The sequence below is a fragment of the Mercurialis annua genome, linkage group LG7 (genome assembly GCF_937616625.2).
Source record: "Mercurialis annua linkage group LG7, ddMerAnnu1.2, whole genome shotgun sequence".
Lineage (NCBI taxonomy): Eukaryota > Viridiplantae > Streptophyta > Magnoliopsida > Malpighiales > Euphorbiaceae > Mercurialis > Mercurialis annua.
In genome coordinates, this window is record NC_065576.1 from 42303224 (window position 1) to 42444585 (window position 141362).

The following is a 141362-nucleotide window of genomic DNA, read 5'->3' on the forward strand; positions in this document are numbered from 1 at the left end:
TATTGGTAGTTTTATCAACCGTGGAGGCCGACTATATAGCACCAGCTTTTTATTGTGCTTAAATCCTTTGAATCAAGCAACAACTAAATGACTATGGTCTTGCACTAGCCAAGATTCCCATCAAATATGACAATACTAGTGTAATCAACCTTTCCAAGAATTCTATTCAACACTTTAGGAGAAAACAAAGAAGTATATGTCATAACTTTATTCGTGACAATGTGTAAAATGGTGACGTTGTAGTTGAATTCATCTACAGAACTAACCAATTTGCTAATATTTTTACCAAACCTGTCAATGAAGATTGCATGAATTTTATCATAAGAGGGGCTCTTATGCTCGATTTGATCTCTTTGAATTAAGTTTTTACATGTTATGTGTTATGACTCAAATTCATATGATTAAGTGATTTTCATTACCTTTTTGATGTGATTTCATGTTTGGACTTTATGTTTGCTAATTCAATTTGATGAACTATTATTAAATGTTGATCATTTTAATTGATAATGTGCTATTTTGTTGAAATCAAGCTTGATATGCATACGTTTTTGAAAAAAAACTCAAAATGCTTTTTGGCCATAATTCACTGGCATGAACCACCCTTTGCCCTCATAAACCAGCCTCTGTTTTGACAGTAAACTTTAGAGATAGTTCGCGGACACGAATGGTCTGTTCACGGGTGAAAACACAGAAGTTTGGAATGGATCACTCTAATAGTAGCAAAACTTCAATGAGCACCTATAATTCCCCCTACAGACATGATATAAGAATTCGACGTGTGAAGCACATATCGTCTAAAGTTCCACAAGATACGTGTCGTTTTTTGATATTAGAATGCACTGTGTATGCCCTAAGTGATGATTGAATTAATGTTTGAAGGTGGATTACATGAAAAGTTATATATGATAAATGAGAAATTAAAATAAAGTATTGGATTATAATCTGTAATTTAAATTAGTCTTTAGTTGAGATTAATTCTCATTAGTTCTATATTAAAATAAGGATGAAATGTGGAAAACTGAAGGTGGAAACAACAATTAATCTCGGAATAAAAATTTACATATTGGAGATATAGAAAGAAATAAGCGTATATAAAAAATATGTATTCAAATAGTACTCGAAATTAGGATTGGATAAAGTTATAGATACAAAAAACCAAACAAAATTAAAAAGATGCAGTTGCCTTAATGGCGTATAAATTAACCATTAGACTTGCAAACATGAGCGCATGCTCTTTTATTCATCTCTTCTTACCATTAAATCCTAGGACAGCCCCTTAAACATTATTTACTGCCAAAATACCTTAAAACATCATTCTGATTCACACAAAACTAAAAAGTACATATTTAGAGTACGAATCGGCGAACAGTTTTCAAAACATGCGAAGTAAACGATCTAACGTTGAGGTTCTTGACGTTTTCTTTAAATTTTTATGGACTAGTCGTGCTAGAGTATGTCGTTAACGTTGCTAAGGTAAGATGTTTGAATTAGAATTGCCAGATTGATGAATTTAAATGGAACAAAGGATCAATTCACCCCCTTAACTTGGCACGAAATATCAAAAAAGTCATTTTGGAGGTTTTTGGGTCAAACAGACCCGCAACTTAGCACTTTAGCATCAAAAAGGCCCTTTCTTAGCACTTATCCAGTCCCACTCCTCAAGTGTGTTACACTCTCCACTTACAAAATGGTAAAAAAATTAAAAGAACCCTTAACATTTTATTTATTTTTCAAATTGATACCTAATTATTTTCAAATTTCAATAATAAATTATAATTCTGAAAAATTAAAAATTAATTTTGTTTTCAATTAACATTTTAGGGACTATTATTGCCCCTTTCCCAATTCTAACCCTAAGTCCTAAAAAATTCAAAACCTAAAACTAACCAGCCGTCATCCCTATCCTTGCCACCACCACCCTTTAACTCCAGCCCCGCCTTTGTCGATTTCTCTTACGTTGCTGATGTTGCTTCTTCGTCTGGTTCTTCGCCGTTGCTTCTACTTCTCCGTCGTTGCTTCAGTTTCCGCCGTTCCATTTTTCCCTTTCTTCTTTCATTTCTCCGCCGGCAACGTCCCCTGCACTCAAATCCTTTGTCATCTGTTCTCAGAGTAACATATGAACAAACATATTTGTTTATCATTAAATTCTTTACGGATTTCAATTTGGGTTTGAATTTTCCGTTGGAGCTCCGGTTTTGATAGGTTACAACAATAATGAAATATGAATGGTGGGGGACAAGAACAATTCTTGCAACAACAGACCGGCAGGGATGGTGGAAATGAATGGGTGCCGGCGGTGGAAACAAATTTGGTGCCGATGGTTTGCTTCTCTACATTTTGTGGTTGGATTGTGAGAGATTTAGTGAGATGTTTAGTGAGATGTTAAATTTGTTAATGAATTTAGAAAGGAATTTGTTAATGAGGGATTTTTTGAGAATTTAAATTTGTTAATGAGGGATTTTGTGAGAATTTGAATTTGTTAATCAATGGAGCAGATGGTGAGTTTTGATTTAATTAGGTTGGATTTATGTTTAATTAGGTTAGTTAATTAGATTTAATTAGTTTAATCAAAATTTCAACTAGGATTTCAATTAGAATATAAAAAAATTCCGGTGGAAAAAAAAAATTCCGGCAGGAGTTTGCGACGGTCGGCGGTGGAATGGAGCGGTTTCCGGTGAAAATTGAGGGGTAAATTGACCCGGTTTTATATAGTTTAGGGGGATGTTATCCCACTCTCTTTGGGTGTTTTTGATACAAAAACACAAGTTGCGGGTTATTTTGATCCAAAAGTCTTCAAAATGACTTTTTTGATATTTCGTGCCAAGTTGAGGGGGTGAACTGATCATTTGTTCAATTTAAATGTGAGGGCCGAAAACCCTAGCTTTGAGTTTTTATGCCGATATGTCGATTGTGATAGGAATGACTGTTTGGATTAATTAAACTGATGAAAATAACAATGCTAATTGGCTGAGTTCAATAAGTAATGTCGAAGTCGCATAAATCTCAATCTTCCGCTAAATCGACTATTTTGACAAAAACGTGAACAATTTGCCATTCGATGAAACGGGATTTATCGGTATGAGTAAAACTGAATATATCGATGGAATAAAATGTGCATTGAGTGTTAAATGAACATATGAAGTTAAATCAGAGGAATCGTAAAATTCGTATGATCCGACGATTTTTTGCGTCGACAACGATATTTAAACAAAATTTACGTAATGTGAAACTAATGTTACAAAATGACATGTAAGCTTCCCTAATGATCTTTATGGGCTTAGATGTTAGATAATAACACGAAGATGTGCTGTTAAACTTACAAAGGTTTAACGTTAAATTGGAATTATCAATTAGGCTCCCAATTGTTTTAAAATGTCATTTTTATTAACGTTTACAAAACATGTTTTCAAAGAATTTTTAATCGATTACGATATATGAAATATCATTAACCGGGTTTGGAAGGTGCGACCTCGGCCAATGGATTATGATATAAAATTTTACGTCAGACCTTGAGTTACTGAATTCAGTTTAAAAAATGAGAAAAGGTTGATTAAAACATTAAGCCTGGATTTTTGAATTCAGAAGACAAAGATATAAAAAGAGATTTGAAATGATTCGAGATAAAGAGTTTTTGAAAATGGATTTAGAATCGATAATCGGTTAATGATACATGAAAAAAGGTAAAAGTGTATAAGTACTACGTGATAACGTGTTTGGTCTGGTTTTAGAATCAATCATAAAGTTAGACCATTATCCAAACTTGTTAAGATAGTGACATATGATATAGTATTAGATATGACGAGCACCATGATCATAGTTTAAAGATAAGACGTCAGGATTAAGTGGTCACTCTGAATTCATGTTATTACTTTTTTTTAGTAAAGCACATTTTGTTTCATATATGAAATATTTTATACAAAAGTATATTGTTACACATGTTTTGAACGCTGAGATGGATTCAATGAAATGTGCTACCTATTAGGCGGCAATAACACTGTGTGCGCACCGGTACCAGTTAGGAATAGATTTAAGAAATACAAATAAAATAAAAGATATGAGTCATAATTCTAAGGCGACGGTTGGTTACGTGATATCACAACACAATAACCCAAACATGGATAAGTTAAAATCTAAGATGATAGCTAGAAAAATTACTCGCGACCTAGACTTCATTGGAATGTAAATGATGGTCATTAAATAAGGTATCATGTTCATGGTCAGGACCAATCAATTGCGACAGTTAGAAGCTAATCCATATCCAGAAATAACTAGCGAAGGTTGGAGGCTGTATCCTCGACCATAATAGAAAATGGAAAATATATGAATCGAGGATTAAGGTTTCATTCGGTTCCGTGTTTGGTTAACATATATATGTACTTACAAATGAGATATCAATTTTATAAACTTAATGTTTATTATTAATAATATATATAAACTCACTAGTTTTAAACTGGCTCCCACAGTTTTTTCATTCCAGAGAAACGCAATGATGGGTGAGGTTGGCTTCTTCGAAATTCTGGTTTATCAAGAATATATAAAGAAGGTTCGGATTCTAAAATTCATAGTAGCCTAGGGTCTTACTTTTGTGAAGAGGGTGAATATGTGTATGTGTTTCACCAATTTTATTATTATATAAACAGCCTGAAATGAATGAGGATTTCTGTTAAAGATAAATCCTCTATTAATGGTGCTCTCACGTGTGTTTACGTGATGGAAAATAAGTGTAAAGGATTTTTAAGGCTTAATACAGAATTTGGAACTACCACTCACTTCCATTCTCTAGTGCCGGTCTCGGTCCAAGAATTTGGATCGTGACAACACCACAACAGAATTAGACGAGGAAGAACTGGGTTCAGAGATAAAATTATCAAATTAAACCAAACTAAATTAGTTTAATATATTATTTAATTCCTAAACTTATACACATTTACTCATTTGACCTCTCATCTTTCAGTTTAACATATCTAACATCTCAACTTGTAAATTTTGCTTGTTTAACCTCTCAAAATAAGACTAAGGCACAAATGCGCTGATGTGGCGAATAAATGCTGACTGAGCTGCCACATAACTCGACTCATCACCTAACTCGTAAAAAATGGAGTCAAATGGGTTAAACTAAAAAATATAGGGATCAAATGGGTAAAAAAATAGAAATATAATTAAAAACTCAACTTATAATTTTTAACAAAAAAAAATCATAATTATAAAAAAATCAAAATCAAACGCAATGTTTTTTAGAAAAATATTGGTAGTATAATTTTATTTCTAATTTAAAAATTAGATATTAAGTGTTTTTATTTTTAAACTTGATTTTATTTTTTTATATAGAAAAAATAAAAATAAAATAAAATTATAAGTATTTGATTTTTTTCATCTAATCATTATTTATCCAAAAAAAAGTTTATATTTGTTATAATCTCTCAACATTGGGATTATTCTTGTAATATTCCCTTCTTTTCTTTGTTACTGTATTAGCTAAATTAATTAGTACTAAGGCTCATCAAGGCCCTATAATTATATTTTATAGCTAATTTAATTGTATGAATTAATTAATGTGACATAAAATCATAAATCTATGCAAATCAAATCTTCATGCTAATTAGCAATCATCATTAATTTAATAAATTCGTATGCAATCGTAAAAATATTATAGTTATTTCAATGTAGAAAATAAGAGCAAATTACTCTAACGCCCTCACGTTTGTCATAATTCACAGTTTGGTATCCCTTATTTGAAAATCAAACGATTTGGTACTTCAGTTTTGTTTTATAAATTATAAGACTCTTCTGTTAAATATAGGTACCAAATCGTTAACGGAATGAAACGTGAGGTACCAAATCGTTTGAAAATGAGGTACCAAATAATTAAAATAATTAAATGTGGGGTACCAAATCGTTTACATAATTGAAACTGAGGTACCAAATCGTTTGAAAGTAAATATCAAATTATTAACGGAACTAACAGAATATAATTTAAAAAATCAAAACTGAGGTACCAAACCGTTTAATTTTCAAACAAGAAGTAGCAAACTGTGAATTATGACAAACATGAGGGGCCTTAAGGTAATTTGCTCAAAAAATAAAAACATTTCAAAAAATGTTGAAAAATGAAATGGAGTTAATAACTTAAATTAATTAAACACACAAACTAAAAGTATGTTTTCAGTATACATATAGGATAGAGTTACAGAATTTACAATATATTATTTCAAAGAATGTTTTTCTTAATTATTTCTCTCTATATTAATTACTCCCTCCGTTTTTTTTAGTTGTCCATTTAGCAAAATATATTTGTCTCTAATTAGTTGTCCATTTAGAATTTCAATGTGACTTTATCTATTATTTTCCAAATTTACCCATCCCTAATAAATGACTCCATATTTTTATTTAAAAAGCATTTATTAACTAATAGGGCTATATTAGTAGTTCTCTTTATAAATTAAGATAAAATGAGCACTATCTTGGTATGTGCAATATTGGCTAAATGGACAACTAAAAATGAACAGAGGGAGTAGTATTTCTTTGTCTATTGAAATGATAAATATAGAATATATTCCCAAAAAATTAAATTATGTATATGCACCATTTATAATGTGCATGTTATACAAAACCAAAATATATATTTATAATTACATAATAAAAGTAAAACAAGATCAAAGACATCCTTCCATCTACTATATATTTCTTCATAGGCAGTTGGAAAAGGCGTGTTGCAGAATAAATTTTTCTGCGTGGGAAAAATAAAGATACTTATTTGCCAAGAATCTCAGAAGATATAATAAATTAAATATTTTGAGAAATTGATCAGTATTTACTAAAGTATATTTAAAGAATAAATATTTTAAGGTTATAGTAATAGCGAAAGAGAAGAAATTAATTATATGTGGAGACAATAATACTGAGTGAATATTAATTACAGATAATTAAACACACCAAATAGTTTTTTTTTTTTAATTTATTTATTTTGTGGAACTTTTAATAAATTCTCTCATTCTCTCTCATTCATTTCGATAGCAATAAGTAATTACACCTCTCCTGACCTATCCACCATTAAATGCTATTGCACCCTCTCAATAATCTCTGCATTTACTCCTCTCCCTCTCATCTTCTTCTTCACTTCTCTCTTTCTTCTTCATCTTCAACCTTTTTTTCTGGTTTTTTCTTGGTTTCTTCTCGGTTTCTTCTTGGTTTCATCTTGGTTTCTTACCATACAAATTCTGGCCAAAGCTGCCTTGAACTCCGTTTTTCTCTATATGTTTATCATGGTAATCATCATATCACCATCAGATCCAAGAACATGTTTCTGAATATTGCTCTTTTTTTCATTTTTTTTCTATGTTTTTGTATGGCTAGGCTTTTTTAGAGTCTCACAGTACTTTTTTCTCTAATTTAGGTACTTTTTAGGGCACATGAGTGGTTTTTCAAAACCACCCAGTTTTACATCTGAATCATTTTAGCATTTGTACTAATTTCTTGCCTTGTTTATGTTTTTTTTTTGTTGGTTTCAGTTCTTGAAGCAGATAGATTATATAGATAGAGGTAAATGGAGAAAAGAGAGACAGTGAAGGCAAAGTTGGATTCTTGGCGATCTTAGCTGGGGCGTTACAACTATATAATATATATACATATTTTATATACAAAACATTTGTTTTTTAGTATTTGCATTTGGGGTTTTTAACCAGATTTTTCTCTGTCAAAGGTGGTATAAAAATTTGTCAACTCTTAGTATTATTTTTCTCTTTCTCTTCCATTGGTACGTAAGAACAAACATAGAGAGAGAGACCCATTTTTACAGCAAAACCAAAGTCAGCCCTTGCCAGAGAATCTAACTATCCAAACCCTACTCACTCTCTCTGTCTATATAAAGATAAACAGAAACAAACTCCAAACCCCACTAGGCTGTGTCTAAACAGCTACAAATTAGGGTTTGAGACCGCGAAATATGCCTGCCGGAGTAATGATTCCGGCGAGAAACATGCCTTCTATGATGGGAAGTAATGGAAGTGTTGGCGGTGGGTTTGGATCATCTTCAGGGCTTACTCTCGGTCAGGTCTGTGTTACTATTTGTCTATGTTCTAGCGTCTCTGATCTTAAATTTTTTTGGTTATTTGTTAGATTAATGTACTTGGTTTTTCATATTTGTTGACCTCTTTTTCATTTTGTACCGAAAAAATCCCATTAACGTTAGATCTTTACTTGTTTTTCCACAGTTAGGAAGCTAAAAAGGTGTATTATGTCGGCGATTAGGTCATTAGTCAGACTAATTTGCCATTTGAAGCAAAATCCTTCTCGAATTTTGCGAAAACAAAACCGCGTCAAACTCTTTTTTTTGCTCTATCCCTACACTTGCACAGACACTCACACTTGCAGAAACAAAAAATATAGCTTTCATTTTCGTTTTCTAATGGTTTCTTAACAAGGGTTTTCTCCAAAAACAAGATCTAAAAGCTTCTCCTCGTGAAAAAAACAAAAGAGTTTGCACTTAAGAGTGAAAATTTTCTATTATATGTTTGTTTAAATTGAAAATAAAAGTTTAGCTTCAGGAATCTTAAAGATCTGTAGATAATGTTCCAGCCAAACATGATGGAGGCTGCAGCCGGTCTTCACCATCTCGACATGACTCAAAACACGTCGGAAAGCGATTTGGTTCGACTCCGAGATGAAGAGTTCGAAAGTACCAACACGAAATCCGGCAGCGAAAACCATGAAGGTGGCTCCGGTGATGAACAAGATCCACGGCCCAACAAAAAGAAGCGTTACCATCGCCATACTCAGCATCAGATCCAAGAAATGGAAGCGTAATTAATCTTCATATTTATTTATCACCTTAATAGAAAAACCAACAAACATTTTTATATAAATATAATGTAAAATCAATTTTTTTATTTTATTTTTCATGTGTAATAGTTTCTTCAAAGAGTGTCCACACCCGGATGATAAGCAAAGGAAAGAGTTAAGCCGTGAATTAGGTTTAGAGCCATTGCAAGTCAAATTTTGGTTCCAAAACAAACGCACACAAATGAAGGTAATAACGTATTTCTCATTTACATAATCTTCTAATCTGTACTTTACAAATATAGACTTTATTTTAATTTCTTACATCTATGGACCGTTACTATATCTTTTCTCCTTCCTTTTCGGAACTTTTACTTTTAATGTCTTTTCTAAATTTATTTTTTTGAATGACAGACTCAACATGAGAGACATGAAAACACACAGCTTCGGACTGAGAATGAAAAGCTTAGGGCTGACAATATGAGGTATAGAGAAGCTCTTAGTAATGCTTCATGTCCTAACTGTGGAGGCCCGACTGCTATTGGTGAAATGTCGTTTGATGAACATCATTTGAGGCTTGAAAATGCCAGATTAAGAGAAGAGGTACAGCATAATTGTCCTTATCCATTTTTCTAGTTTTAATTTGGTACCGAAACTTCAATCCGTATCGTTAATTTGATTAACATGGTAAAAATATTATAGCCTACAATATAAATTAAAATTTTGGTATGAAATGAAATTGCACTATCAAATTGAAACTATGGGAAATTCTTACTAACTAATCCAATATATTGCTTCCAAATTTGTGATGTCTTATTAGTTTGTTTTCCTATTTGACAGATTGATCGAATTTCAGCGATTGCTGCAAAGTATGTAGGCAAGCCAGTGGTGAACTATCCTCTCCTATCAGCTCCAATGGCTCCACGTCCTCTCGAGCTTGGTGTTGGAAATTTTGGAGTGCAGGGAGGGATCGGAGGGGAGATGTACGGAGCCGGAGACTTACTAAGGTCGATAAGCGGACCTAGTGAGGCTGATAAACCGTTGATAATCGAGCTAGCAGTAGCAGCAATGGAGGAACTCATTAGAATGGCTCAGATGGGTGAACCATTATGGATGAGCAGTCTTGAGGGGACAAATTTTGTACTAAATGAAGATGAATATATCAGGATATTTCCTCGTGGAATCGGACCGAAGCCTGCAGGTTTTAAGTGCGAGGCTTCGAGAGAAACGGCTGTTGTTATTATGAATCACATCAATCTTGTGGAGTATCTCATGGATGTGGTACGTACGTACGTACGAATCTTCCTATTATTCTAACCAATTTGATGATTTACAAAGGCTAATTATTTCTCGTATGATGCGGCTTTCAGAACCAATGGTCGACTGTATTTTCTGGCATAATCTCAAGAGCCATGACATTGGAAGTACTATCAACAGGAGTAGCAGGGAACTATAATGGAGCCTTGCAAGTGGTAATTAAAATATGCATGTTTCTTTATTCCTTACGTTGGTAATTCAAAGTTCGATAATCAAAATATAACAAACCATACATTTGTAACTATTTTCAAAAAATTATATATAATTCAATAACCGCAAAAATATTTAACCCGAGTCACCAAGAAAATAGGAATGATAACGTATTGTCAATTGCGGTACAGATGACGGCTGAATTTCAACTACCGACGCCATTGGTTCCGACAAGAGAGAGTTACTACGTAAGGTACTGCAAACAACATGCAGAAGGAACATGGGCAGTTGTCGATGTTTCATTGGACAATTTACGGCCTAGTCCGGCTGCAAGATGCCGTAGAAGGCCATCTGGTTGCTTAATACAAGAAATGCCTAATGGATACTCTAAGGTAATTAATTAGTATATGTTCATATTAAGATACTACTACAACTCTTAATTAATTTGTAACAAACTGGATGTATATTCTGCAGGTTACATGGGTGGAAAATGTGGAAGTTGATGATAGAGGTGTTCATAATCTTTACAAGCAGCTTGTCAGCTCCGGCCATGCTTTTGGTGCAAAACGCTGGGTCGCCACCTTAGATCGCCAATGTGAACGCCTTGCAAGTGCCATGGCATCAAACATTCCCACCGGAGAAGTTGGTGGTAATATTTTTTATTTAAATACCCGAGTGGTACCTAAATTTCGCTATATGTTTCATATTGGAACTAAACTTTCATATATATAATTTTTATATCCGATTTTTAATTTTTGTTTACATTATTATTTTTTGACCAATTAAGTTATTAAAAATATGATTTTGAAAAAAACATCATTAAAATTGGAAGGTTAATTGAGTTATTAATGTTGCAGTGATAACAAATCAAGAAGGTAGAAAGAGTATGTTGAAGCTGGCAGAGAGGATGGTGATAAGCTTTTGTGCTGGTGTGAGTGCCTCAACTGCACATACATGGACTACACTCTCCGGAACTGGAGCTGATGATGTCCGAGTTATGACCAGAAAGAGCGTCGATGATCCTGGCAGACCACCGGGCATTGTACTTAGTGCTGCTACTTCTTTCTGGCTTCCCGTTCCTCCTAAAAGGGTTTTCGATTTTCTTCGTGATGAAAACTCCCGAAATGAGGTACATTATTAAACCGCCTTGCATCATCATACTAACCTTCCATTTTTGTAAAAATGAAAGTTCAGTTATCTAAATGTAACAAATTGAATGTCAGAAACCATGTATAAAATAGCCTATAGTTCAATAATCGCAATTTTTTCACCCGAGTTATCTTTCAATTTCGAAACGTCTAACAAAATCCTTTCAGTCAATTAATTTTATACGTACGACAAAATGTGTATAATTTTAAAATTAAATGCCTTTACCCTGTGAACTTATTGTCAAAATTAACATAGTATCTTTACTTACTCTTGCAGTGGGATATTCTATCAAATGGTGGAGTTGTTCAAGAAATGGCTCACATTGCTAATGGCAGGGACACAGGAAACTGTGTCTCTCTTCTTCGAGTAAATGTAAGTTCAAATTTGCATCAAAAATTCACAGTTACAATTCAATCTACAAGTTCACTGACTACAAATTCATATTTAAACGATTTTAGAGTGCGAATTCAAGCCAGAGCAACATGCTGATATTACAAGAGAGTTGCACTGATCCAACGGCCTCTTTTGTGATCTACGCACCCGTTGACATCGTAGCGATGAACGTAGTACTTAATGGCGGCGATCCTGATTACGTAGCGCTTCTTCCTTCAGGATTCGCTATTCTTCCTGATGGAACCAATGCACATGCTGATGAAACTGTGTCACCCGGCGGATCTCTTCTGACTGTTGCATTTCAGATCCTGGTTGACTCAGTTCCTACAGCCAAACTCTCTCTTGGCTCAGTTGCTACCGTCAACAATTTGATTGCTTGTACTGTTGAGAGGATTAAAGCTGCATTATCGTGCGAGAATGCTTGAGCTGCTCCTGATCTTAACTATAGGTAACTACTTCTAATCATTGCAAAGTTGAATTGGCAGCAAAAGGCTAATTGCAAATTTAGATCCTCATATTTGACTTAATTTTCAACTTGGACTTTAATAAATTTTTTATTTCAAACTAGTACCTAACATTACTAAAAATGACAAATTGAACCCTCTTTAAAATATATTTTTTATTATAATTGTCTCCGCTTACGTGGATGATGTGGCATACTTGTGATATTTTACTAAATTTGAATATGAATGATTTATTGTTATTTGAAACTTAATACAAAATTGAACCCTATATCAGCGTCATATGTTCTCAACTTTAGCATGGATAACGGTAAAATAAAGATTTATTAAAAGATGATCCAATTCTATTTTTTTTTGTAATGTTAGGGTTCAAACGGGAATAAAAGAATCATTAAGCTTCAAGTTGAAAACGGAATAAAATGTTAGAGTCCAAACTATACACTAGCCGCAACAAAATATTAATCTGGTACCAAAGTGGTATGGCAATTTTTACTTTAAACCAAAACATTTGAAACAGTATATTCAAAAGATTAAAGATACGATGTTACGAAAGACATTACATTAGATAGCGATTGATATAGAGCACAATATGGTCGGGTCTAGGTAAGAATCTCCCATAATAATATGTTTCACCAATCACCATATAAGATCAAAAAGCGAGTCTAAAATAAAAACTAAACTTTTAGTAACACTTAATACAAATTTAAGTTTTGCTTTTTCTATGCAGTTATATTAACTGAAGAAGGAAAAGAAAAGAAGAGATGCATTTGGAGATTTTGGCAAAATAGAGAGAAGATGGTAAGAGAGGAGTCAAGAGCGCACCTCGGATGATCATTTTGCACTCATTTCATTAATGGTTTTTGCTTATATTCTAAGCTTTTTTCATGATGATTGAGTGTTGAGATGTATTAGAGGTTCGGGTATTGACTTCTTCAAACACAAATTGTATTATCTATCCCCCTTTTCTCCTACTTTTTAACACTCTAGTTAGAAATGTAGAGCTAGGGTTTGTTTTTGTTTTTGTTTTTGTTTTGTGCATGCATCTGTTCTGATTTTAACTACTATTAATTCAATTTATGTCCTTTGTTTTTTCCTTCTTCATTTTGTTGTGTGTTTTAATTTGAAGCACTCGGTAGGTCAAAAAAGCTCACACTTAATCAAAACATTAGCTCCTCTTTTCATGTAGACTACTTTTGTAATGTAATTGCCTTATCTTTATTTATTTTACTACTCATTTTAGGCTTAATGGGGGAAAAAAAACTAAACATTCACAACTTATTACAATTTAAATTAAATTTTTTAATTTTTATAATAATAGTCAAATTGTATTCTTTTTATTATAATAATAGCCAAATTTGGATTGTTTTATTGTAAATTTGGCTATCAATTTGGTTATTATTATAAAAATTAAAAAAATTTAATTTAAATTGTAACAAATCATAAAATTTTGACTTTTTTTCATCATTAGGCCTTTATTTTATTGTTTTGCCTTTATTCCTGTTGTTGATTTCTTAGTTTTAAATAGTGTACTATACCTGGTATGGAGATTGCATTAATGATATTGTATCCTACATTTAAAAAAAATGTAATTGACTAAATTGTATACTCATATTCTTTCCATCCTATTAAATAATCTGATCGCCACTTTTATCATTGTAAACCAGGGTAATTGATTTTGTGAGTTAATTACCGTACCTTGCCCGAATTGCACTTTACTTATCAAACTTCAATTTTGTTACAAAATACTTACCGTAGTGTGTAAAAGGCGACCGCAAGATTTCTAGATGAATTCCGACAAATTTTCATCCTACGTGACGGTCGGTTTTTGTTTATTATCTTCTTATAGTTCCACATCATATCTTATATGGCATGCCACATCAACTAGACATTAGATTAACATTTTTTAATCAAAATATAAGAACTAAAATTAATTTTTAACCTAAACATATGCCAGTTTCCGTTCATTCAAAAACTGGATATTAAACTCCCTAGGTCACTAGGGTTACCTCAAATTACAAAATGATCACTAAACTTCATTTTGTTACAAAATGGTCACTAAACTATACCTTTTGTTACAAAGGGGTGTCACTCATATAAAACGCACCGTTTTCAAGCTAATATTGTTACAAAAAGAACACTAAACTTTTCATGAATTACAAAAAGGTCATTGAATTATACTTTTTATTACAAAAAGGTCACTGAACTATGTCCCTTTTTGTAATTTTGGCTTGCCACGTAAGCAAAAATATTGCGTTTTATATGAGTGACACCCCTTTGTAACAAAAGGTATAGTTCAGTGACTGTTTTGTAACAAAATAAAGTTTAGTGATTATTTTGTAATTCAAGGTAACCTTAGTGACCCAGAGAGTTTATTATCCTTCAAAAACTTCTTTAATTCTTTGCTTTTCATATTAGGATCCCTTCTTTTGTCCTTTGTTTTTCAAATTAGGAGCCCTTCGTTTTAACCTCAAATCATGAAAAGGAAACACCCTAATTTTCATCATCGATTAGACCTATCATCTGCCGGTTCTGATTTTAGAAGCTCCTCTACCATGGCAAATAACAGTAATAGTACTGAAATTGATAACTATTAGATCTGAATTTGAGAGAATTTGAGAGAGAAAAAGAAGAAGTGTTGATCAAAAAGATATCTGCTACTCTGTCACAAACTAAGTTTATATACAAACAACTCCATCTGGCATATAATCCCTAAGTATGAACAGCTAATCTAGTTAACAAGCTAATAATATGACCTTTAGTAAACCCTAAGGCTAACCTGATCACTATATATAGAAGACGTAGAAAGCCTAGCCAAGGGTTGGCAATCAAACACCAAACACGCACACCATTGCCGAAATACTACTCTCTCACACAAATAAAACTTGTTGATTTCAGTTTTGAAAAAAAAATAGACGCTTTAATTACTCAAAAACAAGCTATTACGTACTGATCTGAAGTTGGATACCACGTTCGGATTATCAGAAAACGAGATAAGGATTTAGAATGGTATTTCTGAGGACCCGATTGTTCCTCTTATCACTATTTATCGTTAGCGGTGTGCAAAAACCGACCGAAACCGAATAACCGAACCGAACCGACAAATTCAGTTTGGTTCGGTTTGAAAAAAGTAGAATAATTCCGGTTGGTCGGTTCAGTTCGGTTTTTAGAGTAAAAAAATTCTAGTCACTTTTACACATAAACCGAACCGAAAAACCGAACCGAACCGAAATAACCGAATGAACGGACAGGTTCGGTTCGGTTTAAAAAATTAAATCTCTCCAGAACTTCGGTTCTGTTCGGTTTCTGAAAAAACCAAAAATTTTGGTTCGTCCGGTTTGGCTTAACCGAATGCACACCCCTATTTATCGTTATGTAATTTAGAACTGCTAGATTGTTATGTTAGGATGCATGCTAGGATGTTTTGCTGTAAAATTGCCTAAAACTGCCATAAACAGCCTTTGCCATGCTTTTGCTGTAATTGCTATAAAAAGTGTTTAGGAGCATGTTTAGGGCTGTCATATTATATTATATATCTCATACTTAAAAACTATTCAATTCTGATGTATAGGTTGCATGCTAGAGATAAAATTGTCATAGATAGTATTTTTTTATATTTTTTCCATTTTTGATTCAAAATCAATCTAGAAAAATTTGATTTAGAATTATTAATACATGTTTAATTGTCATATTTTGGATCCGGTACGTATTAAAATCATTATTGAGCGTTTTGACGCGTTTTTGAGCTTGGTGTGCATGTTCCTGAAACATCAAAAGAAGCACTGGTTCACCATAGCCACCTCCACTTTGAAGTGGCACGGTTTTCATCATTTCCCTTGACCCCATAATCAATTCCATATCCTTCCGGACCCGATCCGACCTAATTTTCACATTTTGAGGCTTGTTTGAGCTCGGAATCGGGCCTCAATTTGAGCCCATGTGTATTTTTTTAGGAGTGTTTATCCCACGCAACGGATGTGCCACGTCATTTTTACAACAAGCCAATAATCATTTGCGATAGAAAATCTTTATTTATTGCTTTTTTTATCATTAAACATTTGCACATGACTAACGCCTCATTGGTTTGTTGCACGAATGATGTAGGACATTTGCAATATGTAATGGGCTTGTCCCGCTTTAATTCGGGCCTCAAAGCCCACAATTATAAACTGCTAAGCCAATTCGGCCCTGAAGCCCATGATCGACGCAACTAGCCGCTTCCAGAAGCGACTCCGGGTTCGTTTGAACTTTGAATCGATCGCGGTTCGAACCATGGGAACCATATGAACGAGACGAAGATTTTATAAGTTCTTCCCAGAACCCAGTTCCGACCACACCGTCGGTCAAACCGCATCGAGTGCCGGACACTCCGATCGACAAGGTTAAAAAAGTATTCCTAACCTTCTATGTATATCAACTGCGCGTGTGTATGTCTATATTGTTTATTGCTTTTCAAAAGTATGCCAAATCCAAATATTAACTGGTTAAAATCACATTAAATTAATAATCAAAGCAATCAAATCCAGCAAATCACTTAGACATCTTGATACTGCCATTTTATATTTCTTTTTGGTTTTGCCCTTATTAATGATTGTGGAATTTTTCATAATAGTTTTTTAAGGTAATTTAAATAAGCATAAAAAAATTCATATAACAATCTTCTAAAAGTAAAAATGAGATTTTTAAAATGCGATATGTCAAAATAAAATATAAAACGGAGGGAGTATAATTTTTGGTGGACCAGACTAATCTTTCAAGTTTGCACAATGTAACCATTATGTTTAATATTTAGTGTTATAAATTTTTGATATATATGCATATTTTGACATGTATTTAATTTTTTATTGATATTCAATTTTATTACATAATTTATATATAAACAATATAATAATATTATGTAAAGAATTATGAATTTATAAAATTAAAAATTAATATAAATTATATAGTTTTTATATAAGTTAATTTTTTAATAGGTTAAATAATTAATTATAAAGGTAAAACAATATATTAACAATGCAAATAGATAATGAATAATGAAAGACAGATTACTTCTCAAATGATTGGGTATTATTGTAAAATAGAGTTAGAAGAGAAAAATAAAAACAAATTAAGAGAAATATGAAAATAAACATAAAAATGTAATGTGGAAATTAAAATTAAAACAAAAGTATGAAAGGTAAACAGAATAATTTCCACAATTTTCTTTTCTGAAATCAGAGACAATATTGAAGTGTGGTTATTCAAATTTAAATTAGATCAAATACAAAGAAAGCGATTAAAGATACCATTGACTAAACAAACAAAGATAATAGAAACAAGAAACTCTGTTCTTTAATTAAAACAAACAAGAAATTTAAACTTGTTAATTTCCAGAAACACAATATCACACACAATAGCTTAAAAACAAACAAACAAACAAAGAGAAAATCAAGAACGACGGAATCCAAAATTTTGAATGATTAATCTTGAGGATAATTTAACTATTTTTTTTAATGATTAAATTTTTATTTTTTAGAATAAATTTTTTCCGATAAAAAAAAATTTAATTGGCAGCCGAATTTTGACACGTGATAGTCATATTTTACTATTTTTAATATGAAAATTTATCACATTTACATAATATTATTTTAAAAGAGAATGTTTAGACCAAATTGTACATACGTAGAAAATTTTAAGATAAAAAAATCTGACTACCTACTCAGCATTTCGGCTAGCAACCAAAGTAAAAGAAAATTAATAATTAAAATAAAAAAAATACTCTCACCAAAATAAAAATAACAATAATTTTTTTAAACTGTTTTTTTCTAAACTGTTTTTTTCTCTAAACTGTTTTTTTCCTAGCAGCCGAATCAATCTTCGAAGATAGTGGTATGAGCCCCCGCAGAATAGCTAATATCCCAAATCCCATACATGGAGAATAAATCATCAACATTTTATCTGATGCCTTTCCTGCACCCTTCAACTCCGCCAGTAGAGCACCCTAAGTTTTATCCGATTCAATTAATTACAGAAAACAAAAACCGAAGATAAAATAAAATTAAAATCTGATTTTAGGGCTCGCTCTATTGGAAATAAGTAAATTAAGAAAATACAATTTTCCGGAAATTATGTTTTTCATCTTTTGGAAAATTGAGAGTTCTATTTTCTTTTGACTAGAAAAGTCATCTCCCTGGTAAGATTCAGATAAATTATACTTTCTGAACATTTTAAATCATTTTTTTAATTTATTCTTATCCAATTTTTTTAAATACATATGAAAGTAACTTTTATATTATCTTATTTTATTCATAAGGTATATCTATTTTCTTTTATATTATTAGTTACAAAAGATTAAAAAAAATTAATATTATACCGGTAATTTTAATATTTATGTATAATCAAACTAACAAAAAAATATTTTTTTATTTTAATATATAGATAACAATTAAAATGGTGCTTGAATTATTAGGTAAAAAATTGATACACGATAATTAAATTGTTTATTATTAACTCTATATAGAAAAACAGAAAACTATATTTATTTTACAACAATATAGAAATAAAAAAAGATATTCATGTCTTTTAAATTAAACAATTAATATAATACTACGTTAAAACTAATTATACACTTCAAAAAAACAATTTATTAAAACTTTTCGTAAAGTTAATTTGCTAAAATATAGTTCGGGCAAGCTAAGTTTCCCAAAAGTATTTTAAGATGAAGTCTCAATGAAGATTTAACACTTACCATGGAAGTGAAAAAAGAAGCGCCGAAGATCAAGCAAGTGGTGCGAATCCAAGGCTTGGAAGTTAAAATTCCGTATAAACTAAGAAGAGCGAGCGGCCATTGAAATAAAAGCTCGATCCAAATGATACCCACAAAGAAATGAGGCTTCTCTGCAACAAGATAGTCGTCGACTTCATCGATGTACCATTTCTTGAGATCGATTAAGAACTCGGGGTAGAGGTTAGTTGGTAGAATAACTTGGCCATCGAGTAATGGTGCTATCACTGCAACTATGAGGAAGAAGATGAAGAGAATTGCGTCGGTTATCTTTGAGATGGCTCCCATTTTTTATATTTGATTTGAGAAGAGAACTATGAAAGAAAATGTAAGTGGAAACTAGTTTATATTGAAGAAGATGTGCGAAATAGTACAAATTAGTCCCTGATGTTAGAGTGAAATATTGAGATGTGACTTCTATGTTTCTTAGAAATAGTACAAATTAGTCCCTGAATCAAATTTGCGATTTTTGATTGATTTCTTTTTTCATGTTTCCACTGAACGGCTAGTTAATTTTGACTAGAAGCTCTGTAACACCAATATATGCCAATCAGCCAATGTTTTAACTTCATATTGCATCATCAAAAGTTTGGACCCACCTCTGGTAGCAGTGGGCTGCATTTGACTAATTTACAGTCGATCCTCTGATAATTAATACACATGGTGGATCAAAAATTTATTAATTATTAGAATTATTAATTTATTGAATTTATATAAAAAAATTATAAAAAATATTTTAAAGCATCTATATTAATAGACCTAATATTAATATTATATTATAAAAAAACTAACTAAATACACTTTACACACTTAATTTAAAAAAAAAAATTATATTCAATTTAAGAAATATCAATTGATATCAAACTAAAAAATAATTATTAAGAAGTTGTATTCATAAAATAAAATAATTTTTAATATTTTTTATACTAGAGATACGTACTTTACTTACTTTAATTTGTTTATCTAATGACTTCTTTTAAAATTTCTTAAAAAAAATAAGAAAGTCATAATTTGATGGTATTTTAAATTTCACTTTATGAATTAAGGTTAGTATTGCCTCAAATAAATCATCGATTGTTATATATTTTATTAAAAAAATCTCTCTAGTAATTAATATTTATGTAGAATATATTTTAAATTTTATTAATTATTAAATAATAGAATTATTAATTATCTAACGTGGAACGAAGTTGGTTCTCTCAATTTTCCATTAATTATTAGAATTATTAATTTATAAAATATTAACTATTAGAAAGTCGACTGTATTACTAACACTATAATTAACTCCCGCTAACCCCGCTAACCTTATATCTGATAAAAAAATCAACCAATGTTTTATATAATATAATTTGTATTTATTATGCATCTTCTACTTTTATGTGATTGGTGTATTGGAGATGCTAATGGAGGCAGTTAGGTCATCTCATATCATAAGTCCATTTCGGAATAATTTTATACTAAAATGCAGTCACTTGCCTCCAACCACTAACTCCATTTTTACACCTACATATTAATTTTATATCGCAATCTATATTATTATCATTAATACTACACCACTCTAAAAAATTTAAAAGTTAAATTATATATATACTCATTCAAAAAAATATTAATTTGTATTAACAATAAAATAATAGAATATATGTGAATATATTTTAGAATATTAAGTAATCAAATTTTGTTTATTGAAATAAAATATAAATATTAGATACATAAATTATATCATGCAACATGATTTTTTTTAAAGACATACTGATTTTACAACAATTGAAAAACATGATCATAAAACATCAAATATACGCTACTCATTTGTTCTACATGTTTTTTGTTTTGTTGCAATTATTATGGGCCTGTTTGGTTCAGCTGTTTCGTATAACTGGTGGCTGTTAGCTGTTAGTTGTTGCTATTAGATGATAGATGATAGACTATAAGTATTTGATGAGATTTAATTGGCTGTGTATAAAATAACCGTAAATGGCATAATTTTTATTTTTATTTATTAAATTATGCATTTCTGAACCATGTTATGCCCCTAACGGTCATTTTATATACAAATAACTCTTTTGGTGAGAAATTCTCTGAGCTCTTTTTTCGACCACACTAATTATTGAAAGTTTGCACAATGCAAATCATTTTATCTAACATTTTTAATATATGTATATTTTTGGTAAAACCAAAGAGAAAACTCTTTCTTTGATAAAAACAAGAAACACAAAATCAAAGAAGGAACTCAATAATTTCAAGAAACACAAAATCACACACAAAAGCAAAAAGAAAATCAAGTATTACAAACATTAGAAATTTTCTAAACTCTTTTTTTCCTAGGAAGTGGAGTAGGTCTCCTTCCTGTAACACCCGAATCAGATTGACGCATAAGACCACGCAGCATAGCCAATATCCCAAACCCCATAAATGGGGAATAAATCATCAACATTTTATCCAATGCCTTTCCTCCACCCTTCAACTCCGCCAGTACAGCACCCTAAAGTTTTATCAGATTCAGTCAAAAAAATAAAAACAAGATCCGACATTCCAATAATTAAAATATTTAAATTATTGTTTTTTTTAACGATTAAATTTTAATTTTTTTTCATTTGGTTATCAATTTTTATTTTTTAAAAAATTTTGTTCGAAAAAAATATTTAGATAGCAGACGGATTTTGCTAGTTTTATCTTGAAAATTTGACCTATATTTGTAATTTTGATTTCGTAGGAGTTTTTAAACTAAATTAAGTTTTCGGTATAAAAAACATAAATTCCGACTGCCATTTAAACATTTTTGACCGAAGATATGTTAAATTTAATATCAAAATTATAAAAATTAAAGTTCAGTCACCAACATGACAAAAAACGATAGTTTAAATACTCTAATGATCAATTACTCTTTGATATTCTAACAAGGATTTGATACTTACCATGGTAGTGAAAAGAGAAGCACCATAGATCAAGCAAGTGGTGCGAGTCCAAGGCTTGGAAGTTAAAATTCCGTATAAACTAAGAACAGCGAGCGGCCATTGAAATAGAAGCTCGATCCAAATGATACCCACAAAGAAATGAGGCTTCTCTGCAACAAGATAGTCGTCGAATTCATTGATGTACCACTTCTTGAGATTGAGTAACAACTCGGGGAAGAGATTAGTTGGTAGAGTAATTTGACTATCGAGTAACGGAGCTGACACTGCAACTATGAGGAAGAAAATGAAGAAAATTGCGTCGACTAGCTTTGAGATTGCTCCCATTTTTTGAAATTTGATTTGAGAAGAGAAGTGTTGAAAGAAAGTGTAACTCTCTCTAGTCAAAATGATACAAAGATGATGTGATTAGTGATTTAATAAAATGTGGAAAATAGTACAAATTAGTCCCTAATTTTAGAGTGAAATATCCAGATGTGATCTCTATGAATATGTAATCAGTTGAAACCCTTCCCCCGCCCCCTAGTGGAAATGCATCTATTAACTTAATAATTGTTGCTAAAATATTTTACTTGTTTTTCATTAAATTTTTAAATACGAGAATCAAAACTCGTATTTTTTATAATGAGCAATTAATATTTTTATTATTGAATATAATAAGTAATTAATTATTTCATATATAATTAATAATAAATTATTTCAATAAATGAATATTTGTTGCTGATAATAATTTCAAATCAAATTGCACCGATTCTCAAATTATACTTTAAATAAATCAGATCGATTTTCTAAATACCTTTCGTAATATTCCCCAAAGTCCAAAATAGTCACGAAAGATGAGAAAGTGATGAATAATTATTTATTTTTAGAAGAAATCGAAGAATTTTTAGGAATTTTTCAAGATCCATTCGCTCTCTTTTCTCTGACAGGTCATTAGAATTTTATATGGGTTTAAATCTTACGGAGAGATCTACCAGAGATCAAAATTGTTGAAGAAAAGCAATAGTTAAAAAGAAACAAAATAAACCCATTTAATGGCTGAAACCTTGAATACAACTTTAAATGGTGTTGAAGATGGCATAGCTAGTAAGCTCAATACTATTCTAATCACTTTAATTACAGTACACGAGCATTTCCTTCAAATAAATGTATGGTCAGGACTGAGATAATGAAAGCCTCCCTTGAATCTCATTTCATAAGAAGTTATAAAAGTAGAAATTCAGAACCTCGACGACATACACATGTTAGATCCGGACAGAGCTGAGACTAGGGGTGAGCAAAAACCGAACCAAACCATTAATCCGATCCAAACCAACCCGAAATTAATTTTGGTTTGGTTAAAATGGTTAAAATAGATTGGTTTGGTTTCAAATCATAAAAAAGTATGGTTTTTAGTTTTAACTAGTGGTTAACCGAACCGACCGAAAAACCGAAGTTTACAATAATATTATTTTTATTAATATTTATATATGTTTAAATAAATATAAAATGTATTTATTAAAATATTTATATAAAAATATAATATGTGTATAGATACATATATGAAAATAAAACATATAAACTAATACACACATATAAGTAAAAATTATTATGCATAATTTTAATTATTTCCGCGAGGCGGGGCCCTTCAAGCACGCTTTATTTTGTAAAATACTTTGAAGTTTGGACAACGGGTTGATCCACTGTTGTAGATGAGAGAGTGGACCACTTGCAATATCCTCCTTCAGCACCTTCGGAAAGCGCCGCCTTACATTCGGACGGATTGTCGGGGTCGAAGAACTAGGTTTGTTGCTACTACTACTTCTACTAGAAGTACCATAATCGGGCCGCTTGAAAAACGGCACTCTGTCTTGTGTGCTCTGAGGAACTCACGGGCACCCCCGCATGAGCACATCAATTTGGAATTTTAGACCAAGCTTCGGATAAACTTTGATTTTCTCCCAACCCGGCACTAACTCTTCGATATATTTCTTGCTGAAAGTATCCCTGATCCCATTGATAACGAGTGGGACCAAATAATTCAATCGGAGTAGTTGCTGAACCATACCACATAGTTCCAGCAACAACAAAAGCTGCATAACCCAAGATTCAAAACTTTTATTAAATAAAAAAGAGATCCACCAGGGCAAAAAAACTATAGCTGTAAGATATAGAAGGGGGATAAATGTTTTTTTTTTCATTTTTTGTTAATTTTTAATGAACCCGCCTCGGTTATCGATTCGATATGATCTAATATTTCTTATTTCTATCAAGCATAAGCCTAAAGAAGCACTTTATGAAGCCTCCCGGAATTTGATTGATTTATTTATTCCTTTTCTACATGCAGAAGAAGAAAACTTTCATTTAGAAAAAAACCAACACAAGGTTACTTTACCCCTTTTTATTTTTTATGATAGATTGACTAAATTAAGAAAAAATCAAAACGAAATAACCATCTTATATCCGGTAGACTTGGTAAAAAAGGGCCCCGACTTATTTCCAGAATTAGAGTTCGACCGCAGCTGCCCATCGGGGAGTGAAATAGAACATGAAACCGTAAGCGCTTTAGCGAAGCTTACGGGGAGGGTTGACCCGCGAATTCGGCTGAGGATTACTTTACCCGTAAGGTAATCTCAAACGAAACGCAACCCAATAGAGGGCGACCATACTTGTTCAATTTATCTCTCTCAACTTGGATGCCATGAGGTGGCCCTTGGAAAGTTTTAACATAAGCAGGAGGGATTCGCAAATCCTCCAGACGTAGGGCGCGCAGGGCTTTGAACCCAAATACATTACCCACAATGGAAGTAAACATGTTAGTAACAGAACACGTATAATTATATATATTTTTTTATCTAAATCTATATTAACCAAACCGAACCGAAACCGATGCTAAAATTTGGTTAACCGAACCGAAATTTTACATAAATATTTGGCGTGATTTGGTTTTTATATTTTCCCTTAAAATATGGTTTGTTTTTGAATTTACTAAACCAAACCGAACCGAACCGAACCGTGCTCACCCCCCTAGCTGAGACTGATTTGATTAGGCGCATCACTTCTTCCATACCAATATAACTGTCTGGAACTGCTATTAGCATAGCAACTAGTACATCATTGGTTGGCCTAATCCAGTTTTCTAGTATTATGGTTGGCTCCTCGCAACAAGTATGGATATCGTGTAAACTTAAACACCTAATTAGTAAAAATCTCAATCTTTAATTTAGTAGTCGATGTGGGATCAGTTTATGATCTAAATTATTCTAAAATATCTTGTTCATCTTCTATAAACTCAACTCTTTAAATTAACCCATCAAAAAAATTTATTTTTTTAAACAAACCTGATTCCCCCTCTCCTTGCATTTGGAATTTCAATAGAATATAAACCAAACAACAATTTTCCATCTAATTACAAATCAAATGAAAGTATATTTGTATATTCATCAAATAACTGAATCACAACTGCAATTTTAGTTCGATTGATTTTATAGTTCGATTCGATTTGATTTTTGCACAACTTTATTGAAAAATAACTATCTTTGAAGATTAAAAGGGAAACTATCTAAAAATTAGGCATTTTCATGGTCGAACTTCATATAAGCCTAAACTCGGCCCGAACTCGATGTGGATTTTATATCTTTTACCTAAATTCGGCTATTTATATTTGTGGGTTTGAGCCGAATTTTTTTGAATTTACATGAAAAACCTTTCAAAAATAAAAGTTCAGACCCATCTATAAAATAACGGGTCTTTTCAAGTTTAGATTCGGAATAAAAAAAAAAAGTAATGTCCAAGCTTGAACTAGTACAGGGTATTCATAAACAAGTCTACCAAAAACAAAGAAGAAACTCCTTTAATTTCCAAAAACACAAATAAAACAAGTAAACTCTAAAAAGAAGAGGAAATTAAGCATTACAAAACTGGATATTCTCTAAGCTCTTTTTTTCCTAGGAAGTGGAGTAGGTCTCCTTCCTGTAACACCCGAATTAGATTGAGGCATAAGACCACGCACAATAGCTAATATCCCCAACCCCATAAATGGGTAATAAATCATCAACAATTTTTCCGACGCCTTTCCTCCGCCCATCATCTCCGCCAATATCGCACCCTAAATTTCATCAGATTCAATTAGTTACGGGCAGTGAAGGATCCATAATTTTTTTTATAAAGCGGACTAAATCTATATCTATCTATATCTATATCTATATCTATATCTATAATCTATCTATAATCTATAATCTATAATCTATAATATATATAAAAGCACGGATGGGGGGGGGGACAGGCAAATTTACTGAATAATCCTTTTCAGTTTACTACTAAATAAAGGTTTTATAGTCATTAACTAATTAGTTATTTAATTAATCACTATTGTAATTAAAGTCCTAATTAGAATATGTAGCTAAATTATCTCCAATTTAATTTGTAGTATGTAAAAAATAACTAAACTGTCTCCAAATTAGTAGGAATACCTATCTTTTAGTTTGATTGAACTACAAAATTAAAATACTATATTTGGTCAATATATTATTATTTAAATTTCTATCTTATTATTTTTAAAGATATAATTAATAAAATTAAGTTAATTATTTAATTATGGTTATTATAAAACTAAAAGAAGAATAAATTCAATATGAAAAAAATTTAATAACCGAATATATTATATATACTTTTACAAAAATTATTAATTAATGTAATATTAATTATAAATAAAAAATTGATATAATTATAATAAATTTATTAATATGTTCATTGAGTAGTTATATTACGAGCCACGTGCATAGCACGTAATGTGAAACTAGTACTATATATAAAAGCACGGATGGGGGGGGGGGACAGGCACATTTACGCTAATGACCTTTTCACTATAATTATTAATTAAAAACTATTAAGATAAACATTAAAATTAGAATACTAACTAAAATAAACTACTATTTATAATTAGAAGTTGATTACCATAAGAAAACTCTAGCCTAATTTGTAGCATTATATTTGAGAAAAAAACCGTAATTCAACACATAAATTCCTATTCAAAGTTGACTTTCATTAGTTTTTTTATTTGAGTTAAATTCAGCACTTTCCTAATGCAAATTATTAGAATTCTCACCATATGTTCTTCTAAAAAATTATGACAATTAAACAAGTTTCAAATAATTATTATTTTAATTAAATAAAATACTAAATAAAGTAAATTACTTCCAATAAATTACTTTTTTAATTATTAATTAAAAATTATTAGATGATTATTAAAATTAGAGTAATAATTAAAATAAACGGCTATTTTAAATATTTAATAATTATTGTTCTAATTATTATTTTAAGCATATAGAATTCTAAATAAAGTAAACTACTTTCAATAAATACTATTTAATTATTATTTAATATTTTCTATTTAAACTTTCTATAATTATAAGATTTGTATGTTAAACTATTAAAATAATCATCTAAAATATTAAATAAGATAAACTATTTCTAATTAAATATTATTTCAAATATTGTTTCATAATTTGACGAGTTACACTACGAGTCACGTGTGAAACACGTAAAGCGACACTAGTTATATTAAAAGTTTAAAAGATAAAAATGATAAAATGTAATGGCTGCTAAACGCTTGAACTATTTGAACTATGAGAAATTCTAACTTAGATTTGGTTTAACACAATTTTTTCTCTGTTTTCATTATTTTCTCTTTTTTTTCTTATTTCTCTAACATCTAATTGGAAAGGTTTATGAATTTTTCATAAACAGAATTTAGATAAAAAAATTTCCTTAAACTATACAGCAGTCTAAATTTTAAAATGGACAAAATATTATCTTACATTTGTATTTTTTTTCAAGATTCAAAAAATTAAAGTAAGCAATGGTTCACAATAAACTCTTCCTAGATCGCCTCTAATTACAGTCAAAATCTAATAAAAGAAATAAGATCCAGTAATCTAATTCGGATTTAATATTTACCATGGAAGTGAAAACAGAAGCGCCGTAGATCAAACAAGTGGTGCGAATCCAAGGCTTGGAAGCTAAAATTGCGTATAAACTGAGAAGAGCGAGCGGCCATTGAAATAAAAGCTCGATCCAAACGAGACCTACAAAGAAATGAGGCTTCTCTGCTATAAGATAGTCCCCGCATGAATCGGTGTACCATTTCTTGAGATTGAGCAAGAACTGTGGGTATAGGTTAGTAGGTAGACATGTTTGGCTATCGAGTAATGGTGCTCCCACTGCAATTACGAGGAAGAAGATGAACAGTATTGAGTCGATTAGCTTTGTGATTGCTCCCATTTGGTTTTTCTCGGTTTGATTTGGAAGAGAAGGGTAGAATGAAAGCGGGGTTCTGTTTGGTCAAAATGATAAAAAGATGGATGTGATGCGATAGATCTGAAAAGGACTTAATTACTTAAAAAAAACCCACCTTTAATCTTTATTTCGTCTATACCCTGACCTAGAAAAACTGTCGCATATACCCTTGACGTTGTCATTATGTTTCGCCTCTACCCCAAATTTCAAAAAAAAGATGATTTATTAAAAACAACTAAATTTAAAGGTTATTTTATACCTTTTTCTATTAAAAAATGTACAAACTAATACTTCATCTTTAAAAACGTTCAAATAAGTCCTAAAATTAATTAAATTTTTTAATTTAAATAAAATAAATAAATAAAATAAAATATTTTTATTAAGTCCTATTTATAAACGTACTCTTATTTAAAAAACCGCTAATATTATTTTTTTTATTTTTTTTATTTTTACGGAAATAAGCTTTTTCCTCCATGGACTCCTCCATCCATGCAGGAAGGAGCTGCTCCTTCGTCCATGTGAGGAACTCGCACTGCTCCTTCCTCACATGGAGGAAGGAGCAGCGTGCTCCTTCCTCAGCGTGCTCCTTCCTCCATGAGGAAGGAGGAGCAGCGTCCTCCTTTCTCATGGAGGAAGGAGTTGCGAGTTCCTTCCTTCCATGGAAGGAAGGAGAAGCTCCTCCTCCCATAGAGGAGGAGTTATTTTTTTTCAATTTTTTTTTAAAAAAAAATTGAGAATAGATTTTAAAATTAAAATACGGTATTATTTTGAAATTAATTAGTCTGATGTAAAAAAAATTACGGTTTTTTATTTTTAACAAATTATTGATAATTAATATAAATTAAATTATTATTATTAGTTGAATTTTTTAAAGAAGAAGGTGTTTTTATATAATTAATAACATTGACGTGTAATTAGAATATATGCTAAAAATGAAGGATTATTTTAAACTCTTTTTCAAATGAAAAGAGGTCAATTTAATACCTCGGGAGTAGAGGCGAAATATAATGACAACGTCAAGGGTATATGTGACAGTTTTTCTAGGTCAGGGTATAAACGAAATAAAGATTAAAGGTGGGGGTTTTTTAAATAATTAAGCCATCTGAAAAGTGGAAAACTACTTTAGAGATTAAAGAAGATGTGGCGAATGGTCCAAATTAGTCCCTATTGTTGTAGTAAAGTTGTAGGACTTTTATAACCCTAAACTATCAAAACATTATCGTGTTGAATCTTTTAACTTAACTATCGTTGCTAAATGCTAAAGCTTTTGTTGTGATTTAGCTCGGAGTGTGCATTGGTCGGATCAGTCTCTAAGCCGGATCAAAATAAAAATTACTGAAATCAAAATTCTATGATTTTTTTATAATCAAAACGGAATTGAATTATATTGGAATCAAACTTTAACCAAATTGAAATAATATTTTGATTTGGTCAGTTATTTTAGTTAATCGAATAACCAAATTTTATTAAAATTAATTATTAAAAAATAAAAATAAAATAACATTAATTTATAATTAGTATACAAATTCAGGGAAAATTAATATATAAATCTTAAAGAACTACATAAATTTACGTGTTTGAAGTTATTCTAGTGTGTTTCGATTTAGGGATTCAATCCGGGTATAAATGCTATGGCGGGAAATCCAAGAAACCTTAATTTTTAAAAACAATTGCAAAAATAAATTATGTATAGATAATTCGGTTACTAAAAACCAAACAAAACCTAATTAACCAAAGATTTTAAAATTATTAACCGTAAAAAATTGAATTAACCGAAAATGTAACCGAGGTGAAATTTCAATTAGGATCGGTTGGTTACTTCAGTTATAGCCGAATAGTGAACACCTTTAATCTTAGCTATAATATTGCAGGGTGCCTTATATACTTAAAATTCAAATTAACTTCATAATGCTTGAAGAATAAACAGTTTTCAACTATCAATCTACAGTGTGAATTATCCAAATAGCTAGGAAGAATTCAATTGATTAACCGCCACTAAAATATCTTACTCGCTTATTGTTCTTTGTAAGCCTGTCTTTGATTAAACTCAGAGTTCTCGAATGGTAAGGGTTTTGACTGCAACTGGAATTAGAGCTCTAGGGATCACCTTCAAACATACCCCATCTATCGTCGTCTTCAATGCCAGCATCAGATGACATCACAATGGTCGCCATCTATGACGTTGCCATCCATGACGGTAGGAGTGTACAAAACTGAACCGAAACCAAAAACCGAACCGCAACCGAACTGCAAATTGCCGATTCGGTTTTAAAATTAAGGTTTTTTTATACATCTCGGTTCGGTTCGATTTTGAATTTTCAAAAACCAAAAAACCGAAATTTTAAAATCTATTAATTTTTTTATAGAAATATTACTATTATTTTTAAAAAATAATACTATTTCTTTCATGTTTAAGTGTTATTGTGTGTAAAACATTACACTTGACTTAGATTTGAATTTTAGATTTAAGTTTTTTAAATTTTAAATTTTACATGAGTAAAATTTAAGGAAAAAAAAGACTTATTTTCCTATTTCGGTAAAACCGAACCGAACCGATTTTTTTGGTCAAAGTTTCGACCGGTTTTAAAATTATTAAAAAACCGATCGAAATTGATAATTTCACTTCCGAACCGAACCAAAAAACTGAATATACACCCCTACATGACGGTGTCACCGTTGACAAACGGACTCATCGCTCTCCCAGCAGTGTAATCATCCCCCGTCGAATATATCATGTTTTTAAAATCGTGTCATATATACCATTTTCTTTTCGATCTTTACTAAATATATCCATAATTAATTTAATTTGAATTTGATATGGCGGAATGTTATAAACATTAAGTAAGATTAATTTTATATACAAACGTAGAGCATCAGCCCACATTAGATTCAGATTGATTGTTGGCATCTTTCATAAAAAAAATGATAAATATGACACGATCTGTAAAACACGGTATATATGACAAACAAGATAAAATTATTGATAGTACATATACATTTTGCCTTTTTAATTTCATTTTTGATGTTTTATTTAACTTTATTAGAATTTGTAAACACATAATCTCTGTGATAGTGAAAACATATTTCGATTGCATGATCGCTAAATAATTTAATTAATTAACTAGAATTTGAATCTAGGTTAGACAGTTCGGCATTGAATTATTAAAATCAATTGAATTAAAAACATTAAGTTTAATAGAAATATAAGTAATGGCTATAATTGATCATTAAAGACGGCAATTTTAAAATTAATCTCATTTAGATAATTAATTTTTTTATTATTAAATTAAACTAATTCAATCGTAAGAAAGAGCATTAGACTTAGGTTTTTCATTTCTTACATGTTTGTTTCAAAAATGTTTAATTTTCTCACCAAATTTACATTCATGATTCTAATAGAATTAGAGAGAAAAGAAGCTTTATTAAAATTGAATAAGAATTCAATACAATGATTCAACTAATCAGCTACCTATTTATACTAAGCTAGAGACTGAAAGCTTAAGAAAGAAGCTAACTAATTATGCTGAGTCAGCATATTCTGTTTAACAGAAAACATGCTAAAAGCATGAGGTAGCTTGAGGCAGCACGAAGATAAGCAGGAACAGCATGCAGAGGAATGAATCCAGGAAGTATCTTGATAGCCCCCCTCAAGCTGGAGCATAAATATTGATAATGCCCAGCTTGGATAGAAGCAAGGACAAGGCAGGAGCAGGCAAAGGCTTTGTCAAAAAATCAGCTAGTTGAGCTTGTGTTCTGACTGGAAGAAGATGGATGATTCCTGCTTGTATTTGTTGTCTCACAAAATGACAGTCCAGTTCTATATGTTTAGTCCTCTCATGGAAGACTGGATTTTCAGCAATTTGTATGGCAGATTGGTTGTCACAAAAAATGTTGACTGGAGCAGAGGAATGAATCCCTAAATCTTTAAGCAGGTAAAGCAACCACTGAGTCTCACAAGTCACTGATGCTAAGGCCCTGTATTCAGCCTCAGAAGAAGATCTAGAAACTGTCTGCTGTTTTTTTGATTTCCAAGAAACCAGGGAAGTACCAATGAAAGTACAATAACCAGTGATGGACCTGCGTGTGTCTGGACAAGAAGCCCAATCAGAATCACTGAATGCCTGAAGCTTGAGAGTATTCTGTGATGGGAAAAATATCCCTTGACCTGGGGCTGCCTTTATGTATCTCAAGACTCTATGAGCAGCAGATAAGTGCAAATCTGTAGGTGCTTCAAGAAACTGAGATAATTGATGAACTGAATAACTTAAATCTGGTCTGGTTGTGGTTAAGTATAAGAGCCTCCCAATGAGCCTTCTGTACATAGTCACATCTGGTAGTAAAGTACCATCAGACTTTGTCAATTTGGTAGAAGGTAGCATTGGAGAAGATGCAGGTTTGCTGCCCAGAAAACTTGTGTCTGTGAGAATGTCAAGTGCATACTTGTGCTGACAGAGAGTAATACCAGACTGTGATCTTGCTATCTCAAGACCAAGAAAATATTTCAATGGTCCTAAATCCTTGATTTGAAATGTATCATGCAAGTAATCCTTTGTAGCTTGAATGAGAGACAGTGAGTTGCTAGCAAGGATTATATCATCAACATAGACCAACAATGTAATGAAATCTGCATTCTGTGTTAATGTAAACAAAGAAGTATCAGCAGATGAAGCAACAAATCCTCTGTGAATTAAGGCTGTTGTGAGTTTGATGTTCCATTGGCGACTAGCCTGTTTCAAACCATAAAGGGACTTAGTCAATTTGCAAACTGCATTTGGAACTGAACTCTGAAAACCCTCTGGTAATTTCATGTACACATCCTCATGCAAATCACCATTTAGAAATGCATTATTAACATCCAGCTGATGAAGATGCCACCTTTTAACAGAAGCAACTGCCAACAAAGTTCTCACAGTGGTCATCTTAGCAACAGGAGAATAGGTATGTATATAGTCAACCCCTGACTTTTGAGTATATCCCTTTGCCACTAATCTGGCTTTATACCTATCTACTGTACCATCTGGATTATATTTGAGTTTATAAACCCATTTGCAGCCAATGGATTGTTTATCTTGAGGTAAACTCATTATTTTCCATGTATGATTATCCTCCAAAGCTGTTAGTTCAGACTGCATTGCCTTTTGCCATTCAATATGTTGAACTGCCTCTTTATAGTTCCTTGGTTCTTTGGTGGTAACAATGTTACAGATAAAGGATTTGTATGAAGGGGAAAGGCTTTTGTAAGAATGCACAGATGAAATGGTGTGAGGGGTAGAAATGTTTGAAGGATAAGAAGAACAGATGAAGTCTTTATATTTGGTTGGAAATGTGGAAGTTCTAGTACTTCTTCTGATTGGAATAGAAGGAGAACTAGAAGAAATATCAGGCACAGAGACATTTTCAGATGGAAGAGTAGGAGAAGAGACAGTATGAGAAGAATCATACTGAGGTTGGCCAAGAAAAATAGGTGAAGAAAATGGAATTTTGGGTGTTTGGGATTGAAATGGAAAGTTGAATTCATCAAATATGACATTTCTGGAAACAGATATTTGATGAGTCTGTAAATTGTAGGTTTTGTAGCCTTTTGTGCCTGAAGAAAAACCAAGGAATAGACAAGGCTGTGCCCTTGGATCAAATTTGGTCCTATGTGGTTCCAGTGTTGAAACATAACACAGGCATCCAAATATTCTCAACTGATTGTAGAAAGGTTTAGTTTGAAAGAGACATTCAAATGGTGTTTTCTCATGTAGAACAGGAGATGGCAGGCGGTTAATAAGATAAACAGAATGCAAGATACAGTCTGACCAGAATTTGATTGGCAAATTGGCTTGAAATCTCAAAGCTCTAGCAACATTGAGTATGTGTTGATGTTTGCGTTCAACAATACTGTTTTGCTCAGGAGTGTACACACAGGAGGTCTGATGTAATATACCATGAGCAGCAAAGAAATCCTTCATATGGAACTCTAGACCATTGTCTGTTCTGACAGTTTTTATTTTTGTTGAAAACTGTGTAACAACATAGGTATAAAAATTTTCAATATGTTGCCTTGTTTCTGATTTGGTTTTCATCATGAATACCCATGTGTGTCTACTGCAGTCATCCACAATAGTTAAGAAGTAATGATGTCCATTCATAGATGGATGGGAAAGAGGACCCCAAATATCCATGTGTACAAGATCAAAGGGTTTCATAGAAACTGATACACTCATAGGAAATGCAAGTTTCTTTTGTTTTGCAATAGAACAAATGCCACATAGACCCTTACAAGTACTTTGTATATTTGAATCTATAGAATGCAAAACAAGTATTCTGGACAAAGAAGGATGACCTAATCTATAATGCCATAGATCAGTTTTAGGAGGAGATGAAACAGCAACATTGAAAGCTGAAGGATTTGTTGGTATCTGGAGTTGATACAGACCATTTGTCTCTTTAGCTATTCCAATCATCTTCCAGGATTGGATGTCCTGAATGAAACAATGGGTAGGTTGAAATAGAAAGAAGCATGATAATGACTTGGTCAGTTTGCTGGTAGAGATTAAATTGAAGGAGAATGAGGGTACACACAAGGCATTAGTGAGAACCAACTCTGTACTTAACTTGACAGTGCCTATGTGTGTAATAGGTAATTGCAAACCATTAGGCAACTTTACTGATGCACTAGACACAACTTCATAAGTGTCAAAATAGCTAGTGGAGAAAATTATGTGATCAGTAGCTCCAGAATCTAAAAACCATAATGATTTGGCTTTTAAGATCATAGAAACTGAGGAAGTGCAGATGGTAATACCTGGATTGATGACAGTGTCAAACTGAGCAGTCAGAGCATTCACAGTAGAGCTAGGAGGTGGAGTTGAAACATCATCAACTTGAAGTAGTGACATAAGCTTCATGTACTGATCTTGAGTGAAAGACATCATGTTATCCTGGCTCTGCATGTGAGGCTGTGTCATCATGTTATTCTGGTTCACTTGAGCATCATCAGCTTGATTGTACATATCATAATGGTTTGTATCATAACACTGAGACTCATTGTATTGCCCTTCTGCCATATTTGCAGAACTAACAACCTGTTTGCCATTAGGTTTGTAGTTAGGATGCCCTGGAGGATATCCATGTTTCTTGAAACATTTCTCAATTGTATGACCAGAATTGCCACAGAATACACATTCAGGCTTGTTGTTGATGACATTGAACCTATTAGGAAAGATTCTTCTTTGGTTATTAAAAGCTGGTGGTCCTCTATTGTTGTTAAAGGATGGATTATAAGGTCTTGAATTGCTGTAGAAAACAGCAGATTCTGCAGGTGCAGGAACAGCAGAAGGTCCAGCTTGTCTCTCTTGTTGAATAACCAAACCAAATACTCTATTAATTTTGGGCAAAGGATCCATCATAAGAATCTGAGACTTAATGCTAGAGAAAGTCTCATTGAGTCCAAGAACAAACCGCAGAGTATAGTCATTATCATAATAACTTTTCATCTTAGCATAGCCATCACAGTTACATCTTGCAGCACATGAACAAGTGGGAATAGGTCTCAAGCTAACAAATTCATCCCAAAGAATTTTCAAATGAGTGAAAAATTCAGTGACAGAAAGTGAACCTTGTTTGAGTGAATATAGCTCCTGTTGCAAATCTGAAATTCTGACATAATCTCCTTGAGAAAACCTATCTTTGAGATCATTCCAGATTTCTAAGGCAAAATCAAAGGAAATCACACTTTGTGATATTGTAGGAGTAAGAGAATTCAGCAGCCAAGAAAGGACCATCATATTGCATCTCTCCCATGCTGGATACACTGGATTATCAAAAACCGGAGCAGTTATTGAACCATCAACAAACTTCATTTTGTTCTTAGAGAGAAGAGCCATACGCATGGCTCTTGACCAGGCATAATAATTTTGACCATTTAAAGGTGGAGAAACCAGAACAAGAGCTGGATTTTCATTAGAATGCATGAAATAAGGACTAGAATGTGTTTCCTCAGGACGTAATTGATTCATTATGTGAAGTAAAGAAGAGAATTAGAGACAGAAAAAGTGTTTGGCAGCTGAGAAAATACAGAAATAACCGTTTTCTGAGATAAAAACAGAATCAGAAAATGAAGATCATAAGAATGATCGCAATGCTGCAAGGAAAAAGAATATGTAATCTGATCAACAGATTGATGAGAAAAGAAGCAAGAAATCAAGGAAAAATAGTGTTTGTTTCTCGAGAAAACGCAGAGAAACCTCTGATACCATAATAGAATTAGAGAGAAAAGAAGCTTTATTAAAATTGAATAAGAATTCAATACAATGATTCAACTAATCAGCTACCTATTTATACTAAGCTAGAGACTGAAAGCTTAAGAAAGAAGCTAACTAATTATGCTGAGTCAGCATATTCTGTTTAACAGAAAACATGCTAAAAGCATGAGGTAGCTTGAGGCAGCACGAAGATAAGCAGGAACAGCATGCAGAGGAATGAATCCAAGAAGTATCTTGATAGATTCAATTAGCTTTAGTAACTTTCTTAAGTTAGAAACTATCACATATTAATCAATCAAACCAACCTAAACATTTAGGGTCAATTTAACATATAAAATTAATTCTTACATAGAAATACTCCCTCCGTCCCGTTTAAGAAGTCTCATATTCTATTTTGGGATGTCCCATTTAAAAAGTCTTATTACTATTTTTAGAATATTTTTGCATTGAATACCCTATTTTACCCTTATTTTAGTTATCTTAAAAGAACTCTATGAAAAATTCCACTATCATTTAATAGGGGCAAAACATGAAAAAACATGAAAAAACAAGAATAATTAATGTTTTCTTAATCTGTGTGTAAAGTCAAATGGGACTTCTAAAGTGGGACGGAGGGAGTATTAGATAACGATAAATAACATTGGCATCAAATAAAATCAATTTAGACATAAAAACTATGTACAATTAAAAAAGACGGGACAGAATTGAAGGTTGAGGGTCCGGAAAATCAAGCTTTCTTTCTTTTTTGTGGTAAGCGCGCCCATCCAATTTCCAAGACTTCGCCTTGACTAATCCGGAAAATCAAGCTTTCTTTTTAATGGAAGAAGCAGGACCGTTGGCTGTAGCCGGAGCAGTCTTAGTAGGCAAGAGGCCACGCACCATTCCAAGTATAGCCATAGCCATATAAGGGTAGTAGTTCCACAGCAGCTCGGTTGATGCCCTCCCTGAACCCAACACTACCGCTAATATAGGAACCTGATCACATATATACCCATATTGTTATTATTATTATTATAAATAAACTGAAATTTTAAATTATAAAACCGTACCGAACAAAAAAAACAGTTTTTTCATAATTTCAACCGATTTTATCACTTCAATTCAGATTGGTTAAAATTCTACACACTCCTACTAAGACTTCTAGAAATCAATAAATTAGGGACATATTTTGGTAACGGACTGTATTCTGGCTTTAATTTATATAATTAGTGACGGATTTAAGATGGATTGATAATTATGTTTGTCAGTAATGCATCACTCACTTTCTGATAGGATTTATGATTAGTGATATATATTAATCTGTCAGTAAAATTGTTGCTAATTGCCACTTAAGTTACGATCTTGCTAGTACACAAGGATTCTGAAAAACGGGACATTTGAACAAAAATACAACAAAATAGTGTTATTTTGAAGTTTTTTTTACATAAAGTGAAGTATAGGCTTCGAAACGTCAAATTTCTAACACGTTCGAAATAAAAACATTGATTGAATGAAGTGTATGTACTACCTAAATTACGAAAACTATATTTTTAAATAATTTACTAATTAGAAAGTAAGTAGATGAATTGACAAAGAAATTTACCATGGAAGTGGCGATGGAGGTGCCATAGATCAAGCAAGTAGTTTTAAACCAAGGCTTAGCATTCAACATTCCATAGATATTCATAAGAACTAGAGGCCAATGAAATATCATCTCCGTCCAAACCATAGCCATGAAGAAAGTCGGCTTCTCGTCGTAAAGAAAGTCCCCGCATCCTTGAGTGTACCAACCCCTCAGCTTTATCAATACCTCCGGGAACATTTCCGCCGGCAAACATGTTTGCGAATCGATCAATGGCGTTCCGAACGCCATTATCACATAGTTCATCAGCAATATCGCATCAACTATCTTCAACACTACCCCCATTTTGTTTCTTTTTTATTTTATTTTTTTGTTTCTTTGTTTTACTTATTCTTCTTAGTGTTCTTGAAAAGAAATAGAAGCCTAATTTATAGAAAGTTTAGGGTTGAATTTGGAGATAATGAAAAATAATATTACATTAAATTATAGGCTGGCTTAATTATTATTTAGTACAGTATCTTTCATTGTTTTGCGTATTGATACTTTTTTAATCAGATGAAAGGAGACATGTTCCCATGTTACATTTGGTCAAATGTGCATTTTTAATTGTTTTGCAAAGCCAAATAGAACATAATCTTTGGTTTGTTGAGGCTAGCATCTAATTTAATTCACCATTATTGATCATTTAAAATGCAGTAATTTTGACTTTGATAGCCTTATTGTATTGCAATATACTTTTTACTTCCCCTGTCCTATAAAAATAGACAAAATAACTATTTTGAAAGTTTTAAAATATAGATAAAATTGTTATATTAATTTGAATAATTAACATAAAATATCAATATTAACTTTCATTAGTTTCAACCATTTTTATTATATTTCTAGTAGAAATCATCATTAATTATCACTTTATTCAATACAAAAATTAATGATAAATTTATTTTTAAAATTTAATTATAATTCAAAAACAATAATTAGCTTCCCCATAATATAAATTAATTATATTTAAATAATTTAATTAAAGTTATTATTGAAAGTTAACAAAAAATAACTACTTCAATTTTTATTTTTCAAATTTTATGCAAATTCAACTTTATCTATTTTTATGGGATGAAGAGAGTACATTTTAATTTTGTACATTTAATCTATCTATGTAGGTAATATTTGAACTGAGAGAAATTCTCATCGAGTGTGATAAAAATGTGAATTATTTGATATGCTACATACTATTAGTCCTACTCATTTTATGAATTATATATTAATTTGGAGGAAAGTACTTTATTAATCATTTTTCAAAATTTAAATATAAAATTATCATAAAAAATTAAAATTTTATTTTTATATTTGACCATTTAAATATTTTTTTTATTTATTTATGAAAATATTGCATTTAAAGAAAACCAGAAAAATATCAAAAATACATCACCGGAGTTTAGTGACCGGTTGCCGAAATTTAACTATAAAAGTTCCCGTTAACAAGCGGCCAACACGTGCCCAAACGTAGTCAGTATTTGGTCAACACGTGTTATGTTCACTTTTGATCAGTAAACTATATTATATGAGTGATTGTAAGTATTTTTTAGGTGTATCGTAAGTGTTCTCTTAGTGTTTTCAGCGTATTTTCAATGTTTTTTTGTGTATATTTAATATTGTTGATTGTTAAACATGGGTGTGTTTGAAGTGTTCATTAAATGTATTTTAAGTGTTTTTGAGTATTGTTCGATGTATTTTTGACATACTAATACCGAAAAATAAATCAAAAATAAACTAGTCTATTTTTAGTTTATTTTATGAGTTATTTCTATAGATATTTTTTCTAGTACTTTGGAAAATTAACTTTTTTACCGTGAATAATTTGTTTTTTGTGTAATTTTGAAACAATCCCACTAATTTGATGTTTTTAAAAAGATTAATTTGTTTATCTCAAAAAAAAAAAAAGATTAATTTGTTGTTATAAAAATTTCATTGATTTTTATTTGTTTAAAACTATTTGGCCAGTTTAAAATATCCTATATGGAGAGAAAGGGAAGGGAATGTAGATTTCCATTTCAAATGAACAGGAATAAAAAAAATTAATGGCGAAGTGGAATTTATTTTGATTGGAAAACTTATATAATTTAATTTTTAATATTTAAGTTTCTCACTCCTTAGTTACAGTGTTGCTATCGATACAATTTAAAATCTGTAGGTTTTGACATAGAAGACCTATCATTGTTTGCCATGTTAAAATAATTAATATAGCAAATTACTTTGAAACATCTTACATATACCATAATCCATAATTTGATACTCATTATTTAAAAAATTTACTTAGTTCCTCAATTTAAATTATATAAACAATAAGCGGCTTTTGTTAAGTTTTCAATTTCGCCGTTCAATACAAATAAAAAAATAAAAAAACATCCTTTACACTAAACGATGTCGTCTTACAAAAACAAAAAATATTACAAAAACGTCCAGCTCTGATGTCGGAGTTGGGTTCGTCTTAGATGAGTAAAGGCTATTCGTCTGAAGCCTCTGTTTTGAGAGACAAACCTCTCTCAAACGAACTGTTCTCCGGCGTAGGAAGGCTATTTTGCAAGAAGGGGCGGCAACGTTGGTTGCCGGCAAAGGGGGGAAAAAATAAAAGAAAAAATGCTAACTAGTCTTTGAATTTAATTTGAATTTCAATACAATTCAAGGGTATTTTTGTGTTTGAATTTTTCATTTTAGCTTCGACTATTTAATTTAAGAGTAAAACGTTAACAGAAGCCCCAAATCGTTAAATAAACTGAAAATGAGGGGCCATTAACTATGATTTTTAAATTAAAAATATCAAACTGTGATTATGATATATATGAGGAGTCATAGAGTAATTTCCTCAAAAAATAATAACTAAAGTTCAAGTAAATTAAAATAATTTAGGCTAAACCTATCTTGGGTTCTTAAATTATATAATTTTGATTCATTAGTTTCCTCAACTTCTATTTGATTTCCTCAGATCCCTAAATTTTTGTTTTTTATTCCATTGAATCCCTAAATTTTTATTTTTTTATTCATTGGGTCCTCAAATCTTCGTTTTTGGTTCATTTGGTTCTTAAATGATTTCCATTTAAAGATCTAATAGACCTAATGAACTAAAAAAATGAAAGTGTAGAGACTTGAGAAAATTAAATAGAAGTTGAAAAACTTAATGAACCAAAACAGTATAGTTTAGGGACCTTATAAATTCACAAAATAAGCTGCTAATTTCTCTAAAACTAATAGCATGCCACAGCAGTCAAGATGGCACTTTCTTATGACTTTCAGAGAAATTCAAAAGAAAATGCATCTCTTCACCTAAATCAGTTTTGCTAACTCTTCACATTAATCTGAAACCTCCATTTTATTCTCTAATTCTTGAATGGGAAAAGACGATCATAATTGGTGTCCATTTTTATTTCCCTCCGCCGAGTATGGCTCTCCGTCCTCTCCTCCGTCATCGCCGCCGTCATCAGAATCAGATCCCTCATCATCGCCGCCATCTGATTCCTACACTCATTCTTCCTCTTACTATTCTTGTCGCTCTTCGCCGAGTATTAATTATGCCCCTACTGAAGAAAGTAGCGTTGAAAGAGTCTCTCAAGCCAGCAGATTTCTCCAGGTCCCTCATAATTTGATTTATTTAAAGCAATGTTTTGAAAACCGGACCGGACCGGCCGGTCGGACCGGATTAACCGGGAACCGGCTGCCTGTCCGGTCCGGTTTCTGGTGAAAATCGTCTTTTATAAAAATCGGTCAAAACCGGTCAAAAACCGGATTTAACCGGAAAAATCCGGTTTTTCATAAAAACCGGACAAATCCGGTTTTCAAAAAATTAGCCAAAAAGGTACTTTTTTTGATAAAAAAAATGCATGTGTGGTCCCCTACCTATGTGTCTTTTTATTTCTCTCTCATTATTTCTCTCACATGTGCACTTTTTTATCTCTCATATTAATTATGACTCTTACACAAATTATTTTCTCTCTCTCACATGTCATTTTCAACTTTAATAAAATAATATTTTCACTCAAATAAATAATTATACTCTCTCTAATATTATCATTATACATAAAAAAATTATATTTATAATCATATATTTTATTTATAAAATGTCATATTATATTTTTTAAATTTAATAATTATTAATTATTAAATTTAAAAATTTATATATTTATATATTTTTCTCTTTCATATAAAAAAAATTCTTTTATATACTTATTTATGATTATATTTTTATACAATAAATTATTTTTAAATTTTAAAATAAAAATATGATGACATGTTAAATTAAAAAAAAATTCTTTCTCATACAATATTATTATTCTATATACACTTAAATGTTACTCAATTATAAATGTATTTCACGCATTTAGTAAATAATTGTCTAATTTTGATAACAATTTTTACTAAAATTAAAATTTAGTTTTTCCATTTAGAGTAAGTATTTTATATATTTTTAAATATTGATTATTTATAATTATATTTTATATAGTAAAATTTGAAAATTATTTATTTAAATATTTAATCATATTTTTTTAATTTATAATACATGTATTTTTAATTTAAATAATTTATATTTATTATAATTAAAAAATCCGGTTGAACCCGGTTGAACCGGTTGAACCATGAACTCCCGGAGAAGCCGGTTTGATCTCCGGTCCGGTTTTAAAAACATTGTTTTAAAGTAAATATCTTTATTTGGTTTTGTGGCAAAAATACCCTTAATTATTATTATTGGCACTATCAATCGAAGTTTACTCATATTATTGACCACGCATTTTGTATTATTAGAGTTCCAATAATTTTTCTAACTTTGGTACACTAAACTGATTTAGTATGTTTAGATTAATGTAATTGTAAGAGAATATATACAATTGATGCTATTTCTTTATCCACGTGCAAATTAAAATGAGCTTTAATTTTTTTATAGTTTTAAAATAGGTGGATTATTCTATGACAAAAAAATAAAAATAGGTGGATTATTAATAATTCATAACAATAAAAAAAATTATTTAATAGCTCAGAAATAATATTAGGATTATTTCAGGGTTAATTTTTTTTATACCTAACTATAACATTTTTACAAAACAGTTACCGAAATTTTAAAAATAACAAAATGATTATCAAATTATATCTTTTGATAAAAGGATGGTGGAATTATAAAAAGTAATAAGATGGTTATCGAACTTGATACATGACTATACATCGTTGCCTCATCAACATCTGCAAGTTGGTGTCCACATCAGCAAGCCGGTAACCGTTCTATAAAAAATAATTATAGTTCGGTAAACTCTTAGCAACTTTTTATAATTTGGTAACCGTTTTCTAGAAAATCTATAGAACAATAGTCATTTTATAACTTTTTATAATGCGATAACCGTTGTGTAAAAAGGTTATAATTCGGTAATCAGAAAAATATTTAACCCGATTATTTCATCAGTTATTGATGAAGACTCGATTTCACCGGATCAAAGCTCCAAATGCAATCGAGCAAATTCTTACTTCTAGATCAACACCCCAAATAATTTTGTTATTTAGTAGCTCAGAATTATTTCAGCCTTAATGTCTTCAATTGCAGCTAAACCATGAAACATCGGCAGCGACCACAGATATCTCAATAGGCACTATTTCTGAGCAGGCCACTTCAGCTACATCTGCTGGCCACAAGAAAAAAAACCAAAAGTGCAAGTTCATTGGATGTTCAAAAGGAGCAAGGGGGGCATCAGACTTTTGCAAGGCCCATGGTGGGGGAAGGAGGTGTCAACATTTGGGTTGCACAAAAAGTGCAGAGGGGATGACAGATCTTTGCATAGCCCATGGTGGTGGCCGGAGATGTGGGTTTCCTAGAGGGTGCACAAGGCTGCACGAGGCAAGTCGGGGCTTTGCATTAGGCATGGTGGTGGGTAGAGATGTATGGTTGATGGCTGTACATGAAGTGCAGGAGGACATATTTAAGGCTTTGGATGAAGCAATAGTGGCATTGGCGGCAGTGGCAATGGTTTTTGTTAATTGTGTTTTAATTAGTAATTTGATTTATGTTTTTTTTTTTATAATTGGAAAAGAGGAGCATTTATTGGAGGAATTGAATCCAAGACTTTAACAGTTTGGTACTCCCTCCGGTTCGTAATATTAGTCGCATTTGGAAAAAAAATTTGGTCCATAATATTTGTCGCATTTGGAATATCAAGATAAATTTTATTTTATATTCCAGATTTACCCTTAATAAATGTACATTGAAATAATACAATATACAAACAAAGAATGAATAGTGCAATTATCAAAAAAAAAAAAGAATGAATAGTGCAACTTCCAAGAATTCATCTCTCTCGCCTACACAAACATGCACATATATATACTGTATGTTAGTTTCAACTCCTTGTTTCAAAAAGAATATTGAGGATTCCAAAACTTGATTACGTAGTAAAGAGTTTTTATAAAAGTGTAATTAATAGGGTTAACTTGGTAAAATTATACATAAATTAAGACATAATTATTGTTTTCTTAATTCCTGTGCCGGAGCTAAATGCGACTAATATTACGGACCGGAGGGAGTACCATTTAAGTTATAAGCTCGTTGGTTATTTTGGTTTATGTTAATCTATGATTTTGGGTTTAACCCCATTAATTTGTTGATAAATTGAGAAAATAGGTATTGTAGGACAAATTCTGAATTTAAATTTAATGTTTTTGAATTTTTAGAGAAGAGGGATTATTAGTACCATTTATAATCTTTTAATTTGTTTTTTTGACATTTAACCCCTCATACTTTTAATTATTTATGTGGCATTTCCAATATTTGCACCATGTAAAAATAAAAAGACTTAAATGGCCAAAAACAAAATCAAAAGAGCTTATGTGTTCTTTTTGGATAATTTGAAGTATTGTTTGTACCTTCTGCCTAAAAATAAATAACAGGAAGATTTGCAAAAACGATGACGTTTCTGAAAAAAGTGGCATTTTCTGGCGTTCCGTTGTATTGGCCAAGGCCAGTCGTCCAAACCTCCAAACTAATAATTTTAGGGTTTGAGAGTGTAATCGGAGAGGGAAGAAGATGAGCGAAACGACAACAAGACCAGTGCCGAGGAGAGAAAGTCCATGGGGATTGTCCGGAGAAAATCATCCTGAGCCCATAGCTCATCGGTGCAATGATCGCATTGAAGATGTTATCCAAGTAATTTTAATCACATCATTTCATTAATTTTAATCAGATCAATTGCTAACTTCGATTTTACCATATAATTTTTAATTATACTTGATTTGTGATGCTATTCTAGTAAATTTTTATATGTTTATTGATTCAAATGTGTAGGCTTGTTTTGAAGGCAATCCGTTTATGACTGTCCCTGGACCTTTTAAGCTCTTTTGGCAATGCATGCGCTCCAAACCTGGGTTAGTTATTGATCGAATTCATGGTTTTTTGCTTTCATTTGCACGTAGCTGTTGTTCGATTTGTGATTTTATTTTCTCTGTTATCGATTATTTTCGTGATTGTTACTGATATTAGGAAAACATTGCCAATGTCTTGGTTGTTTATGCAGGGAGGAACCGACTGTGCCGTACACTTATTTGCAGATAGATCCGCCTAAGAGAGAGGTGAAACTCGAGTGAATTCGCTTATTACTACATTGCTTCTGCGACGGATGTCGTCGTGTTTTTTTTTATTTGAATGGTGTAGAATTCCTAGTTATTTGATTTAGCCATCAATGTAGTCATATGAATGAGTAATAATGTATAAATTTGGAGAGCTACATACATATTCATGATCTATTCTTTAACAAAGTGTGTCGTATGGAAATTTCTCCAATGTTGTTTTGGCATTTTGTTTTTATTTCTAAGGGCGCTTCTCCAACTCTTGAACTTCATTTTTATAACTTTTTTTTATTAAAAAAGTATATCTTGTCATTTTTCGGTTTCCTGTTTAGGTGTCATCCGTTTCCGCGTTTCTGTTTTTGTGGTACATATCAACAAATAGGGATGCATTTTGCATAAATACACCCACTTAGGTGAAGAATTTTTCTTTTGAAATATATTTTTCTTGATGTCATTGTAGTTCTGTTTATTTTACATCATAGTTCAATTCCCCCATTATAACTGAATAATATTTGCATACCTATGATTGGTGAGTAAGAATAAATGCAGAGTTTTTAGGCAAGGTACTATATATTTCTGTCTTTTTTAGGCAAGAAATTATTTTATTGTATGAAATATGTTACGAAAGAATTGCATTTACTACCGATCAGGGAGTTGTCAGATTGGTATTCTTTGAGAGAATTTGTAGAGATTTTAAGTTTGAACCTCCATATGGACTCATATCCATCTTTTTAGGTGAGAGTTTTATCATTTCTAGGGTGAACTTAACATGATGAATTGTTCTCAATTGTGTAGCTCACACGACCATCGAGTCTCCAATGAATAAAAAAATTGAATTACATTTAAGCATGGACTTGGATAGAGCAGCAAAAATTGCCCTATTCTCTATTTTTTGGCAAATTTTTCTACAGTTGCTGAGCATCAATAGATGTTATTAGTACAAGAAGAAAAGTTCTCTCAACAGAACGGCAAAGGCAACAACTCGTAAAACCACTGGTATAACAGAAAAGCAATAATTCCAGTGTCCGGTCGGCTTGTGATTACTTTGCCGGACTTCAAGGATGGCTTGTGCTATATAAATTCAGCTTCAGAAATCAATAATAGGCTCGCCAATAGTGAGATTTCGCTCCGGAGTCCATGGTAGGTCGAAAAGCTTTGCAATTATAAATTTGAAGATCTTGTTTACATTAATGTTGTAGGTTGCACTTGAAAAGAAGAGTGTTGCATTCACAGCTTTAGCATATCCTCTTGCCTGTCACACATGCAATTTTTTCAAATATGTGAAGCAGATTAATTTAGTCAATGATGCTGTATGACACAAAATATAGAACAAAAAAAGGGTATTTAAACTTTTGATTGATGTGAATATAGGTTCCTGAATGACTATAAAATATCTAGTACAATGAAAAAAAATTAACACAACATTGATAAAATAGCTATATTTTTAAAACAAGTGGTCTATTATAATTCTGAATTTGTAAAGTTGTGATAAGCAGGCAAAAAAATTTAGCAAAACTGACTAGACTTACCTGGCTTGCAATTGTCCACTGCAGATCTATGGGAAGTTGAATGAATTCGTCAAACTTGGTTCCTATAATAATTGGAATTGCATTCTACAAAATCAACAAAATAACATAAATCCTACCATTACCAACCAGTTTTGTGAAAAGAAAGAAAAAAGATAGAGAACATGCAGGATATTATTTATATGTATCTTTTTAAAAAAGTTTTAAGCACCTGATTCCATTTCCTTGCTTCTTGATACCAGCTTATAACACTGCAATTATACCAAATACCATAATAATAATTAGAATGAAAATAACATCTAATCAGAAAAATAGAAATTAGATAATATAAACATAAACCTGTTTAATGTGACTCGACTTGTTAGATCAAACATTATTAATATTGCAACAGAATCCTTGCAAGCTAGAGGCATTTGCTGCTTGTATCCTTCATGATCGCCTGTTTGTACAGCAATAATATTATCAAACTCATAAATCTTGGGGAAAATATGAATAAAAAGTATGGTTATTTGCATGTTAAATCCCAACGTTTCACGTTTGCAGTGATTTAATCATATTCTTTAAAACGCCGCATCACACATTTCAATCTGTCAATTTTTGGCATTGTGTAGCATATTTCTGTTGTTGTGACGTCATTTTATACAAAATGGTTCTCTTTCTGTACACATTTTCTAGTTTTATTTTTGGTAAAAAAAAAACGACTATAGGCTACGCAATGCAAAAGCGTGAAAAATTGAAATATGTCATGAGACATATTCAAAAAATTAAATTAAATTGCTATAAACGTGAAACGTTGAGATTTCATATGCAAATAATTCTAAAAATATAAATAAAAAATAAACTTACCCCTAACTTCCCAAAGACTAAAAGAAATTCTTGCACCTTCAATCATTAATGTCTTATCCATTACATTCATTCCATCTTTCACCGTTGATCCCTTCTCTTCCAATGTTTCATTTCCCACATATTTTGCCTTTATAGAAATTAATAACATGTCAAATGCTGATACTAAAAATAAGAATGTTAATTTAAAGAGGTAATTCATATTAATTCACCAATTATACATATTTTCTCAATTTAATTATAAAAATAAAACATTTTTCATTTTGTATCAAATCGATATGATGAAACTTTTTTGAGGTGGAAGTCCTTTTCCGGCTGCCACCAGCAAATTACACCGGATTATGAACCTATTTATCTATTTGCTACAAACTTAAATATAAATTTGCATATATAATTGAAACATTTTAATAGTGTATGGTTAAATTGAGAAAATATATATAGTCATGAATTTATATTAAATTACCTCTAATGTAAATTAATGCATCACTTATATTCAATAATGTATAACACCTACCAAGAAACTAGTTTTTCCAATCTGGCAATCACCCACGAGACTAATTTTCAATGCAACCAAATCAGAATCTTTAAGCTGACCATGATCACAATCACGATTATGTACCGGAGGAGGTGGAGGAGGAAGAGGAGGAGAAGGGGGAGACGCGCTTCCCGAGGTGAATTCGCTGGCGGTGACCGGAGACGAGGCGGCCACAGGATGTTGGAACACTTGATATTGAATAGGCTTACCTAATGAACAGCTTTTGATTTGGTTCCATGCGCGCAGAATGCACCGTCTAAAGATTATAATTCTTCGTTGAATTTTATGTCTAAGACCAACACGAACACGAACCATTTATTTTAATCAAAATCTAATTTCAAATTTTGGTAAAGGGGATGGCCTCTCAGGAAATGAAAGGATCAGTCAGTCTGTTCGGCCATGAAAGAAAAAAAAAGGACGGTATAGCTTCAAGAGGCTGTTTATATTTTTCAAAAAGATTTTAGGGGTATTTTGGGAATAACAATTAAGGAATTGTAACTTTCTGTTACAAATTATAACAAACTTTTAGCTATGAATGTGACTACTTTAGCGGATGGATTGACTTTTTTTATTTATATGTGTGTGTGGCTAATTGGTCGTCGGTTGGCGCCGACCGTCCAAATTTCCGGCTGCTTTTGATATCCTCAGACATTAATTTGAAGGGTGTTTGAGGAATTCAATGTTATCAGTTAATTTCACAAACTGAGCTTTTAATAAGAGCAAATTACTCTAAATCCTTTCGTATACTACATTCACAGTTTGATAATCTTTATTTGAAAATAAAATAAATTGGTACCTCATTTTTAATTTTATAAACATTTATAATTTTTTAATAAATTTGAGTACCAAATCGTTAATGGAATTAAAAGTGAGACACCAAATCGTTGACATAATTAAAAGTGAAGAATCAGATCGTTTGAAAGTGAAATATCAAATCGTTAACATAATTGAAAGCGAGGCACCAAATCGTTGACATAATTAAAAGTGAGGTACCAAATCGTTTGAAAATGAATACCAAATTATTACCGGAACTAACATAAGCCCTAATTGTTAATGGAATTAAAAGTGAGGTACCAAGTCGTTTGTTTTTCAAATAAAAGGTACCAAACTATGAATTATGACATATGTGGAGATTTTAATAGTAATTTGCTCTTTTAGTAAAGACTACAATACATAAAAGAGCAAAGGGTCAATATTTCGGTACCTATATTTGTACATTATGTTCAATTAACTCACACTTGGTCATACTAATCAATTAAAGATAATATTTTAGATTTTAGATTAATTAACTCCAAATTATACACAATGAACAAGTTTAGAAACAGTGACGACTCAATTTAGTAGCTGACTGACCTTAAACTATCTGTAATTGATCAAAAATAGAGAAGATTGTTTAAAATGACCAAATATGAGTTAATTAAACCCGACGCGTAAATTTGAGAACCACAATGACCCTTTATTTGAAAATTTAATAGAATTGCTGCTAAGACATCAACATGTATATGTGAGGACTAATTTACCTAGTATATTTAATTTTATATAAAAAAATTTATGCTACAAAATGCACTACATCTTTTGAACATTCTTTCAGTTTAACTCTATAGAGTGGCCTAATTTTCTGTAAGTGTATGGTATATTTAAATGGTATTTGATTTTCTATTTGCTTATGTTTTTCCCAACTTAAGCAGGTGAACTTGCTTGTCCATCTGTGCTGGGGCTAGCTTGTCGTTTGTTATCACTATGCTTCCTCTTCAGTATTTCTTTAATCTCAGTTTCTTTCCTATCTACAAAATCTATTAAATCCTTGAAGCTAGTCGAGCGTAATGTACGTCTAGGCCTTGCCGGCACAATCTCCTCCACCGCTCTGTCTCCACCTTCGTCAGGAGCAAATTTGCGGAATTGACCAAAGACCCTACAGAAGAAGAACGTAAGAGCAATAATGCAAGCAAGGCCGCAGATGAGGAACAGACCCCAGAAGCTGTTCAATGAGAGTCGGTTTGCATCTACTTCGTTGATTTGCATAGAGCACTCAGTTCGTGTCAGCCATTTGTTATGGATTTTCTGGAGATCGCCATTTTCCGAGAGTTGGAGAATGGCAGTTGACATATCTACCGCGAGCGGAGAATCCCTTTGAAATGCCTGTGACAAGAAAAAGTGCATATAAGAACATTTAGAGTTTTAGACTGAAATGTTTTAGAAGTCGAAAGAGACTCACAAATCCCCATCCACTTTTCGTGAACTCCTGACCGACTGTCCTGAATGCACAGTTGGCGTTGGACAAGAACAGCTCAACGTAAGGAAGCTCATCAACAATGGCAGCGACCCCACCATCTTTCGGTCCACGTTGAAGGGCAGTTAAATATGCGTCTTGGTTTTTCAATATTACAAGTCGAGATCTCGCTATGTTGAGCTCATCAATCAAGTAGTTCAATGAAAATGATCCCTCTTGAACTCCGATTGGCTCAGTACTTGAAATTAAGCTGTCAATCCCTTCAATACGCGACGTTAACTGCTGTACAGTGAGGATTGATGTCAAACTGGCTGTATAGCTTGAATTGATGATCAAAACTACGAATAGCCATATGATGAGAACCAAACGTCCCAAAGCGCTCACAGTGTTCTCCCCTGCATTATGACCAATTATCAGCAAATGTAAGAGTATCTACGACATGAGGTAATAAACGGATACAAAACAGAAAAATTTCACATACTGTGGGAGAAAAACATAGTTGAGAAACTAAACCTGCAAAAGTAGAAATACTTTTAGTTAGAAGCAAGACAACGCTCAAAGATAAATTGCTTATTTCATGCCATCATCTATGCGACACTGATATAAGATTATACACGAAATATCCATAAGAAACGTCTTTTGTTACGCTACAAAAAGAGAAATTCATCAAGGAATAAGCATGAGACTAACTTCAATTTGTTTGATAGTCCCAATATATTAGCAGAAGGTCTCGAGGGAACTATGCACAATCAAGCATATTGTCCAGATGACTGAAATTAATAGCTAGATGAGAAATATGAACTGAATATGAGAAACATTGATGGGTTCAAAAGCATATACTAACCAGAAAATTGTCATAAGCTGTTGCCTTGGTGGACCTCGGAATTCGTGATTAAACCGATGCTCAAGAATCCAGACAACAGCGCCCACTAAAAGAAAGAAGGCAGCAGTGACACACCACATGGGTAAGGTAAATGGTTTGAGGAATGCCCAAGCGCTAGACTTTTGTTTCTTGACAGGAGCAACTACAACTAGTCCCGATTCCATGTAAGGCTGTGTAAAATCGACAATTCTCGTTCTATTTGTGACAATTGTAACATCGCCTACAGCTGCATCATAATGCTAGAAAAGGAAGAGAAAATTAATAACGGAAAAGTGCTAGAATGTGAACAGCAAAGCAGGTACTCGTGATGCTAAACAAATTAAAGTTTTCGATTAATTACTTAACTTGCAAGATTAAAGATGACTCACATTTTGAGCAACTGCATCGATAAGTGCATTGTACCCAGGGTTATTTTCACCATCTCCATATAATATATACGTGCGAGGGACAGGATATGGCAGCAAGTTTATTGCAGCCTCAAACACATCAATACAAAATCCTCTAACTCCCGGAGGATTTTTGTCTTTAGACACAAATTCTAGATAACTTACTCGGTTGGGTACTGCAATGCGCAGTGGTTTCCCATTGTTTGGAAATACCCATCCTCGAGGAATTATTGTATTTTCACCTGGCCATATTACAGTGTAAAGATGTTGGTTGCTTTCAGAAGTATTGGAAGGCTTCTCATACAAGGTCTCTGGCGGAACAACTGAAAGGCCAGAGTAATTTGACCAAAAGCCAATTCTGCGGGATCCTGTCCCACCAATGTTAAGAAAATCATATGCTGGAAGAATTAAATTTCTGTCATTGTCAAATTGAATTTGACCACTAAGACCTGTGAAGTTCATCCTAAGAAGTGTTTCGAGATACTGTTGGCCTCCATCAAAAATTCGGAGAGACTCTAAATGCAATGTGCTTCCATTTGTGTGCTGCAACTTTGGGTCATTAGAGAAAGATATATTTCCACCTGAATTGAGAAAAGAATCTAGAGCTCGAGCAGCTAGCCATACGGAATCATAAGCATAGAGCGCATAAGAATTGAATCCACTAGGTCCTGTGCTCTCCTTATTCTTTAGGTTGTTCCACCTGGATATAAACTTTTTCTTCTGATCAGTATCAGGTGTGTAATGGCGAAGAGCAACAACCCCTTGTAACAGATTCATTGTGTCAACGTCAGCTGGTTCTATAGATTCTAGAAAAGAAGGAAGCCAATCTGTAGCAATCCAAACATAGCCTTTGGTCATCATACCGAGACTTTGGGCAACAGAAAAGATTTGCAGGCCAGAATCAGGATTTACATGTACAACATAAACTCGAGATTCCTGTAGATTTACTCCAACTAACAAGTCGTTGATTGCGCTTTTAGATGCTCCAGGGGTGAAGGCCGCTTTGTAAGAAATCCTGCATCGTTTTCTTGCCAGAGCATCACCTAATATAGATATGCCATTTCTGCCATATTCATCATCTACAAAGATAGCAACAACCTCCCTCCAACCAAAATACGTGACAAGATCAGCAATTGCAAACATTTGAAAATAATCACTTTGTGTAGAGCGGAGAAAATACGGATACTGTAATGCAGAAAGAGTAGGGTCTGTTGCTCCAAATGATAAAAGTGGAACATGAAGTTCATTAACAACATGTGAGATCACATGAGCTATTCCAGAAGATTGAGGGCCAATTGCGACAACCACGTCAGCTTCCATCAACTTCAAAGCTACAAACAAATAAGCTTCATCAAATCTCTATCTTTACACTCCCTCGGAAGGATTTCTACAGATATGCGCCCATAAACCAACCAACAGTACCGTTTCCTTATTTTGATAGACCTTTAATTGGCAAAGATTTCTACAAAAAATGCAGGCGACATACGCTAGCATACTTTGACTCCTAAACTGAGAAATACATGAGTGTACCATCAGAAATTAACTTTCAAATCCAGTCCACTTCTTTTTGAAATTGACAGAATATCATAACTTCAATAGCAGAAAAATCAAGAGATCATGGCAGATATAGTAAGTACAAAGAAACACTATAATTAAGCTGGATAATTATACAAAAGAACCTAACTGTTACCACAGGAGACTATTTTATTCAGAATTCCTATTAAGACATTTTAGTGTAAGTATTTTGAAATGATGGAGCTGGAGTACTAGCCAATAGACAGTGCTATTAGACAGAAATATGAACTCGTAATATAAATCCAGTTAAAAACATAAAGAAACACTTTATATATCAAATTTAAACGCTATGCCAAAATGGACAGTATGCTGCAATGATGGAGCTACAATACTATACAATGGACTGTTCACCGTATAATGCCAAATCATAGTTTGCGGCAGCACGCCGTGGGATATAAGATGCCAGCATAAAACCAGTTAGGAACACAATGCTTGCATGCTAAAATTTTAAAACAAAATGAAAGTACAGATTGCAATTAAAAGCATAAACCAATTTCCTATATTCATAACACGGTCAATTCAAGCATTTAAGATTAGTGAAAGTACCCTCGATGGTTCCAACAAAGCCACTGCAATTTGTGTCTTGTACAATGAGGTTCAATTTCGTCCCCGGAAGAATACTAGAATCCGAATTTACATCATCTACTGCAGCTGCAATTGCTGGCTTAGCTGCTCTTCCAATTACAGAATCCACAGTAAATAAAGCTCCTATATTCACAACACTCGGTCTCGAAGACGAAACACTAGCACTGCCATTTCCAACCTCACACAACACTTCCATGGGAACAAAAACACAACTGAAAATCAACAAAAACTGCACCTTTACCATGATTGATCTGTTTTTAAACCTTGTACTCTTCAATAACACAATCATGGCTATAAAAGCTTTGTAGTTTGGCAATTGACTCCTCAACTCAAATCAACATTCCTTCACACATACCTGTATTTAGACATCAAAAACATGAACTTGAAAATGAATATAAGATTCACATAAAATTCTTGGTACACCAAAAAAAACCAAAAATTTATTTATTTTTTGATGAATAAAAATCAAAAAAATCAAAAATTTATGAAAGTCAAAAATAACAAAAACTAACAAAAAAGCTGCAATGACAACAAAAATCCAGGCTATACTCTAGTACCCATTAAAGCAAATATAATAAAGAAAAGTGCCAATATTCTTCATGGGCATTATTTAATCATGATTAGCTGCTAATTAATCCCACAACAAGTAATAAAAAATTAGTTCTTTTTCAGACAAGAGATTATTAAACTACAAAGGACAAGCATTTCAACAACAAAAAGGAGAACCCATATGCAATTATAAACAAGATGAACAATAAACCAATTAAAAAGAAGTACATATAAGATTAATATCCATTTTTGGTAGTTAAAAAAGCTTGCCTTGATACCCAAATATGAATGGGAAATATGAAAAGTTGGATTGAGTTGAGTGAATCATATTTATAGAAATATGAAGAAGATGAAACAAAAAGTTTAAAAACATTAGAGAAATTAAAGAGGTGTTTAAAGCTCAAAACAGTCTTCTTCTCTCAAGCAAAGAATTATTCTCTCTTTTTTAGTATGAAATTATGAATGCTTATTGCTCTGTCTGTTACTAATTTTGATTTGCAATAATTAAATATATTTTGGAATCTTGTCTACTTGTAGTAATGTTAATTTAATGGATGATTCTTGACTGTTAATTTTTTGGCCCAATCACTCAAAAACCCCTCACCTTTAAATTTTTTTTCAATTCCACCCCGATGTTAAAAATTTGTCAATTTTATCCACTTTTAAATTTTCCGTTTTCAATTGTACCCCAATATTTTAATTTTTGTTAATTTTTTTACTTAAATGATGAAATCATTCAATTAATTAAGTATAAACATGAAATTAAATTCTTTTTTATTCAAAAAAGTACAAATAAGTCCTTTATTTTTAAAAACTAACTAAAAACCATAATCAAATTAACACTAATTTAAATCCTTAATTAATTTAACTAAATTTAAATAAATTTTAAAAATATACAATCAATATATGCGAGATATGGAGAATGTTTTAAACAAATTTTCAAACGCAAAAGACGTTAATTTAATTTTTCAGGGTACAATTGAAACACAAAAATGCAAAATAGGGTAAAATTGACAAATTTTCAACGTCAGGGTATGATTGAAAATGGGCTAAAATATCGGGGTTTTTTAAGACATTAGGCCTAATTTTTTTCAATAAAATATCTCATATTTTAGAGTAGTATTTTCTATGATTGGATTTATCAAATAAGGAATTATTGTTTTAGTGAAGGAAAACATAGTTTAGACCATCTTCAAGGGAGTCATCAAAATGGAAATTAATGACTCTCCATCTTCAAGGGAGTCACCAAAATGCATTTTGGTGACTCCCTCACACTCTCTTTCATCAAAAATGGTGAAGGAATTTTTCCTTCACCATTTCACTTTTTGAGTATAATAATATGGTTAATTTACACTTGAGTACATATAATTTATAGTTGTATTTAATTAATTACTTACTTATTAAATTATTTAACGAGACAATAATATAATTTTAGTTTTTATGTTGTGTTAATTTAAATAAATTAATGTAATGTTTATTTTAGTTTTTTTATTGTGTTAATTTAAATAAATTAATGTAATGCTCATTTTAAATAATTTTAATATAAATTAAATTTTATAAGATATTCATAATTAAAAAAATTTATAGCAATTTATTTTTAAAAATATGAATAATATTATAATTCAGACGAATATGAACATAAATAAGTTTGTGGGTATAATTGGTAAAAAGTGTATAAAATGTTAAGAATTGAAAATGATTATTATATTAAAAAGTAAAAAAGTAACTTTTTGGTGAAGAATTTGGTGATGACCATTGGAGTGAATTTGGTGAAAATTCACTAAATTGAAAAATGGTGAGGTAAAAATGGTGACTTTTCTTGAAGATGCCCTTAGAGTGAGAAAATTTAAATTTCGGATGCAGAACACGGTAATCTTTGGCTTCTAATACAAAATTATTGTCTTTAAACTTGTTTATTTTGTTATTTATTTTATTTTTTGAATTAATTGCTAAATTTTATAGAAATTTATGTGTGATTTTGGTGTGTTTTGAAACTTGTAAATTCAAAATCGTTTGTGTTGATTTTTAGTTTGATATGTAGTGTTTGTTCAAATTTCACTTTTTATTCTATATTTAAAAAAGTGTATTTTACTCAAATAACTAACATTTAGATTTGATTTACTTTTATACCGACCCATATTTGACATTTTAAAACTACCATATACAGTCGACCCTCTGATAATTAATACACATGGTGGATCAAAAATTTATTAATTATTAGAATTATTAATTTATTGAATTTATATAAAAAAAATTATAAAAGATATTTTAAAGCATCTACATTAATAGACCTAATATTAATATTATATTATAAAAAAACTAACTAAATACACTTTAAAATCACTCAATTTAAAAATAATAATTTTATATTCAATTTAAAAAATATCAATTGATATCAAACTAAAAAATAATCATTAAGAAGTTGTATTCATAAAGTAAAATAATTTTTGATATTTTTTATACTTACTTTAATTTGTTTATCTTATACCTTCTTTTAAAATTTCTAAAAAGAATAAGAAAGTCATAATTTGATGGTATTTTAACTTTCACTTTATGTATTAAGGTTAGTATTGTCTCAAATAAATCATCAATTGTTATATATTTCTTTAAAAAAATCTCTCTAATAATTAATATTCATATAGCATATATTTTAAATTTTAAATTTTATTAATTATTAGATAATAGAATTACTAATTATCTGACGTGGAACGAAGTTGGTTTTCTCAATTTTTTATTAATTATTAGAATTATTAATTTATATAATATTAACTATTATAGGGTCGACTGTAAAAAAGAATTTATTACTTTTATATCATTCATATAATAGAACCTTAATAACACAAATCCTCATAATTATAATTATTTTCTCTCTCCTCTCTCAACTCACCTTTCACACTCAGATCGCCGTTCTACCTTCGCCTCCGTCGTTCCGCCTCCATTGTTCCGCCTTCGTCTCGCCGTCCCATCTTTTTCTTTTATCTTTTTGATTTTAAATCTGAAATTTTTTATTTTTTTTTGTATCATTTTCAGATCTGTAATTTGTTTATTTTTTACCGTTTTTTCACCATTAAAAATGTATAAAGAGTATCTTTAAAGAATCTAATACTTATTTTTCATGTTATATAGAATAGTTTTGTGATTTTATAAAATAAAATTCTGTTATTTCTGCATTTTTCTTGCGTTTTGTTGTATTTCTGCATTTTTTTTATTCTGCAAAATGATTTGTTGATGATGATTGACTGTTGAATTATTGTAATGTTACAGTGTTGATATTATGTGGAAATCAACTGAATTTTTTTATTTTAACATTGACAAATAAGACAATATTGTCTGTGAAATAAACTAAAAAAATTAAATTAAATTAAATTAAGACTAGATAATGATATGGTAGTATCGGGGAAGAAGACAAATAATGATGTTGAATTATTGTAATGTTACAGTGTTGATATTGTGTTAATTTTCGGTTGATATTTTATTGATTTTAGCATTGGTGAAATGATATTAAATTATTGTAATGTTAGAATATTGATCTTATGCTGATATTTAGTTGATTTTAACATTAACAAAAAAGAACACAATATATATATAAAAAAAAATAAAATAAAAAAAATAGAAATTAAATTGAAACAATGTTGAAAAAATGAAAATTAGTGTAATAAAAAATTGAAAACTTTAAATTAGTTAGTTTATTGCATATGTTGATTATGTGTTGATTTCGTATTGATATTAAAACTGACGAAAAATATTAACAGTAAAAAAAAGTCAAAATTCAAAAAGAAATAAAAAAAAATAAAATTTAAATATGTGATAAATATTAAGTGCAGGAAAATAAAAGTGGAAAAAAAATTAAAAATGATCACTTAATTTTTTATTAATTATGGTCACTTTTAATTTTTTTTCTTTCAACTTAATTTTTTATTAATTATGGTCACTTTTAATTTTTTTTCATTCTTAAATTTATATTTTTGATGTAGTTGTATTTTTATTTCTTTTGTATTAGTTATGATATACATCTATGTTTTAATACCTTACTAATAGCTACTTGTTGTTAAAAAAATAGATTTAATCAGTTAAATATTATTTTAATATAGCCTAAATAGCAATTTGCTCCATCAAATTGTAAACAATAAAAAATTAATATATAAATTAATTTTATAAATAAATTAGTCATGAATTTGATAATTATAGTGAATTAATCCTGTTTTGACAAATTAGCTTGGAAGAAATAAATTACCGACAATTATCCTTATAAATTAAGTAGATAAATTGGCAAAACAAAGTTAATTAATTATGATTATCAGATTCATAACTAATTTGTTTATATATTAATTTGAATGAGAAAATTAGTAGTTAAGTCTCTTAACATAATTGAACTTTTACTTTAGAGAAACTAATCTGTCCACGTCAGATGCGAAAGCAGTGGAGACTGGCTTTTTGGCTTCTAGCTATGTTACCTCATGTGATGCAATTGGATTTTGTGAAATATAAAAGTAAATATCAAGTGGGTCCTGTCACCAAAGTGTGTGAAACATGTGGATATTTTAATAGAAATAAACTAAAGAAGAAAAATCGCCCATCAGCAGACATAATTTAATTATTAAATATTATGGTCCCACTTCAGAGTTATAAATTGGCATAAGATACTAAACAAATCCTTCAAATTATTCAAAAAATTTATATATGTTTTTTAAATTATTTTAAGTTGTTTAAGTTTTCAATATTTTAAAATGGGGGAAGTGAATAAACTTTGAAACTTGAAAAAAAATCATAAAAATAACCATAAATATAAGGAGATAAGTATCTGAAAAATAAATTAAAATTTTTTGGGTGTTTTTAAAAAAAAATTAAAAAAAAGTTCGCATCATTTAAAAATATTAAGAGTTTGAATGACTAAAAATAACTAAAAAAGTTTGTGCATTAAAAAATTATTTTGTTTCTTTGGTGTTATAATTTTATATACTTTCCTTTCATTAATAATAAAAAATAAAGGCTCTAATTAATTCATGACCTATTCTTCCATTCATGTTAAATTGGATAGCTTCTATTATTAATGTGAATTGTGATAGAACATTTTAGAGATGTGTTTAGAACATTTTAGAGATGTGTTGGATGATTAAATATTTTAATTATATATACTTTTTAATAAACATCATGCATTATTATACATTTCAATATTGATAAAGATATATGATATTTTAATTTTTCAATAATAATCTAGTTTAAATAAATTTGGGGTTTAATTATACCCATTAGGATAGAATTTCAACTGATGATATCCTTATAAACCAATAAAGATGTTTTTAACATCTAAATAAATATAAATATATTAATTAAAACTCATGAAAAAAATTATAGAATTTACGATGTGTGAATTTTCTATAACTTGATTTGTTTTAGTTTTTTTTAAGAGGAAGGTAGTGAGAAATATTGTGAGAAGGAAATAGGAATATGAGCTAACCATTGCACATGCTTAGTCCTAGCCCATATCAGATTTGTCTGAAAGCTACACACTGACCAATTTGTCAATCAGTGTCTCAAAGTTTTTATAGTTAATAAATTAGGCAAATTGAGGTGTTTAATGGTAATTAGTAAAAGGAGCAAAGTGATTCAAATTAGAAAGTTAGAAGCCAGATTGAAACTAGTTAAGTGGATAAAATGGAATCTTATCAACATTATTTCAAGAATAACCTATGATCACGTAATGATATTAGTATATATAGTTTCTCTAAATTTAACCTGATGGGTAAAATAAAAAATTTAAGGATCAGAAAGGTGAATTAATAAAAAAAAATGAGACAACCCTAGTCAAAATTTTTTGCCACGTCAGCGTGTTTTGACACTCAATTTTTGTTTCGGAGGTTAAAAAAAATAATTTAAAAAGTTTAAAAGTTCGATAGATCAAATAAATTTAAAAGTTAGATTGATCAATGAATATAAGTTCAGAAACCAAATGATGTTTTAAGCCAATTTTGTTGTTGAACTTATTGTTCATGTTCATAACATGTGGGTTGATAATTTCGGTACAAATCATGACTAAGAAATTCAGGCACAAACCCAAATATTGATTTTAATTTAGGTCGTAAATTTTGGCACAAAACAATATTAAGAAACTTTCTAATTCACATCTATAAATTTCAATGAAACAAACAATTGGAATTCTGATAATTAACTTAAATCAATTAAAAAGGAAAGGAAGAAGGAATAATACATTTGGTGCTAAACCACTAGATGAGTGGATTTTGGAGTGCCTAAAAAAAGTATAAAAGAAAAAGTAAATGAGAGAGCTGGAAGTAGGATCTCATCCTTTCTACTTTTTAACAGACTAGTTTTGCATTACGTGCTATGCACGTGGCTCGTAACGTAATTTATCAATGAACATATTAATAAATTTATTATAATTATTTTAATTTTAATTTATAATTAATATTAAATTAGTTAATAATTTTTGTAAAAGTAAATATAATATACTTCAGTTATTAAATTTTTTCCATACTGAATTTATTCTTCTTTTGGTTTTATAATAACCATAATAAAATAATTAACTTAATTTTATTAATAATATCTTTAAAAATAATAAGATAGAAATTTAAATAATTATATATTGACCAAATACAATATTTTAGTTTTGTAGTTCAATCAAATTAAAAGATAGGTATTCCTACTAATTTGGAGACAATTTAGTTATTTTTTACATACTAAAAATTAAATTGGAGATAATTTAGTTACCTATTCTAATTAGGACTTTTATTACAATAGTAATTAATTTGTTAATGACTATAAAACCTTTATTTAGTAGTAAACTGAAAAGGATTATTTAGTAAATTTGTCTGCCCCCCCATCCGTGCTTTTATATATAGTATAGATTTAGGGGCCGTTTGGTTTAAGGTTGGAAATGGTAATCGGAATGAGAAGGAATGGAAATGGGAATGATTGTTTTCATTTTTTATTTGGTTCAAAATTAGTGTAGGAATGGAAATGGATAAAATTTAATAAAAAAATTATTTATTATTTATTAAATTTTTTTTAAAATATTTAAAAAAAATTAATTTTTTTTAAAAAGTAAAAAAATTATTTTAAAAATTATTTAAAAAAATTAAAAAATATTTTCGAAAAAATTAAAAAAATTATTTTCGAAAAAATTATAAAAAAATATTTTAGAAAATTAAAAAATTATTTAAAAAAAATAAATAATTATTTAAAAAAATTAAAAAATTATTTTAAAAAAAATATTAAAAAAAGTTTTTTTATTATTTTAAATATATTTTTTAAAATAAATATTTTAAAATAGTTTTTTTAATAATTATATAATTATTATTTATTATTAAAATATTTTGTAAAATTTTGATTCTCATTCCCAACATTCCATTCTCATGGGGTAAGGGGGGAATGAGTGATTCCCACTGAGGGGGTAATCACATTCCCATTCCCTAATATAATTTGACAAAACATACCCAAACAATGGGAATCATTTCCATTCCTATTTTCATTCTCCCATTTTTGTGGCGAACCAAACGGCCCCAGATGGTGATCAAAATATCGACCGAACCTGCCGGTTGAATCTAAAATCGGCAATCTATCTTGTCTAATTGACACTAAAAACTGGAAATTTGGTTCAATTGGATTGAAAAAAAAATGAACTAGTCGATCTAAATTGACTTGACGGTTAAACTGGTAATCAATGAGATTAAACCGACTATTGAACAGATTTGACTGAAAACCGGTGGTCTCACGCGTCAAATTTTATTAGATGACAATGCCTCATCTTGCCTTTTCAATGACATCTTGAAAAGCCTATACACATATCATTTTGGTATATTATATAGGAAAGATAGAGTTCTGGTGTAAGTAATATTTTACATTGGGTTTTTGATATTTTTGTTCCCCCCTTATAGGGGGAATTCCAATTTTGTGCCCCAGAGCACAAAATTTCCAGATTTGTGCCTGGGGCCCACCTGCCCGCAATGGCTGTTTGCGGGCAGCATTAACTGGCCCGCAATTAGCCATTGCGGGCCAGTTAATCACCCTTAATCAGGGTGTTTAACTGGCCCGCAATGGCTAATTGCGGGCCAGTTAATGCTGCCCGCAAACAGCCATTGCGGGCAGCATCCCCTATTTAAAGTGGGAGTTTTGATGTTTTTGTAATATTTATTTGAGATGAGGGAATGGAAACATTCATATGCGTGTTGTTTTTATTTGTAATAATGGAAATGGTTACTGTTGGAGAATGAAATTTGAGCATAGCAAATTTTATATCGAAGTATGACGTTTGTGCTTGCATGGAAATGTTGTTTGAATCTATTCATTTTTATATAAAATAATTTTTTCAATTCAATGGTATTCGTGAATTCCGTATGAACTACAAATTATTATTTATAGAGAATTTATGTAATGCGGAGTTTTTTTGTACAAATTTGGAGTTTGATAAAATTATAATTATAATTATATTATACTTTATAAAATTAAAAATTAAATTACATAAATACGTTTAATAATTGAGATACTAAAATTATAAAAAAATTAATTTAATTGTGGGTTATGGTTTGTTTATTATTATGTATAATTCTATTATTAATTTATCTTTATCGCTTACATATTACTCGGAAAAACGCTCAATTCTTTTTTAATATCGAAACTGTAGATTAATTTTATTAATTGCCATTTTTTTCATTTATTATTTGTTGGACTTCTAAAATTAATGTGTAAATTATGGTGAAAAAATTTGGTGTATTATTGCTTACCTTTTTCAATATTTCTCTTTTATATATGGTAAGTTTAAAATCATCTTTTTTATTAATCGTCATTTCTTTTCTATTTTTATTATTTGTTAGACTTTTAAAAATTAATCATACAAAATTTAAATTTTTGATTCAACAATTTAACTATTTTTTTTATATAATATATATAAATTTAAAAAATCTACACATTAATTTATATAATATATATAAATTTAAAAAATCTACACATTAATTTATATAATATATATAAATTTAAATAGTATATAAATTTAAAAAAAAAATATCTCCCCATGATTGGAGAGAGAGTGTATTTACTCTCTCCCCAATCATGGGGAGAGACCAGCCCACAAACAGCCATTGCGGGCTGGTATTAAACCAGCTGATTAAGGCTAATCAGCTGGTTTAATACCAGCCCGCAATGGCTAATTGCGGGCTGGTATCCAGCCCGTTATTAGCCATTGCGGGCTGGTGTGCCTCAGGCACAAAAATAGAATTTTTGTGGCCTGAGGCACAAAATAGGAATTCCCCCTTGATAGGGGGAACAAAAATATCAAAAACCCATTTTACATTGCTAAATGTGAGTTAAGTGTGAAAACAACTTATAAATTTTAAGTTAAATATGAAATTAAAATTATTATTTCAAAAAGTATTTGATTTATTATTTATTTATTATATTATGAATTTTCATAACTTATAAACTATTTATTTAATTTTTTATTATAAAATTATTTCTTTTAACATTATCTAATTTTCTATTATAAAAATTATTACTTTTAAAATTATCTAATATTCTATTATAAAATTTATTTCTAATAGTAGTATAAATTAGCTATAGTTTAAATTTATTTAAGGGTTAATGTCAAAAAAAATCACGAACTTTACACATTTTCTCATTTTAATCATGTAGTTTAAATTTTCTCATTTTTACACACGAACTACCACTTTTTCTCAAATTCATACACGGTGCTGAGGTGGCACTTATTCATTGGTTAAAAGTGACATCCACCTCAGCAAATTACACCAATGGAACCGTGACACCTCAGCACCTTGTATGAATTTGAGAAAAAGTGGTAGTTCGTGAATGAAAATGAGAAAATTGAAACTGCGTGATTAAAATGAGAAAACGTGTAAAGTTCGTGAATTTTTATGACATTAACCCTTTATTTAAATGGATGCATTCTTAGTCTATATAAAATTTTTATTTTAAAAATCAACTGAAGATGTTTGCAAAAGATCATCGGGAGTTTTTAAATTCAAAAATTAATTTTACAACAAATTAAAATCTAACTCAAATTTTGAGAATTATCTTTGAAATAATTTCAATAATTAAGAAAATACTATTATTATTTTTTTCACAATCACAATTGAAATAATAAACTGAACTAAAATATAAAATAAATAATAATTTTCATGAGAAGTTCTTTTTATATGATTAATTTTTATGAGAAGTTACTTTTTTAGTGAATGATGCGGTTGCAGAGATGGAATTTAACTTTATGGAAAAAGAGGTACAGTGACATTTTTATAGGTCTAGAATTATTGAAAATGGGCTAACAATATATACTCGTCAACTTTGATCATGATGCCTGTCGTTTTTGGGCCAAATTCTATCGTTTGGACTTTCAAAATGACATTATTATGGCTTATTTTTAGACTTTTATTATTTTAATGAGATAACTAGAAAATTATCCTAAAAATCGCTTAATTTTCAAAAATACATGCTAAGTCAAAAAAAATCAATTACCTAAAAAATAAAAAAATTTACACATTCTACGCACTTTTTTTTACTATAAAAAATATGTTTCGATACATTATTGATACATCTCTAATACGGTACGTGAAAAGTGAAAACCATGTATGTGTAAAAAAACTTTTTGGATATCAAATGTAAATTTTTTTGAAAGTACGTAGTTTTGTTTTTTTTTTTGGATTTTTTTTTTGTAATTATTCCTATTTTAATTCCTTTTATGTCCGGTTTAGGATTTTTTGTTTGTTTTAGTATTTAAGCAACATTACGAAATGATAGATGGTAGTTTATGTTGTTTTTAGAGAGAGTTGATTATTTTCCAGATTTTAGTATTCAATTGAATCAACAAATTTTTGATGTCTAATTCATAAATTTTTTATTACTGAATCAGTAGATTTTAAAATTTAATTTGCTGATATTATGTGTAATCAACGGCATTTAAATTATTCGGTTTTTATTTGTAACTTCCGCTATATCAGTTCGTGATGATAAGCCCAACGCCACTAGACTATCATATTTCTTTTTTGCATAGTGCCTTGCAAGTCGATTTTCTTGGCCTCCCTAGTTTTCTAATTCTTTGTGTCTATGCATCTAAGTTGTTGTGTAAAATAATCAAACATATAATATGTAGTAAAAGCGATGGTTAAAGTTTTAAAATGCACCCGAGAAACATGATCACTTAGCATTACATCAAAACCACTAGAAAAAGAAAGCTGACTTGCAAAATCTGCAGGTTAATATGGAGGAGGCTGACTTGTAGCAGCTGGTTCACAACAAACACACTTCACATGCACCTTCATTAGGTTTGACCTAGGTAGCAATATAGGCACGAAAAAACCGGACACTTGGACACATATACAGCGAAACTGCGTTACTTCAATGTTTTTTATGTAAGAGATGAAGTTTCGTGTCCGAAACGTCAAATATCTAATACATTTTGAAAACGGAACACGTTAATTGAATGAAGTGTACATGCTGCCTAGAGTTTAATTATAACTTGATGGTGCCTTACAAAATTTCTTACTATTGCCTATCAGTTCATATTTATTGCAATAATATTTCATGCCCTACATGTACAAGATCTCTTATCCTAGTAAGAGTTTGCTCCTCCTCTTTATGACTCATTTAATACTCTATATTGCCATTTAATGTAATGTCACATTATGTAGTGATGACTAGATGGAATCATACACTTTCATATAAGTAGGTGAAAATTATAATTTCCATTTCATTTAAGCCCCCTTTGAATATCACTACATCAAAAAAGTCAACTTTATTTCCTACACTTGACTAACAATATATATTAGTCCTGAAATACGACTACATGATGAAGACCTCAAAGTGTATCAAATTTATGAGAAATTTTTAGATAGACCGTGTCTACCATATTATTCGTAAAATAGCTATCATATTATGATACGTCATTAAAATAGTGACATTATTGTAATTTTGTTTATTATTTTTTTACACTTTTGAATAGTTATATTACGATAGTGCCATTATTTTAATAACGTGTCATAATGTGATCGGTTTAGTCCATAGATGACGTGATGAACTGAGTCTACTTAAAAAAATTTCCAAATTCAGTATTAGCATATTCTCTTTATGAATAAGAATGTGATTCCCAATTCCATTACAAACAAATTATTGTTTTTTCTCTTTTTTTTTATGCTTCATTAACATTCCATGGAATAGAATGTATTTGGACCAAAGCTTTAATGAGGAAGCTTCCTGCATTTGGAAGAATCCAACTTTGGTAGTACCCACTAGGATGTCCCATGTGATTGAAAATGGAAAGATCGTCAAAAACAAACAAAGAATAAATTTTTTTTGATAATTTTGTCTGTTAAATGCACATCACATTTTGGAATATCATTTTTGCATTTTCTGGCTCTGAATTATTGCTTCCAACACAATCTTTGTTGTTTACTAGGAGTATGCATTAGGTTAAAACTGAACCAAGTCATTTTTATGAAGAAAAAAAAAATTAAACGCGTCGAATCAAACTAAATCGGTCAGTTAATTTTTCAGGCTTTTTAGGTCAATTTGTACCAAAAATAAACTGAAATTCATCTATCACTGAAACCAAACTTAAAAATCAAATCAAGCCGAATTTATCAGTTAGGTTTCGGTCTGATTTTGCACCCCCTATACTACCTACCTTACAGCCAAACTTATCAGTTAGGTCCGGTTAATCGGTTTCGGTCCAATTTTGAACCAACCCCCCCGCCCCTATTGATTACTAACTACCTTATGGTTCTCACTGCAAGAGTAGCAATAACATAGCAAGCTAGCAGACAATGATCGATGAAAAATCCGACTCATATGACTAGATAAGAAAAAAAAAGAGAATTTTACTGATATTTATGCATATTATTTTGGCTATACAGGAGGAACTTATTAATATTTTAATATACAATTTATACACCACAAAAATAACATATCTATAAACAAATTAATCACCTATGTTACATAATTCTATGTATTGCACAAAACAAGTATATAGAAGAACAGGCATGAAGATTAATGCCAAACTCTTCTCACTGCACTATTGGAAGATCAATTTCCTTCGTTTAAGGATTTGATCTTTCCGAGCTAATCGGGGGAATGGGATTCTCCCACTGAGTGAACATTCTCTTGATAGCTTCTTCTTTCTCATCAACAAAATCAAGAAAGTGAAAAATGACATGCGAAAAGCGCGTAGATGGTGAAATTATAGAAGGAGAGGCCTGTAGAATTTGCCTACGTTTGAATCGCAAGAATTGTCGAAGTGCTCTTAGTAGAAATAGAAGAATGGCAGCTAGAGATACAATACCGCATAAAAGATATAGACCCCAGAAGCTTGTCAGATTAAGTTGGTTTGGCTCAGATTTTTGCCTTTTCTCTTCAGGGCAGCCTTTCTTACAGAACCACTTCTCGTGGATCTTCTGAAGCTTTCCTGTCTCGGAAAGTTGTAGAATTGCAGTAGACATGTCAATAGCGAGGGGGGAGTCTCTTTGAAACGCCTGATTTAGACAAAACAAAATTCATTAAAATATATTCAGAATCCAATAAGTAGCACAAGAGAGTTTTACACTTTTCGGTCATATAATACTAAAATGGTGAAGAAAGTGCAAGATAAAATGAATTACCATATCTCGCCTTCAATATTACAGTACATTCTTTAGCTTATGAGGTAGATAGTAACTCTGTATACAGTAAGGTTGTAATTTTTCGTGCTACATGCACTTTTAGACGAATGCAAAACAAAAGTTGAACTATAATAATCTATGGTTTGTCGTGGGATTTATTCTTTAGGCTTACGTTGGATTTGGAATTTAGTCTTCCAAGTTCCACGTGCCTGAATCGGGTCATGAAAAATTCTAGTGATTCCGTTAAGCAAAAGGTAAGGTGTCCTTCTATCACGAAAAAATGATGCTTCATATGTTCTTTTTAGAGTTACTATTCGCAAATGAAATTTCACACAGGTTTACCAAGCAGCTCATTAAACATCACTCTTGTGCACACTGTAAGAGAGTTTAACTTGCTTGTAAAGAAAGGTACTTACAAATCCCCAGCCACCTCTGGTGAATGGTTGCCCAATAATCCCAAAGTCACTTTGTTTTGCAAGAAACAGCTCTATATATGGAAGCTCGTCGATTACTGCAGCTACGCCTCCAGTTTTTTGCGGCCCTAGCCTCAATGCTCTCTCATATTCCTCCGGGGACCCAAGAGGGACAAGCCTAGAACGAGGTATATATAGACTTTCAGATAGGTATCCATAAGCAAATGACCCTACTTGATATCCTATCGGCCAATCGCTTGCAATCAAGCTGTCAATTCCAGTAATGGGTGACGGAAGCTGTTGAATTGTAAGGATTGAAGTCAAACTTGCGGTATAGCTTGCAGTTATTACCATCAATAGGAAAAGCCACACTATCATCACCATGCGCCCAAGTGGACTTACAGTAGTTTCTTCTGCAAATAAATGACAGTAGAAAATTCATCAACACAACAACTATAGTATAGTAATGATTAATAGAATAGAAAACAAAAGACGAGTAATTTTTAAAAGATTTTCTGCATTAAGAATTATATTAGTATTCTATGTCACTGTGCCAAATTGACTATGTAACGGAAATTTGTCAAGGCCTACATTTCAGAGTTTCCTTTTCTTTTCATAAATGCATCTGAAAAAACTCTGAAACTTTAAATTTATAACCTATTCTAGTAATAAATATTGTTTTGTTGTGTTCCATTTCAGCATTTTCCATTTCAGGATTTCCATTGCCTTGCAATATAGTTAATTGAAGATAAAGTAACATGAATCAAAATAGTTTCAATCCAGAATATATTCAATCATGGTATTCAATCAGAGAGTTAGAGTTTAAGGTGAGCTAAGAACACAGAAGATTAAGTTATCAAAAACAGTATGTCTTACGATTTGTCTTAAATAGAGTTGAGAAGCTAAACCTGCCACAAACAACAGTAGGAAAATAAAATGTTAGAGAGAAACTGGCTTAGAAACATATAAGGATAATCAGTAGCAACATCAAATTGGGAGGTAAAGTGAAAATGGCAATTTTAAAGAGACTTCACTTTAACATTGATAAACTTACATAAACATGGTTATAATCTGCCTTCTCGGAGGACCTCTGAATTCATCATTGACCCGATGTTCAAGAATCCAAATGACCACAGCAATCATCACAAAAGAAGCGGCTGTGGCACACCACATCTCCAGTGTAAATGGTTTAATAAAAACCCAAGCACTTGATTTCGAATTGCTAAATGGAGCCACAATGACAAGACCACTAGCAGCATATGGCTGAGAAAAATCAACTATTCTCGTCCGGTTGGTCACAATTGAAATATCTCCAACAGCTGCATCAAATACCTGAAATCAAATCATCGAAGAAAGAACAAAGCTTAACTTTCCAAGTTCAATCTGCTTACAAATATATTTATAGATGCAGCATTTTTCAAGATAGAGCTACAACTATATGGATCTCAATCAGAGCAAATTCCAGCATTCCGATCATGGCCTCTCTTTTTTCACAATGCTCGAGATAAACGCATGCCAGACTAATGAAAACAATAACGCATTTAGATGAGCTTTTAGAAACTTTTTCTATATTTAAGATTTACTAGGCAAAACAAATGCAGTAAATGGTAAGTTTTGAAATATCTTCCATGGATGCCATATCATGCTTGCCTCAGAGGCTTTGCCTAAATCTTATTGAAAATTTTGAAATCAGCAACTTACATTTACTTTACTTACATCTTTTGCTACCATTCGTGTGAGTTCGTTGTAACTGGGATTGGATCGACCATCCCCAAAAAGCTCAAACTTGTAAGGGACTTCGTAGGGGATTAATTTCCTTGCTTCAAGAAACACATCAATACTATAACCTTCAATATGGCTCTCGTTTACTTTAGTAACGAACTCAACAAAACTGGCTCTATATGGAACTCCGATTCTCAATGGTCTCTCGTCATCAGCAATTACCCAACCACGTGGCTTTTCCATCTTTCCACCAGGCCATGTAATGTTCTGAAGCTTCTGATCTACATAGGAGTGGTTAAGTTGTTCCCCTTGGAGAGATTCAGGGGGTAACAGTGAGAAACCTAAACTATTAAACCAATAGCCAACAGTGTGAATAGATGTCCGAGCAATGTTAATGACATCAAAACCGCCACTGTCAATGTTCCGGTCTTGATTAATTTGAATATGACCACTTAAACCAGTGAAGTTCGTCTGTAGAATTTTGTTAAGTAGATCAGTCCCACCATTAAAGACTTTCAGCTGGCCCAGCTGTAGTTCAGAATTTTTCATCTCAAGTAATTCATGGTTGGAAGAAAATGTGATATTGTTGAATTCATCAATGAATCTATCAATGGCGTATGCAACTGCCCAAACTGTATCATAAGCTTGAAGTCCATAGTTATTCAGCTCATAACCTACTGAACCATTTTGTTGCATTTCCTTCCACCGAGACAGGAAAGCTCTTTTCTGGCTAGACTCTGGAATATGTTGACGAAGCCCAACTACCCCGTCAAGCATATTAAGTGAAGTTCGATTTTCCCGAGAAAATGAATCTATTGTAGCGGAAAGCCAATCTGTTGCAAACCAAACATAATTGTAGGTCATCATTTGAAGCTTTTTTGCAGCCTTAAAGATTCGCAAATGGGGATCCGGATTAACATGAACAACATAAACACGTGGACCGAGCAGTTTAGATTTCCTGAGCAAATTCATAATTTCATCTTCATCAAAGCTGACAGACAACTTCATTTTATACATCTTTGACAAATTCTTTTCAAGTTCATCTTCCAAAGCAGCTACCCCATTCCTCCCAGGATCATCATCCACATAAATTGCAATTATCTCTTTCCACCCATAAAAGGCGATCAATTCAGCCATCGCAGCCATCTGGTAAGAGTCGCTTTGTGTAGTTCGGACAAAAAACGGGAACTGCAGAGCAGAAAGAGTAGGATCAGTAGCAGCGTATGAAACAAGAGGCACTTGAAGACCATTTGCAATTTGAGAAATCATATGAGCTATTCCGGAGGACTGGGGGCCAATTACAGTTACTACTTCTTTCCCAAGTACCTGGAAAGCTGACAGACAAATATAGAGTGAAAACCACATTAAAAATTAGCTAAACAATACAGAATAATCCTATTACCAAAATGAATGCTCAAGATCAATTTTTTTGTGCAATTTCATGCTTCTACATCAAAATTCCAAGGTTCTATACCTTGTTTAATCCTCAACTATAAATTAAAGCCCTATCAAACCCAGCACAACATATAAGAAGAAAAAACTTAGCAGCAATACAGTCACACAGATTACATTCAATCCTCATGGTCATAGTCCAATTCTTTAAATTATAAAACTCAAGCTAATAAAAAAGAAAATTTCTTGCCATATTAAGAGAAAATTGCCCCCAAAGTAAGGGGCTTTGAAGATTGCTTACCTCCAACAGAACCCAAGAAGACATTACACTGTGCATCCTCCATGAGCAGCCTCAGCTCAGTCCCATTAAGAATTTTTGCTACCTTATTAATATCAGAAACTGCAGCTTCCATTGCTGGCTTTGCAGCTCTACCAATAACAGAATCAAAACTAAAAACTGCTCCAACATTTACAAACTCAGGCCTTTGGCAAGAAACTAAACAACTAAGAACCACCCATATCAAAACAAACAAAGTTATTGGCTTTTCCATAAAATTCAATGTCAAAGCCAAGAAAACAAAGTTTCATGCAACAAAACTCCATTCAAAAATAAAGACTCAAAACCCAACATCAAATAAGTTGTTTTTAGTATAGCAGTAGTAGTACTATTATCCATTTTTGTGGAAATATGTAAGATTTAGTCATATAAAAAAATGGAAAGAAAGAATAAGACTGGACAATGACATTTAAGAAGAGTAGTAAATGTAAATGAGGTTGTGGTAGGGATGGACATGTGGGGACAATTTGGGAAAGATGGTTACAGAAAATTATGTAGTACAAAGAATCAATGCTTACGAAGAAAACAAAACGTGCAAGTTGATTTACAGCATTAGATTTAGAGCTTGTGGGAATCATGTAAAGACAGAATAAAGATGAAAGACAGAAGAAAATTTACGTCTATAAGATGTTTTCCATTGGTGGTTACAACTTTTTTTTCTGATGGAATTAGTGGTTAGAATAGAACTTAGAATCTTACATAATTTAGTATAATTACCATGCTGCTGACTTTAGGCTAAAGTATTAATTTTTTATATTTTAGAAAGTTTTATATTTTAATTTTGTTTAATTAAAAAACAATTTTTTTTAGTGTTTTAGTTCTATTAAATTAAACTTTACTATTAAAATTCAGTTATATATTTTAAAAAAAAATTAAACTAAGTAATTTAATTTAATTTTAAGAGTAGTAATAATGATTTTTAAATTGATTATATGGTTGGTAGAGTTGTACATAGAGAGTTCCCTTCAAAATTGACCGACATGGAAATTTATTAAATATTCAACTTCACTGAAGTTTAGTTCAAACTACAACTGAATTAAACAATTCTTTTAGTACAAAAATAATTATTCATTCATTTCATTTTGACTATTCATTTACTTTTTATGATACTAAAAAGTTCATTTATAAATTAAAACATAATTTATTTATAAAGAAAATTAAATATTAGAGTAAAATTAAACCAAATACTTTCTGAAAGCTAAAGCATTAAACTGACCGAATAATTTATATTTTAGGTGTTCAAAGTCCTTTTTAAAATGAAAAGAAATTGCTTGAATTAAGAATGCCAAGCATTAAAGCTGAATTTTGTCACTTCACAAGCTTGAGCATGTGGGCTTGAGTCCAAACAAAAGCCCAAAATAAGCTTCACCTTCTAGGCTCTAGCTACTGTAAACATGTGAAAATCCAATTTTCAGATAAGGGCTTTTTGGTCATTTAGCCATAAAACTAGATAACAGTCGTTTTGGATAGGGATAATGGCTTCTTCTTCCGTTAGAATTTTAAAGTAATGCTCTTTGAAAGCTGCTGTTGGTGGTGATAATGGCTTCTTCAATTACCTCCTCTTTTCATACCAGGTCAAATGCCTAACCCTAACCCTAACTCTTTATAATTTATGCTTTATCATTTCTTATGCTATACAATTACACAACTGTACTTGTTTCAATTTGGTTAATGCTCATTTGATAACATATAAATTACTTTTGGTGGTTTTGAAATTTTGGATTTTTTTTCCTTGTCTTCTTTTCTTTTGTCAAGCTCTTGAAATTAATATGATTATGAACATTTAGTTCTGTGACACTAAGTTCACTCAGTTATGCTGCATTTTCAATTTATGCAATTTTTCACAATTTCTAGAAGGATATATTAGTTCTTTTTGTTAAGTTATACTACACATAATTGGTTCATGTGAATGCTGTTCTTTTTTCTTGTCAAAAAATTATTGACTTCTGATGGAGATAGAATGAGGATTTTGCTAAATTGGACTATTGGATTTGTTTGCTAATAGATTTTATATTCCTAGTTCTTGGTTTGATTGTTCTTTCTATGATATTTCAGCCATCTGAGATCTGTATTTTTGGGTGAGAGAAATGGAATTTGTGTACCTATTGTTCCACAAACTCGAATTGGCTTTGCAAAGAAGACTATAGAATGCAAGGAGTCACGAATAGGTAAGCAGCCAATTGAGGTGCCTTCCACTGTGACCTTTGCGCTGAATGGCCAAGATGTTCAAGTTAAGGGTCCGTTGGGGGAGCTTTCATTAAGTTATCCTCGAGAAATCAAGATTGAAAGAGAGGAAAATGGATTAATTAGAGTAAAAAAGGCATTGGAAACAAGAAGAGCCAACCAAATGCATGGACTTTTCAGGTAAACTCTTCTGTCCAGTTTGATAATATTTCATGATGTATTTATCCGGAAAAAAAAAATTCATTATGTTTTTGCCATGTGTCATCTTTGCAATAAGGAAACTCAATAGTGACTGTTAAGTAGGGGTGTAAATGGGGTAGGCCCGAGTTATTCCAAGCTCGAGCTCGAATGGGCTTAAATTTTCATGCTCGAGCTTGAGCTCGAACAACATCCCAGCTACTCGAGTTCGAACTCGATTCGAGTTTAATAAAGAAAAAGATAGTTCTTGCACATTTATCATATTTCGTGCATTTAATTATTATTTTGACTAATCATAGAGTTCAACCAATTAAGATTATATCCACCTAGTACATATATAAATTGTTAATTTATGTGTGTAAAGAGGCTTGTTTAGGCTCGCGAGCCTGATGAGCCTCTTTAATTGATACTTTGGCTTGGCTCGAGATGAAACTCGAGCAGCTCGAGCTTGAGGGGATCGCGAGTAGCCCGACTCGTTTACGCTCCTACTGTTATGGTATATTCTTGATTGTAGGAAAGTAATGTGTTTGACATGCCTATCAGTGAATTTCATGTCTAATAAAACACGAAACAGATTTCGAGAGTCTGAGCAAGAAGACAATTAGAGTTTAGGCCTACTTTCCTAGCCCTCATCTCCGAAACAAGATCCCTACTTGCTTAGACTGCTTTAATCTAACAAAGACGCCTCATTAGAATGTCATCCAGAAGAATATACTATCGGTTGTTTTGATTTAACTAACTGTTGCGGCTATAATAGCCTCATATGTCAAAGTTCATTTAAATCCAGTGACATATACTACTGAATTGCTCACAGCCAATGGAAATTTTTAAAATGTTCAGGACACTTACAGACAACATGGTGGTGGGAGTTTCCAAAGGATTTGAGAAGAGACTTCAATTAGTTGGTGTTGGTTATCGTGCCACCGTAGAAGGAACAGACTTGGTATTAAGTCTGGGATTCTCTCACCCAGTCCGAATGGCAATTCCTGATGACCTAAAAGTGAAAGTGGAAGAAAACACCAGGATCATTATTAGCGGATACGATAAGTGCAACATTGGTCAATTTGCTGCTTCTGTTAGGAAATGGAGACCTCCTGAACCATACAAGGGTAAAGGTGTCAGGTATGTCAATGAAGTTATCAGATTAAAGGAAGGAAAAGCAGGCAAGAAGAAATGATTATTGTTATTTAATTTTGTATCAATTTGTCAATCTGTTAATCCCCACTCTAATTTATTTGCATCAGCCCCATGTATTTCAGCTACTCGTTAAATCGACAAGCATTTTGTTTTTATTTTTATTTCTTTTTTTCTTTCACTATGAACAAATGATGGAAAACTGACACTTTTATCGCTTCTGCAAAGAGTAAAATATATTTTCGCATTAAACTAAAAAGCTGTTCTTGTTTTGTTCAATTTTAACGTTGCTGATGATTGTAATTTGCAGAATTGCAATTCAAGAAACAAAAAATGAAAATAAAACAGCAGTAAAGTAGATGCTGCTAATAAAACTGGTAGTATTTCATAATTGCAGTTCAAGTATTAACTTGGATTTGAACTTAAAAATAGTGGAAGCAATAAAGAACGATACTAAAAAAGATTGTTTTCTTAAGCTACTGATATACTAATTAAATGAGATGTTGATAATATCTACTGTCACCACTACTGTTCCCATTTCCAACTCTGTACAGAACAGAACTCCCACCACCAGAGCTTTTTCTTGGACTTCATCTCTGCAGTAAACACATGATGAGAAAAATTAGCCATAAAACAAAGTAGAATGAGTGAATGAATGAAGCATAATTAAAGGGCTGAGTTGAGATAATACCTAAGAGCTGGCTTCCTGCTCCTCCTCATTGTGAACTTCAGAAATCGATTTCTCAGATCCTTCCTCCGACTTCTCGATGCTTCCATTCTAATTATTATTCAATAGAAAACACAGTTAAATTAATCGCTTAGACAAGGACTGGATTAAACTTTGAAATATGAAGGAATATACATACAAGTTTCTGCTTCTTGTAAGCTGCAAGAACTGTCTCATACTCAGCTTTCCTCTTCAGTGCCTTTTCAGCATATGGAGCTTTCTCCTGTTACATTTCCACCATTTAAATTATTTACCAACACAGACATAACATAGAACAAGAATTACAGTGAATTAAATGGCTTAAATTACGTAAGAAATATCGTACCGCATCAGTGAGAGATTTCCACTTCTCACCACCTGCTTTCCCTACCTGCAAGCAAGATTTACACACAGATCTCAGTTACAATGTTTGATCATTAGCAATCAGTAGCTTCACTTAACAAAAAAACACAGCATAAGTCAATTACTGTCAACAAGCGCATTAACAGAGATCCTCTTAATCTCTGTTTAATGATCACCTAGATAAATTAAAATATTATTTCAAATTAAAACACAACCACCTGAAATTAGTGTTGATTCAAATTCTTAATCATTAATTAAAAACATAAAATCCTATTTTAAAATAGATTAAATTACTATACTCAATTGATCATCTACTTTATTTACAAATTTTTTGATCAGTTGTAAATTTAAAAACAGTCCAAACAAACAAGCAGATAATTAGATTGAAATCAGAAACAAAATAAGCAAATCAATCAACAAGAAGAATGAGAGAGTATATATGTCTTACAGCGGCGACTGCTTTGTTATCAGGAAACTTCTCCTTGAAGTATTTCCTGAACTCCTCCCTGCACCGTAAAATTTAAGCCAAAATTCGAAGAAAACAATTAAAAGCGAATCTAAAAATCTTTGAAGCAGAAGATGAAAGAAAATTAAAATATTACATGAAAACAAAAAAAGCAGAAGCAGGACGTTTAGGAGCATTAGGATCCTTAGTATTATTAGCAACCGAGTTCTTCTTCTTTGGTGCCTTTGCCTCTGCTTTGCGTGCCTTCATGATCCTTCAAAATCACCAAAAATATAGAGAAATTAATAAGCAAAATCTAATAATGCGAGTCACAACAGCACTAAAATTAACATTACCATAAGTTTTCATGTTTAAAATGATAATCGTGATTAAATCTCTTAATGAAGCATATATTAACTCAAAATGAAAATAAAAACAGATCTAAACACAAATTTGTAAGTTACAGTTTATCTACCGAATCAAAATGTCATTTAAAACACACGATCTAATCACAGTCAAAGCAAATTTCTATAAACAATGTTAACTGAAAACAAGCGTTTTCAAAAACAAAAACAAAACCGAAAAATAAGCAAACAAACCGTTAACAGGCATTACTAATCGTATACACACAAAAAAAAATCAAAATCAAAATGTGAAACAAAAATTAACGAGTAACAGAGACATAGATTGCTTACTCAGGCTTCTTGTGAGCAACCACAACGTTTAAAGGTCCTTTCATGGCTATCTGATTAGGTTAGAGCAGAGAAAATTTCGAAAATCAGAGAGACGGATTACTTGAAAAAGCTTCTTCGAAAAACAGTAAGAAAATTTGAAAAATGAGAAGAAAACATAGAAACAAGAAAATGAAGGCCTGGTAGCGTATTTATAAGCGAAATGAGAGTGTGTTTTTCTTGCGGTTTTCAAAGTTAAATTAAATTAATTTGAATCAAATTTTCGCGTCCACGAAATTTACTCATTCTTTTGGCGGGAAAATGGAATTTTGCAGTAGAGTGTGTAGAGGCTTGACATGAGTGTGTGATGTTGAGAGAGTAGTAGAGCAGAGAACAGACGAGTGAGAACTGTACTCGCGGAAAGGATATGTATTATACACTCGCCGGCTTTAAGCAAAGGGTTTCTGAAAAATGTGTGTTTTAACGCGAGTGGGATTTAGGTGCGAGTGGGATTAGTTTTGGTGGTTTTGTATAGGCAGTTACTTGCACTGTGCAAAACCGTTGTTTGCCTTTGACATGCAAACATGCGTGAGTTCTTTTGCTTTTCATTTTCATTTTCGTTTTTATTTTATTTTTAAATTAAAATTAGTATGAAATAATTAAGTGTAAAACTACAAACAAGTTTCAATAATTACTAAATCATCCTGATGTTTAGACCTTAATTATCAGTTAATCTCATTCGCATCCGTAAAATTATCCAATTCTAATATATATTTTTTAATAAATATATAATTATTCTCTAAAAAAGAGAAAAATGTAATATTTATTATAAAAAAATATTTATAACTTCCTTGTTTTGCTTAGGGGTGAGCACGGTTCGAGAGAATCCGGAAATTGACAAATCTCCAGGACCCAATCAAAAGTCGGGGATATCGAAAATTGGATCTCCGATTCCATACCAATAATCGGTTCGGTTCGATTCGGAGATTTTATTTTTCGGTACGATTCGGTACGAATATCACTAGAACCACTGATATTGTTTTATTTAAAATATGATCTCTACTATATTATAATATATTATTTTGACTTTTAAAATTAATTAGCTAATCATTTATTTTTTTCAACTATCACAAATAAATAATCATTAATAAAATAAAAGAGCACAGCATGTATATTATCATTAGATTTAATATTAAATTTTTGATTATTTGATAAGGGTATTTTTATCTATTGTCAAGGCTAAACTATATTATTTTTGTTAAAACTATGTAATTTGGTCAATAATGAAAATAATGAATATGTAAACTGTCCATATCAATTTTTAAAAAATATTTTTAATAATTATTAAATACTTGACAAATTTATATAATTTTATAAAACAATTTTAATGTTTAGTAATTCAAAGTTGATAGAATATAATAATTAAATTAAAATAATATATATATATAATTTCGGTTGTTCGAATATAAGTTCGATACTTCGGTTTGGTACGGCTAGGTTCAGTTTTCGGTACGTTATTTATAAAGATCCAGATCCGTACTAATAAAATTTTCAGTTTGGTTCGGTTCGGAAAAAGTATGTTCAATAGATATTTTTCGGTACTGGATATTTTTGGTGCAGTTTTCAGTTCGATTTAAGAGATATCCAGGATCCGTGTACACCCCTAATTTTGCTGTTGCTAAACGGTGGTTTGTAGTGAGTCTGTTGTGGGCTATAGACTTGTTATGGGCTTACGCCTCGTCTCTGGTGTATCTCTCTTTCAACAATATAGCTCCTTATTTTGGTTAATTGACAAAAAAATCGTAATTGAAATTCATATGTTTAATATCATTTTGGATTAAAATTCAAAAGCTATAACCTTAAAAAGATGGCTTAATTACTTAAAAACCACTCACCTTGAAGTTTTTTTTCGTTTATATCCTGACTTAAGAAAACATTCATTTATACCCTGACGCATGTAGTTATGTTTCACCTCTACCCCGAGGCACTAAATTAACCTGTTTTTATTTAGAAAAAAGTTTAAAATAGTTCTTCATTTTTAACCTAATATTGGAATATATCTCCTTCTCCTATTATGATTAAAGGTTCATATCCTTAGAAATTCTTATTCGATTAGAACTATTCTAATTATATACATATATATATATATATATATATATATATATATATATATATATATATATATATATATATATATATATATATATATATGCTTGTAATCAATCTATCATCATTAGATTCAATAATATATTTTCTCTTCTCTAATTATTTCACATGGTATCAGAGCAAAATTGATCCTTGATCTCCGCACATATCTTATTATTTTAGGGAGGTGATTTTGGTTATTTTTAACCAAAATCACCTCACACCTCTTTTAAATTTTCGTTTTCTTATTATATATTACTGTTTTGTATTCTTCTTCTTTTAATTTTTCTACTCTATATGGACAAGAAAGATGTCGCCGCCGCCATACTCGCTGCCGCCACACTTCAAGTCTCCAATGATATTTTTTTTATATGTTACTAGTTTATTATTGTTTTCTATTTTTTTTCTTTTTTTCTACTTTATATGGAAAAGAAAGATGTTGCTGCCGCCGCCATACTCGCCGCCGCCGCTGCACTTCAAGTCTCCATGTTATCTTCACCCTTCGAATCACTCGGGTCTTAAAATTAGCCCGGTGGCTCAGAAAGGCAAAAACTACGAAGAATGTTCTTCGTCCAATTATTGATTGGGACCGACGCAAGTCCTTAAATTGCAAATATTGAAGGAGACCATCAAGTCTTAAAACTGAAAATTATTAATTGGGACCGACGCAAGTCCTTAAACTGCAAATATTAAAGAAGACCATCAAGTCTTAAAACTGAAAATTATCGATTGGCCTAAACACAAGTTTAGTCTTATTGATGGTCGAATTGTTACTATGTTATTGTCCAAGCTGGGCATGATCGATCCTCATGCTCCAACTTGAGGGGGAGTATTGGAATATATCTCCTTCTCCTATTATGATTAAAGGTTCATATCCTTAGAAGTTCTTATTCGATTAGAACTATTCTAGTTATATACATATATATATATATATATATATGCTTGTAATCAATCTATCATCATTCGATTCAATAATATATTTTCTCTTCTCTAATTATTCACACCTAAGCTAATTAGAGTTTAATTAGAAATGAATTTTTCTCTAAATGAAGGACTATTTTATTTTTATTTTAAAATGAAAAGAGGTTAATTTAGTGCCTCGGGGTAGAGATGAAACATAAACACAAATGTCAAGGTATAAATGAATTTTTTCCTAGGTCAGGGTATAAACGAAAAAAAAATTCAAGGTGGGTGGTTTTTAAGTAATTAAGCCTAAAAAGATTGATATTTTATTTCTCTCTAAAAAAAACCCTCTTCCTTCTCTCTAAACTACAACCCAAATTTCATAGCTTTGAGGAGGTGGTTTTTGGCCTTTTTTTTATATGTTATTTTCAGTTTTAATTAGCTTTTATTTTCAATAATTATTCCATAGATGGAGTTTCTTGTGTTTTTGTTGGTTTTAATTTAAAAGCTTTTTGAAAAATCTTGTTTTTCAAGATTGTTTGTTTTGCATGTTAAAGATCTATCATTTAAAAAGAATTTTTTTCAAGCCTTGCATGTCAAAATTTCTTGTTTAGATGATGATTCATGATTTATGAAGCTTTAAATATTAAAGTTTTTCTATAATATTATATTTTTTATTATTATTTTATATTAGTTTGTGATTTTCTAACTTTTTGATTCAACTTGAAGGACATGTGTTAAAAGTTTGAAGCTTTAAAGAATTCAAGCGGTTTATCGACATAATCGATCGAGATTCAAGTTAAGACCCCCGTACCAACGGGACTTTGGTCATCGTTGTGCGCCATGTTGGCATCTTAGCATGAATTTGGCTTAGTTTTTTCTTTTTCGATTATTATCTTTTGCTTGTATTTTTTATTGTTTCTTATTTAGTTGTTGAATTATAGTTTTTGAAAGACCATATAGTTACTTGTTTTTATATGGCTTTCACTCTTGTACTTTGATCTTTTCTTCAATGAATCTATCTACGGTTAAAAAAAAAATCAAAAGTTCAATATATTTTTTATTTGATTTGATTAAAATAAAAAATCAAATTTAAAATCAAGCATAAGTATATTGACTATTTTAATCAAATCAATGCGTATTAGTTTAACTAATATAGTTTACTAGACTTATCCAAAGAAATATAGATTACCAGATAAAATTAATTTAATTTTTTTTTTCAATTATTCTATATAGTAGTTGTCCGCAAGGAAATAATTCCTTGCTCAAACTTTTAAATGTATAGATGGGTATCGTTTGATACTGATGTTTTGACCGGTTGGTTTCAGGATTAGGTAAACAGGATCCGGATAACGTAACCCAAAACTCGAATGACGAAACTTGAGTTAAAATGATGTAACCAACAGTACAAATGACGTTACGGTCGCTCGATTTATAAATCTGAAAATCTGGAAATCCAAGCGAGATTAATGTCAATTCTACTCTTGAACTAAGATCCAATCCGGAGATTGAGGATAAAAAGTCTGAACTTTGATTTTGATTAATGATATATCGATAAATAATAATACAATTAACCTATCTATTTATTGGGAACAAACTCTAATCAAGTGTTCTAATCCTAATGAGATTTAATCTTTTATTTAAAAAAATAAAAAAGCTAAAATTAATAAATAAAAGCTTTTAGTGGGCTGAATTTTCGTATAAGCCCATTCAACTCTTCTTCACTAAGTCCTGAACTGTGACATATTTTGGGTCCATCGATTATTTTCTCAACCGGTGCAAACAACAATATATAATATTTTCATAAGTTTGGATATGAAAATTATGTAAGAAATAAAAAAATTATAATAGTGTGTAATATTTACATAAGTCAGTATTTATTTCTAAAAGAATTTGAAAGAAAATAAAATTATTGATTAAAAAATAAAAATTACTTATATAACATCTATTTTTAAATTTCAAACTAAATTTTTATAATTTTCCTCTTTATCTAAATTAGAAACTTAGTATCAAAAATACTTATTATATATTAGGTTTCAACTCATTTTAGATCATTTTATCATTCATAGCCGTTACATTTTCTCTCTTTTCTCGATATTCTCTTAATTTTCCTCTCTACTTTTCTTCCTCTTATATTTCTCTCTTTCTTTGTATTTCTTTCCATCTCAAATTTTATTTTCCTTTCTTCTTTTTCTCTGACCATCGTGTTTTTTTGTTTCGTCGTCCGTTTTGCCGTCGCGCATCTTTCGGTGAATTTTTCTTCGTGATCTTATCGCAGTCACGTTTTTTAGTGGATTTTTCGTTGTTGTATTTCTTCCACCGATTTTTTCGTTGTCGCGTTTCTTCCGCTAATTTTTTATTGCCACGTTTTTTAATAGATTTTTCGACGGCGTTTTCAGATTTTTTTTTTAATTTTCTATATTTTTTTAGGATTTTGTGATTTTTTAGATTTTTTGTACACAAATTATTATATATCCATTGATCTCTTGTTAATATAATAGTTCTATCATTCATATAATTGTTCTTTTCTTCATTCTTTTGTTTTAATGCTACTTATGTTTTCATGGTGTTTATGCTACTGATTTCGTACACAACGAATTGTTTGTGTTTTTATGGTGTTTCTGTGGTGTTTTTGTTTCCGTTTGATTTAATTCATTATGATAACTTCATGGAACATTGACTAGAAATAGTAAACGTTATTTCATCACTTTTATTAATGATTGTTCTGATTTTACTTTTCTGCACTTGATAAAAATAAGAGTTATGCACTTGACATGTCCAAGTTATTTGTTACAGAAATTGAATATTAATTCAATAAGAAAATTAAAAGATTTCGCAGTGATAGAGGTGCTGAATATGTATAAAGGTTGTTTATACACTTTCATAACTCGCATGGTATAGTACATGAAAGAATAGCACCTTATTCTCCTGAAATGAATGGCAAAGCCGAGGAAAAATGTCGAACATTTACAGAAGTTATAGTGTCTATTTTATTAAATTCTGGAGTTGCTTCTGACTGCTTGTTATGTACTCAACAGAGTTCCTAAATCAAACAGTAAGATCTCACCTTATGAGATCCTAAAGAAAAGGTAATCAAATTTGTCTTATTTGAGAACTTAGGACTGTTTAGTCTATTTACGGATTCCTGATGCAAAACGAATAAAATTAACAAGCAGAGCCTATGAATGTGTTTTCATTTGATATGCAGTCAATAGCAAAGCCTATAAATGTTATGACTTGAATGTATGAGTGATTATTGAATTTGTGGATGCTGATGTGCTGGTTTTTATGAACAAAAATTTCCTTTTAAATTAGGAAATAGTGGGGGCGAATCATCTAGTAATGTTCATGTGGCCAGGAATAATGAGATTACTAATGATACATAACCAGAGATCAGAAGAAGTAAAAGAGCTAGAATTTCGAAAGACTTTGGAACTTATTTCCATGTCTATTCCTTAGAGGAGGATCCTACGAACCTCCAGGAATCTTTGACTTCTTTAGATGCTGATTTGTGGCAAGAAGCCATAAATGATGAGATGGATTTATTGGAGTCCAATAAGACATGGCACTTGACTAATATGCCTCCCGGTTGCAAAACCATAGGTTGTAAATGGATCTTAAAAAAGAAGTTGAAACCTGATGGCATAGTTGACAAATATAAAGCTAAACTTGTAGCTAAGGGTTATAGACAACGTGAAAACGTTGATTTCTTTGATGCCTATTACCCTGTTACAAGAATAACATCTAGAGTACTGATCACTGCACTATTTGATTTGGTTATACACCAAATGGATGTTAAGACTGCATTTATGAATGGTGAATTAGAAGAAGAAATATACATAACCAACCTAAGGGTTTTGTGATACATGGTCAGTAACAGAAATTGTGTAAGTTAGACAAATCTATGTATGGTTTAAAACGAGCACTTAAGCACTGGCATGAAAAATTTGATAACCTTGTCATCTTAAATGGTTTTAAAGTGAATGAAAGTGACAAATGTATTTATTATAAATATGATAATGAGCTTGTACTTTCATATGTTTATACGTTGATGACTTGATGATCTTTGTATCAAATATTCATGTTGTGAAGGCTGTGAAATCATTGTTGTGTGCCAACTTTGATATGAAAGATCTTGCAGAAGCGAGTGTAATCCTCGGTATAAAGATTACTATGAGTGAACATGGATTTTCGTTAGATCAATCTCACTATGTTAAGAAGATCCTAAAGAAATATAATTACTTTGATTGTAAACCTGCTTGTACACATTATGATCCAAGTGTAAAACCTTTTAAGAACACTGATGATAGTGTACGACAGTCTGATTATGTGTGCATTATTGGCAACTTTCGGTATGCCACTGATTATACTAGACTCGACATTGCTTATGTAGTTGTATTATTGTGCAGGTTTACTAGTAGACCTGGCATGCTACTAAAAGGGTCATGAGATACCTTAAAAGAACCATGAATCTTGGATTACATTATCAAACGCATCATGATGTACTTGAAGGAAACAGTGATGCAGATTGGAATATAAAATCAGATGATTCCAAAGCTATAAGCGACTATATATTTAGTATGGTTGGAGGAGCTGTTTCTTGGAAATTAAAGAAACAAACGATTTTGGCTCAATCTATGATGAAGTTAGAAATAATAGCACTAACTAATACTAGTGAAGAAGTATGATGGCTAATAATCCTGCTATATGAGATTCCTTTATGAAAAAAAAAAGATACCACTTGTGTTGATCCATAGCGATAGTACCGCGACTATTGCAAAAATTGAGAACTGTCTATATAATGGTAAGAAACGACATATATGTCGTAAGAACAGTATAACTGTTAGAGTGGATCATGAACACACTGATGATAAATTAACAAATCCTTTAACAAAGGATTAGCTAAAGAAAAAGTCCATAAAACTTTCAAATGAATGGTACTATTGCCTATAGAATGAGTCAATCATGATGGCAACCCGACCTAACTGAAGGAGATCCCAAGAAATAGGTTCAATGGGTTATAACAAGTTATAAATGATATGAGTTAGAACATGCAATATTCAAGCATGACTCATGGAGCGATTAAAGAATGAGTTAATAGAATCTCTTAATGAAAATTATACTCCATATGGAGTGGAGTACCTAGCTACATGAGTACTCTTGATAACTTCACCTTTGTGAATGTGGAAGCGGGGCCGTTTTCCGTGAAATTTGAGGGGAAATTTCTAGAGCGTTCACTAAACTTGAATAGACGTGCAAGGCCATAAATGCACGGGTTTTGAATACACTCATTGAAAAGTTCGTGTGTTGTTTGATATCTGAGATAGAATTCAAGAATACGAGTCACTCTTGTTGAATCAGAATCTTACTCATTACGCAAAAGTTCAAATCACAAGATACTTGTGCTTATGCACAATCTTACTGATACAGAAATTGCTCGAGAAATATTTTTTAAATTTTCAAGTGGGGGATTGTTGACATTAGTGTGTTGTGTGTGAACACACTAATGTGTGAAACATTTAAAAAAAATTAAAGTTTGCATTTTTTTTCCACATGAAAAAAGAAAATGGTTTGTTCTCTCCAGCTTTCCTATAAACTAAGACTTCCTCCTTATTTGTTTTACACATTAAAAACCAGAGCTTTTCCTCTGAGTTCAAGAAAACACAATCTTGTGTTATAAATAAAGTTTTTTTAATTAAAGAAACACAATTTTGTGTTATAAAGAAAACACAGTCTTGTTAAAAAAATTAGTTAAAGAAACACAGTTTTGTGTTCTAAAGAAATCAGAGTTTTGTGTTATAAAAAAAACACAGTCTTGTGTTATAAATAAAGTTTTTTTAGTTAAAGAAACACAGTTTTGTGTTATAAAGAAAACACAGTCTTGTGTTATAAATAAGTTTTTTCTCTGAGTTATAGAAAATACAGTCTTGTGTTATATTCAATTCTTGAGCAATACGACTGAGTGTTATTGAGTTGTTACCATAGTGTAGTGGTGACAGTATTTTTTGGCTGTTTTATCCTAAGGACGATGTGGTTGATAGCCAGCTTTGCATCTCCGAGCTGAGCCGTGAAACTTCTAAAAAAAAACGACCTAGTCTGTGACTCAGCCTTTCCAAAAATTCATGTTTCAACGGGCAATTGTTCCAACACCTTTGTTGGTAGAAGGGATACCTAAAAAATCATACTTTGTTGCCTTTTTATCGAATTTACTTATGTGTATATCAGTAGTTCCAATAAAGAACAAACAACCAAATCTTTTGATAAAATAAAGGTACTATGTCAAAAAGTAACTGAATTGGAGTTTTATTTGATATAATAAGTGACGGAGTCCTATTAATAAAAAACGCAACATGTAAAACACAATGCCCCCAAAAAGATAAAAGTAAATAAGAGTGAAACTTGATTGTTCTTGCTACATTGAGGGTATGATGTTATTTCCTCTCAATAGTGTTGTTTTGTTGAGGAGCATAGGTACAAATTGTCTTATGTTGGATACCATGTTTCACATAAAACTCAGGCAACATAAACTTAGTACCAATTGTCTGATCTTATGGTTTTTATCCTTTGTGAAGAAAAATATAACCGACAAGCATTATAATTGAATTTATGGGTTTTTCTGTCTTATTGTAAGTAGATTAAAACTATATATTTATACGTTTAAGATGGTTAAATGACAACTGAGTATTTATCTTTAAAAGGTCACTCATTAGAAAAATAACAGCATATTACTAATTTATATAGATTTGCATCTTTATTTATTTTGATGTAAACAAGTAAATTAAAAAGTTTCAAAATGTTTACAAGTAAGAGGCGTGTAAATTAACATTAGATTCAAGGATATGGGAGCATGTCCGCAACTTGTATATATACATGAATGTAGCGCTAAAATAAACAACCTTGCACAAATCACATTTCATGTTTTATCTTTTTCTTTTCAACTTATACAACATTTCAATTAATGTTTGTAACAACTTCATTTCCCTTATTTAGGAGTTACCACCACTTTTGTATCCAAATATGCTTCCAAAAATCACACAAAAAAAATAAAAAAAAAATCATATTCTCTTTATATTTCTATTTCATTATTGTTTGACAAATGAGACGTAATTCTGATTAGCTGATCAATGTTTATGTTGATTATTTATTTTAAAATACATAAGCACTTCAAATACCGGTGAGAGCAAATTTTATTTAAAACACCATGTAAAGTACGAAATTCGAACTCAATTGCGTTTATATATTTAGATTTTAAGGTAATTTTTGCATACACAAACCCAATGCAAAAGCTAAGTGGCTCTGCTCAAAAAAAATTTATCATTTTTTTAACTTATGTAACATCTCTAGGTGTTTGTAGTAACTTTGTCTCTTTAATTAAAAATTATTATTACAACATTTGCCTTTAAATAAGCTTCCAACGCAGAAGAAAGAATATTTGTTCGTCACCCTTCTTCATCTTTTGGCTTCATTATTTTGTGATAGAGAGAGTTGTGGTTTCGGTTAGTTGAGCGGTGCTGCTTTTTGTCGTTGCTAATCGTTTCATTCGGAGATATAGGCACACTTCATTCAAGTAAGGACAGTAAGGACATATTGTTTTTAAAAACATGATATTCGATCTTATATTTATTTTTTCAATTTAATTTTATGTTGTTTAGTTTCTTCCTTCATTCCGAATTGATAAGCCATTTCTAGTTTCTTTTGTTTAAATGTAAAATCTTGTTTATCCTTAGTAAATGTACAAAGTTATTCTCAAATAAATGAACTACGCCATATACAACATATAATGAATGTTATATTCAATACCAATGCAAAATGCACCAATAAAAAGAATTAATCATTAATATATTATTAGCCAGACCCAAAAAATATCAAACTTGTGTGATTTATATCAGTTACGATCAAACCTTTTAAAATTGGTAAATATAACTCATTTTGACAAATTGTGTTCCTTTTATATCCATTTTTAAAATGGTTCGGTTTTTTAATGTGATTAGACCTTATATTGTGACACACAACACACAAAGATTTGGTATTTTATTGTGATTATATCTTTTTTAATCTTATATACATGGCTCTTATGTTGGCAAGAAAATCGATTCGATTCAAATTTGGCTATAAAAGGAACACAATTTGTCTAAACAGTTTATATTTAACAATTTTAAAAGATTTGATTATAACTGACATAAATCGCAAAAGTTTGTTATTTTTAAATGGTTTGGCCTATATTATTTGTATATCTAAAAAATTATAAAAAAATAAATAATAAATTTTAAACAATTTTTTTAATTATTATATTTGTCCAAACGGGATATTATTTTATGGGGGAGAAAGGATAATTTATATTTATCACTATATTTTCATTGTATTTTCGTAAAATTTACTAATGGCAACTCAATTTCACATAATAATATGATAAACTGAGTCCTGTGTGATTTGCCTACTGAACTGGACCTCGGGACTCACTGTGGAGCTAACTTGAAGGCAAGGGCTTGTTCTAATTTTGGCAACATAAATAAGCAAAAAAAGGATAAAATGGCCGAGCTGCTACTGATCCAAAACAGTGATAATCAGAGTGATTTAGAGAGGGAGGCGGCAATTTCAGCGGAGCTTGATGACATCCTTAATAAGGAAGAGATTATGTGGAAGCAACGATCTCGGGCTGACTGGTTACGAGAAGGAGACCGAAATACAAAAAAATTTCATAATAAAGCGTCTAATCATAAAAAAAACAACCTCATTCAACGGATTCGGGATGACAATGGAGATTGGAAACACGGAGCAGAAATTCACGCTGTGATTGAAGCTTATTATAAGCAGCTATTCACTACGTCGGATCCTATTAATCAAGAAAGTGTTATCGATTGCATTGATTCAGCCCTAACTACCGAACAAGTAGACGAACTCCAACAGGCGTATAAAGAAGAGGAAGTTGTAGCAGCACTGAAACAAATGGGACCATTGAAGGCTCCGGGTCCTGACGGAATGCATGTTCTATTCTACAATTCCTATTGGCACGTAGTTGGTCGTGATGTGATAAATTGTGTTCTTAATTTTCTATCTACTGGAGTTATGCCAGAACGGGCAAACCACACATTTTTAACTTTGATCCCGAAAACTGCTGCCCCGGAGACATTGAAAGATCTTCGCCCGATCAGTTTATGTAATGTTATTTACAAATTAATGGCAAAGGTCCTCGCTAACAGAATTAAAAGGGTTCTCGCAGATGTTATTGATGAGTCACGAAGTGCGTTCGTTCCAGGTAGACTTATTACTGACAATGTTATGATTGCTTTTGAGATTTTTCATTCTATGGCTAAGCGGTCACAGGGCCAATCGGGTTTGGTTGCTCTTAAGTTGGATATGAGCAAAGCCTACGACAGAGTAGAGTTGAGCTTTATTGAGCGAGTTATGATGAAGATGGGTTTTCCTTCTCATTTCATTAAACTCGTTATGGCTTGCGTGTCATCAGTCTCTTTTACTTTTCTGATAAACGGTGCGCCGTTTGGTCTCCTATTTCCTCAGCGGGGTCTCCGTCAAGGTGATCCCCTCTCCCCTATCTATTCCTTCTGTGCTCGGAGGGCTTTTCGTCGCTCATTAGGAAGGGAGTCCGGAATAAGGTTATTTCAGGAGGTAAGGCCTGCAGAGGTGGCCCTCGCATTAGCCACTTGCTTTTTGCTGACGACAGCGTCCTATTTATCAAAGCGACTATGAGGGAGGGACAGGCTTTGAAAGAAATTATTAATACCTATGAGCAAGCTTCTGGTCAGACTGTCAATATCGACAAGTCTGAGATGTTTTTCAGTTCAAAAGTTGCTCAGGATAACATTGTCGCGTTGTCAGATTTGTTGGGGTTCAGAGTGGTGGATCGTTTCAAGAAGTATCTTGGCATGCCTACATTGATTGGTCGCTCTAAGAAGCCTATTTTTGCCTTTCTCAGAGATCGGCTTCACAAGAGAATCCTTGGGTGGAAAGAGAGATTTTTATCGAAAGCGGGGCGAGAAGTTCTCATAAAATCGATTGCTCAATCGATACCGACCTATATTATGAGTTGTTTTGCGCTCCCTATCTCTTTTTGTAATGAAATGAGAGGTATCATATCCAAGTTTTGGTGGAGCGGGACTGACGATCAAAAGAAAATTGCTTGGGTCAGTTGGAACGCTATCTGTAAGCCGAAAAAGGAGGGTGGTTTGGGATTTCGGAATCTCCGGGCTTTCAATCTGGCGATGCTAGCGAAACAAGCCTGGAAACTCATTCAACATCCATATTCCCTTTGTGCTAGGGTGTTAAAAGCCAAGTATTTTCCAAGAAGGGAGTTTCTGGATGCTAAGGCTAGAAGGGGAGCGAGCTTTTTGTGGCAGAGCATTATGGAAGGTAAACGGGTTCTCGACTCAGGTCTTGCATGGAGGATAGGCAATGACGAGTTAGTTGATGCTGCCAAAGATAACTGGATTACTTCGGCTCCTTACATGAAGCCGTTGGGTGCGTCCAACGTTCCGGAGGGTTGCAAAGTTAGCTTCTTCTTGACAAATGACGGTTTTTGGGATGTTGCGAAGCTTAATGAATGTTTTTGTTCGGCTGATGTCACTAACATCCTGAAAATTCCAATCAGCAGGAATTTGCCACCAGATAAGTTGTTCTGGCCACTAAATAAAAATGGGTTTTATTCGGTTAAATCCGGATATTACCAAGCTTGTAAAATTATGGGTAGAAATACTGCTTCTTCTTCCAATAATGCGGACAATGGCTTGTGGAACAAAGTTTGGCGCTGCCCCGTTCAGCCTAAGATTCGCCACTTCTTATGGCGAATCCTTCACGAAGCTCTTCCATGCAACGAAAAGCTTTCACGGAGATTACCCGAGTTATCCAATCTGTGCCCGAGATGCGGAGTCAAGGAGGAATCTCAGCTGCATGCCCTCAAGGATTGCGATGAGGTTAGGGGCCTGTGGTTGTTATCCCCACTTAACATGCGTGTAGACAGCTTTAATTGCAGCAACTTGACAGATTGGCTATCTCAGATTTTCAGCTCCCTCAAGGACGATGAGCTTCAGCTCTTTATTTTGAGTTTATGGACAATCTGGACTGATAGGAATAACATTGTCTTTGGTAATAGACGACATGCTCCTGAGGTTTTATTCAAAGGTGTTACGTGCATGCATGGCAATAAGGCAGGCTCAGATCGTATCTCTAAGGCTCTCAGGTCGGTTTCCACGTTGGAATGGGAACCTCCACCACTGAACTCTATTAAATTGAATACTGACGTCGCTGTTTCGTTAAGGAACCAAGCTTCGGTGGTGAGCGCGGTGTGTAGGAGTTCAAATGGGGCTGTTATCAGATGGGGGGTGAAGCAATTAAGAGGAGTGGTAGATGTGGAAGCTGCTGAAGCACAAGCAGTCCTGTTTGGTATCCAAGTTGCAGCAGAAATCCCTGGTGAATGCTTATACTGCGAGTCAGATGCAGCTTCTGTTATCAACAGAATTCATCAGCCCCACAGCGCTATAGACTCGATTCAATTGATTATAGACGATTGTAGGGCGTTGGTCGAAGATCGTAATGCACGGTTCAAACACGTTCGAAGACAATGCAACCAAGTTGCACATGCGTTAGCCAAATGGGGTGTTTTTATTGGAAAAGATTGTATCTCTGACGGGAATGTTCCTTTCCCTGTCAACGAACTTGTTATGATTATCGTTTAATTAATAAAGTTCGATCTTTCCTATCAAAAAAAAAGTTCAGACTAAGGAAAATCGAATCCTACTACATACGAGTACGCTCAAACAAGCAAAAGACTGAATCTCATATGATTTAGTAATCAAGTCGAAATGCGGATATTCAAAAATCTAGAATATGGCTATTATTCAATATATTATCAATGATAAAGAAGATTTAGGAAGATCCGGATTTTTTGAAAGAACAAAAGACATTCATATTCGAAGTCACATCCCTATTTAAAAATAGGGTTAATTATATATAAAATCACAACCTTTACACGAAATTGCAAAAATAACACGACCTTTAAAACGTGGCAATTCAGGGCACCACCTTTCATATCTTTTCTAAAATAACACGGGCACGTTTTTTGATAAAATTTTGCTGACTTGGACACTCGATGGAAGTGCCACGTGTCATGCCACGTCAGCAAAAACGCCACTAAAAATATGCCCGTGTTATTATTGAAAAGAAATGAAAGGTAGTGACCTGAATTGACACGTTTTAAAGGTCGTGTTATTTTTGCAATTTCGTGTAAAGGTGGTGATTTTATATGTAATTAACCCTTAAAAATATAACACTACTTAGCAGATTTGTTTCTAAATAGATTTATATGTCAAATAGCAGTTTTTTTTCTATTTGGATTTATATGCTAAATAGATATTTTTTTTCTATTTAAACTCTACAAAATATTCTTTAATACTTACCAAAAAGATTTAAGTAATGTCTATGTATAGACTAATTCTGTTAAAAAAAAAAAAAAATGTATAGACTAATTTGAATTATAATTAATATTTTTTTAATTTTAATATTAAATTAAGTATCAGAATATTCATCGGACAATCACCATCCACTCAGCAGTCTAATGTTATTTTGCAAGTTTACATCCGTTGGAAAGAGAGACTCTGTCAAGTGTCAACAGTATAACCTAAGATAAATATTTGATTTTGGTAGCAAATGTCTTGTCCTTTAACTATATGTTAAGAAGAGTTTGCGCAAGTCCATCAATTAGTTGAGATGATTCCTTTAGACCCGGTTTATTATTCTAATTGAGAGCCGGTATAAGCAGGTTTTGTAGGGTAGTTTGATGTCATAATTTTTTTTTATAAAATAAACTTATGTATCCAAATTACATAGTGACAAAAATAAATAATTGTTATTTAATTTCATCTAACTAATACAATTTTATTCGTAAAAGTAACTAATGCAATATTTATCAATTGATTGTTGAATATATCACCATGACCTAGCATCTTCTTAGCCGTTACTTTTATTACTCCATTTCATGTAAATGATGAGATACGGCTTGTTAAAAAAAAGGTGATAACCACCAGAATTGGTTCAAGTGGTAAACGATTTTGATATCGTTTAAATAAATTTTCGAATTTGAACTTTGTGAATGTAAAAAATTTCCGCTGGCAAACTCACCCACTATACCAGTTGTGTGACACGGGTCGGCTCCAGATTAGTCATCGAAATTCTGAAAAACGAATGGACGGCCAAAAAAAAAGGTGATAAGATCCGGGAGTTAATCAATAATTCAGTTCAAAATTTAAACTAAAACAAGAGGAATTTTTAAATAGATAGAATTTATTATGTCGTTAGTAAATCAAGTCAATCACGTTATATCACCTTATTAAAATGATGAAAAAATTATACTCCCTCCGTCCCGTTTAAGAAGGGACATATTCCATTTTTATTTGTCCCATCTAAGAAGGTCATATCGTGTTTCCTATGCCAATTTATATTGAACTTCCACTTTTATCCCTTTAATTATTTCAATATGCATTTAATACAATTCAATTTACAATACATTTATTCTATTATTAGGAGAAACTATACTAATTAATGAGGGTAGACATGACATATAAAACATTATTTTATTTTATTAATCTTTGTGCAAAACTCATTTCCCTTCTTAAACCGGACGGAGGGAGTAATAAATATATAATTAATGTGTTCAGATTTTAATGTGTTCAAATGAGAAATACTATTATAATCAATAGAAATAAAAAGGCGAGAAGTACAATCATTAAAATTTAATATTTTGCATTGCATTGGCATAAACAATATAATTAAGTGAAGTTGAATCAAAATATTATTAAAAGAATATAGTAGTATATAATAATAATAATTTTTTAATAATTTAATAAATAAGAAATAAGAAATATTCACATAATCTTTAAAATTATATTTAATATTTTTAAAACAATTAATTAAATTTTAGTTATTTGATAAAAAAATTTATAAAATTATAATAAAAAACATTAACTATCAAACCGTTATAATTTACATTTTTACTTTAGAACATATTTGTAATAATACACTGACAACAGTAACGGTACATCGCTGCCACACGCCGCCAACACTGCAGATAAAATGGACTACCACATGTCGATACTAATGGCAGTATTGAAATTATTTTTAATTTTTTATTATACATTTAATTTTGATAAAAAATATAGAATTCCGTAAATCCAATATTGTTATGATTTATAAGATCTTTTGAAAACAAGTCTTCAAAATTATAAAATAATTTTATTTTAATTATAATTATTTATTAATTGTAAATCATTCTAATAATATTTTTAATTATTTTATCATTTATAATAACATTGTAACTTTTTGTTATTATTTTTTATATGTTTAATTGAATATACTTAATAACTAATAAAATAGATTATTTTTTTAAATATTATACTAATTTTTAATAATTTTATTATCATTATTATTATGCAATAAATTATTTAAAATTATTGTCATCAGATGGTATTTATTTTAATTTTTAGAGAAATTTCTACTAAAAATAAGTTTATAGATAAAATTGAATCTTATTTATCTCAATCGAATTTTTTGATGACATTAACATTTAACGAGAAATAATTAAATAATTTCACTTTTAAAAAATGTATGCATGAGTTATTAATTATAATCTAAAGTTAGGGGGTCATAATAGTTGTCAGATTCTAATATGCAAGTGGGACATGTAAACTGATAAATATTTGGAAATGTGGGATCAATGGCAAACGTAAGGTGGATAAAAATATAAAATAATAAATATTTTGTTTTTTTATATATATATATATAAAAACAATTACTCAACACCTAAAATAATCTTCATTTGGCACTTAAATTTTCTTGGCATTTAGTTTAATATCAAGCTTGGTTCAGATTTAAATTCAAATTTATTATTAAACTTTTCATTTTAACTAACATTTTATATAGGTTCGAGAAATTTTAAAAAACCGTATAAATTTAATTTATAAACTAAATTTAGATAATAGATTAAAAAATTGAATTTATATATAGAAAAATCATTTTCTATTGAATTCGTTTTGAATCTATTCAAAATGGATCTTAAACATGTCTACAATGGGACATAAAACCGTAAAAATGAGGCGGATAAAATAGCTCTACTCTTTACGAATACGCATAAAATCAGGTTAAGTGAGATTTTCTTTATTGGATATTGCAACTTGATTCATGTTTTAAAAGAAAATGAAAATTATTGTAATCTGGCCTCCGAAAAGAAAAATACATAAAAAAATTGAATGTGATGTATACTTGATTCACCATATCATATATAATAATTGATGATTCTTAAAAGTAGTCCAAAACTTCAGAAACTTACAAAATAATGCGATAATAAATTGAGGTGTAGTCATTTCGAAAAAAAAAAATAGGTGTAATATAAATAGGAAAGTATTATTTAGTTTATTAATTTTGTGGTAATAAAATAATAAAAATTATTTTATTTATTATAATTTATTTTAAATGTGTATGATTATAATATAAAATCATGTTAACTATATATTACTATATTAGTCCATATAATAAAATAGTAAATTAATAGTAATATTCTAATGAATGTATGCAAAAATATATAGTAGTATAATTATTCGGTAGAAAATAATTGACATCTTAAAAATATATAAGATGCCTGTATTAGGTATGTACGGTATATGTGGACTATAGATAGAAAATTATATAATAATGGTATGATTTAATAATATATAAATAAATTTTAGTACCAAGGGGAAAATATATTGTGATGAATAAAGTGGTTTTTAATTTTTAAATTTCAAATTAAGAACCAATACTGAAAAAGTAAAAGATGATTTAAAATATTTTACATGCAATTGATAGCTCTTAATTAGATTGACGCTCTTTGGCAAAAAAAAAAAAAAAAAAATTAGATTGACGCTCAACTCTAGCTTGTTTAGGCCGTCCCATTCTACATGGATAAAAGTGGGTTTGAAATAAAATCTCTATCGATTCAATATATTTCATTATATATAGAAAAGTCTTTTTTATCTAGATATACCAATATTTATATTAATATTTAATATTATTTTTACTATCTTTTCCAAATAAATTACCATTACTCGAAAAGGTAAATATTAATAAAAATAAATGAAGTTATATTTAAAAATATAATATAAAAATAATTCTGAGATACTCTAGTATGATATATATTCAAAAGGCTGAAAATTACAGTATACTTTAAATATATATTATGATTTGTTGGGAAGTGAATGTTCTATTAAAATAAATATTATTTTTCTCTGTTGTAATATAATTATTTATAATTAAAAAGGGATGATTGCTTGTGAAAACATTTGAACACACGACTTAACAATTTACTGTCTAACATTTATAATATTTGAGATGTAATAGAAAGTACGCCATATCTCCGCACTTCTGTTAACTGAAAAAATTTATAAAAATATTTCTAAAAATATAAAAAGAAATATTGAGAAAAAGATATAAAGAATAAAGAGACTTTAAAATAATTTTTTTATTAATATTAAAGTATTAATTGCATTTGGGTATTTTACTTTTCTAGTGTTTTCTAATAAGAATAAAAATGCTAAATGGATAATGGAGAATCAAAATAATGAGCCTTTTTAATATTAATTTTATAAGCTACACATCCTTATCTTTGTTTACTTTTTCCGTCAACAAATGCCCAAAACAAAATGCAATATTTTTAATATCATAACGAGCCACGTTCAATACATTATATATGTTTCAATCAAAACCATATGAGTTAAGAACTTTAAGGATGTTATAATGAAAAATGTCAATCATGCATAAAAATACTACTCTCTTTATCTCAAATTATTAGATAATTTATGAAGTCATCTAAAAACAATAGACGGTTTATGAAATCATCAAAAGAGAAATAGATATAGTACGTAAGTGTTGACTCTAATTTTTTTGATTCAGTACTAAATACTTTTGAAATCATCAAAAAAATATAAAAAATTCACAAAAAAGTAAAAATAATAATTTTGACATGAAAGTTAAATTAAACAAAAGTGAAAAATAGCAATTTCATTTAGTACTCATTTAAGAAACACTCACTATGTGTTTGGTTCACTAAAAAATAAGATGATAATAAAAATAAATAATTTTTTAAAAATTAATTAGGAATAAAAATGAGACTAATCCTCTAATAATAGTTATTCACTTCTTTTTGTTTCTTTGGAAATATTTTTTTTAATTTTATAAAATTAAATTAAACTTTAATAAAATAAAATAAAAAATATATGTAATTATGAAATCATTTAGTAGATTAATATATATATATATATATATATATATATATATATATATATAATTTAATTACAAAAAATTCTAACTAAATATTTTTTTAATAAAACCATATACATATACTTAGTTATGTTTTATTTAAAATGGTCGACATCCATACTATTTTGTTGACAAAATAGTCATTTCATTCATTTTATTTGATTTACATTATATGTGCTTTATATGATTACTTTGTTTTTACAAAGTAATCATTATTATATTGAGTAAATTATGATCACTTCCATTCAATTACAATATAAATAAAATATATTAAGAAAAACACATTTGTAAAGCATAAGACACTGTACTAGTTTCAACATCAAAATTTAGTCGGCAAAATCATTATCCATTATTTATCCAAAATAAAATATATTGTCTATTACGAAGCTTTTACCGCAAATCTTTCGTCCCGTCAGCTCGGTCATTATAAATGAGATGAACAAAGGATCAACGGTCATTGAACTTGCTATTGTAGATCAAATAATTTATTTTGAAGTTATATTTTAATTAATTAAAGATAATATTTTATATTTTTAAATTAATTAAAAATAATATTGTATATCATGAACAAATTTAGATCAAAATGACTGAAAATCTTTTAAAAATAAAAATAAAAAAATGACTAAAAAGGATTATTTGACTTGGGATCAGTGATGGAGCCAGGATTTTAACATAGAAAGGGCCAAATTGCAATATATAATATATGAAGTATGCAATTTTAAAAATTAGAGTGGTTAAATTATAAAAAAAACAAAAAAATAGTGCTAGTTTTAACAATTTTAAAATTTTAAAGGGAGTCATGATACTTTCATGCCTCCCTCCATCTCCGTCATTGCTTGGGATCACAAATTCAGCAGAGATTGAACTCACCTATTACTCCAAATGAAATTAACATATCTTATTCTAAAATTTATACCAAACGCACCCTTTTAATTAATATGCTATTTAATGATTAGATATCATACTTATTATAGTCACATGTCACACGATAAATAAATTGTCCATAATCTCACATACGTAAGAATTTTTCGGCGAAAAAGGACTATTCACATAAAATAAAGAATTAATCAATCATTCAATCAATCCATAAGAATCTCATCTCCTTACTCTCAAAGACCCGCCGTAATAACCGCTTCTTTCATGTGCACATTCTCTATATATATATATAAACAAATAACATTCACCTTCCAGTATTGAACTCTCTCTTCTTAATCCCCTTTTTTTTGCATTATTTTCTCTACTACTCACATGGGAAATTGCATGACAAGTAATGCTTCTACCAAACACTTTGTTTCAAAGCTTCACGATCAGAAACGCCTTCAACGGGCAAGTTCATGGTCGGAGCGAAATATTACGAGATTAAATTTACGTGAAGAAGAAGATGGAAGCAACGGTCGCGTAAGGATCAGAATATTGGTGACTAAACAAGAACTGAAACAAATATTATTGATGAGTAGTAATCAGAAGGATTTTTTGAAGTATTATAACTCTTCTTCTTGTTGTTCTTCTGGTGTGGAGCAGTTGATTAGGGCAGTGAGGTTAAGCGAGGGAATTATTAAAACAAGTGATTATGGTAATTGTGGGAGTTGGAAACCAGTTTTGGAGAGCATTCCTGAAGATCATTGATTTGATTTGATCTTGTTGTAGATTTTTACTGACTTTAATTGTTTGTAGAATTGATTAATTATAGTTGGTTTGGTGTGGCTAGCTAATTATGTTTCTAATTGTTCACCATTTGTAGTTAATTGTTAACTAGAGATGTTTGTGTTGAATGATCATCTTTTGTGGATCTTAATTGAATTCATGTGCTTGTAAAGTTAGAAGCCGTAATTTCATTTGGATTTGACATGAATCTCATCTAGCTGTTTCTTTTTTCAATTACTTTTAACACATATTAAAAAAAAAAAGGAAAGTACACCGTTTATTATTTTTTAAAATTTATTTATAAAACTACCATAAAATTTAAAAATTACATTTATGCTTTACCAATTTTAAAAAAATTCTAAAACACCAAAAAAAAGCATTAAGAGTCCGATGACCGGTCGCCGGAATTCGGATGGAAAACAATTCCGGTCAACAACATGGACGATCAATGCCGCGGTCAATATATGGTCAACACCTGCTATGTACACTTGACCAATGGGCTGTTGGTTTTTGTTGGTTTTTATAAGAGTGATTTTTAAGTAATTTTAGGTGTATCTTAAAGTGGTTTCTTTTGGTGTTTCTTAATGTACTTTTGGTGTTTAGTTGGTTGTAATTTGTGTTTTCTGATGTATTTTTATTGGTATTTTTGTGAAAACAAGATTTCAAGACCTCAAGAAAATTTAATTTCCTGCCAATACTTTTATAAATATATATTTTTTCGTATAATTTTGAAAATCTCTAGTAATTTTTTTTAATAGTATTCTCTCTTTTGTAATATAAACTATCTTCAAACTTCAAAGTATAAATCGTTTGGCGAATGAGGGAATAGTTAAGTGGTAAATCTTCTCTAAAAGCGTCAAAAGATGCAAAATTTAATTTGAGAGCACTTGCATTCCATTATGCATTGTACTCGGATTTTGGTGTTTGCCGCCTTTCCTCAAAACAAAATAAATATTAATTATTTATTTAACAAGTAAAATAAATATTAACAGATAATTATAGAAGAATTTGCACAAAACACTCATTTTTTTAACTTATTTGTTCTAAATACCTCAATTTCAAAAATTTACTTTTTTACTCTATTTTTCTATTGTTTTTAGTTGTACCTCAATTAGCAAAATAATTTATTTATATTTTTACTCTACTTCTTTTAAACACATGCATATCTCATTTTCCTTTTTTTTCTCTTTCCTTTTTCTCTTTCCTCTTTCTCCTTTTTTTTTCGTTTTTTTCTTTTCTCTTTCCTTTTTCTCTTTCTTTCTTCTCATTTTCCTTTTTTCTCTCTCTTCTCTTTCTCTCTCTTCTTCTTCTTCTTCTTCTTCTTTCCTCTGCAACTTTTTTTTTCTTCGTTTTTTTTAAATCTGCTTTTTCTATTTTCCACATTATACAAATGAACTCCAGGACAAAGAAATTTGAATAAAAAAAAGAGTTTAAGAGATAACATGATGGTGATAGATGAGAAAGTTCTTCTTCTTCTTCTTCTTCTTCTTCTTCACTTCTTCTTCTTCTTCTACTTTTTTCTTTATATGTTGTTTTAAATTATTGTAGCATCGTTTTTAGAATTTTTACAACTTTTTTTGAAAAAATCGTAATGTTCTTCATTAATGATATTTTGACCTGGTTTTCAAATGTTTTAAATTAATTTTAGAAATCGTTTGAAACTGTTTTCTCGAAACTATTTTATACTGTTCGAAACCTTTGTAAACGGTTTGAAACTGTTTTATACTGTTTGAAACTGTTATTTCTTAAACTGTTTGAAAGTGTTTTTAGAAACTGTTTTAGACTGCTTGAGATCTTTGGAAACGGTTTGCAACTGTTTTATACTGTTTGAAACCTTTGTAAACGGTTTGAAACTGTTTTTTTGAAACTGTTTTTTTTTATGTAAACGGTTTGAAACTATTTGATACTATTTGAAACTGTTATTTTATAAACTATTGGAAAGTATTTTTTAGAAGCTGTTTTAGACAGTTTGAGACCTTTGTAAACGGTTTGAAACTGTTTTATACTGTTCGAAACTGTTTTTTGAAACTGTTTGAAACTGTTATTTTTAGACTGTTTAAAAGCGTTTTTTAGAAACTGTTTTAGACTGTTTGAAACCTTTGTAAACGGTTTGAAACCGTAATTGAAACTGTATTTAAAACCGTTTGAAACCGTTTTTAATAGATTTTTAATGAGAACAAATAAATTAATAATTTACAGTTTTCTTTGTTTTTGGAGAAAGTTATGATCGTTGAATTTGAATTTCAAGTGAGAATTAAAAATTCGAGCGGATTGGAAACTATATTTTAAATTAGCAATAAAATTGTAAGAAATAATAATAAAATCGCAGGATTTAATTTTTTGAAATGTTATAAGCTGAAGATTACAATTGATTTGTTGATTGTTTTTGAAAATAAATTGAAAAAGATAAAAAAAAAAAAAGAAGATGAAGAACATGAAGAAGAAGGAGAAGCAACAGTGATGTAGAGTAAATATAGGGTATAAAAATAAAATAAAAGAGTAAAAAAAATAAACATACAACACGCTGAGGTAGACAAATAAAGATGGACAATTAGTGTTAACAAATGCTAATATTTCTATTTTTTAGGTATTTTGCTAATTCTCTCGTAATTATAGCCTAAAATGTGATTAAGAACAGAAAATGTACATTTAAAGTGAATCGTCAAAAGATAAAAAGAATAACTTCTAAAATAATACGGAAAGAAAGAGTACCTATTAGCTTAATTTTATATTTACGGGCTTAAGTAAAAAAAACATTGTTCAAGTTCTTAGTGAGGCTTCCTCTCAAAAAAAAAAAGTTCTTAGTGAGGCTTATTATTATTCATCTCTAACATATGGTTTTAAGTTGAGATAAAAAAAAACATGATATTTTAGATTTTTGTTTATTAGATATGAAAAGATTTTATTTATAATTTTCTACAGGAGTTTGACTATATTCAGTTCATAGAATAGTTCGAAATATAATAGCTATTTTGTATAGAATAATTATTCTTTACTTTAATTTATAAAAGAGGAAATTAGGCCCAGCACCACCAAAGGTCTACTTAATCTCACTTTCACGGACGCGCATCTTTTCTTGCAAACATACCTCACACATTTTCTTCCTATATTTTTTACGTTTATATTTGATTTCTTTACCGTTGAAGATACTGAAAAATCAATTAAGCTTAAATAAGGCAATAAGCAGAGCAGTTTTATTTCTCTTATCTCAGAACTGTTAATGCTTAGTGGAGATTTTAAATGGGTTTCGTTTTCTTTTCATGGTAAGTGATTTTTACATTTTTAGTTTCAATTTCCTATATAGTGTTTCACTTCTTATTTCCTTTCAATCCAACACTTCTACTTTGTTTCATTATTTTGTGAGAAAAAATGCTTTTTCGGTGGTTTAATATATGGAAAATATTGAGACTTTGATAAGATGTAATTGTGGCTTAAATATAATTTTGCATGGATGGTTTCCCATGAAATTGCTAGTGCAAAAGTGCTTTACAGTTGAAGTTTGAATTATAAAAAGATTGAAGTTTTGAGATTATTATGATTTGTGCTTTTTTTTGGTACTGATGGGTACTGTGCCATTTAGGAATAAATGATGAATATTGTAAAGAGTTGAGTGATTTGTATTATCTAAGGAGACTTCTGCAGAATAAGAATCAAAATTGCACTAGATGTTAGAAGAGAAATTGAATATTTCCACAACTATGTAGTGCCACCTATATTTAATTTATTTTAATTTTGTTGTTGGTTTACTAATGGTTTACTAATAGTAAACTAATAATTTTAAATTTAGTAATATTGTTAGTAAACTTTAAGTTAACTGTTGGTTATTTATAATTATTTTTTGATAATATTATTGATTTTTTATGTAAATTTTTTTTTCACTTATTTATTTGTAATGGTATTGTTGTTGGTTAACTAATGGTACACCAATAATTTTAGTAGACTAAGTAATAATTTATTTTAACATAATTTAAAAATAAAAAAATAGTAATTTAATTTTTAAGTAAACTGATAATAGACCATTAGTAAATTGTTAGTGAATTTACAGTAAACATATGTTTAGTAAACCGTTAATAAACTATTAGTAAACTGAATCGTATTTTTGCAAATGAAAAAAGAATTTTTATAAAAAAACTTGGTCAATCCATAAATTTTAACTAATTTTGGTCAAAAGGTATTTTTGAGAATAAATATGTGTTTGATAGATATTTGTCTAAAAATCCCTTTATAAAATAATAATTCTACAAAATTATTATTTTATGATTCTTTTTAAAAAAAAATAGCTATTCCAATTTCATTCCACACTATTTTATTTTATGAACCAAATACAGCCTTTGTTCTAAATAGAAAAATGAGGAATTCTATAAATAATGAATCATGATCCCTCTATTATGGATGGATAATCAAAAAATGACTACAAAAATATGAAGGAAATTTTGTAATCCTGATAGTTGCTCAAGACTGTTTACAGGTTCCTAGACTATTATTACACAAGCATGCATTTGTTATACCTCAGAGGGGATGGCGAAATCATGAAGAAACTTGTACAAAACTTCTACCAACTTAAATGTGCATAAAACAAGAGAAGTTCCATAATCATGGATGGATTCAGTGGGAAAACAGTAAAATATCTATACCGCTCATCCTTTGTTTAGTGTTCACCTCAAAAGTGGATGCTAAAAAAACAAATGCCTCCCCTGCTCAAGGGATTTCCTTCTATTATTATTTAAAATAATTTATTCTCTTCTCACACTTTACAATTGAAAGTTGCCATCGACCGAAGCAATTTACTCTTTCAAGAGGTTGCGGATAACATATGGCAAAATGCCTCCGTGGTTGAAGTATTCCAATTCGACCTGTAATTCAATTCACCCACAATGTTGAGACTCGAAAATGATAGTATAAAAATACTACTATATCATTAAAATCAAAGAGCTTCGTAAACAGAAAGTAGATTTCTATAAGGTTTTCTGTTCACTATTGGACTTGGAGATGGTGAAATTTTGTGCCTAGTTCCACATAAATTAAAGCTTGAAAATAACTTTAGAGCTAAAGAAGTTGCAAAAGGTACCTCGGTATCAAAGCGTGCAGTACAGGTGAACGATTTTCCATCATTGGTTGTGACAGTCACATCTTGACCAGGCTTTATCTCACTGATATTACTTGGAAGGTCAATGGTATATTGCTCGTGGCCAGTCAATCCTAGAGTATCTGCATCCTCACCAGCCTTGAAACAAAGTGGAACAATTCCCATTCCCACCAAATTACTACGATGGATTCTCTCAAAACTTTTAGCAATAACAGCTTTAACTCCCTGTAAACATATCCAATTAATAGTAAGCAACACAAAGCCAAGCACACCTAAATTAAATATAAATTAAATATACAAATATATCAAAGTGGAAATCAAGATACTCACCAATAACATTGGACCCTTTGCAGCCCAATCTCTGGAGCTTCCGCTTCCATACTCTGCTCCAGCCAAAACAATAGTGTCATGTCCAGCTTCCTTGTACCTCTGAAATAGCAGAATGATCACCCAGGATTAATGACAAATACAATTGTCGCACTAATTTATGCATCTCGCACAGCATTTAGTGAAAATATGTTGCTATTAAGAATGATATGGCATAGATATATCACAGAGAAACAATGTCAAACTGCAAAATCATATCATGTTTTCAGTATCAATGCAATCCTCAACTCAGAAAATGTCCGCTGCAATTAATAATACAAGGTCATCATTATAAGCTTTAAATGAATCTACATCTATTACCAAAACCATTCTCATATGAACCAGCATTACAAACGTTGTTTGCAAGTAACCTAAAAGAAGGAAACACGTGGCACAAAAGATATCACGAACTCCTCATAATCATATTTCTCTAAAAGAAGAAGTTCTAGGTAGATAACAGTGATATAGACAAATATACAGTAGCCAAGAAAAAAGAACTTACTGATGCTGCATCAAACACGTAGAGCTTCTCTCCGGTAGGAATGTGTACTGTCTTTGGTCCCACTTCCCCATTCAATAGTTTGTTAACAATACGAATATTAGCAAAAGTTCCCCTAGCCATCACTTCATCATTCCCACGTCGACTTCCATAAGAATTAAAGTCTTTGCGTTCCACCCCTCGTTCAAGGAGAAACTTTGCAGCAGGACTGTCTTTCTGGATGCTTCCTGCTGGGGAAATGTGATCTGTTGTGATACTATCGCCAAAGTTCAGCAAACAGTAGGCATCCTTCACTCCATGCGCTCCAGGAGGGTTCAAAGTCATATTTTTGAAATAAGGAGGCTCATGAATGTAAGTAGAGTTCGGGTCCCATGAGTATGAAGTTTTTTCTGGTACTGTTAGTTGGTTCCACATGGGATTACCCTTTGTAATAGCCTCGTATGTACTTCTGAACATATCAGGCAACACACTAGATTGCACAGCCTACACAATATGCCATCCAAATCATTCATTTCATCTCAGCAGTTAAACATAAGGTCAACGAACTAACCATACGTGAATGCAACAAATAATATCTACCTCGGCAATTTCTTCTGTAGAAGGCCAGATGTCCCTGAAATAGACATCTTTACCATCCTTTCCTTTTCCAATTGGCTCCTTCTCAAAGTCGATGTCAACCTGGAAGGTAAATTATTGATGGGATAGGTCAGTGAAAATAATGAGGGCTTGTTTCCAATGGAACCAGTAAATGAAACCTAAATACTAGCATGGAAACCACTATGCAGAATGCTCTTCATAAAGTAAGGTATGCCATAAAATTATGCTAGAAATAACATTCAGCCTTATAATAGCTGATACACTGATGAGTTAAACAAAGGAACAAACATAACACTTATGTAGTAAGCATACCGTGCCAGCAAGAGAATAGGCAACCACCAAAGGAGGTGAAGCAAGATAGTTGGCTCTTGTCAAAGCATGAACCCGACCCTCAAAATTACGGTTTCCAGAAAGCACAGCTGCAGCAACAATGTCTGAAAGAAGAAGGGTACACATTAACCTAAAGAAAAATGCATATGAATTAAGGTGAAGATTATGCTTTTAGAGTTATGCATTAAAGCATCGTATTTTTTTACTTTATGAGAGACAGAGAAACAATCAATTTATAGGAAATTATTGAAACCTAAAAATGCTAAGGCTTTAGCTAACTTGCATCGCCGGACACAATTTAAATACACATTCATAAAAATTATTACCGTTCTCTGAAATAGCAGAAGCAACTGATTCATCCAAATCTCCAGAATTGCCAATGCAAGTTGTGCAGCCATAACCAACAATATGGAAGCCCTGTTGATTCAAATATTTTTGCAGCCCACTGCAACAGTGAAACAAATTACAGAAAACATTAAGGAAATATAGAATCACATTGCAGGAAATTTGACCCCCAAAAAAATTGCAAGTTAATGTGTTTCTCAATCTTTGACTATATCAGTTATAGAAGTAAGCTTTAGTATTTCAATCACTGAAAAAATGCAGCAATATGTGTTTGAGGCCTACAGTACGTCATTTGATATTTAGAAGATTTTGATGTTCAAATACATATAATGTAATAGACAAATGAACTTGCTATATAAGCTGCTTGCAACCAGTCGCTAAATTTTATAAATGTTAAACAATTGAAAGAATTAAGTTCAGCTAAAATTAACAAAGATGTTAAAATTGGATTTTCATTGTCATTTTGCTTACATTACATTACAGCAACTTTATTAAACTTATACCTCTGCAGCAAATATTTTGTAACAACTCCAGAACCAGGGGCAAGACTTGTCTTTATCCATGGCTTAACCTGGACAAGAATCAGATACACAACCATGAGTAAGAAGCTGAGTGCTACTCCTGTGACCATTCTTAACAATAACAAGAAAAGAAACGACAATTCATCATAGGGAAGGAGGCTTTTTCTCATTAAAATTGAGTAACACGCAAGCTGTAAATTAAAATAAAACAAAACAAATTTAGACATGCCTGACCTGTAAACCAAGTTCACAAGCCTTTTTCGCCACAAGACCTGCACCAAGCATGACACTGGGGTTTGACGTATTAGTGCAGCTTGTGATTGCAGCAATGACAACACTACCATGCTTCAACTCTGCTGGCTGTCCATGGAATGAGAACTTTGCCACTTTCTCTTGTGCCTCTTTTGGAATAGCAAAGCCCTGCATTATTTAAAAAAAAAAAAATAAGTCGCAGACAATCCAAGGAAAGGAAAGAGCCACAAAATCAGAGACTGCAAATCGATTTAAAAAATGCAAATTCTAATGGAAATAGTTTATTCCAGCAGGGAAGGAAAGTTTATAGAGGAAAGGATGTAACTCAAAACCTTCTAATGTTCCATTCATTTGTCTAACAACCACTATTGTGAAAATAGGATTAAAATTTTCCGATATTCATGCTTAACATAAAAGAATATGTTCACATAATCCAAACAATTTTATTTAAAATCAATTGGAATTTCATCATCCAAAAATTAACTACCCACTTTCAATATATAAATTTAATTTAGGGTGTAATTACAAACATGACCTATTAATTATGTAAGATAACTCTACCAATCACTTTCAATATAGGGTGTAGATAACAAACACGACCCAATATGTCCAAAACAAACATGAGAGGGTCCCAATCTGAAGATGCATAAAAATGAATGATCTCAATGTACACCAAAACTAGAAAAAATATGAATTACATAGTAAAAAAAGAAAAGCAAGAAGAGTAAACTTCAAACACACAAACTTGCATTACTACGCTACAAGGAATTTAATGGGTATAAGTTTACAACAGACCTTGAATCCAACTTTGTTATCCAGACAAGAATGCCAATCAGCCTTCATTTCTTTCAAAGTAACCCGATCATGAGGTCTAGCAAAATAAAAGGTTAGATTTACATATTTAGTACATCTTAGGAAGAAACTTTCAGTGTTTTGCAGTGTACTTCAAACAACGCATGACATTTGTTCAGTAAAAAGCATTCGTGAACAGTTTTATTCAAATGTGAAGTCGGCACCTTTTAGGACCAGAAATACATGGTTCTACATCAGCAAGGTCCAGTTGTAGATAGGATGAATATGCTCTTTCTTGTTGAGGCTGAAATTATTGGCAAGAAAAAGCTTCATTAGCAGATGAAAAAAAAACTCTGCAGCAAGATCAAATAATTGATAGAAATAGAATAATAGAGAAAGTTGACGGAAATAGAAGAAGTGTAGAAAAGGTGATACCTCATTATAATCAACAAACATATTATTTGCACGAAGATAAGATTCAATCATTGCAACCTATGAAACACAAAAAGGTAAGCCATCAATTATTTTGCATTTTCAAATTGCAAAGCAACTACAGAAGAACAATAGGAATACTAACGGTCTCATCGCTTCTTCCGGTCAATTTTAGATATTGTAAAGTAACTTTATCCACAGGGAAGAATCCCATGGTTGCACCGTACTCAGGAGACATGTTAGCTATAGTAGCCCTGTCAGCTAATGATAGTTTACCCATACCTTCCCCTGTGAGAACATATAGAGATGAAACTTAGTTCACCAATTTACAGATTATTGAGATAAGAAACATGGGAATCAAATTACCATAGAACTCAACAAATTTTCCAACAACACCGTGCTTCCTCAGCATTTGAGTCACGGTCAAAACCAAGTCAGTAGCAGTGACACCATTGTTCAATTTTCCAGACAGCTTGAACCCAACAACACCAGGTAACACCATACTCATTGGCTGTGAGCGTGAAAGACCAAAAACATTAGAAACCAAAACTAGAGCACAAGACTCAGAGGAGTAAGTTTAGGTAATGGTAGTAAGAGCAACAAGGTGTTCAACAAAAAAGAACATAGCATGAGATGTAATAGGGCTTTGTGGAATCAACGTTTCATTTTTCTTGCATGTTTTCTTTCAAATTAATGAGGTAGCACATCCTCAAAACGTACAAGAACAATTAGAAGGTTTAGAAAAACAAGTAAAATGACGACTTAATCAACAAAATAAATATGAAGTTAGTAGATAAACACAGTAAAAAAATCCTCAAGTGCCAACATAATTCGGAATCATCTATAAGATAATGAACAAGCATGGACACCCAACGGCTGTAAATAATGTTACTAATAGAAACAAGCGAGCATGTGCCAACTTCTAATCTGGCAACAAATAAAAGATTAAATAGCTATTGCATGGCATATTTGAATTAATTACCTGACCAAGCATTGCAGCTTCTGCTTCAATACCTCCAACACCCCAGCCAGCAACTCCTAACCCATCAATCATGGTTGTATGGGAATCAGTCCCCACCACACTATCAGGATAGAGAATTCCATCTCTGTTGAAAACAACTCTTCCAAGATACTCAAGGTTTACCTGAAATATGAGCATGTCAATTAACTCCAAGGAGAATCCATGAAATGAGACAACTAACAGAAGCTATAAGTCATAACTAGCATGTTTAACTATTTATCGATTAATAAAACCAGATGAGGTGAAACATCAACGACATGTTGCTCAAAGTAGGTAAGAGAAAACACAAGTGGATTCGTAAATTGCATGTATGCAGTAAGGCATAGGATTACACTTCCAAACCATACCTGATGCACGATACCAGAACCTGGTGGAACTACAAGCATATTTTGGAAAGCAGTTGAACCCCATTTAAGAAAAGCAAATCTCTCCTTGTTCCTCTGAAATTCAAGCTCCATATTTGCCTGGACAGCATTTTCTGACCTTGTGACATCAACTTGAACAGAGTGGTCAATGACCAGATCTACAGGAACCTGCAAGCAGAGCATTTGACTATTTAAAGAATCAAGATAAACATTTCTAATACTAAGCCTATATAGATTTAGGATCAAATCTAGATATACGTTTCTAATACTAAGCCTATATAGATTTAGGATCAAATTCACAAATAATCTGAAATCAAAAAGCAAAGAATATCAGAATAACTGACTCCAATCATTGAAATATAGTATCAATCTTATGACCACTAGTATTCTCGCGAGTAAAAGATGAGGAAATGCAAACTCATTGATAGAATTTTAGCAACACAAAAAAGATTTAATATCAGAAAACGGGTTATCAGACAGGCAATAAAAAAAGTGCTAACACCATAAATTTCAGTTTCAAAGGAGAGCAGGAATCCAAGTGCTTTTTAATACTGAATTTCACAACATATAGTATACGCACCAACGGATTGATCTTGCTGGAATCACCGCCAAGATTGTTCATAGCATCACGCATGGAAGCAAGGTCGACAACAGCTGGTACACCAGTAAAATCCTGAAATAAGGAAAAAAAATTAAACTACTCAAACTCTCGTATCTATGTAAAGAGTAACCACTTACCAGTGGTTAACGACATATACCTGCAAGAGAACACGAGCAGGTTTGAATGGTATTTCAACTTGTTTAGGAGCTGTATTTTCCCAATCGATGATCTTCTCAACATCTTGCTTTGTGACTTGGAAGTTGTCACAATTACGAATTGCAGACTCAAGAAGGATTTTGATTGAGTAGGGCAGTTTATCTGTAGTCGACACAGGGAAGCAAATATCATTAATAGAAAGTAAGTCATGATGCACTCAACAAGAATCTATTACAAGTAAATTTTGTTCAAATTAGCTAATTATGCAAACTTCTTCACAAGATACAGAAACCATTGCTCAAAAAGTGAATTAAAAGTGCGCACAGAGACCGACATAGAAAAGCATATCCATGTTGCAATTTGTGTAATCATCTTCGAGACTTACCAATTCTTGGATCGTTTAGTGCAGGCAAGCTATAGAACTTTCCAAACTCACCGCCACCTGGCTTGGGAAGAGGCGTAAAGATTCCCTTGAAAGGATGCTCAGAAGCTGGAATGAAATCACACAGATAAAATAACATAAAGTCAGGCACAAAAAATCGGAGAAAAAAACATTTTAACCTTCAACTAATATAATTTATTTCTTCCAAACAGGCAGAAATTACAGTAGAATTCGTATAAGAAATATTATACTATGGTTTCTATATATCTAACTTTTTAGATTTAATTAATTAACACGTATAGGCAGATTAGAACTGTAGAAAATGACATTATAACGATTTAAATATGAAATTGAAAGCATCATACAATAAATACAATAAAATTAACTAAAAAAAAATCTACAAAAGTCAATGATAAACAGCAGGAAACTAAAAAAAGTTCTGACTACCTAGCTAAAAGTCAACTATTCAAACTTAAATTGAGATTCTAATTGTTCCAAAATAATTAGATTACAAAAAGCTAATAAAAACACTCCATAATTACAGGAAAATTAAATCATCATTAAAATTACCCATGGAAGCAATATTCCGCTGAAACCGTTCGATAACCGGGGAGACAGTTCTGATCTGAGACCGAAGACTAAGAGGAGACCGCCAATCGACACCGTGGCTCCAGCGAGGAACAGAGCAACGGAGAGATCGAACGGCGGCGGAGAAGCTAAACGATCGGTATTGTTGCTGCTGGATACTGGACAGTTTAGTTAACGGCGACGGCGAACCAACGGAGGAGGCGATTCTACCGATAACGGAGGCGTTTGAATACGAAGAAAGCAATCTAGGTCTAGACGAAGCTCTCCAGAGCGAGGAGGCAGTGTTGGAAGCCGTCGTTTTATACATGACGACGAAACGGAATTAATCACATAAAATATGGGCGAGAGGATAAGAATTTTCGGTTAACTGATCACACTAACAGAGGCAGAAGATGATGAGATTGGCGTGTGGAGCGCAAACGAAAAATCTAGGGCTGCGTGCCGAGTGAGTATTTCTTCTAGAATCACTGCGAGCTCTGTGCTTTTAGTATTGAGAATAGTCTGCAAAAATGGAAGGTGGGAGGGGATTATCTACGGTTGAGTGTTTGGTTATGCTGTGAGGCTGGCCAGTTGGGATTGTGCGTTGGTGGAACGGGTTTTGTTATGGGTTGTTTTGGGGCGGTTATTGTGGAGGTTGCTGTAGGAGATTTCTCAAGTGGGGGGGGTGGTCTTTATTCTTTGTATCTCCTTCAATTCGGGTTGGGAATTGCAAGTGATTCGGTTTTTTTGACGCTTGTTTTGGTTTTGTGGTGGTTGCCAATGGTGTGATGACACGTTGTTGGGGTATTGTTTTATGAGTCATTATTAGTGTGAATTCGACTGGGTGTAAAGGCAGGCAACCTTTGGCACCTTTTGAAGAATTCAAATTAAAACAACAATTGAAATTCACTTTCTCTTAATTGGCAAAACCCATTTCGAGGTCCCTGCATTTGGCGATTGTTTTATTTGTGGTCCCTATATATTTATTGTGGTACATTAAATCATGCACTTTGACACTTGTCCGCAGGTCATCCTCCCACTAAAGAGAGTATTGGCAGTGCAAAATGTTGCATGAAAATTATATAGATTGATTCTTACATTTTTATTTTGGCCTAATGATTAAAAAATGTTAAATATTTCATAAAAATTTCACAAAAATTCTAATATTTCAATTTTATCCAATTTATCTTAAAACGCATGATTTTGTTTCAATTATGTCCAACTACACAATTTTGTTGATGTGGCGCTGATGTGTGGCATGCCAGCGCTACATGAGCAAAATCACGTAATTAGATATTATTAAAACAAGGCCTAATCACTCAAAAACCCCTCACCTTTAAACTTTTTTTCAATTCTACCCCGACGTTGAAAATTTGTCAATTTTACCCACTTTTGAATTTTCTGTTTTCAATTGTACCCCAATATTTAAATTTTTGTTAATTTTTTTACTTAAATGATGAAATCATTCAATTAATTAAGTCTAAACATGAAATTAAATTCTTTTTTATTCAAAAAAGTACAAATAAGTCCTTTATTTTTAAAAACTAACTAAAAACCATAATCAAATTAACACTAATTTAAATTCTTAATTAATTTAACTAAATTTAAATAAATTTTAAAAATATACAATTAATATATGCGAGACATGTAGAATGTTTTAAACAAATTTCCAAACGCAAAAGACGTTAATTTAATTTTTCAGGGTACAATCGAAACACAAAAATGCAAAATAGGGTAAAATTGACAAATTTACAACGTCAGGGTATGATTGAAAAGGGGCTAAAAGGTCGGGGTTTTTTAAGACATTAGGCCTTAAAACAAAACCATGCGTTTCATGACAAATTGGATAAAATTGAAAGGTTTGGACTTTTATAAAAAAATTCAAAAATTTGGCCTTTTTTTGATTATTTGGCCTTATATTTTTGATTGGTGATGTTTTTATATATTTTCTTAACCAATTAAATTCTATGGAGTAAAATATATTTTATTTATTTTAATAATTCTTTACCACTTATATATAATAAATATTTAAACTATACTATAGAATTGATATTCAACTAATAATCTATTATACATATCATTTTATGATATATTTGAATTTTAAATTTAAAGTATTTTGATCCATGTAATGAATATATAATATGTAATAATATTTAAGTTAATAAAATTAAATTTTTACAATATAGAATTAATAATATTATATTTCAATGACTTTGTAGATTTAACTTATTCATATAATTATTGTCAAATTTTATATACTTTAAACTCTATTTATTTGTCTCAGCGAGTCTTTTCTTTCTACAAGAAAAGCATTTTGAATTGCTGATTCATTGAGCCTTGGGAAAATTGTCGATTACTCTCCTCTTTTTAAATTACTCTTAACAAAATCTAACTTATTCATATCTTTTTAAATTATTCATATGTAATTTTCAAATTATTAGTATTAATTAACATAAAGTCTATTTTTTTTAAAATATCTTTATTCATATAGTTAAAAAAAATTAAATGGCTTTATTGTAATTGATAATGAACAAAAAGGTTTGGAATTGAATGGTCCTTACGAGTTATTCACATCTTTAAACAGTATTAATTAAAAACTAAATTATGAAATTGAGTGTGTTTATAAATTTAACATGATTTTTTAACTTTGATAATTTAATTGGACTATTGATTGCTTTTGTAATTTGAAATGGTCAATTTTTTTATAAAAAAATACTTATATAGACACCATAATATAATTACAATTATACCGATTAAATATAATTAGTTTGCTTTTAATTTATTTTTATGGATAAATAAACATGTAATAAAAACTAAAAAGATTGATTTGCTAATTGATGGATACCGAATCCTACTGTAAGAATAATGGAGCCGAGTTGCAGGAGATCCACTCTCAGGCGACACCGAACTCCCCCTGAAGACGGAAAGATATGAAGGAGATACCGAATCTCTAAGATTCGGTAATACACTAATAAAGACCGAATCCCACATGATCCGCCAAGAGCGCGTCAGGTCCGGGATTCGGATAAACGACTAAATATGGAAACCTTGTCCTATTTGGACACAAACACTACATATGGAAGGATAAGCTCTACTTTAGGAAGATAAGACTATTTAGGAAGACGTTCCTAAATAGGACTCTTATCAGATTAAGGTAGATCTCGACAAATCAGGAGAATCCTTAAGATACGGCCGAATCCCTACAAAGTAGGATTCACCTACCTAATACAACTCTACTAGGTATATTCGACTACTATAAAAGGAGCACGAGGTATGCCTAAAATCACAATTACATTCATATACTCAAAACGCTGCTCAAAGCTCTAAACTGACTTTAGCATCGGAGAGTTAATCGGACAACCACCGTCCGGTTAGCTTCTACCCTGTTTTGCAGGTTCGCTCACCGGTTCAGAAGGCAGACTCCATCAATTGGCGCCGTCTGTGGGAAAAGCTTAACTAAACTTCAAAAGAAGGAGCTTTTCTGAACTCAAAAACAAATCTCATTGAAGAAGATGACTTCTGAAAGAGTAAACCTGAAAGACAAACAACCAATGGACCCAAAAAGCACTCCGGAGATAATCAACGTGACGGAAGACGGGCTTCTCAACTCCGGGGAAAAAAGCAACACCGGAGGACTCTCTTTCTCAACACCCCAGTACCAAACTAATCCAATAAGAGGAAGCATCCCAATTGCTTTCAACCTAAGCACTGAAGAACAAGCACCAAATGCAGCGGCACAAGATCCACACAGCGAAATGCTGAAAAAGATACTAGAATCTGTACAGGCAAATCTTGACAGATTGGCTAATGAGGCCAAAAGAACAAACGACAGGCACGAAGAAACTATGAGAATGCTAAGGGAAAACTTCAGCCCTACAGCTCCCAGAAGAAGAGAAAGAACAGGAAATGCAAACCCAGGCCGACGGGAGGCAAGGGCAGAAAACAACAAAAGCAAGGAACCTCGGACCAGAGGAAATGAAGAGAGGAACGAAGCAAGGAACCAACGAGAAAAGGAAACCAGCGAAGAAGAAAGTCCTGACAGAGAAAAATCTAACGAAGAATCACCGGAGGCACCCAGAAATGAGCACAACCAGGAAGACGCCCGAAGCGGTCTGAATACGAAAAGAGACGAACGAAGGGAGAAGGAAAAAGAAGACGCCCCACCAAGGAGTAAGCGACAAGAAAGAGATGCAGGGAAAGAACAAAATAAGAAAAAACACCAAGAAGGAGAGGGCGAATCGTCAGAGACACCCCAAAAAAGCAAAGCCACATATGTGGTGGAAGAAGATCTAGAAGAGAAGATCGCCAAAGCGCTCAAAAAACTAAAATCTGAAGAATTGGACATAGAGGACCTCAGGTTGAAAGGATCACCCCTCTCGCCCGAGATCATGGAGGAAACCATCCCGTACAGCATGAAGCTGCCAACCTTGCCAATTTTCAATGGGGAAGGAGACCCCCGAGACCATACCTCTAGGTTCACAGCGACCATGGGGCTACTCAGCGTATCGGACGCCATCCTTTGCAGGGTTTTCCCTACCACACTCACGGGCACAGCCCAGAGATGGTATAACAAATTAAAACCAGGCTCGATCAAAAGCTTCGCTTCGCTTTCAACAGAATTCCTCAACAGATATCTCACAAACATCCCAGCTAAAACCACTACCAGTATCCTAAGAGCCTGTATCCAAGAAGAAGGAGAAACCCTGCGAAGCTACATCGAACGATTCAACAAGCAAGCTATGAAGATAGACAACCTGAACGTCGACATGGCGACAGAAGCATTGCGAGACGGGACGCGATTCGGAAAGCTGGTGGACAAGCTGCTAGTCAATAAACCCACAACTTTCTCGAACTTAATGGGCATAGCTCAGAAATACTTCGAGCTAGACGAAGGGCGAAGGGCGATTCGCGGAAAGGAAGCAAAAGGAAAAGAATCAAAAGAGAGATCCAGAGAAAAAACCAAGTCCAAACCTGATGACAGGAGAGGAAGACCCGAAGAAAGCAGACGATTCGCCCCCCAGACAAGATATGAATCGAGATACGATCCCAGAGATGATGAGAATAACTTCACTCCATTAAACACCAGCCGAACTAATGTCCTCATGTGGATCAAAGAAAACATCAAAAACGTGGTATGGCCACCCAAAATGAAAGCAGAAGCAAGAGACACCAGAAAGTACTGCAAATTTCACGACGATTACGGACACGAAACGGATAGCTGCAGAGACTTAAAGGTCGAGATCGAAAGAATGATCGACACAGGCGAACTGAGGAAATTTGTGGCCCGAAAAGAGAAGAGCAATGACAAAGGAGAAAAAAGAAACAGAGAAGACAAGCCAAAAGAAAAGGAAGACGAGCGCCCATCCAAAATTCTGGGAACCATACACATGATTAATGGTGGAGGGCATAGTAGCTCCACGATCAGGAGGAAGCAGAGGAAAGAAGTAATGAACATACGAGAAACTCACATGCCGCCAGTGATCTTCGATGTAGAAGACTATGAACACGTCAAAGCACCTCACAACGATGCTTTGGTAGTGACTACTATCATTGAAAATTGGAACATGGAGCGGATCCTTATCGACGAAGGAAGTGCAGTAAACCTCATGACAAATGCAGCATACAAAATGTTGGGAGGAACAGCGTCAAGGTTACGCCGAGTCCCAATTCCGCTATCAGGACTCGGTGGACCCTCCATCACCCCGCTGGGAGCAGTCACCTTGGAAGTAATAATCGGCCCAGAAAGAGGAATGAACAAGAAAATCATGTCACTATTTAACATAGTGGACATGGAATTGACATATAATGCCATCCTAGGAAGACCTTTCCTCCATGACTCGGCAGCGGTAACCAGCATCAGAGCACTGGCAATGAAGGTACCGACTGAAAAGGGAGTAGTGACGCTGAGAGGAGACCAAGGAATAGCCAAGAAGTGCTACGATGAGTCAGTGGTGGATCTCCAAGAAAACAAGACCGAAAAGAAGGAAGAATAGGAATGAAAAACGACCCATCATCGGTAACGACTCCCCGTCTTACCAGATGGCGTCAAATCTATCTTTAATGCTTTGTATGCCATCTTTTTATCAATAAAAATTCAATTTCGCTACCATCTGATTAGCCAGACGAACCAATAAAGAAATAAGAATCAAGAATAGCCACGAATGATTAAATCAAAGACGAAAGAAGAAAAAATAAATTAAAGATCAAACTCAAGAAAAGCTAAAAGCCAAGAAAATGAGTTTAAATTAACTCAAAGCAAAATCGCCGAACCAGGCAAATCATCACAAAAGGCTGAGAGCCAAGAAAATGAGTTTAAATTAACTCAAAGCAAAATAGCCGAACCAGGCAGATCGCCACGAAAGGCTAAAAATGAGTCTAGATTAACTCAGAAAAGGCGAATCGCCAAAAAAGAGTTTAGATTAACTCGAAACAAAAACAAAAATAAAAAGAGTTTAGATTAACTCTACAAAAAGCAACGCCAAGAACAGGGTTTAGAATAACCCTCGAGGCAAGACAAGTACATAAAGATAAGGCAAAAGCACAATTCGAAGAAAAACGAAGAAAATATATTCATAAATTGCGAATTACAAAAAGCAAAATTAATACATCAGCAAATACAACCAAAAGAAAACTAATAAACACGGTCTTTAGAAATCTTGACGAGGAGATCACGGGCGATGGCCTGGGGATCCAACCCGTTAACCCCAGAAAGATCAATATTGGGATTCTGCTCCAGAAGCTTCTTCCCAATCGCAAGGCGATACTCGCTTATCAGAGCAGAGTAAAAAGCCTTCGTATCTAGCAAACGGATGTGAAGACTTTCAACCTCCGATCTCAGACTATCCCTCTCCCCACCAACAAGGGAATTGATCCGAATGAGCTCCTCAATCTCTTGAGTCAAATCATCGGTCTTTTTCTCAATCACTTTCACTTGGCGATCATTAATCGCATCCTGCGCCTTGAGCTGCGCCAGAAGGGAATCATGCTCCTCCAAAGAGGCCTTCAATTTCGCCCTTTCAGACTCAGAAGTCGCCAAAAGAGCAGACAGACGCTCGACCTCCTCCTCGGCACACTGTCGGCGGTCGTTCAATACCAGAACAGATTGAAGAGCCTACACACACCAAGAAATAAACAAATAAGAAAACAACTGAATACAAAAAACATATTATACTCAAGAAAGAAGGCACTTACAGAGAAACCATGAAAACAAGCCAGATCGGAAAGCTCCTGACCAGGCCTACCACAGAACCACGTGACATCATCAGGAATCGCCAAAGTCCGGATATACTCCGCTAGCACTCTCGGATTCAGCAAACTGGCAGGATCCTGACCTTCGACCCATTGAACCAAGTCTGGAGCAGAAGAAGAGCTTCCAGGAAAACTCTCCCTCGTTGGAGAATCATCGCCGATTCGACGTCTTTTTCTAGACGGAGAATCCGGGTCTCGACCTAGAGAAATCTCTCCCGAATCAGCAACAACAGGCCCCTCTGAGGCCACACCCCCAACTCCCCCCGAAACGATAGATGATGCTAGAGGGGGTAGTGACGGAATCGCCTCGTCACCGACTGGAACAGCCGAGTCATCACCATCATCATCATTTATAACAATAACCTCAGGCAACGCTACCTCGGCGGGAGCTAGGAGGATATCAACAGGAGCCCCATCTACGACAATGTCGCCAGGAATAACGTTGGCGATAGGAACGTCAGGACCACCCATCGGAACGTCCAAATCTACTTGAAATCCGGAAAGGAAATCGTCAGAAGAAGAAGACATCCTACAAAAGAAACATTAAAAAAGAACTTAAGCAAATTAATATACCTTGAACAAAAGAGTAGCAAAGATCCGCCAAGCCTCGAGGAGGATCCTCCAAAGGAAACCATCGACTCCGAAGATGACTATTAACCAAGACATCTAAAATGGGACGTGACACAATACTACAGGAAGATATGTCAAAAGCAAGTTTTGACTCGGATAAACTTAAAGGAGAAGAATAGCTCCGAACTGGATAAGAAGAAAAACCATCCGAAAAATGAAGAAAAGCAAATTTATGATAGACAATAAAGAAACGCCTTCGCCAGCGACTGGTTAGGCAAGGAAGATAAATACGAGATCGCCCTTCTCTACCAAGGGCGAAAACGAAACAACCATCACACTTCCTAAAGTCTACAAAATGATACAACACTTTGAGAGAAGGGGCATAGCCCCGGAGCCTACATGCCTCCGAAAAGGCAAGCACTACTCTAATCGTACCAGGGTAAAGTTGCCCTAGAGCAACCTTTAAATCCCTACACACTTCTACTAAAAATGGATCCAAAGGAAACCTAAGACCAGCAGCAAATTGCTCTTCAAAAAGAACCGCCCTACAAGAAGATCCGGGAGAGTCAGACGCAGCCATATCGGCACCGGGTAATATTACCCTATAATCAAAAGGAAAACTATACTTAAAATAGATATCTAAGACTTCATCCCTACGAAGCTTCGATCGGGTGAAAGCCATAGCAGCGCAAGCATCTTCCACTCGACTAAGAGGCATCCTAGAACAGGGAATCACAAACATAAACACAAAATAAGGATCAAACAAAAAATATATTGAAGAACACGTTGAAGAACACATCAAAGAACAACAAGTACAGAAGAAACTTCCAGAATATAAAGCATGGAAAATATACAAAGAAGAAAGCCATATTAACATCCAAACGACAAAGGGAAACATACCTGAAAAATCTAGAGAAAACAAGTCACGAAGAATCAAATAATCAAACGAAGAACGAAAAGGAAATAACTACAAGAAATGAGAGTAAATTCGAAAAGCAAAGTAAGAGGGAAAAGAAGAAATGCGAAGAGATTAAATAACAAAACGCTTTTGAATCATTAACCGTTTAAATCATTAAATGCCGACACGTGGCAACACATAATCTTACTAAAGAAGAAACGTCACCCACAAACATATAAAACGACTCACCCGGAATACAAAGCGACTCGCCCGCATAAAAGAACCCAGCTCCAAAAGAGCTAAAATCCGCTAAGGCATAAATGCCAAACTACTTCAGCTCACTTGCGGGGGGGCTAATGATGGATACCGAATCCTACTGTAAGAATAATGGAGCCGAGTTGCAGGAGATCCACTCTCAGGCGACACCGAACTCCCCCTGAAGACGGAAAGATATGAAGGAGATACCGAATCTCTAAGATTCGGTAATACACTAATAAAGACCGAATCCCACATGATCCGCCAAGAGCGCGTCAGGTCCGGGATTCGGATAAACGACTAAATATGGAAACCTTGTCCTATTTGGACACAAACACTACATATGGAAGGATAAGCTCTACTTTAGGAAGATAAGACTATTTAGGAAGACGTTCCTAAATAGGACTCTTATCAGATTAAGGTAGATCTCGACAAATCAGGAGAATCCTTAAGATACGGCCGAATCCCTACAAAGTAGGATTCACCTACCTAATACAACTCTACTAGGTATATTCGACTACTATAAAAGGAGCACGAGATATGCCTAGAATCACAATTACATTCATATACTCAAAACGCTGCTCAAAGCTCTAAACTGACTTTAGCATCGGAGAGTTAATCGGACAACCACCGTCCGGTTAGCTTCTACCCTGTTTTGCAGGTTCGCTCACCGGTTCAGAAGGCAGACTCCATCACTAATGTTAAAATAGCACATTACTCTCAAAATTATTTATATTTTTATATAACAACGTTATTCTCTAATAGTTTAATCATACGTAATTTTTGGCAAGTCTGCCATTAATATGATTTCATAAAAATTATTATATGATATTGCATTTTTTAAATATATTAAACTGTATTATAATTTTATTATTAATTTATTTTATACCCTAGAGTTCAAATTTAGTCATTATTATAAATTAACTAAATTATATCATCATTTAACGTTATTAAAAATATTTTATGTAATTATCAGAAAAATTAAGAATTTAATATTGATAATAATAAATTTTCAAGAACCAAATTTTAATAAAAAAACAAAGTACATAAAGCCAATCATTGTAAATATAAATATGAAATGGGTTTTGACTTCTTAATTAATGATGGATACCGAATCCTACTGTAAGAATAATGGAGCCGAGTTGCAGGAGATCCACTCTCAGGCGACACCGAACTCCCCCTGAAGACGGAAAGATATGAAGGAGATACCGAATCTCTAAGATTCGGTAATACACTAATAAAGACCGAATCCCACATGATCCGCCAAGAGCGCGTCAGGTCCGGGATTCGGATAAACGACTAAATATGGAAACCTTGTCCTATTTGGACACAAACACTACATATGGAAGGATAAGCTCTACTTTAGGAAGATAAGACTATTTAGGAAGACGTTCCTAAATAGGACTCTTATCAGATTAAGGTAGATCTCGACAAATCAGGAGAATCCTTAAGATACGGCCGAATCCCTACAAAGTAGGATTCACCTACCTAATACAACTCTACTAGGTATATTCGACTACTATAAAAGGAGCACGAGGTATGCCTAGAATCACAATTACATTCATATACTCAAAACGCTGCTCAAAGCTCTAAACTGACTTTAGCATCGGAGAGTTAATCGGACAACCACCGTCCGGTTAGCTTCTACCCTGTTTTGCAGGTTCGCTCACCGGTTCAGAAGGCAGACGCCATCAATTGGCGCCGTCTGTGGGAAAAGCTTAACTAAACTTCAAAAGAAGGAGCTTTTCTGAACTCAAAAACAAATCTCATTGAAGAAGATGACTTCTGAAAGAGTAAACCTGAAGGATCAAACGACACGGAGAAAACGAAAAGCAACAGAACTCTCAACTCCTCCTCCAGTGACTTTTGACGGAGAGGACTTCGGGAGAATAGCCGAAGAGCACAACGAAGCTCTGGTAGTGGCCATGATCATCGAACACTGGAACGTTGAGAGAATCCTAATCGATGAAGGAAGCGCAATAAACCTGATAACAAAAAAGGCCTACGAAAGCCTAGGAGGAGACCTAGCGGAACTAAAGAGAAATGCCACGCCTGTGGTAGGATTTGGGGGCTTGCCAATTAAGCCCAATGGAACAACTACTCTCGACGTCAAGCTAGGAAGGACAAGGAAGAGCGAGGAATTACCTACACGGTTTAGCGTCGTAGAAATCGACCTGCCGTACAACGCGATACTGGGGAGACCTTTCCTCCACGACTCAGCCGCCGTGACGAGCATAAAGGCGCTAACCATGAAGATACCGACGAAACAAGGAATTATCACGATACAAGGAAACCGAGCCGAGGCGAAAAAGTGCTACGAACAAGCAATAAGAGAATCAGGCGAAGCAATGGCAATAGAAGAAATCCTTAATCACGACATCGAAGAAAAAGAAACAGCACCCGAAGGCGAAACAAAGAAACTCCAACTCGACAAGGAGAAAAGAGTAAATCTCGGCGCAAACATGAACCCAAAGATCGAAAGCGAAATCACAGCCATGCTGAAAAACAACGTCAAAACCTTCGCTGCTAACGCATCAGAAATAGTCGGAATAGACCCCCAGGTCATTACTCATGATCTAAATGTAGCAGAAGCGGCGAACCCAGTGAAGCAAAAGAAAAGGAAGTTCTCGGAAGAAAAACAGAAAATAATCGCTGAAGAAGTAGAAAAACTGGAGAAAGCAGGATTCATACGAGAAGTCCACTACCCCGAATGGGTAGCTAACGTAGTTATCGTAAAGAAAGCCAACGGAAAAAATAGAATGTGTGTGGATTACACCGATCTAAACAAAGCGTGTCCTAAAGATAGCTACCCTCTCCCAGATATCGACCAACTAGTGGACTCTACTGCTGGACACGCGATGTATAGCCTAGCCGACGCAGCTCAAGGCTACCACCAAATCCAGATGAAGGAGCAAGACCAAGAAAAAACTTCATTCATCACGGAGGGAGGAACTTACTGCTACACGGCAATGCCTTTCGGCTTGAAAAATGCTGGAGCAACGTACCAAAGACTTATGAATTTCATGTTCAAAGACGAGATAGGAAAGCGAGTCCAGGTGTATGTAGACGATCTAATCATCAAGAGCGAGAAGGAAGAAACCCATGCAAAAGATCTTGAAGAAACATTCAACATACTGAATAAGTTTGGAATGAAGCTGAACCCCGACAAATGCACGTTCGGCGTACAAGGCGGGAAATTCCTGGGATTCATGATATCTCAAAGAGGAATAGAGGCGAACCCCGAGAAGATCAAAGCAATTATGGACATGAAGGCACCAAGAAGCATAAATGAAGTTCAAAAACTCAACGGACGAATCACAGCACTCGGTAGATTCATGTCTTGCTCAGCAAAAAGATGCTTGCCTTTCTTCAAAGCCCTCAAAGGAACACAAAAATTTGAATGGAATGAAGACTGCGAGAACGCCTTTGAAGAAATAAAGAAATTCCTCGTCACCCCACCATTGCTAAGCAGACCGCTGAAAGGGGAGACACTATACCTATACATCAGCACCACGAACGAGACCATCGGGACAGTGCTGGTAAGGGAAGAAGATAACGAGATGAAGCCAATCTACTACATTAGTCGAGTCCTGAAGGGCGCGGAGACACGATACCCCGAGATCGAAAAAATGGCACTTGCCGTACTGACCACAGCTAAAAAGCTGAGATACTACTTCCAAAGTCACAATGTTGTAGTAAGGACAAATCAACCATTGCGAAAGGCGATCCAACGACCAGAAACCTCCGGAAGATTAGTCCACTGGTCCATCCAACTCAGCGAACACGACATAAGATACGAACCTCGCCCAACTCTGAAAGCACAAGCTTTGGCGGACTTCGTAGCAGAAATAACTCCAACCGAGACCGGCCAACCCAAACCAGCCTTGGTATGGGAACTCCACGTAGATGGAGCATCAAATGAAAAAGGAGCTGGAGCAGGAGCCATCCTCAAAGGACCCGACAAAATCAAGATTGAATATGGAGTAAACATCCAATTCGCCGCCAGCAACAATGTAGCTGAGTATGAAGCCCTAATCGCAGGCCTCGGCCTCGCATTAGAAATAAGAACGGAAATCCTAAAGATCTATAGCGACTCCCAGCTGGTGGTAAATCAAGTCAAGGGAGAATATCAAGCCAAAGAAACAGGGATGATCGAATACCTGAGTCAAGTCAAAACACAGCTTCAACAGCTAGAAGCACAAGGAGGACAATGGGAAATCATTCAAATCCCGAGAGAGGAAAACACCGAAGCCGACGCCATCGCCAAATCAGCGTCAGAACTCGGAGATCTATTCACTAAAATGCAGCTAAAGGAAATTCTCGAATCACCAAGCACCAGAAAAACAGAGGTCATGGCAATCGAGGAGGCCGACTCCTGGATGACTCCACTGATCAAATATCTAGACTGCGGCGAGTTACCAATAGACAAAGTCGAAGCCATTCGCACCATCAGAAAATCTGCCAACTACTCTTTTCACAATGGAGTTCTTTACCGAACCTCATTAACTCATCCATGGTCTAGGTGTGTCTCGCCTCAGATAGGAGAATCCATCCTAAAGGAAATCCACGAAGGAATATGCGGCGCGCACGAAGGAGCAGTCACCATAGCAAGAAAAACAATACTCCAGGGATACTACTGGCCAACCATCAAAGAAGACGCAAAAGCATTAGTCAAGAAATGTGATAAATGCCAAAGACACGACAACATCAGTCGTGTACCGGCAGTGCCTCAAGGATCAATGGAAAGCCCATGGCCGTTCGCCACTTGGGGGATTGACATAGTTGGACCGTTCGAAACGGGAAAACATCAAGCGAAATTCCTAATCGTCGCAATAGAGCACTTCACAAAATGGGTAGAGGTAGCACCTGTCGCAACCATCACCGCAGCCAAAGTAGAGGAATTCTTCAAGAACGAAGTAATATGCCGATTCGGCATACCCCACACTGTAATAGCAGACAACGGCAAACAATTCAATTGCAAGCGGTTCAAGGCATTTTGCAAAGGACTAATGATCAATTTGAAATTTACTTCGGTGGCGCACCCCCAAACAAACGGAATGACAGAAGTCACCAACCGAACCATAGCATAAGGCATAAAAAAGAGACTTTCTCAGTACAAGGAGAACTGGGTAGAAGAATTATACAGCGTTCTATGGGCATACAGAACAACTCCTAGAAAAGGAACTGGCGAAACACCTTTTAGGCTCGCCTACGGCACTGAAGCAGTAATACCAGTAGAAATTGGCATACCCAGTATCAGAGTAAACTATCTAGAAGAAGAAACCAATGAGGCTAGAACAAGACTATGTCTAGACCTACTAGAAGAGAGAAGGGATGAAGCGGTAGCCCGAGCCGCTACATACAAGAAGCAAGCCGCAAAATACCATAACAAAAGAATGAATTTTAGAGAATTTCAAAGAGGCGATCTGGTCTTACGAAACGCGGAAGTTGGCAGAGGAAACGCAGGAGTAAAGAAAATGCAAGCTAATTGGGAAGGCCCCTTCATCATAGAAGAAGCTACTGGCAAAGGCGCATATAGACTAAAGACAATAACTGGGTCCATGGTACCCAGATATTGGAATGTAGAACACCTGAGAAAGTATTATCAATAAATTCAGGGCTTGTACTTGTTTCCATTTTTGAAATAAAAAGCGATTCGGCGAAACAAATTTTATAGGCTCGCTCGAGACCTGATACATACAACTTAACAAGAGTCGTTTGAATCTTAGTTAAAAAATAATTTAGACTCGTCCGAGTCAAATAAATAAAAGGATCCATTCGGACCTACAAATAAATTACACCAGCAGAAGTTTAGATTAACTTCTCAAAATAACAAACGAGTTTAGATTAACTCTACAAATAAAGAAAGGCAATGGTCAAAAGATCATTATATTAACAGAAGAAAAATTACAAAGGATCCGCCCACGATCCAATACAAAAAAAGAGGCGAAAGCAAAAAATACTAAAAAGCAAAAAATACAAAAAGGAGAAAATAAAAACTAAGCCTTATTCAAAGCGTCTTGCTTCTGCTTATCAAGCTTCGCCTTCACCTCCTTCGCTAAAGAAGCAGGATCCAACTGATTGACTCCAGAAAGATCGACGCCAGGATTCTGCTCCCGCAGCTTTGCCCCGATCGCCAACCGGTATTGAGTCATGACTTGGGAATAAAAGCTCCCAGAGTCACCCAATCGCCGGCGGAGAAGCCCCTCTTCTTTCTTCAGATCATCCCTCTCCTTAGCGAGAGCACCTGAAGAAGATTGTAGAGACTCGACTTCCTCGGACAAAGTTCGAACCCGAGCCTCTAAAGCGGAAATCTCCCGAGTCTTGGTAGATACGGAGGACCTCAGCTGTTGGATCAGACCGGTCGCCTCGCCAGCCTCCTCCTCCATCTTTTGTTTCTCGGAGAGCCAGGATTCGAAATCTCTCTGGAGTTTCTTCAATTGATCCACCGCATCCCTTCGGCGGCGCTCCAAAACAGCGATGGACTGGACCACCTGCGAAAGAAAACAACAAATAAGAAAAACAAAAGAAAAAAGAAACAAATCATAATATAAAAAAGAAAGAAGCATACCGAAAAACCGCCGAGACAGGCGAACTCAGCCAAATTATCGCCATGTTCGCGATCAATGGACTCAATGTCCTCTTTTATCATAATATTCTCCATGCAAGCATGAAGAATGGCGACGTTTGAGAGACGAGGCGGATTTTGCGCGTCCGCCCAAGCAGCAAACCGAGGTGCCTCCTCGAAAGACACCCCAGAAGAATTCTTCTTCTTGGGACGCTTGGTAGAAGCCCCAGCCTGGTCCTCAGCAGGACGCTTCTGGCCGGCGGTAGGCAACCCCTTCAGAGAAGGACCTGACTCCTTCGAAGGAAGCAGAGGCGACTCGGAAGTCGCAGCAGGAACTTGATCTCCAGAAGCAGGATCAAGATCCGGATTCACCGAATCAGGCGTCGGATTCGGCACAGCAGTTGTAGAGGGATTAGGAACGCCGCTAGTCACCTCGCCCATATCTACAGTCATATCGACATGAAAATTATCAAGCAAATGTTCAAGAGAAGTCGACATCCTACAAAACAAAACATAACAACAAAGATTAGAAAAATACCTTCTAAAGGAAGATCCGCCAAAAGTATTTCACGGCGACTTAAATACTGCTCTAAAAGAACGCTGTGCTTGGGCTTGTCAAAACGACAATCCGATAGCAAAGACAGGGCGAAGTCCTTCTCCCCATCATCCAAATCAGGTACATTAGTAAGCGAAACCTTACTAGAAGTAAAACTCCGCGAAAAAGAGGAGAAAGAAGAGTGTTGAACCAAGAAAAACTTAGGGGTCCAGCCCTTCAAAGAAGAAGGAAGACTAAAAAGAGACCGATTCGGTCGACCACCAGCAAAAATAAATTCCTCACCCTTTCGGCGGGAGAAAACATAAAAATAATTAAAAAGAGCAAGCGAAGGCTCCTGCATCCGAACCCTGCACGATTCCATAAAAGAACAAAGAAGGCGAATCGCGTTCGGATGCAGTTGGCCCAAAGGAACACCTAAATTATGACAGACCTCTACGATTAAAGACTCTAAGGGAAACCTAAGACCCGCTAAAAGTTGCTCGTGAAAAATTACTATCTTAGAAGGCGAATCCGTGCTATGATTCGCCCGATACGATTTCGCTGGCCTCAGAATAACATACGACCCGGGGAAGCTAAAATCCTCGGCATAACCGAGTATCTGCTCTCTTGACAAGGAGCTCCGCGTATATTCTAGCTCGTCACGAGCACCCTTCGCCCCCTCAGTTACTTCTGACATTTTAAAATTTTTAAATGGGGGGGAAACACGGAATGATGAAAAAATTAAAACTCTAAAAGATCAAAAGAAGGGAAAAGAAGGAGAACAAGACGAAGAACAATGCGAAGAACAAGAACAGAAGGAACAAAATCAAAAATGAAGAACTACCAGGAAATTAAATTAAAGAAAAGGTAAAATACCTCGCAAGCAAATACGCAGGATCAAAAGAAAGGTAAGGAGCAACTTGAAAACGAGGAATCTTGACAGCAGAAGAAGGAAACCCACGAAAAGCTTGAAGAAATTGAAGGTTAGCAGTTGCAGAGAAAGCAAAGGTTGGAAAAGAAAGAAAATGAAAGAAAATGAACTATTATATAGCCTGAACCAAAGAAACTGAAAAGACGAGATCCCATAATACTAATGGCGCACGAAGACACTTGTCATTCATCCAGTCATAACCCTCTACTGATGGACAACACGTGGCAATACAGAATCTTACTAAAGAAGAAACGTCACCCACAAACATATAAAACGACTCGCCCGGAATACAAAGCGACTCGCCCGCATAAAAGAACTCAGCTCCAAAAGAGCTAAAATCCGCTAAGGCATAAATGCCAAACTACTTCAGCTCACTTGCGGGGGGGCTAATGATGGATACCGAATCCTACTGTAAGAATAATGGAGCCGAGTTGCAGGAGATCCACTCTCAGGCGACACCGAACTCCCCCTGAAGACGGAAAGATATGAAGGAGATACCGAATCTCTAAGATTCGGTAATACACTAATAAAGACCGAATCCCACATGATCCGCCAAGAGCGCGTCAGGTCCGGGATTCGGATAAACGACTAAATATGGAAACCTTGTCCTATTTGGACACAAACACTACATATGGAAGGATAAGCTCTACTTTAGGAAGATAAGACTATTTAGGAAGACGTTCCTAAATAGGACTCTTATCAGATTAAGGTAGATCTCGACAAATCAGGAGAATCCTTAAGATACGGCCGAATCCCTACAAAGTAGGATTCACCTACCTAATACAACTCTACTAGGTATATTCGACTACTATAAAAGGAGCACGAGGTATGCCTAGAATCACAATTACATTCATATACTCACAACGCTGCTCAAAGCTCTAAACTGACTTTAGCATCGGAGAGTTAATCGGACAACCACCGTCCGGTTAGCTTCTACCCTGTTTTGCAGGTTCGCTCACCGGTTCAGAAGGCAGACTCCATCAATTAAGAATAGTGTGAAGAATAATATACATGTCACAAGATTCTCTATGAACATTCTTTTAAAAAGTTTAATACTAACACAGTCCCTAGCGTCTCAAAGTTTATAGATATCATTTTATTTTTTATATCTCAAGCCTCAAATTATAAGAATGTATTTTTATTTAGATTAATATATATATATATATATATATATATATATATATATATATATATATATATATATATTATTGATAACTCTCAAAATAGGCATGTCTCTATCCGGGTACTTGCACGAGAAACAATATTAGGAGGAATCAGACCGGGTTAGCCTGGAAACCATTATGTTAATTAAATTAGTACATTTATTAAATTAAATGTAAAAGGTAGGTGTGTAAGATATATAAAGAGATTAACTTATAGTCAGTGCTAGAATGAAAATATTTATAGCCCTTAGAGAAGAGATACCCGTTGGACGTGGTTTATCCACGTCCAATGAGAATCATGGAGTGGAACCACGATCACACGTTCCAGGTGGTTGATAAGAAGCTCGTCTACTCCATGGATTAAGCCCCCCTCTTACCTTTTAGGAGGACCATTAGTAGGTTCACCTAATAGGTAATAAGACTCGTTGAAGTTAGGTCGGTAATAGATGTTTCCCCTGAATAACTCGAGTCTTATAATCGATATTTTTGAATTTTGAATCTCTTATACATGGCACAACATGATGGGGTGTCGTTTCAGTTCCTCATATATAGCTTCTCACATACGTTTCGCTTGTCTCAATGATGCTGGATTGAATCAAATAGTTGGAAATCTATAACCGCTATTAATATAAATGGCCCCCTTCTTTTTCATTTATCATTTTGGATTCTCCCTGCAATTTTTTTCATCTTCGTGAATTCTTTTTTTCTCTGCAGTTGATGTGGGCTCAAACAGGGTCCAATTCCGAATTCAAATGAACCTGTAAACACAAAAATAATGAAAAAATTACGTATCGAAGATCCGGAAGGGGTTGTCAAGGAAAAGTAACGGTGCCACCATAAGGTGATGGCGCTATGGCATAGTGGCGTCAGCGCCACTGTGATTTGGCCGAATGTGCTCGTCGTTTTGACTCGGTTTCATGCAAAAACACTTAAAAATGATCAAAATACACAAGAAAAACATTTTGGAACGTAGTGGGATTGATAAACAGTGTTTAAACTTAAATTAAACACCCTAAGATACATGTTTCTAAGCTAATACCATGGAAATCATGGAAAAACAACTAAGAACACAAAAAACATGGCAATCATGGCAGTTTGAGCTACAAACATGCATTCAAAGCATTCAAACTAAGCATTTTTAACATGTGATGGTTAAAGCGTATACAAACATCCTATGAGCATGTAAACCAATATCACGACAACCGTATCAAGAGGTTAAAATCATGGTAAACATGTTATAAGGCTTAAAAGCATGACAAATATGTCAAAGACGAAGAACATGACAATTATGGCAAATCGAACACAACATACAAACTAAACACTGAAATGAATAAGATTTGACATATAATGTATAAAAATTGTTAAATAGCCCTAAAACATACTTCTAAGTTATTTTCATGGCGGTCATGGAAAAAATAGAGCAAAGAAAAATTATGGCAAATAATGACAGCTTGTAGCAAAAACAGTCAAATTAAACTAAACATACATCCTAATACACATAATTTAACAATTATGATTAAAACACGATAAGAAATGATAAAAAGAAGATTTTTTGTCCTAAGAGGTACCGTTTTGAGTTCTTGACTCGTTTTCTGGTGATCCGAACGTGAAATCTAACTTCAGATCAATATGCAGTAGTGCGTTCTTGAATGATTGAAGCATTTATAGCTTATCTGATTGACTAGTGTGTGTGATGTGATAGGGTTGATGTGCTTTCATGGGGTGATTAGTTCCCGACCTTCAACTATGCTGATTAAGGGTCTTATATACAGTGGCTAGGTTAAGGGAGGTGTTAGTTAAAGTTTAAGTGATTTCAAGAGTTTGTTTGTCAGAGTTAGAGGTGTACTAGGGTTGTGAAAGTGTGTGATAGCATTTTAGGATTATGATCAACTTTTATATTTATCTTTATAATTTTACCAATTAATTTCGTATTTAATCTTGCATGCTAAGAAAAAGGGCAACAAAAGCTTATTTTGGTGCCCAGAATTATCAAAAATGACTTATGAAACTCTAAAGGTTTGGGTATGGTCAGTTTTAATCCGTCAAACTTGCAAATTAACCCATCAACCTCTACAATATTACAATTAGTCTAATTTTTTAGACTTGAATCACAATCTTTTTAGATTTTAATAGGCTATTTGCAACTAATTACGTCTCAATCCTTCAAGCTGGCAACTGCGTACGAATCTAACGAGTTTGAATCCAAATAAGCGGGCCACAAATTCGTCATCCGGATAAATTTCTCTGAAAATCATCATTAAACGCTTAAGTCCCTTATCAATTTTACATGTCCGGAAAATAGGTGTCTACACAGATCTGACGCGTCTCGCCATCAGATCCCGATTACGTGAATGATTTCATTACCTTAAAGGACATAAAAGACCCGGATCTTGCAACTCTCACAATTATATTCCTACTTGAAAACATATTCTTATTTGGAAGACTAATCCTATTTCGAAAGACATTCCTATATAGGACTCTTGTCAAATAGAAATCCTTTTCCTATTTGAATTCGTACACTAAATAGGAATCATTTTTCTATTTCAACTCAAAAAGGTATTCTTCCATGATCACTATAAATTGGATTTGAGGTATGCTTACACATAATTACATTACGCGAACAATACTCTCTTAAATTCAATAATAACTTAAGCATTAGAGCGCTCATTAGACAACCACTGTCCAATCAACCATCTACTTTATTTTGCAGGTCGATCACCATTGAGGATGTAGACTTCATCAATAACCAAAAAAAACCTATTCATTGTAAAGCATTTATTTCTCAGCATTAAATGGATAAAGGAGAAATTTTTGCCACTATTTAATGTATTAGAAATATAGAAGAAAAAAAAAGACGTGTAAGGACTCTTAAATGTAAATTAATTACTAAGGAAATATATTTATCGTAAAATATTTATTTCTCATCATTAAGGGCATAAAAAAGTTTTTATCACTGTCTAATATACAGCGGCAAAGACTTCTCTTCTACACTATAATATATAGATATTGTTATATGCATAGAATACACATCTAATAATGCTTTTTATTTTAAAAAATTTATTTAAATAAATAAAGAGCATATTTATTATTAAAAAGACAAAATTAGAATAACATCTAATTGGTTCTTTGAATTTATTTAAATAGCACTTAAAACTTCAATGAAATAATCAAATCACATATAGTGTATGTAGAGTTGATAAAATAAAAATAAGACATTAACTTCACCAATTCAATAGAGTCAGTTTTCACCGAACTCATTCAACAAAATTAGTAATCAAGTAACTAAATCTCAATTCTAGAAAATCAAATTCATCAAAAGGAAAACTTGACATACAATTACTTTATAGTTTACACAAGGAAGAAATCAAAACCTCGAAAAGTATATCAATGACTCACTCTAATTCAAGAATAAGAAAAAGCATAAAGTCGATGATAATGACATTAAACAAGACAAACACTAAATAACACCATCGACTTGTTAATTCATGTTACTAATTGAAAGTAAACTGAAATAAAAGAAAGTAGAGATGAATATTTTTGTTTAACTAATTGTGGAAGAGATATTTTTTCTTTCTACAAATAATGAAAGTGTGGAAAGAATTTAAATGTAATAAATTAGCGTTGTATATTTTAAAGAGAAAAAGTTGGCTCCGCTCTTTGAATATAGAAAGCCAAAATGACTATTTTTAAAAATAAAGATTTCATTAGAATGCTACTCCCTCCATTTCTTAATAGCTGTCGTTCTTGACAATCTCAAAAATTCCTATTTATATGACGTTGCAAACAATAAGCAGTTTGTCTAAAATACTCCTTCTTTCTATTTCGTGTAAATGGGTCTTCTTCTTTCCATTAAGTATGACATTTTTTTTGAATAAATTAAAATGCTTCTTTGCTCAAACTGACAGGTGCTCCATCCATCATTCTCACTGATCTACTTTTACCCACTTCGACCACGTTGTGATTTTACTAACAGCTTAGAGCAAGATTTATTCGTACGCTTCAATTGAATTCATTTTTCAATATTGGACTTGAATCTTGGATGAAATCTATGCTTGTATATAAAGTTGTGTAGTTTGACCCATTTAATGTGATGATGATAATATAGAAATTTAATGGATTCGAGAGCGACTTTAAAAAAAAAATTCGATTTCAATTTTTATTTTTAGAACTTTTTCTTTATTTTTTTGAATAACTACCAGATAATTTTTTGTTTTGTTTTCTATATACAAGAACAACTCAAACATCTAAGTTATGGTAATGAAATTGTTAATTTTTTTAAAGGTTCCGTCATTGATGATGAGTTGCAGAGATGCTTTGATACATAACTCTCTTTTTCTGTGCAAAGAAGACAATGGTTTACCAATGGTAGTTTACAATTTTTATATATATATATATTAACTATGTCCTTAATAAGCGTATCCAACTCCAAAACAACTAATTAAGAATGGAGGGAGTACTATTTTTTAGTTATACTCTTTATCATAAAAAGTTTCGGACTTATAATCCATTGTGGATGATTTTAATATTAATTATAGCCTAACATTTAGATATCATGATATCATCGTATGTATGCTCGACTTCGGTTGCCGATGCTTTAATAGGTAGGAGTACATTATGGTAGGATCAGTCACCTGGGTTATTCAAAACGTTACAAAACAAATAAAAAATTTCAATTTTTTGCATTTTGTAGCTTAAACCATTTGCGGACAAGTTTGTTCATACGTGACAACCATATTAGATACATTTATTGACATATTAATCATAAAATGTTTAAAAATGTTATAAATAAATTTTCAATCTTTCACATTTTTTCACTATATAGCCTAAAAAGGAGGACATAATTGCCGAAAAAATAAATTTAGGTTAAAAATGCAAAAACTGAAAAGTTTAGAATTTGTTTTGTAACGTTTTGAACAATATGATTAAATCACTATAAAGTTGAAACAATATCATTTATTTTGCCAATATCCTCTTATTATTCACATTTTATTAAATTTTAGTCTAATTTTCATATAATGTAAGTCTAAACCCGAGAACAAGCGATTCTCAATTAAAGAGAGAATTACTTTTCATTCTTAAGTGACTTTTAACAAAATAAACGCCAATAAAGAGAACTATAAATTTCTCTGTCCATTCCATTCTTATTTTTTAACAACTTAAATAAAGAGATTGGTTACGGAGAAAAAAGAAGATGTATTTATATTCCTTTAGGTTATTGATGGAGTCTGCCTTCTGATCCGGTGAATGAGACCTGCAAAACAGGATAGAAGCTAACCAAACGGTGGATGTCCGATTAACTCTTCGATGCTAAAGTCAGTTTAGAGCTTTGAGCAGCGTTTTGAGTATATTAATGTAGTTGTGTTTTTAGGCATACCTCATGCTCCTTTTATAGTAGATGATTGCATACCTAGCAGTGTTGCAGTAGGAAAGTGAATCCTACTTTGTAGGGATTGACCCTGATTTGGTGTGATCTTCCTTATTCAGACATGAGTCCTATTTATGAACGTCTTCCTAAATAGTCTCGCCTTCCTAAGTTAGAGCTTATCTTCTTAAGTTGGAGTTTGTATCCAAATAGGAAGATACTTCGAGATTGTGTAGTAGATCTGGCGATCTATCCGAATCCCAGGATCAACGCGCTTTGGCCGAGTCCTCAGGGATTCAGTCTTCATCTTGTTGAATGATAGCATGTCGAATCCTACAGATTCGGCCATTTCCTTATATATTTGGTTCTTCTGGTGGGAGTCCAGTATCGTCTGAGAATGGATCTCCAATGACTCGGCTCCATTATAATTAAGATAGGATTCGGTATCCATCATTACCCCCCCCCGCAAGTGAGCTGACATCTTGGTATTTATGCCTTAGTAAATTGTAGCTCTTTTGGGGCTGAGTCGTTTTATATTCTGGCGAGTCGTTTGACTTCTCCAGTAAGATTCCTTTTTATTTGTTCTGCCATGTGGCATTCATCAGCGAATTGTGGCTCCTGGATGAGGGACAGGCGTCTTATTTGTATGACATTTTTCCTTCATCCAACGCGACCCTTAGGGTTTTGTCTCTAAAAACTTCCTGGTCCCTTTTTCTGGGTATATAAGTGTTCATTTGTCATTTTTTTCTTCTTTTACTTCCATTTTTCTGCAAAAAGTCTTCAGATTTCACTAAGAAATTCTGCTATCTTTGTTGCGTCATTCATCTTCAAGATTCCTCGTTTTCAAGTTGCTCCATATATTTCATTTGATCAAGCTTATTTGATTTCGAGGTATTGTGCTTTCCTTTCGCTTCTGTGATTTTCTGTTTTTTAGTATCTGGGTTTGGTTTCGTTGTTTGTTCTTCGTGTTCTTCCCATTTCAACTTTCTTCTTCCCTTTTGATCTTTTAAATTAGAAATTTCATCATCCTTCCTTGTTTCCCCCCATTTTTAATTTTAAAATGTCAGAAGTATCAGAGAGGATTCAGGGTGCTCGTGATGACTTAGAGCACACCCGAAGTTCTTTGTCTGCTCAGCAAATAAAAGATTTTGCTGAAGATTTCGGTTTTCCCGAGTCTTATGTTATTGTAGGGCCAAGAATAACGTATCGGGCGAATCATAGTACCAATTCACCTTCGAATGTTGTTTTTCACGAATAGCTTTTGGCAGGTCTTCGATCTCCTCTCGAGTCTTTAATTGTAGATATTTGTCATAACTTAAACATTCCCCTTGGTCAACTTCATCCGAATGCGATTCACATTATTCGCTCTTTTATCGAGTCCTGTAGGTCTCGTGGCCAAGAGCTTTCTCTTGGTTTATTTAATTATTTTTATGTCTTCTCCCGCCGAAAGGGTGAGGAGTTTATTTTTGCTGGTGGTCGACCGAATCGGTCTTTGTTTACTCTTCCTTCTTCTTTAAAAGGTTGGACTTCAAAAATTTTCCTGGTTCAACATGTTTCTTTTTCTTCTTTGTCGCGAAGCTTTACTCAAAGTAATGTTTCATTGTCTTCTATTCTTTCTTTATCTGACGAAGAGAGGGACTTCGCCTTGGCGCTTTTGTCGGATTGTCAGGCTGACAAGCCTAAATACGGCGTTCTTTTAGATCAATATTTACATCGTCGAGATTTACTTTTGGCGGATCTTCCTTTAGAAGGTATTTTTCTAACCTTTGCTATTTTTGTCTTTTTGTAGGATGTCAACTTCTCTTGATCATCTCCTTGATAATTTTAATGTCGATATGACTGTAGATATGGGCGAGGTGACTACTGGAGTCGTCCCCACTCCTGCTGCTATTCCGAACCCGGATCCGAGCTCGAAGGACCCTTCACTTGTTGTTGATCAGGTGCCATCCATTAGCCCCGAGTCTGCTTCGCTTTCGTCGAAGGATTCAGGTCTTCCGATGGAGGAGGCGCCAGCTGCTGGCAAGAAATGACCTTCTGAGGATTAGTCTGGTCCTTCTTCTAAAAGTTTCAGGAAGAAGAAGGTTTCTAAGGAAACTTTTGGCGAAGCGCCTCGTTTTGCTGCATGGGCGGATGCTCAAAATCCGCCTCGGCTATCTAATGCTGCTATTCTTCATGCTTGCATGGAGAATATTATGATCAAGGAGGACATATAGTCCATAGATCGAGACCATGGCGATGGTCTTGCTGAGCTCGCCTGTCTTGGCGGTTTTTCAGTAAATTTTATTTCTTTATTGTCGTATATTGTCTTGTACATGTACTTATTCTTTCGTTTCGTTTTGTAGGTGGTTCAGTCGATCGCCGTTTTAGAACGTCGCCGTCGGGATGCGATGGACTAGCTGAAGAAGCTTCAGAAAGACTCTGAGTCCTGATAATCAGAGAAACTGAAGATGGAGGAAGCTGTTGGTGAAGCAGCAGGTTTGAACCAGCAACTACGTTCATCCCTATCTGCCAAGGAGCGAGAGATCTCAGCTTTAGAGGCTCGGGTTCGGACTTTGTCCAAAGAGATCCGGACTCTAAAGTCTTCTTTAGATGCCCTTGTTAAAGAGAGGGATGGTCTGAAAAAGGAGGAAGAGCGTCTCTGCCGGCGTCTGGGCGAGTCCGGGGGCTTTTATTCCCAGGTTATGACCCAGTACTGATTGGCTATTGGGGCAAAGTTGTGGGAGCAGAACCCTGGCATTGACCTTTCTGGGGTGAATCAGCTAGACCCTGCCTCCCTGGCGAAAAAGGTGAAAGCGAAGCTGGACAAACCGAAACAAGATGCTTTGAAGAAAGCTTAGCTTTTCCTCGTCTCTTTTTTTTTGCTTGATCTTTTGTACTGGATCGTGGCAGATCCATTGTAAATTTCATTTTGATTAATATATGATCCTTTTCAATCGCTAGTCCTTTTTGTTTGTTTCCCGAGTTAATCTAAACCCGTTGCTTGCTTTGTTTTTTTATTTTATTTTTTAGAAGTTAGTTTAAACTTCATGAGTGCATAGTCGCGAAACCAATTAGGATTCAGATGTAATTTATTTGTAGATCCAAGCGGATCTATTTGTTTTTAGACTCAAACGAGTCTTAATTATTTTAACTGGGACTTGAACGAGTCTTGTTAAATTGCGTATATTTTAATGTCGAACCTCTTTATTTCATTATGGAAAAACTTGTACATGCCACGAGCTAGCCTATTGGTAATATTTCCTTAGATGTTCTACATTCCAGTATCTTGGCACCATAGATCTGGTCATTGTTTTCAATTTGTACGCGTCTTTGCCAGTAGTTTCTTCCACTATGTAGGGTCCTTCCCAGTTCGGTTGCATTTTCTTCACTCCGACGTTTCCTGTACAGATTTTGGCATTTCGTAGAACGAGATCGCCTACTTGAATTTCTCTTGAGTTGACTCTTCTGTTCTGGTACTTGGCAGCTTGTTTCTTGTAGGCCGCTGCTCGAATTCCTGCCTGATTTCTCCTTTCCTCGAGTAGGCCAAGGCATAGCCTTATCTTTGATTCATTTGACTCTTCCTCTAGGTAATTTACTCTGATACTCTGTAGTTCGATCTCTACTGGTAGTACTGCTTCTGTAATACCCTGTAAGTTCAGGTGTCGTTTAGTGCAACGTGTCCGGCAGAGAAGGACCGGAGTTGCAGAGATAAAGATATTGGATATTAAAGAAAAGGATAATACGGAGTAGGACGTAATTGTTTATGGATTGGAATAAGAAAATAAGGAAAAATATCAAGAAAGTCACAAACTAGAGTTCAGGGACTAAAGTGGTAATTTAACCAGTTAAGTCCGAAAATGAAATTATTTCGCCAAGGTCCGCGAAATGTTTTATAGTATTGGTGGTAAAAGTTTCAGGTCAATCGGAGACCTTTTAAAATTTGGACGCGGATTCATTTTGGGCTAAATTGTCAATTTTGAAGAGTTCAAGGACCAAAGTGTAAATTAGCCAATTTAGCCTCGAGAATAGAAATTGGAAGATTATCGACGGAAATAGTTATATTTGGAGTAGTATTATTTATTTGGATATAAATAATACGTAGATATTCGAGTTTAAGTGAATAAATAACCGTTTAGTTTAAATTGAAAGTTTAAAAGAGAAATGGTTTAAGCTAAAGAAATGAGGGATCAAAGTGAACCTTTAGCCAATACATATATTAAGAAAGAAGAAGAAGAAGATCAGAGAAGAAAGGAGATGAGCGAAGGAAAAATCGGCGATAACTTCGATCCGTCGCCGTTTCGCCGTTTCTCGTCCGAATCGAGTGATTCTCGCGCCGTTGGATTAAAAATTCGATTCTCTATCATCTTTAAGCTTCAAATCGAGGTAAGTTTGACGTTTTGGTTTAGGATTTCGAGCGGTTTTACCGTTTTAATGATTTTGAGTTTGAATTCGACGTTTTAAGCTTGAATCTTGAGTTTTTGATGTTATTAAGCGTTACGGATCGATTTAGTATGTCGTAGCACGTCGGAAATGGCCCGGGGAATGAACCCCGGGGCTGCACATCGTGCAGCCAAAGGCTGCACGAACGTGCAGCAGACTGCACGTTCGTGCAGACTGCTGCACGAACGTGTAGCGAGTGCTACACGATCGTGCAGCACAGCAACTGCACGATCGTGCAGCGTACTGCACGTACTGCACGAACGTGCAGTACACTGCTGCACGAGCGTGCAGTCCCTCGTTAGCGGGAATCGACGATTTTGGCTTCCAGAGCCCTGACGCGACGCGGAAACTCGATTTCAAACAATTTCAAGTCGTGTAATCAATCGTGATTCGATTGAATATCAAAACGTAAACTAGGACGTTTAAAAGAGAAGTGTGATTAAGAGATTATCAAAGTTAAGAATCGTATTAGAGATACGATTGTGTTAACCTAAGTTTATAACTTAGGAGTTTGAATATTAAGCCTACGTTTATGAATTAAACGTACGTGTGATTTGAATAGGAAGTGGATACATCGACGAGGTACGAGATCGACGAGCTGGAATAGTTAAAAGAGTGAATGATGTGTGGAGCTTACGTTTGGATATAAGGAATAGCGATCGTTGTGAGTTAAACTTTACTTTGAGTATTATTACGCAATAGATAGTTTTTATATTATAAATATAATATTAAACTACATCGCATGCTATATTATTTTATCGATAGAAATGAATTTGTACATCGTATTATCGAATATATATAGATTGTGAAAACTAGTATATGATCCGGGGGAAACAAGCTACCTATTGGGTGTCAATAGGCTGTGTGATCACCAGGGTCCGGGTAAGTCATAGATAGAGATTTCATGGGTCGTCTATCATACTTGTTTGTGCATGCGATACAGAGCCTATCTGGTTGAACTATCCCGGGGCCTGTATCTGCGAGTCGGCTGGTTGAACTATCCCGGACTCATATCGATCGATCGTTAGATGTTGTGATAATGTTCATTATGCATACTAAGATATTAGGGTTTCGATCGGATCAAATGTTTGAAGTATAATATGTTTGTATATATGTGTTTTGTTTTAAGTGCGATGTTATTTTCTATAATACCCTAGTAATGTGTTTTCTCACTCAGTATTTCCCCAAATACTGACCCCTCACATTGATGTTTTTCAGGTGTATAGAGTCG

At 32.8% G+C, this 141362-nt stretch overlaps 14 protein-coding genes across 23 annotated transcripts; 5 read left to right on the plus strand and 9 right to left on the minus strand.

Moving 5' to 3' along the window:
* Window positions 1-7036: 7036 nt before the first annotated feature.
* LOC126655776 (homeobox-leucine zipper protein HDG2) lies at window positions 7037-13346 on the plus strand. 4 transcript variants are annotated; one of them, XM_050350075.2, is made up of 13 exons: window positions 7037-7265; window positions 7509-8050; window positions 8563-8798; window positions 8908-9025; window positions 9190-9378; window positions 9616-10056; window positions 10146-10247; window positions 10434-10634; window positions 10717-10891; window positions 11100-11371; window positions 11668-11763; window positions 11850-12232; window positions 12973-13346. In XM_050350075.2, the coding sequence occupies exons 2-12, from the start codon at window positions 7943-7945 to the stop codon at window positions 12207-12209; spliced, it is 2298 nt and encodes a 765-aa protein (XP_050206032.1). In that variant the 5' UTR covers window positions 7037-7265; window positions 7509-7942; the 3' UTR covers window positions 12210-12232; window positions 12973-13346. The 4 variants fall into 4 exon arrangements, with proteins under 4 accessions (XP_050206032.1, XP_050206033.1, XP_050206034.1 ...); XM_050350076.2 differs by having other exon boundaries at window positions 8575-8798; XM_050350077.2 differs by lacking the exon at window positions 7037-7265 and having other exon boundaries at window positions 7961-8050; window positions 8544-8798.
* A 4483-nt stretch (window positions 13347-17829) lies between these two features.
* Window positions 17830-19389, minus strand: LOC126656446 (uncharacterized). Of its 2 annotated transcripts, none has more exons than XM_050351017.2 (2): window positions 19102-19389; window positions 17830-18222 (listed from the first exon to the last, which is right to left on the minus strand). In XM_050351017.2, the coding sequence occupies exons 1-2, from the start codon at window positions 19291-19293 to the stop codon at window positions 18064-18066; spliced, it is 351 nt and encodes a 116-aa protein (XP_050206974.1). In that variant the 5' UTR covers window positions 19294-19389; the 3' UTR covers window positions 17830-18063. The 2 variants fall into 2 exon arrangements, with proteins under 2 accessions (XP_050206974.1, XP_050206973.1); XM_050351016.2 differs by having other exon boundaries at window positions 18970-19383.
* Window positions 19390-21219: 1830 nt separating this feature from the next.
* LOC126656277 (uncharacterized) lies at window positions 21220-22287 on the minus strand. The gene is made up of 2 exons (XM_050350798.2): window positions 21918-22287; window positions 21220-21484 (listed from the first exon to the last, which is right to left on the minus strand). The coding sequence occupies exons 1-2, from the start codon at window positions 22239-22241 to the stop codon at window positions 21308-21310; spliced, it is 501 nt and encodes a 166-aa protein (XP_050206755.1). The 5' UTR covers window positions 22242-22287; the 3' UTR covers window positions 21220-21307.
* Window positions 22288-25721: 3434 nt separating this feature from the next.
* Window positions 25722-28266, minus strand: LOC126654777 (uncharacterized). Its single transcript, XM_050348754.2, has 2 exons — window positions 27852-28266; window positions 25722-26001 (listed from the first exon to the last, which is right to left on the minus strand). The coding sequence occupies exons 1-2, from the start codon at window positions 28173-28175 to the stop codon at window positions 25825-25827; spliced, it is 501 nt and encodes a 166-aa protein (XP_050204711.1). The 5' UTR covers window positions 28176-28266; the 3' UTR covers window positions 25722-25824.
* An 8793-nt stretch (window positions 28267-37059) lies between these two features.
* LOC126656398 (uncharacterized) lies at window positions 37060-38412 on the minus strand. The gene is made up of 2 exons (XM_050350969.2): window positions 38022-38412; window positions 37060-37414 (listed from the first exon to the last, which is right to left on the minus strand). Exons 1-2 carry the CDS (start codon window positions 38343-38345, stop codon window positions 37241-37243), a joined length of 498 nt encoding a protein of 165 aa, XP_050206926.1. The 5' UTR covers window positions 38346-38412; the 3' UTR covers window positions 37060-37240.
* A 2851-nt stretch (window positions 38413-41263) lies between these two features.
* On the plus strand, window positions 41264-44124 carry LOC126656173 (probable WRKY transcription factor 19). The gene is made up of 2 exons (XM_050350677.2): window positions 41264-41622; window positions 43579-44124. The coding sequence occupies exons 1-2, from the start codon at window positions 41383-41385 to the stop codon at window positions 44098-44100; spliced, it is 762 nt and encodes a 253-aa protein (XP_050206634.1). The 5' UTR covers window positions 41264-41382; the 3' UTR covers window positions 44101-44124.
* An 820-nt stretch (window positions 44125-44944) lies between these two features.
* On the plus strand, window positions 44945-45817 carry LOC126655319 (uncharacterized). The gene is made up of 3 exons (XM_050349444.2): window positions 44945-45171; window positions 45310-45389; window positions 45539-45817. The coding sequence occupies exons 1-3, from the start codon at window positions 45052-45054 to the stop codon at window positions 45606-45608; spliced, it is 270 nt and encodes an 89-aa protein (XP_050205401.1). The 5' UTR covers window positions 44945-45051; the 3' UTR covers window positions 45609-45817.
* A 627-nt stretch (window positions 45818-46444) lies between these two features.
* Window positions 46445-48910, minus strand: LOC126655318 (septum-promoting GTP-binding protein 1-like). Its single transcript, XM_050349442.2, has 6 exons — window positions 48474-48910; window positions 47963-48089; window positions 47456-47555; window positions 47328-47367; window positions 47120-47203; window positions 46445-46842 (listed from the first exon to the last, which is right to left on the minus strand). Exons 1-6 carry the CDS (start codon window positions 48807-48809, stop codon window positions 46678-46680), a joined length of 852 nt encoding a protein of 283 aa, XP_050205399.1. The 5' UTR covers window positions 48810-48910; the 3' UTR covers window positions 46445-46677.
* A 1089-nt stretch (window positions 48911-49999) lies between these two features.
* Window positions 50000-55198, minus strand: LOC126655317 (glutamate receptor 3.4-like). Of its 4 annotated transcripts, XM_050349437.1 has the most exons (7): window positions 54973-55195; window positions 54115-54508; window positions 51976-53324; window positions 51569-51846; window positions 51206-51237; window positions 50710-51119; window positions 50000-50633 (listed from the first exon to the last, which is right to left on the minus strand). In XM_050349437.1, exons 2-7 carry the CDS (start codon window positions 54440-54442, stop codon window positions 50175-50177), a joined length of 2856 nt encoding a protein of 951 aa, XP_050205394.1. In that variant the 5' UTR covers window positions 54443-54508; window positions 54973-55195; the 3' UTR covers window positions 50000-50174. The 4 variants fall into 4 exon arrangements, with proteins under 4 accessions (XP_050205394.1, XP_050205395.1, XP_050205397.1 ...); XM_050349438.2 differs by lacking the exon at window positions 54973-55195 and having other exon boundaries at window positions 51976-53502; window positions 54115-54206; XM_050349440.2 differs by lacking the exon at window positions 54973-55195 and having other exon boundaries at window positions 51976-53455; window positions 54115-54130.
* A 12320-nt stretch (window positions 55199-67518) lies between these two features.
* On the minus strand, window positions 67519-72941 carry LOC126655896 (glutamate receptor 3.7). 3 transcript variants are annotated; one of them, XM_050350243.2, is made up of 6 exons: window positions 72144-72941; window positions 70430-71784; window positions 69783-70060; window positions 69605-69636; window positions 68732-69141; window positions 67519-68189 (listed from the first exon to the last, which is right to left on the minus strand). In XM_050350243.2, the coding sequence occupies exons 1-6, from the start codon at window positions 72391-72393 to the stop codon at window positions 67758-67760; spliced, it is 2757 nt and encodes a 918-aa protein (XP_050206200.1). In that variant the 5' UTR covers window positions 72394-72941; the 3' UTR covers window positions 67519-67757. The 3 variants fall into 3 exon arrangements, with proteins under 3 accessions (XP_050206200.1, XP_050206201.1, XP_050206202.1); XM_050350244.2 differs by having other exon boundaries at window positions 70445-71784; window positions 72144-72940; XM_050350245.2 differs by having other exon boundaries at window positions 70430-71638; window positions 72144-72235.
* Window positions 72942-73630: 689 nt separating this feature from the next.
* Window positions 73631-75853, plus strand: LOC126657445 (50S ribosomal protein L6, chloroplastic). Its single transcript, XM_050352135.2, has 3 exons — window positions 73631-73753; window positions 74235-74543; window positions 75402-75853. The coding sequence occupies exons 1-3, from the start codon at window positions 73719-73721 to the stop codon at window positions 75736-75738; spliced, it is 681 nt and encodes a 226-aa protein (XP_050208092.1). The 5' UTR covers window positions 73631-73718; the 3' UTR covers window positions 75739-75853.
* Window positions 75854-76061: 208 nt separating this feature from the next.
* On the minus strand, window positions 76062-78075 carry LOC126656205 (HMG1/2-like protein). The gene is made up of 7 exons (XM_050350719.2): window positions 77905-78075; window positions 77367-77483; window positions 77213-77270; window positions 76748-76792; window positions 76562-76645; window positions 76387-76473; window positions 76062-76291 (listed from the first exon to the last, which is right to left on the minus strand). Exons 1-6 carry the CDS (start codon window positions 77946-77948, stop codon window positions 76387-76389), a joined length of 435 nt encoding a protein of 144 aa, XP_050206676.1. The 5' UTR covers window positions 77949-78075; the 3' UTR covers window positions 76062-76291.
* A 26217-nt stretch (window positions 78076-104292) lies between these two features.
* On the minus strand, window positions 104293-112879 carry LOC126654519 (aconitate hydratase, cytoplasmic). The gene is made up of 20 exons (XM_050348405.2): window positions 112186-112879; window positions 111619-111723; window positions 111235-111395; window positions 111057-111149; window positions 110459-110644; window positions 110073-110234; window positions 109457-109601; window positions 109236-109378; window positions 109094-109150; window positions 108883-108962; window positions 108662-108737; window positions 107849-108034; window positions 107597-107664; window positions 107075-107193; window positions 106731-106852; window positions 106401-106499; window positions 105825-106304; window positions 105287-105385; window positions 104939-105181; window positions 104293-104723 (listed from the first exon to the last, which is right to left on the minus strand). The coding sequence occupies exons 1-20, from the start codon at window positions 112508-112510 to the stop codon at window positions 104655-104657; spliced, it is 3018 nt and encodes a 1005-aa protein (XP_050204362.1). The 5' UTR covers window positions 112511-112879; the 3' UTR covers window positions 104293-104654.
* Window positions 112880-123282: 10403 nt separating this feature from the next.
* Window positions 123283-126801, plus strand: LOC126657205 (uncharacterized). Its single transcript, XM_050351863.2, has 2 exons — window positions 123283-123987; window positions 126772-126801. Exons 1-2 carry the CDS (start codon window positions 123403-123405, stop codon window positions 126799-126801), a joined length of 615 nt encoding a protein of 204 aa, XP_050207820.1. The 5' UTR covers window positions 123283-123402.
* Window positions 126802-141362: the final 14561 nt, after the last annotated feature.

What these genes read in the sequence shown, in the direction of transcription:
- LOC126655776 (XM_050350075.2), top strand. Translation starts at nt 7,943, where the DNA reads ATGCCTGCCGGAGTAATGATTCCGGCGAGAAACATGCCTTCTATGATG. An exon ending in CAGATCCAAGAAATGGAAGC is followed by an intron (nt 8,799 to 8,907) that starts GTAATTAATCTT and finishes CATGTGTAATAG; the next exon opens with TTTCTTCAAAGAGTGTCCAC. An exon ending in TGGAGTATCTCATGGATGTG is followed by an intron (nt 10,057 to 10,145) that starts GTACGTACGTAC and finishes TGCGGCTTTCAG; the next exon opens with AACCAATGGTCGACTGTATT.
- LOC126656446 (XM_050351016.2), bottom strand. Translation starts at nt 19,293, where the DNA reads ATGGGAGCCATCTCAAAGATAACCGACGCAATTCTCTTCATCTTCTTC. An exon ending in CTTCTTTTTTCACTTCCATG is followed by an intron (nt 18,223 to 18,969) that starts GTAAGTGTTAAA and finishes GATAAAACTTAG; the next exon opens with GGTGCTCTACTGGCGGAGTT.
- LOC126656277 (XM_050350798.2), bottom strand. Translation starts at nt 22,241, where the DNA reads ATGGGAGCAATCTCAAAGCTAGTCGACGCAATTTTCTTCATTTTCTTC. An exon ending in CTTCTCTTTTCACTACCATG is followed by an intron (nt 21,485 to 21,917) that starts GTAAGTATCAAA and finishes ATAAAACTTTAG; the next exon opens with GGTGCTGTACTGGCGGAGTT.
- LOC126654777 (XM_050348754.2), bottom strand. Translation starts at nt 28,175, where the DNA reads ATGGGAGCAATCACAAAGCTAATCGACTCAATACTGTTCATCTTCTTC. An exon ending in CTTCTGTTTTCACTTCCATG is followed by an intron (nt 26,002 to 27,851) that starts GTAAATATTAAA and finishes GATGAAATTTAG; the next exon opens with GGTGCGATATTGGCGGAGAT.
- LOC126656398 (XM_050350969.2), bottom strand. Translation starts at nt 38,345, where the DNA reads ATGGGGGTAGTGTTGAAGATAGTTGATGCGATATTGCTGATGAACTAT. An exon ending in CCTCCATCGCCACTTCCATG is followed by an intron (nt 37,415 to 38,021) that starts GTAAATTTCTTT and finishes ATATGTGATCAG; the next exon opens with GTTCCTATATTAGCGGTAGT.
- LOC126656173 (XM_050350677.2), top strand. Translation starts at nt 41,383, where the DNA reads ATGGGAAAAGACGATCATAATTGGTGTCCATTTTTATTTCCCTCCGCC. An exon ending in AAGCCAGCAGATTTCTCCAG is followed by an intron (nt 41,623 to 43,578) that starts GTCCCTCATAAT and finishes CTTCAATTGCAG; the next exon opens with CTAAACCATGAAACATCGGC.
- LOC126655319 (XM_050349444.2), top strand. Translation starts at nt 45,052, where the DNA reads ATGAGCGAAACGACAACAAGACCAGTGCCGAGGAGAGAAAGTCCATGG. An exon ending in GCATTGAAGATGTTATCCAA is followed by an intron (nt 45,172 to 45,309) that starts GTAATTTTAATC and finishes TCAAATGTGTAG; the next exon opens with GCTTGTTTTGAAGGCAATCC. An exon ending in TGCATGCGCTCCAAACCTGG is followed by an intron (nt 45,390 to 45,538) that starts GTTAGTTATTGA and finishes TTGTTTATGCAG; the next exon opens with GGAGGAACCGACTGTGCCGT.
- LOC126655318 (XM_050349442.2), bottom strand. Translation starts at nt 48,809, where the DNA reads ATGGTTCGTGTTCGTGTTGGTCTTAGACATAAAATTCAACGAAGAATT. An exon ending in AAGCAAGGAAATGGAATCAG is followed by an intron (nt 47,204 to 47,327) that starts GTGCTTAAAACT and finishes TTGATTTTGTAG; the next exon opens with AATGCAATTCCAATTATTAT. An exon ending in AGTGGACAATTGCAAGCCAG is followed by an intron (nt 46,843 to 47,119) that starts GTAAGTCTAGTC and finishes CATGTGTGACAG; the next exon opens with GCAAGAGGATATGCTAAAGC.
- LOC126655317 (XM_050349437.1), bottom strand. Translation starts at nt 54,442, where the DNA reads ATGATTGTGTTATTGAAGAGTACAAGGTTTAAAAACAGATCAATCATG. An exon ending in CTTTGTTGGAACCATCGAGG is followed by an intron (nt 53,325 to 54,114) that starts GTACTTTCACTA and finishes ATTTGTTTGTAG; the next exon opens with CTTTGAAGTTGATGGAAGCT. An exon ending in CGAAAAGTGGATGGGGATTT is followed by an intron (nt 50,634 to 50,709) that starts GTGAGTCTCTTT and finishes TTCTTGTCACAG; the next exon opens with GCATTTCAAAGGGATTCTCC.
- LOC126655896 (XM_050350243.2), bottom strand. Translation starts at nt 72,393, where the DNA reads ATGGAAAAGCCAATAACTTTGTTTGTTTTGATATGGGTGGTTCTTAGT. An exon ending in CTTCTTGGGTTCTGTTGGAG is followed by an intron (nt 71,785 to 72,143) that starts GTAAGCAATCTT and finishes TTTGTCTGTCAG; the next exon opens with CTTTCCAGGTACTTGGGAAA. An exon ending in CAGATTATAACCATGTTTAT is followed by an intron (nt 69,637 to 69,782) that starts GTAAGTTTATCA and finishes TGTTTGTGGCAG; the next exon opens with GTTTAGCTTCTCAACTCTAT.
- LOC126657445 (XM_050352135.2), top strand. Translation starts at nt 73,719, where the DNA reads ATGGCTTCTTCAATTACCTCCTCTTTTCATACCAG. An exon ending in ACCTCCTCTTTTCATACCAG is followed by an intron (nt 73,754 to 74,234) that starts GTCAAATGCCTA and finishes ATGATATTTCAG; the next exon opens with CCATCTGAGATCTGTATTTT. An exon ending in CAAATGCATGGACTTTTCAG is followed by an intron (nt 74,544 to 75,401) that starts GTAAACTCTTCT and finishes TAAAATGTTCAG; the next exon opens with GACACTTACAGACAACATGG.
- LOC126656205 (XM_050350719.2), bottom strand. Translation starts at nt 77,948, where the DNA reads ATGAAAGGACCTTTAAACGTTGTGGTTGCTCACAAGAAGCCTGA. An exon ending in GTTGCTCACAAGAAGCCTGA is followed by an intron (nt 77,484 to 77,904) that starts GTAAGCAATCTA and finishes GTGATTTTGAAG; the next exon opens with GATCATGAAGGCACGCAAAG. An exon ending in GGAAATCTCTCACTGATGCG is followed by an intron (nt 76,646 to 76,747) that starts GTACGATATTTC and finishes GAAATGTAACAG; the next exon opens with GAGAAAGCTCCATATGCTGA.
- LOC126654519 (XM_050348405.2), bottom strand. Translation starts at nt 112,510, where the DNA reads ATGTATAAAACGACGGCTTCCAACACTGCCTCCTCGCTCTGGAGAGCT. An exon ending in CCGGAAGAAGCGATGAGACC is followed by an intron (nt 109,151 to 109,235) that starts GTTAGTATTCCT and finishes TGTGTTTCATAG; the next exon opens with GTTGCAATGATTGAATCTTA. An exon ending in CTGCACGCTTTGATACCGAG is followed by an intron (nt 104,724 to 104,938) that starts GTACCTTTTGCA and finishes ATTGAATTACAG; the next exon opens with GTCGAATTGGAATACTTCAA.
- LOC126657205 (XM_050351863.2), top strand. Translation starts at nt 123,403, where the DNA reads ATGAAGATACCGACGAAACAAGGAATTATCACGATACAAGGAAACCGA. An exon ending in TCCCAGATATCGACCAACTA is followed by an intron (nt 123,988 to 126,771) that starts GTGGACTCTACT and finishes CAATAAATTCAG; the next exon opens with GGCTTGTACTTGTTTCCATT.